The sequence below is a fragment of the Adiantum capillus-veneris genome, chromosome 6 (assembly GCF_014529385.1).
Source record: "Adiantum capillus-veneris isolate H3 chromosome 6, ASM1452938v2, whole genome shotgun sequence".
NCBI lineage: Eukaryota > Viridiplantae > Streptophyta > Polypodiopsida > Polypodiales > Pteridaceae > Adiantum > Adiantum capillus-veneris.
Genome location: NC_140936.1, coordinates 55,108,367 through 55,224,262, shown reverse-complemented (window position 1 = coordinate 55,224,262; position 115,896 = coordinate 55,108,367). Strand labels below are relative to the sequence as shown.

Sequence of the window (115,896 nt, the reverse complement as noted above, 5' to 3'; positions counted from 1 at the left end):
GGAACAAGAAAGCTACACATTGGTATTCAAGCCTTTGCAATGCTTTGGATGGTGTATAGAAGAAAAGAAGAGCCATGTAATTAGATATCCTTTTTGGAAGGCTTTGTTTGCAAGAAAATCAAAAACTTGAAGCTTCCTTGTCCCATTAACTCTCAATCACAACAATGTGCAAGCGTCCTTGTCCCAATAACTCTCAATCACAACAATGTGTAAGCGTCTTAAGATAATAGTAAAAGCAATAGAAGAAAAGCAAAAACTAATCCATGAATCTCTTATTTTATGAAGAACTTCAAAACTATAGTCATGCATTGTTGAGAATTTAAACCCATAGTTCATTGAAAGGATTATACAATCAATTGCAAAACTTTCTAGACATTTCAATTGCTTCTATCAGGCTGTTCCATATTGCTTAAAGGTTATGGATATGCCATCTTGGAGTTTTATTGGTTTTATCAATAAATAAGCATATTAATTGTTTTTTTCATCCTGTAGGTACAATGGACTTAGTCACTTTTCTAAACTATCATCTTTTCAATTTTGGGATTGTGTTTTTATCTTATTTATCCTTTTTTTTTAAAACAATTGACTATAGATTCCCATTTTATTTATCAAAAGAGTCTGAGGATAAACACAAGCTTGTAGTTTCCTTCAACAATAACTTCAAACATTTCAAGAGCGAATTTCTTAGAAATACAATCATGTAAGAAGACAAAAGAATAATCAAGGCGATTAAAAGAAAGAAAGCAAGATCTGTTGTTGGACATTCATCTTTATGATGTATAATAAAAGAAAGGATACTGTCTTGCTGCTCTTGTAGTAGTCCTCTTTGAATGACTACTTACAAGGAGAAAATTTAGTGAATGAGGTAAGATGAAATGCGTGGAAAATTGAATCATTGAACACGTTTCTCTTAGATAAGCCATGAATTATAATATACGTAATCAAACAAAGACAAAGAAATGTCAAAGAATGGTTATTTTTTTTAATCGTTTGGCAATATAAAGAAGAAGCTAAAGAGTTGTTATGCAATATTTAGTTTAGGACATAAGAAGCTATCATTCAATACATTGATAGATTTTGGCAAATTTTACTTGCTTCACACTAGATGAAATTATTCCGTGCTTTACCTTTAAACAAAACTCTATAGCAGATTCAAAGTACATATATTTTGAAGTAACCAAGTTCGTTCACAGAATTTAGAGAAAGCTATTCATTTAAGTGATGCCATTGAAGTTGTTAGCAGAAGAGATTCAAATTAAAAACCATTCACAATACAAAAGAACAACTCATTTCTATCACCACGTTGTATGAATTCAACCACTTGCCAACAATGACCGATGATGTCATGAGACAACAATGAAAAACATGTTCAAATCAATCTATAAAATCAAGCACAGTCGCTTCACATAATTTTGAGCAAAAGAAAAATAAATTTGCTTCTGTATCTTCATATGTTCCACTTTTGACTCACAAATCAAGGTTTCACAACTTCACAAAAACAATGGGTTAAAACAAGAATAATGATAGACTCAATTTGAAAATAATAATTTGTTATAGCTACCACAAGATGGCCAATCCTGCTAATAAGTGTTCTCAATATAGGGCTACCTTCAAACTTCAACCAGAGAATTAAGGGTAATAAACAAACTTCAAGTACACACATGAAGATAGAGACCAACAATGCCAATACTTTAGGATGACAATGTACTCAGATGATCAAGATAACATAGGTACTTCTACTCCTTAATTACAAAGTCCTGTGTGTGAACAAGTCAAAATTGATGATGAACTTCACAAATTATAGCATGTGATAAGAGTACACATGATTTTATTTTAACATGTCGTGCATACGAAAGCCAAACTTCAATACAAAGCCCATAGATTATAAAGTAAAAGGACCTTTCCAAGAAATCAACTCTAACTGTTTGTACATGGGGAAGGTTTGCAACCCTCATTAGAAAACTTCATTGAATCCCATGATTTTCTAATTATACCGTTGTAAAAATAGGGATCTAATTTCTTTGAATCCTATGATTTTCTAATTATACCATTGTAAAAATAGGGATCTAATTTCTTTAATGTCTTGGAGACACCATTCTAATGAAAAAATGAACTAAGACACGTATACATCAATTGTATATGTTACAAACAAGCCTCAATGCTCACAAGATTGCGTTTTGTACACAATTTAATCCCTATGGAATGTTTGTCATGCATCTTGGTTTGGAAAAACACATCATGGAGCTTTTCATGCACAAAGAAAATTTTGTGTGTCACATCTTTTAATTTGAAAAATGCATCATGTAGCTTTCTTGCATAATGAAATTTTTGAAGCCTCAACATTTTGTGGTGGTTTATTTTGAAAATAATTTAATTTCAGGAAGAGTGAAAATAATACTATGTGCATTTGATAGAATAATGCAAAATGATATTATGTGCATTTGAATTTTTCAGAATAATTCTAAAAGAATGTGCATTTTAAATTTGTTTAGAATAATGCAAAATGAATTTAATTTGAATTTGAAAAAAGATCCTTTCTCAAAATAACATCGAATATCTAAGTGTTGTTGGTTTCAATGATGGTCTTTGTGTGAATTCTAAAAAGGGTTACTGTTCTAATAAATAGCATAAAGCCCAACCTTTGCAAGAAGTATGTTCCTTTTTTGGTTGTATACATGTAATGAAACGTTCCTTATAAAAATTCACATATAGCTTCACCACGTAAAAACTTACTAAAAAAATTTATTTGTTTGACCTAGATTGACCTATGCCAAAATCTCATGAAAGTTATGCACTCATATATACCCGTATTTTAAAACTTCTTAGTTTTTAAAAGATTTTTCTTTTTTATTATCAACAATGTTTGTGAGTGTGCCAGATAATTCACATAACCATCATGTTATATATATTAAAAAAATCTAAACTCAATAAACTTAATTGTTATCTTTGAGAAAAAAATATTGGCTTCATGTGTGCACTTTAAAATCCTATATATTTATTCCAACGAGATCTAAAATTGTAGTTGAAGGAAATGAGCAAAAATACTTGTTATTTTCTTTCACAAGCGGCATTGATCTCTAATTTGGTAAATCGGGTGAACACATCTTTTATCCATTATTTCAAACACTCGTTTAATAACAAAAAGTCATGAGAATTAGGTTGCAAATGTATGAAAGCTATCAATCAAATATGTTTAATTCATCAACCAAAAAGTTTTCAAACATGGTTGACACTTATGTGTGTGATTGGTTTTGCTAATATTTATGCTTACTTTTGATGCATATTTTATCCAAGGATGTTTTATAAAAAAAATTGATGGATATTTGTTTCATATAAAAAGATAATATGTTACATTTTAATTCTTAAATTTATATTCCAAAAATATTACAAGCCTCCTTATATGGGACATCATGGGAGTGCCACAACTATTAGATAGTAGAGTCTTATTCTCTTTGGTTCTACATTTATAAATATGTTATTACATAAGTTGTATAGTGAATTTTTATTTAACATAATGTTAAACATAATCAAAATACGAACGTGGTTTGGCAATGCCTTTCCTTATTCTTGATTCCATATGGCCACATATTTTATGGAGTTTATCATTGAATTTCTACACACCCAAGGATAAAATGATAAAATTTGAACCATCGTAAGCAAGTAGCATACATTCATTTGTCTCATTTTTCCCAGAATAACACTCCTCTTATAAGTCATCATTTGAAATTGTTTGTGAGTATTTATCGCTTATTATCTAAAAAGTCTATCAGGTATCTATACCCTAATAAAATTGCACAATATCGCATCCAAATTTTTAGTGCAATCCAAACAAGAAACAAAGAAAAAGTCTTGTTAAGCATGTTGATACAGAAAATAATCAATAGAATTAAAAAAGAAAGATTCTATTTTGCTACATATTAAAAAGAGACATCTTAGAACTGTAGAGATGAATCTAGAATTCAAGGTAGCACCAAGCCCATTAGTCAATGAATCATTGCAATTTCTTTTTGGGTTACTATTCCCAACTCTTGAAAAATTTACAATGTCTTTTACATTGGTCTTTTCCACTCTTCTCAAGGCCTTTTACCTACACTCCCTACCATTGATAATCCACCCCTTATCGATGACCCATCCCTTGTCATGCAAAGCAATTACAACATAACCTCATCATAAGCATTAAGTTAAGTAAAATAATTGTGGACTTGAGAGTGCTAAGCAAATTGTAGAGAATTTTTTTGCTCTTGTTTTATTTTGGAAGCATTCAAAACTCTAGGAACTAAAAGAATTTATCTCACATTTGTTCTCCTCTGATTGCTCTGGGATCTCATGATAAGTTTTGCCTTTGTGACTGGTAGTAACTTACATTACTTAAGATTTGTCCTTTGACAACTAATCATTGTATCATTTAGAGAAAAACTTGATCAATCTTTCTCTTTGAATAGTGTGGAAAATGATTCCTTTCACAATGTTATCATATTGCACATGTGTCCTCATTAGCAGCATCACTAGCAAAAGACCTCTTTTAGTTATATTGGTAGTTTTTTATATCTTATTTACTTCCACTATGAAGGACATTTTACATCTCTAGTGGAAAGAAAATTCAAATTTCAGTATTTTGGACGATGCTAGGCTTATTTGGGAATCCAAATACAATAAATATTTTAAACTTTAAAAAGCCTAAAACAACATGATTTTTTACAGTGTTTCCATGTATAATAAGGTGTTTTGTTACAAGAAGTAAGCAAAAAGAACCCAATTTTCTATTTTTGGAGGATGCACATAAATTTAGAAAAGAGAGAGACTTTCAAAATTATATTCTTAGATAGACACATTTTTGGCAGCAATAATCATAGTTTGGACACTTCAAGAGGAAGTAGAACAATCTAAAGGACTCTTAGCATGTGGCTTGCTATTCTTTCTTGAAAACATTGGAGAAGTCAAAACTTTCATAAAAGCTACATCTCAAAGTAATACTTTTGGATATTTTCTATCAATTCTTTTGCAGTCTCTTATCTACGTTGTCATTATGTATGTATGCATATTTATATGTATATATCCTTGTCCCTCTCTCTTTTCCTCCAAAAATGTTGGCAACACAACACACAATCTTTTCCTCTCAAGAGGGAGAGTGCATCGTCTTTGGACTACATAAGGACTCCTTAGCGAAGCATTGGTTTTTTGGCGCAATTGTGGACCATTAGATAAAGCTTGCTGATTAGTCACATAGAAGAAACTTTTAAAAAATATATATTTTTTTGTAGGTTTTTGTGAAAGGTGTTGACATTTGTGTATGTCTCTCTTTAAAGAGGCCATTGAAAATTGAGTCACACACAATCTTTTTCGTCCTCTTTCACCTTTTTTCCCCCCTCAATTTGCTACAATGCTTCCAAGTGTTTTTTCAAGCATTATTTTTATATTTTTGGAATACATTATAGTGATATAAGTAGTTTACTGATTCACTTTTTTCAAAAAAAGATAATATTTTATTGTGATAACAAATGTTTTAAAAAATTAACTCTCACAAAAAAAACTTTTATTAATAAATTCTTCTTATAGTCTTATAGCCACTGCCAAGGGATTAAGTACTATATCTAAGACAGACTTATGTAGGCCATAGTGAACTTTCACCTTGTTGCTTTGGTGTTAAGCAAGAACTTTCCTCGTGCATCGAGGTGATTCAGGGTGAGTATTTCCTACTAATTTTGACCTTTTGTTTCTATTTGAGTAACATTTTATAAGAAATTTTGTCTTATTAGTATTTTTCTTGGTCAAGAAAGTTCTTGCAACAAGACACCTCATTGTCTACTTTTAGGGCTCTATTAGAAAACAAGTTTATTTTTTCTGTTTTAAGGCCTACGAGTATAGTAGCTACAACCAATTGCCATGGTTGACAACACTGGTAGCTCTAAGGATAAGCTAGATGGAATCAATGACCCAATGTGAGTTTGTATGTTGCATTACCTATTGTTTGCAAAATGCTGTGAAATAGCGCGTGGGGTATAAACATTCAACCCTAACCTCCTGTGAATCTGGCAAATGCTACATAAGGTGCATAATGGACATTGCAATGTGCACACAAAGGAGAACATGATTATATGAGCTCAAAGATTACTCCAACAAACAAAAAAGAAAAGAAAAAAACACTATAGTTGAGAATTTGTGCAAGGCCAAAAGCAATAGTTTACCAAGTTAAGAGAAACATACTTATGCAAAGTGAAAATGTCTACTATGTATACAATGTTGTACATATGCATGAATCTTAAGAGTAGAAATCAATAAAATATATACAACGTTGTACATTCAAGATTATTTAAGCATTAGTTTACGAGCTTTTCAAAGGTTTTGGGAGTGTGCTTATAGGTTTGCATGCCTAGAATTGCACATGAATTTAATACAAGAAGATCCTATGGTATGATAAGACCATAATCCACACTTGGTGTTTATGAAAGCATTTAGCCTTCCTCCTCAAATGCCTTGCCAGTCATGTCTACAACGAATCGATACCTAACATCGTTTTTCTCGAGTCTTTCAAGGGCCTTATTTATATAGTCTATCGGAACAACCTCAATCATACACCTGATATCCTTTTCAGCTACCAAGTTCAACATCTCTTGCATTTCTTGGATTCCACCTATAAAGCTTCCTCCAATGCTCCTCCTTCCTGCCAAAAAGACACAAGAAGATTCAAAATTTTTCTCATGTAGGAAACCAGAGTCTTCATACAATGCATAACATCATGAGCTTCTGTGAGAGAGGCACCGCATACCTAGCTACGTACGATTGGGGGGCAGGGGACCACCGGCCCGGTGGTGCATACCTAGCTAGCTACGATTGGGGGTAGGGGACCACCGGCCCCCCCACCGGACCGGTGGTCCCCTGTCCCCCAATCGTACCTAGCTAGGTATGCGGTGCCTCCCTCAGAGAAGCTCCTGATGTTGAGGTAAGTCAATATGTGGGAATTGTTGTGAGAATTTGGTCCAAAACTTCTTGTGAGAGGAAGGCAGCTACATTGAATTTAAGTTGCTTAGCCAAAGGATGAAGATACTGACCTAGGATGAGCATGGGTGTGACAAATTGCATCGGCCCTGGGACAACTCCAACCATCACGAGCTTTCCATTCACCTTTAGCAGATCAAGATAGGGCTCAAGAGGGTGCACACTAGGTATCGTATCTATAATGAAATCCAATGTTTGCTCTGCTGCCTGCAATAAACAAAGTGAGCACAACTTGTAAAACCATCATAGTACACTACATAAAACAAGGTGAAGCCTCAATTCTTAGGCATTGTAAAACAAAATGTGGCCCTTTAATGAAGAGACCCATTTGCTAATTAAACAGGTCACAAAAATAATTTTTACACCTTTCTCCCTTCTCCACTAGGGCATGTTTGCCAAAAAGTCATATATTAGCTGGTTATAACCATTCACATACACAACAAGAAGGAAGGTTCTCTAGCTGCAAAAGCATCATGAATTGCTACAAGAAAACTTGATTTCACAAGATGAAGGAGCTCCTTGAATCTACAAGATCTAGGCGCTACATCGAGGCCCATATCGACAAAATAACAATATCATCATTGGGTGCCTTGGTTCAACATGTGTTTTAGGCCTAGTTATATCATGTTTGATTATGATATATATGACCCAAATGGTTTTATGTGTTCTTTTTAAAACAAATGCTTAGTTGAGCTTGCATTAAGCACAAACGGATACACAGTGCCATATCCTTTGCACAAGATTATCTTGAAAAAGACTACATCGAAGGAGGGCCAACACCCTCGACTAACCTTACTTACGCAGCTTGCATGTTTGGTTCCTATGGGCATACTGGGGCTCACAGTGACTAAGATGCAAATAAATATAAATTGGGAAAAATTATGTTTAAAGGAGAAAAAAACATCTAATGTGATCCACAATATTCATTTGAATTATATTAGAGTGCATATAACTATAACCCTATTTGTTTACTTTAATTAGAATCTTTAACATTAACAAAAGGTGCATCAAGCATTATGAAAGGAAACACCTTCATTTTGAGGTCATCTGAACTAAGAAGAAAGGCATCGGCCCCCAACACCTCACACGCTTCTCTTTCTTTTGAGGGTGAAGAGCTTATAACAGTAACATGAAGACCAAAAGCCTTTGCAAACTTCACAACCATATGACCAACTCCACCTAATCCCATCACACCACATGTCTTCCCTTTGGATGCACTATCCATGCCATAAAATTTCATGGGGCTATACACTGTTATTCCCGCACATAATAGAGGTGCTGCCGCATCCAATGGGAGATTTTTTGGAATATGCACCACAAACCTACACAATTCCAATGAAAATCACATCAAATTTGCATCTTGAAGAAACTACGAACTCTTGATCGACTCTATTTGAACCACATCTTAAGGGCAAACATCCTCTAGACATTCACTTCCTAAATTTACCTGTAATTTACTACCATGTAATCAGAAAAGCCTCCTTGGGTTGGATTTCCATCATAGTACACGTCATTGTAGGTCCATTTCTTTTGTTTACAATATTGCTCAATGCCTTCCCCGCAAGCACTGCAATCACCACACGAGCCCACAATGCACCCAACGCCAACTCGATCTCCCTTGGAGAACACATGCTTTGCTTCATCTCCCATATCATATACCAACCCTGTGACTTCATGCCTATATCATATGATAGAGTAACATGCTTTAGATACATTTTTGAATCAAAAAAAGAAAATGCGAAGAAAATATAGATTGATGTAATTATTTTCTTGACGCATATATATATATATATATATATATATATATATAAAATCTCTTCTCATACGTACGCGCGCGCGTGTGTGTGTGTGTGTTTAGCAAGGAGAGGAGAATGGAAATCCTTCTATCACATTGAACACACACATGTACCTACACGATAAGGTGGCTATTTTGGCCTACATAAGGCCTTAGAAGACTCTTGGAACTCTTGAGAGCCCCATCTGTTAATCGAATATCTTGTCAATATAATGAAAACCCCTTCCTCTTTTATAATAGTATAGATTCCTCTAGAAGAGAAAATTCTTCTAATGACACACTCATGGAAATTTTAACCTTCACACTAAGAGAAACAAATCCTAAAGAAAAGCACAAATATTGGTCAAATCCTACCGTAACCCCCCTCTCGCTCAACGGTTCTCTCTTTCTAATCCTTTGTGTTTAGTAATATTTAAGCCACGGATCCAACTGATGCACAATGGGGAGGTGCATTGATAATGCTTGATTACAATAGAAAGGCTTGTCCTAAAAACTTGAAAAATCTTAATGTCAAAATTTTTAGAGATGAATAATAAATAAAAAGCTCTTCAATTTCACTTGCACTGCTTTTTGGTAGAAAAGAAGGGTGTATGCCAAGGGAGTTTCAACCCGTGTACAAGGAACACCCTTCAAATTTTCTTGAAGAAGATTCAAGAAAATTTTCTTCTGTGTAGACTATAGTCTCTCTCTCTCTCTCTCCTCAAATTGGAGAGAAAGACAGTGCCAACGTCTGTCTCCAGACGCCTTGTTTTTACATGTGTTATATGATACAATGCAAAAGTGAATTGCCAGCAGGGTCTGAACAGAGAAGAAGAAGAAGAGAGAAAAGAACGTCTCAAGAATTTATCCGACCAGTGTTGAACTCAAGACCTGTTATGAATGACTGAGAGAGAGAGTACCCAGCGACCATGGGGTAGCGAGAGGAGCCATAGTCGTCACGGAGCTGGTGCAAGTCGGTGTGGCAAATGCCGCAGAAGAGCACCTCCACCACCACATCCTCCGCCCCTATCGCCCTGCACCCGTGCACACACACACACACACACACACTCGTGTTACACATTTTCATCTCTCTCTCTCTCTCTCACTCACACACACACACACACACACACACACACTACCACTGCACATTTCCATCTCTACCACAGCTTTTCTGTCACTACAAGTGGTCATGAGCTGACCTGAGCTGGAGATCGAAGGGCTCCAAGGAGCCTGTTTTGTCCTTGGCTGCCCATGCACGCGCCTTCATCCCGCCAGCCACCGCCTCTCCCTTGCACTCCTCTTCCATGCTCCCCATCCTGCCTGTGTGTGTGTGTGTGTGTGTGTGTGTGTGTGTGAGAGAGAGTGAGAGAGAGAGAGAGAGAGAGAGAGAGAGGGGGGGGGGGGGGGGGGGGGGGGCGACGCCAACTCAAGAAATAGACGCAAAAGCCTGTGTGTGACTTTGTCTTGTGAAAAAGCTGCGCTACCGACGCCCACCCACTGCCACCCCTCCCTCTCTCTCTCTCTCTCTCTCTCTCTCTCCATCATTGAAACCCGCTTGCCGAACAAGCTCCCACCCAACCTTTTCGATTAAAAAGATTTTGTATCCCACCTTCACCAAAAGCACTAAAACTGTCCCTTTAGTGGAATGTTTGATGTTTGATTCTTCTCTAGAGAGAGTACTAAAGCGAAATATCCTTGGACAAGGACCATGGCAATTCTTGAGGGGAAGTGAAGCACAAGCATAACCCACTCCCATCTCTCCGCCTACAATCATGTTATAGATAACCTCATCATTGCTTTTTTGGCGAACATGTTCACCCTTGAAAGCGCAATTTTTGCCAACAAAGCTACATGTAATTGAGCATAAACTCGTACATCATTAATCTGCCAATCAACAAGCTAGAGAGTGCATGTAAGCATAGTAAAATAATTCTTTGCTTGATATGTGGTGAATTGACACAGTTTTTGAGTAGTTTTCGCACGTAAACAGTTAGATGCTAAGATCAGACACTTAGATTGGCACACAAAGACTAGACACATTTGAGTCCACCACCACTGGTTTTCTTTTTTGCACGCATCCTCGCATGGATCCTGCAAAGATCAAAGAGACATAGTTTTGTATGCAAAAAAAGTATTTCCATAAATGTCATGAGAAAGAGCACCTCTACACAAGTAACCTTAACAGATCTTTGGTCTATTGTGGGAATCACCCTTATGTGGATCAAGCTACTCGTCTCTGTGCTATTGCTCAACAGAGAACACCAAATCATCTCTATGAAAAGAGAATTCCCCAAAGCTTGCCATAAAATATGTCGTGTGATTAATCGCTTGTAGAAGTATGGACATAAATTGTTGCTTTGAAAAAGAGGAGATAAAAGCAAGAAAAAGATATGGATCAATCTCCTTAAAAAGAGCCTTCCAAAATTGCTTTCTGAGAATTTTTTCAAATTGACACTCTTAGTGTACCTGCAAAGTTGGACAAGTGTACACTATCGCTTGCAAATTCCCATTGCAGGCGTGGAAGAGATACGATGTAGTGCCGCTCCGCTTCCATGATAAGAAAAAGAACTAAAGGATGCAAATTAGGTTTATTTGAGGACTATAAGTTTATTGAGTAGTGGTCAAGGCTTGATAACAAGTAAGCTCAATGTTGACATGTATGCCAAATATGGTGCTTTGGCAATGCTTTGGCCGATAAGTATTCCTAATACGATGTTCTGGCATTGACATGGTTGATATGTAATCAATTGTGGTGCCCTTACGGAAGCACATAGAGTTATTGATGAACTCTACTCAAAGTGTCGTTTACTGGAAATCGTTGATTACAGGATATGTACATTATGGTTGTGGCAGGGTTTTTGTGGGCAATGTTAATCGAATGCAAAGGGAAGGCCTTTTGTCAAATGCAACCACCTATACTTGCATCTTGAGGGCATGTGGCACCATCCAAGACACTAAAATGGGCAACACATTTCACAAGGATATTGTCAGTTAGGGGCTGTTGAAAATGAGCAATGCCTTGGCTGATATATATATGCAAAAAGTTGGTGCCTTTATGAAGCCAAACAATGGCTGCCCATGACCCGAAGTGCAAATGGATGTCCAAGGGGGGGCCCAAGGCTTAAATGTGTGAAGAGAAAAAGGAAAGAAAAATGGTGGCATTGGCAGCGAACCAGGTACGTAGGGAGGGAGAGAGCTATAGCAGCTTGTGTGAAGCTCGAACGTTGGCGACCATGAAATGAAAGCTCATCAGCAAGCTGGGGCACCTAATTTCGGCACCATTATCAATGGATTTTAGGCAACTCAATGTTGGAGCTTCCACGTCAGCGGTGGTTGTTCCCACAATGACGGCGCCGTCGTTGTTAAGTTAGGAGGGCTAATTTAAGAAGTTTCTTTTGCAAGGCATGAAGAAAAACGTGAAGGGCAAGGAGAGAGGGGGAACGAGGAGATCTCTCTCTATCTCCCTCGACTAAGCAAGGAAGGCATGAAGAGAAAAGGAGAAGCGTGGCTTTAGAGATGAGAGACATGAAGCCCGTGGTTTGATAGAGCAAGAAGAAGGAGAAGGGAAGGGTTTGTCTCCAAAAGCTGCATAGTTATTATGCTATGGTTATCAACTAAAACCGGGATTGGTACGGCTATCGACATTGTTGGAGTTGCTTTGTACTCTCTAATAAAATCAGAGCAAAGAGAGAAAGCCCGTGGTTTTGCAAGGCATGAAGAGGAGAGCTCGTGGTGTGAGAGTAGGGAAGAAGAAGGCATGGGGGGGGGGAGCTCTCTCAATCTCTCTCGCGACTAAGGTGAGAGACCTATCTCTATCTCTTGACTAAGCTCGCGTTCTTTCTCTCCGTCGACTCAGTGAAGCAAGGCAATTAAAGAGAGCTTTTGAGAGCTTTTGACGACCATCAGAGAGAAGGTTTTGAAGACTTCTTGACGGCAATTGAAAGGAGAAGAACGCCACAGAGAGCGGATTTTGATCTTTGATCCATTATAAACAAAATCTTTCAATCTAACTATACCATTCAAAAATACCCAGTTGAACTCATATGGTCCAGATTATGTAATCTTCAGATTGGGTTTGTTAACTTACTATCATGCCAGTATTTCCCATATTGTTGCACTACCTCTTCGTCCAACATTGCTCTCTCTCTCTCTCTCTCTCTCTCTCTCTCTCTCTCTCTCTCATCTCGTCCAATTTCAGCAAATCACCCAGTCTCTTTTTCAGGTTAGTGTTATAATCTAGATTATTTTTTGTTGCAACTTTGAGACTAGGAATTGCAAACTCCAATGGACAATAGCCTCTGTACCATACACCATTATGAATTGTTTCATTCTAGTAGCTATCTTGTAGGCTGTTGGATATGCTCATAGTGCACTCTGAAGCTTTTCATCCCAATTGTGGGGCTCCTTCTAGAAAATTGTAGCTAGTAGGCCCGTCTTTATGGTCCTGTTAATGTTTTTAGTCTTTCCATTGCATTTGGGATAATATAATGCTGATTTTTTATGCTTGATAGAGAATATCTTAAGAATACTATCATTGATGAAATGAGTTCCTTGATCTGAGACTATTTCCAAAGGATAGCCATACTGACATATGATATGTTCATATATAAACAAGGCTATGGACTTGGCAGTATTGTTGGGGAGTGCCTTAGCTTCCATCCATTTACTAACATAGCATGGTTCCATAACTATGACTTGTTCTTTTTGGGTGCGACTTTCTTGAAAGGCCCCATAAAATCTAGTCCCCACTTCATAAAATATTTCTAAGGGCTGAATAGTGGTTTGTGGTGCTATATCTATTGTAGTAGTTCTACCCATTCTCTCACAAATGTCACATGTCTCGCAAGAATCTCAAGCATCTAGCATCATACTCTGCCACCATAAACCATCCTATAGAATTTTCTTATAAATGATATCAATGGAAAAGTGTCCTCTTAAACTCTCAGTGTGGGCTTTAGTAATGACCTGTATTCTTTCTCGTATAGGTACACACCTCCTTAAGACTCCATCGATACCTAATCAATACCAAGATCTAATAATAATATTAAACTTCAAACTTTTGAGAATGAGCACCTTCTTATTTGGACTACAATTAGTTCTCTCGTATACCTCCATATTGCAAGAAGTCATTCTAGATTAGGTTCTTCAATAGTCGTCATCTGAAATAATTTAGCATCTATTGGCTCATCTCTCAATGAAGTTGATGAGACACCTTCAATGCCTTTGGACACGAAGTATGTGCCATGATGAGTCTTACCAAGATCATGAAAAATTTTAAATTTAAACTCCAGTAAAAACATCATCCATCTGACCAATCTTCCCTAGATGATGACCTTGTTTATTAGATACAACAGAGCTTGATTATCTACATAGAAGTGAAATAACTTTCCCAACAAGTAGTGTTTGAATTTTGTAGCACTGAAAATGATTCCCCAATGCCTTCCTTGTTGTAGTTATATACCCTTGCTCTGCCTTACTGAATCTCCGAATGGAAAGGTACACTGAGTAAGGTAATCAGTTTGTCATTCTAGTTGAGCTAAAATAACACCCATCACCATGGTAGACGCATCAAGATGCACACGGACAATGACATCCAATTTGGCTGGTGGAGCACTGGTTTCATGCTAATATTGATTTTCATATTTTCATTATTAGATGTGTTTAAGCTAGCCAATTCAACATCTCTTTTAGATGGTGCCTGACTGCTTTGTTTTCGTGAACGGATATTCCAATGTTTATGTTCGGCTTCAACACGATTTAATATGGTGCTTCCATGTATATTCTCACATGATGCTACCTTAGGTGTTTGGTTCATTGTGTCCTCTGAAGTTGTATTGTCTAGATTAATTAGTTTCTTCCCTTAGTTTCATTCAGTAAAACTCTCTGGTATTGTTCTCGCTATTCTTGCACACTTTTCTGATCCAACAATACGACATCTAGATCTATCTTGACAATGGGAAATATACATTGAGGCTAGCATCCTCTCTATCCTTTTAGTGCTATTATTTTTGCAAAGTTCTTCAACCTCATTGCCCTCTTCTAGCTTCCGGTGTTGTGTGCCTGTACCTGTCCGGTGTTGTGTGCCTGTACCTGGATTCTTCGGTGATGTCCTGGTATAGTGAGTGTTTGGCCTGCATAATTGTGCACGACCCTTGCACTTTGCCACCAAGGTTTTCCCATAAACATGTTGTAGGCACCTTGCACATCCATTACCAAAAAGCTGGTTTTAAACTTCTCAGATCTGACCTTTATTTGTAAATTCTGTAGTAGACCACTAGCTTGCACTATGGTCTAACCTGCCATTCTAATTCTGAATGGTGTAGGCTTCATTTTAGTCATCCCAATTTCTATTTGATATGCTTGCCTAGTATATATATATATATATATATATACCAGTTCCTCTATCCAAAATGACTCCAAATAGCGGTTCCCATAGCTTCTGGAATTGTAGTCTAATTGGATCACTAGCACTTTGTGATCCCTAATATCAAATCATGCCACTAAAATCACTTCAGATTCCTTGTGTTGTTGTTTCTTGATGAACTTGGAAACCTCAAGCAAGGTCACTCTGACTTCATTCGGTTGGATAGTTAGCTTATGGATCCGTTCGCATACCTTTACATAGATCTCATCTTGTTCATTTCTAGAGCTCAACTCTGAACTGGATGATCTAACTTTTGGATGACTATCCTCAAAGTGCCACATCTGTGTTGTTCTCTTCCCTACCCATGGATCCTTTGTTGGAAAGTTAGATTTTCCTTTCTGAACATTTCTAGTATTATCAACACTTTGCAAGTCAATCTCGACTTGCAAAACCTCCTCTGAATTCTTCTTGCCAAAACTATTCTCTGATTTCAGTTGTCTTTTCATGAGTCTTCACCTCAAAACTAGTAAGACTTCTTGTTGTTTGGGCTATTGAAGTTGCTGGTAAAAGATTCTAGATAGACTTGGCCTTTGAGCACTCTGGTGCTTTTGGCTTCCTGCTGTCTAGATCCTAACTCATCTGATCAGCCAACACTCTCTACACTTGCCACTTGTCCACCTCCTTGGCTTACCTTTAGCCATCTAGACTGCCCTTTGCTTTTCCCATTGCTCGCTCTCCTCACTTTGCTTCAATCAAGTGACTCGCTCCTCTCTCTTTGATGGCAACTCTAGAGCTCCTAGTGATTACTCTCATCGGTATTGGCTATGCCATCTTCCCCTCAGGTACTTCAACTTTTTGATTGTCGAGACATTGAGCTAAAATATCCCCATACTTTCCACGTGTGACAACTAAAATTTCTTCTTGTAAATCAATTATGCCTCTTCCACGATCGGAAAGTTCTAGTATTTGCCTCTGCCAACCATACCACTAGTACCAGCTTCATTATCTGGGTTTTCAACCGCCTTCTCTTACTTGATTGGGTCAGGGTTGGTCAATGCAATCAGGGACATGCCTTTCTCTTCCTTAAAGTGGTGTACCTTGACCTTGCAATTGTTCCATAAATGGCTAAAATCCTTACAATATGTGCAATGGGCACACTCCTCAATTCAATGCTCTTTGGATTTTCACCTTATGACCAGGATTTCCCAAAAGATCTCAAATATCTGTCTAGACATCTCCTCAATTGTCCATATCCAGGCTCCTTTCGTCTTTGCTGGAGCTGGATGATGAATCTTCTATTTTATGCCTTTTTCGGTCCTTCTCCTTCTTGGCCTATTGCTCCAATTTCGCAGCTCTCTGAACTAAAATATTAAATTTAAGAGATCTTTGAACTAAATTATTAAGTTTCATCGAATCTAGTACCATTTGCATGCGTAATATCTTTCTTATTTCCTAGTGAGCTCTTTGATCTTCTCTACCTAGCTCCTTACTGAGACCTTACCCTGCTAAATCTTGTCGAGTTCACAGAGGATATCTTCATCTCCTCTGTTATGTCTAAGTGACTCACTGGCCTCACCATTAAATTTAGCTTTGTCCTTGTCAGTTGAATGGAGAGAACCATGTGACTAGTAGCGTCATTTATCTCTCTTTGAATGTCTTCTTCGTGAATGTTCCGACTGTTCAGAAGCTCGATGCGCATCAGAGTCTCTATGCATGGGTTTGCTTGTGTCCCCTCTCCTTGTAATCATGTTCGAATGTAATCACACTCCTACTCTGATCCTTCAAAAATCATATTGATATAATCCTACTCTTCAACAGACATTCTAGGGGCTCTCCTTCCTCGGGTAGGCATGGTGAATAGCTGACTAACTCTGATTCCTAACTTGAGAGAGTGGTTCTTGCCAAGATCTTTAACTCACCACAGTGATTGCCAAAATGGAATGAGTTGAGGGTTTGATAGCTATTGTAGAGTTAGGTTCAGAGTAATTGAATAGACATACCGAGTTATATATGTATATGTAAAGACTTTAGATGACCATATGAACAGGCTTCAGATGATCGGATGATTGAATGATAGATTGACAACAACTACACTAAATTGAATAAAGTTCAGATCATAAGACACTGAATAAGAGATAAATTGGTACAAGACTCTGGACATTATGGACTAAAGACCTAAAATTTAGTTCTCGTTTGCAAAGTACAATGGATTACAAATGCTCAACCTTGATTGCTAGCAAGAGATCTAAGAGCGACTAAAGGGATTCAAGAGTTTCAAGGGAGGATCTCTCTATAGTAGATAAAAGACCGTTCCCACCAACTACAACAAGCTTCCAATTTTACATATCACTTTTGATGTCAATTATTTTGCTATGTCTTGAGTCACTCACGGCCAAGGACCAAATATAAAGATCACTTTTGTGACCTATTTTTTGAAGTTGATTAATGAGAAAAACTCCACTAATCATTTGACATTGTCTATGTCTATCTACAAGCTTTATCTGCTCTTTTCTTTTACTTGTGAAGGTTCTTCACGGCTCGTGCTATTTCTCATGTTAGTTAATGAGTTCCTATGAGGTGTTCAATGTTGTATCTCAAGGTTTACAAATCCGATTGATGAACCACCAGATGCATAGGATAGCTCTCATCATTCCTAAGCCCCAGCATACAATAAATGCACATTTTGACTTGATAAAATGTTACAATATCATTTTTGCATGTGAACATTGTTTAGAGGTTTTGAGACCATATGATTGAATGCCCTAGTTTTCTTACTCATTCATATAAGTTTGGTTGCATTTTGATTCCGCTAAGTCAAATATAGAGGTTGACTTCTAGTTAGAGACTAGTCTTTGATGATTTTGGATCATTTGAGAGTTGAGTATTAGACTATAGCTTACATAGATATTATTTTCCAAGGATTTGACAAATCCTTGTTGCCTCCATGCTCTAGTTGGGTCTACTAAATCCCTCCTATTGACAATAATGTGAGGTTCTCGATAATCCTACAATAAGATTAGAGCCGATTGTTTAACATTTGGTGGGCCGTAGTCACCTAAGCTAGAGAAAACAGTCATAAATAGTCAATTTTTGTTGAAAATCTTCCTTTACTTTTTTCTACATTAATCCTTCTTATCATATATAAGTGACCATTGGTTTGGTTGTTTATGTTTAGGTTATATGTGAAAGACCGAAGGAAACTAGGATATGCCATTCTCCACCCAACCATTCACTTTTATAGGCTTCTAGCTTGCTTTTAGGAAACCCCTAAAACTTACATGCGTAGTGGGTCTTTCCTAGGGCCACCCCCCTGGTCCTACCCTTGTCCTGACATTACTCTCCCCTTGGAGAAGCATTTTTACCCTCAAAAGCAAAAGTGGGATATGGCTTCGGAAGAACACTATAGTTTCCCCACTTGAGCTATACCATGAAAGTCAAGAATAAGTTTAGGTTCATGTACTTGAGTGGGAGGTTCAATGAAATCAACACGAACATTTTGATTGCCAACATTGTTGTCCCTCTATAAGCATTTACCTAAATGGCTTACACAAAAAATCGGATGAATATGAGACTGTGGAGACTATATTTCCAATTCGCTTAAGTCTTTTAAATGCACCATAGTTGCAAGAAGATGTCGAAAAACGGGCTTTAACGGTTCTCTCGGGCACTATTCAAGCCTAAGAGGTTGAAACCTATTCTTTCCCTTTGTCTTTTACATTTGGAGAACTAGGAAGTGCAAGCAATTGTAATTGTTTCCCTTTCGCTTTATTCGCCCCAACTATTGGGGAAGAAGTTGAAGCACCTTTGATTTGTACCTCAAGAGAAGGTGAGGCAGGTTGAGGGGTAGGGACAACTGAAGGAGGTGGTTGCAGATTTCGTTCCAGACTTTGAGACTACATATGACCAAATTTGCCACAATGGAAGCAAGAGTTTGAAAATTTACCCTATTTGAGTTTGAATCGACGATTTCCAACCACTGCATCCCCAGAATCGACCAAAATGTCTGCCGGTGTGGGAATGTCCATACCCCTCAGAATAGAAAAACGATTTGTGTTTGCATCCAGCTTAGGAGGGCAAATGACTTTGCCCAACTGGCAGCCAAAAAGGTAAGAAAGTGACGCCAAGTGCAAGGAAAGTCGACCACCTCAACCCAGACAAGGCACTTGTGACGAATAAGGCTCTGATAATCCTTGGTCAGAGCCCACGGCAACACATGAGTCATTTGCGTATTGAAGAAGAGAAGAGACATTTCAAGCAAAGCATCCCTAGCAACCATGTCTGCTAACAAGACTTCATAAAATCCTATCGCGCCAAAGTAAACCCCCCGGATTGCTTGCCGCTTCAGCAAGAAATCAACCCATTGGCCTACATCTTGAGCAATAGGCATTTTTCCTAGGAAAAAGAGAATCACCGCATTTAGGGCATATTAAGCAACAACTGTTGCTCCTGCACCGGAATGCGCACTCCATTACTGGAGCTAGCCCTTCCAAGGCTCGACGCGCATCTTCAAAATCCTCATGTAAACATTCTTTGATGAGGGCCAAGGGATCCATAGCCAAATTCTCCAAGGCTTTCCGACGTTTGTAGATGCACTGTTTGAGTGGATCCATCAGACGACGAAATCACTCTCCTAGTCCTGAGGCTAAATCGGGTGCAGCACACACACACAGACCCCACGCTGTACTTGGGCTTCAAAAACTTTTCGACTCATTGAACACAATCACACACTCTGCTGAATTCAGAAAGCCTAGGGTACACTGTACATCACACTCTGCTGAAATCAGAAGAACCTAGGGTACACTGCACATACACACACGCACACACACCCCCACACACAGAGCTAAGTGATCACCCAGCAGCGGAAAGCAAGATGAAGGGTCTGGCTGCAAACTGCACGCCGAACAGTGCAACGCAGGGGCTGCAGGGCGCAGGGATGGGCAATGCGCTAGGGCTGCAGGGCTCAGGATAGGGCGGCGCACAGAGCCAGACAGCGTGAGATCGCGCTATACACAGACACACGTGCTCTCTCTTCACTCACATCGCAATACATACATCACACGATTGTAGCAAAGACATTCAATTTGCTACCTAGTGCAACCCCCTTGAATATTCCTGTGTGCAGCAGCCAATAGAATATCTGAGGCTTACATTATGGAACCACCAAAAATGAGGGGCTGTGTTGCTTTTGTGCTGGTGGCTTTATTTTGTTTTGCAGACCGGGGAAGGAGGAAAAAGAAGGCTGGGGGTGTGGGGGAAGGGAGGGGGGGATCGTACTATATTATCTAAACTTGTGGCAATTTGCCTGTTGATTCTTGACAATAATCATGTACACCTTGAAGTGGTGTCTGCTATCACCTACGATCACTGCAGAAAATGGTTTGTGCTCTGCTTTATAATACAGAAACTCCGAAGGATCGCAAATGCTACACTACAGACTTCACAAAGAATTGATCTCTAAAATTTGCAGCGGGATCCAGATACGAAACCACGTGAATCAAGGACTTTCCTTTGGGCTTGAATTACCTGTTGAAGCAAACAAAGCTTACATTTTGACATCGAATGACGCGAATTCTGGCGCAAGCAACTTCCAAAGCTTGAAAAATGTATTATGTCACCTTGCTCAAAATTCCCTGTAAGAAGGGATTGCACAGCTACTCAGTGGGCCTCCACTTCTCTCCTGCATATAATGCATTCTCACCAAGAGCCTCCTCGATCCGTAGAAGCTGCAAAAACCGCATGTCCAGTTTTGTAATTAGAACATGCTGCAGGCATATGAACATACCATGAATGCCTGAGATACACCTGCAGCACAGATGTGTCTGAAGATCTTTCTGTCAGAAACTCTCAAAAAAAATCACTCAATAAATACGCTGCAATGTCAATGCAGGCTTTGTTTTATATGTGAAACCCCAAACCAACTCCATGTTATGTCCAACTTTCATGTCCCAAAACTTGTTACCATGTACCTCACGATGACCAATAGTACTGAAGTGTAGAGTTAGCGAGGCATCTAAATCTGTAGATAGATAACTTACCTGAATGCACCTTGAAGTGCATCTATGAGTTAGCCTAAGAAAAGACATTTGGAGGGTCGTTTTCTTCCTGAGATTTGCACTTACAACCCAGGCATCCATAAGGATGTCTCCCCTCCCAGAGTGTGCCCCGTACCACTGGGTAAGAGCCACAGATATGCCCTGGCTGGGTGGATTACAAAAACATACTCCTGCAATGTTGACACATCAAGTGCACATAGTTGCCCATACCATGGGAGCCCAAGAGAGCTTGAACTCACAACCATGTGTTTACGAGGCACTAACTCATTGGGCTCGAGGAGACGCTAATTCGGGACAATTTTAGAAAGCCATGTGAACAGCTGTTGCAAAATCACAAGAAAACAGAGAGGGATACTCGCTCAAAAAACGAGAGAGGATTTGCACCTGATTATATTTAGCAAGGCGTTCACTTCTGCATGGAGCTCCAGTCTTGATTTGCCCAGTAGCTAGTCCAACAGCTAAATCTGCTATGAAAGAATCCTCTGTCTCGCCACTTCTGTGTGATGCCATGACTCCCCAGTTTGCATCTTTAGCCATTTTAACAGCCTCAATGGCTTCTGTAACAGTCCCAATTTGATTCACCTGAGCCCACACAAGGTCCAGAAACCCATGATGTTAAGAGTTCTTCGAAACAGGTAAGCATTTTACTCGTCACAAAACAGGGATCGTCTCAAGTATGCTATTTTTACCTTCAAAAGGAGTGCATTGCATGTTTTCTGTTCAATGGCTTTCATGACTCTTTTTGGATTCGTCACAAGCAAGTCATCGCCAACCACCTTCCAGTTTATAAAGGGATAAAAGCCCAAAGCATTAACAGATAGTACAATACCGCTCTTAAGATAGGATTGAAGATAGCAAGAAACAAACCTGGCAAGCACCCAATGACGTAAAAGCTTTTGTATTATCCCAATCGTCCTGATCAAATGGATCTTCAATTGTGACAATAGGGTAATCTATGGGCATGCAAAAGTTCCATTGAGAGTCTTTAGTATCCCCACAGCTGATATCATTAGAACTGACATGATACGTGACATGCATCAACAATGCATCTCTTCACATTAAAGTCAATAGTTCAGATGGAGCCAGGGTATGGAGCAAAAGTACAACTGTTACAATGCGAAAATCTAACTAGACATAGGTAAGAACAGACAAGTTCATTTACCATCAACCACTCAGGCTCACCTGTGCAAAGCTCCTTGTAGAGGTTAATCATCTCCACTCCAGTCTTTTTGGACCCACCAGTGTTGTTTGGTGTCTTGAAATCCAGATCGTATTTCTTATCGTCTGGTCAAGTTCACAAGCAGTAACTAGCTTACAGAAAAACTATGCGTTTCTTGCAAGAAAATTGAAAACGTTTGATACAAGCATCTAACCCATAAAAAATTCACTGGCTGCAACATCAATTCCAATCTTGACTTTTCCAGTGTATCCTGCCTTGTCAATAGCTTCCATGATCAGGTCCAACCCCTCTCTAGAACTGTAGAAGTGATTCAAACTCCAATGAGCTAAGAATTTTCGCATTTCAGTTTGTCTCATAGTTGTCATATTTCAGGGCTACAATAGCACAAATCATCAATAGGTCTAAGTTTGTATCACTCGAGTTAGCAGCATCCTGTCTAAAGTAAAATCCCTACAAAAGACTTAGTGTACTACAGTCCTATGCAAAGATTCTGGGGAATGCCGTTCCAAGCTCTTGGAATGGGGGAAGACGTTCCATAGAGATGTTCCTGGTCCCATTCCAAAATGATTTGAGAGATTGTGTAAACAATATTTGTGAACAAAAACACAGGCATTGTTATGATCACTATTGAGATCTTTTGAGGTTTTTGCTTTAGTATACCTCTTTGTCAATCATTTGGAAACATTAAAAGAAAAATTTTAGACACATTTATGCAATAATCTGGTGTTCCCAATGCCGCTCCCTTTACTCAAGCTTTCCGTTCCCATTCCAAAGGGTCATCTGTTCCACACAACGTTCCCATTCCCGTTTCCTTGTGACTATGCTTGTACGAGACTTCAACGCCAGAGCACGTTGTCATACCATCAGAGAGCCCCATTCAGGTGCATCAGCTGACACACAAGCACAGTTGCACAGAATATTGGAAATATCTTCTGGTCATAACACCATCTGTGAAATGGCCAAAGTCTGGAGGCCACCCCATACTTACATGAGGAAATAATACGGGCCTATGGAAAGTCAGCCCAAGTTCTTAATAGCTATTTGCTTGATTGGTGTAAAAACACCTACAACTATCCGATTCATCCATTATACCACCACCAGCAATTTGGTCATAATTTTTCAGCACAGAAACCACTCCCCCACGAGATCAAGCCAATTTTCCAGAATGGTAAGTGCAATGAACGAGACCACATTACATGAGCAATTCATCAAATGGCATGTTGAGTCAGGAGGGAACTTGTGAGGTGTGAATTCTAAACCATACCCCACACCAGCAACAAAAACAGCATACATGATAAACATGACCAAGAGCATATACACACAAAGCCAATGTTGTGAGTAGCTGAAGTATCCAAAACAAAGGAACATTACCAGCTTGTGCACATGTGGCACAAGCTTGGGGGGGTCACTACAAGAAAAAAATGCTTATCACGTGAGTTCAATAGTATGGATTCTCTATTTTCTCAAATTTTCACATGCAGAAGGATGCTGGAAAAATTATCTTGAATTTTTTTTTAACACAATGGATAGGAAAAGGGTCCCTTTTATTGGTAAAAATTTCATAGTTAAGGGTTTATAAATAGTCCTTGAACGCACGCATACATAAGTTTTACATATAGTGAACCCCCCAAGAGCACAAGCACTGCACACACATGCACCCTAATAAAGTCATTCTTGTAATCCGCAACCTCGTCATATATGCACAAACGTATATTGCACACATACATACCACTTTCCAAAGTCAACAGGAGCTCCAGCATTTCTGATTACTTAAAAATCGAAGAATTTATGATGTTACAGTGCATTTCACTTGTTTACATCCACAAGCTTTGCTCCGAAGAAACAAGTATTATAAGATGCCAAGTAGGACATGCCTGGATATGTTCGGAGCAAATCCCCCTTCATCACCAACATTACAAGCATCTATACCATACTTCTCCTTTATTACCGCCTGCTCAGAAAAATTGCAAACTTTTTCATGTGCGACACAGCTTACCACATAGAATCAGAAAACTTCACACACAATCGGACAGCAAAAGAGAGATCAGAACAATTACAGAATAAACTAATAATAATACGCAAGGATTATGACTTGTTCGCACTAATTAAGAAAACACTGGTCGATCAAAGACAACAAAATAGAATCCATTACTCGCAACACATGTTAAACATTAAAAAGAGGACCATAAATTAAGAGGGAGAAAAGGGAGCAGGGAGTCAACACGAGAGAGACCATGAAACCATAGAGAGTGAAGCCACTGGGGAAACTTGTTGATTTACAAGTATTAATTTTACATGCCAGGTTAAACAAGGTGGGAGCTACTGGAGGTAAGTGTGCAGAAGCCCAACACAATAAATAGTTTGTCACCAGAGAGCTCATGTTCCCTGTCGCCACACAACAAAAACAACCTCCGTGCATGTGTGCGTGCGCGGTGGCCTTGTGAGGCTTTTCTAGGTTCGAGGCATCCATTGGGATTTTCCAGATTTAGTCCGGTTTGGCCACCTGTTGTGACTCTCCATGTTCTGATTTATGGGTGGTGGGGTATTGTAAGGGAGGTCGGGCAGATTATGTAGTCCCCCTATATAGGGAAGGGGATTACCCCTATTCTGGCATAGTTTTGTGGAGCCTTGTATCCTCTCGTATGTGCAGGGCTTGTCCCACTCTCTCTCTCTCCATCTTCTGTCTCTAGCATTTTTATCCCTCCTCTTCTCCTCTCTCTCCCCCCCCCCCCCCATGCTCCCATGTTACCACACCTTTCACTTGCACTTTGACATGGTATCAGAGCCTGGGCTTGTCAACACCTACTGGTTTGGGAGCGTGTGAAGGGCTGATTGGACTGCAACTTTTTAGCCTGCAGAAGGGCAACTTGTCGCTGCGTTTTCGTCACAAAGAAGTCTCTCCAATCTACATTTTTGCATTGGGAGGGGGCTGGCGGTGCTCTGCTTCAATTTTATTGTGAAGAACGCTTGAGAGCGTGTGTATCTCAGCCAGTAGGCGATGGAAGAGTGCTACTATTTTTTCAGCGACGAGTTGGATGAGATTGGGGCTGCATTCTGAAGACAAGAACCCCTCCTGTGCCACGTTTTGTGCCAGGTACCTTCGCTGATTTCCGCCAGCCAGCTAGAGTGTTTTTTGTGGAAGAGGGGGCTGCTTTTGGATCGATTTTAGCAGGTATATCCGCGCTTGCAGAGGAGTTTGGAGTCCCCTTTCCACGGGAGGTTGCTTGCAGCCTTGGAGCCAGGTTTGCATTATCTACAGTGATATTCTCTCGTGACTTCAGATCGACTTGACATGTCGGAGATGGACAGTAGAGAGTTTATGCTACACAACGAGGGAGACATGGTGGTTACAACTTGTATTGAGTTTGCATGGTCTTCTCACATGGATGTGTTGTTGGAGATGGTAGGATGAGGTCTATATACTTATACTTGTTCTCTTGGGAAGGTAATGAGTCTTGCCACTTGGTGTCAGGTGGTGATGTGATGTGGATTTAGCAGGAACTTGTCATCTAGCCCCCGGTTTTCTACATATCCCTTGGATGGTGGCCCTGGACTCTTGTTCAAAAGAGGATCATCTTGTTACCTATCTTGAAGTGGAACAAATGAACTGATGCTATTTACTGGAAGGTACTGCAATGACCCTGTGACTCGTTACTTTATGTAAGGATTCTAGGTACTAATCCTTAATTAAGTACTTAAACTCATGATTAAGACTTAAGAAACTTGAACTGTACTCAGAAACAAGACTCAGAAGACTCTGTGTTTGATTGATTGAGTGACTGCTTGAAACTGAGTACAATAGGCTCCTTATATAGGAGACAAAGAGACACAAATGAAAAGACGCGTCTCCTGGTAAAGAGACACGACTTTGGATGTAAAGACACATCGTTTCGACAAAGAGCTGCAACCATTGGGCCAAGAGTCACACCCGTAGAGTGAAGGGATGTGACCAATCCTCGAAGGAGTGTGGCTTTTGGCGAAGAGGCACGTCTCTTGAGCGAAGGGTCGTGACCATCCAAGCGTAGGGGTTCTCCTTGGCATGGCACTTGGCGTATCTGCAACGAGGAGTGTATGTAATATTGCAACATAGTCACAATCGTGACATTCCCTCCCTCTTTAAATAAAACCTAGGGTAGTTGAAGAAAACTCTGGGAGAAGGAAATATATTTTTGTAGTGCTTCTGCATTCAAAGCTCTTTCTGTTAAGGCCCATGTCATGGCACTGTTATTGACTATGACTATTTTGCCAAACTGAAAACTAATCATATCTGCAACTTGATAAGTGCCTTTGTCAAAGTCATTTGTAACTTCAAGCTTTGTCCAAGAAAAGATTGAATCTTTATTTGCTTCGAGTGAAATTATTGGTAAACTCACTTGAGTTTTCTGTTGAGTGATGACCATTGGTTGAAAATCTACAAGGTATTCCATTGGTATGTCTGGAGTAGTAAAATCCTCTTGAAGGGATGTCGTAGATTCAGAAGAGTAGTGTTTGGAGGTATATCCATCTGTAAAGGTTTATCTGTGGAACAAGTTGGGTCCGAAGATTCAATTGCAGTGACTAAAGTCATGCTGCAGGAGTCTACATCTGATTTATCTTTTGTATCGTTGAAGGCAAGGAATGGAGTCTTGAACTTTGAAGGATTATCATTCACCCCTGCATTTGGTATCTATAGAGAGACAAAGACTTTATTTTGCAAGGACGGTGATGAGGCGACTTTCTCTGCCTGGATCACGGCCATAGAAGGGGTCCTATGCTTGTCCGTTGTCACACAAGAACCGGAATCTTTTGAATCTTCAGCTGTTTCAGTGGGTATTAAGGCTTCCAATTGAGAAGGGGGAGGTTGAGGGAATTGTTGCCTCTTAGACCTCTGAAGAATCCTCTTGAACAAGGAAAGGATCAATAAATCTTCAATTGTACCACCATCAGATAAGAAAGACTTAAATGTAGGGCATGGCTCGCGAGGGGGAACTTGTCCGGCGTCGCCGCATTCATGACCGAGTACTCGACTAGGGTTGGTTATATGTGCCACTAAGTAAGCCCATCTTGATATTGCTGATGATCCTTTGGAAGCTTCATATTGTTGCTTCTACTGCTGACGATTCCAATAAGAAGTTGGTTGCTTAGAACTGTAACAAATCCAAGAATATTCATGCTGAGACTTTTGCTGCTCGCACGAAGGTACTGTGCCTAGAAACCATGCTTTGGGTGAGAAAATTTGGACTGAGGAACCTTTGATTTGAGCGGTTCTTCCTGGTCGACCATTGAATCTGCCGATGAGGAAATTGATTGTGTAGGCCTTGTGGAGCACGAAGAAGAATGACCTTGAAGCACGTCCAAGTGTGTGGCCATTGATGTAAGGCCAATAGAGGTAGCCTGTTGGAGGGCCGTCATCTGCTCTTTTAAAACTGCTATCGGATCCTCCGGCATAATATGGTCGTTGCCATCTTGTGATCTGGCCATGTGATTGCTCAGCAAGAGTAACTGAAACTGTGTGGCGTGACGATATGTCACATACCCACCACTCCTGGTAGATGGGGTTTGCATCTGGTGCTGGTAATGGATCTGAGGAGCAGGACCAGAGTCTATTTCTAGCAGGGTCTCCTCAAGAAGATCGTGCATTGCACATACACTGCACTGTACTGAGAGAATCTCGCGAGCGTTTGAGTGCGAACAAGAGGGCTTGCTGGCTGAATGTGGTTATTGGAGCCATTGTGAGAGGCTGCACTACAGATGCATCAGCACGAGCATGTTCGTACGATGCCAACAAGGGGTGAGCACAAGGTAAGTTTGTGCGCTGCAATAGATGAAGGGCACTCTAGCGCATGGGCAGCAGCCAATAGTAGCCATCAGGTATAGGTCAATGTAGTGGTTACGCAAGAGTTTGCTACTCGGGTACAGGTACAGGACAGTGGCTACGCAAGAGTTTCATGATGCAACGTGGGTTTTGGTTTTTTTTTTTTAATTCAACCTTTGGTGTCCACACAGTAGCCAGTTGGCTGGCCAATTTTTTTAAGCTTTAATAAGGTAATCTGCAAAGCGAAACTGAGGCTGGCTGCCACCGTAAAAATTTCCGAGCATAAGAATTAAAATGTTGAAACGCTGCCGCTCCGAAAGGAAACGCTGCACGCTATGGAGACGCCAGGAGGGTATGTTCCTTGGGGAAAAATTGTACCAGCGAAGAGGTGCAAGTTGCAGCCAGCCACAAGAGGTGGTGTCCGCTCACATCAAGGGGCATGGACCCGGGACGAAGAGACACATCCCGCCGAAGAGGTGCGTGAATCGTTCTCCAGCACTTAATTCCCGCACACTTTGTGGGTACGCCATGCCACCCGATGTCGGTATAATTTATGTGTTACAGATAGGGGGAAAATAGAATTACCTCATCGGACAACTCGTCCTCATTGGGTACCACCGAACGTCGGCTTCCATACAACTCCGGTAAGGGGGAGAAGGGAGGATAGGGTAGCAGCGAGGATGAGAGGCTCACAACCTTTGGGTCCCGGGAAAAATTTTGCTCTGATACCACTGTAAGGATTCTAGGTACTAATCCTTAATTAAGTACTTAAACTCATGAGTAAGACTTAAGAAACTTGAACTGTACTCAGAAACAAGACTCAAAAGACTCCGTGTTTGATTGATTGAATGACTGCTTGAAACTGAGTACAATAAGCTCCTTATATAGGAGACGAAGAGACACAAATAAAAAGACATGTCTCCTGGTAAAGAGACATGACTATAGACGTAAAGACACATCGTTTCGGCGAAGAGCTGCAACCATTGGGCGAAGAGTCGCACCCGTAGAGTGAAGGGGTGTGACCAGTCGTCGAAGGAGTGTGGCTTTTGGCGAAGAGGCACGTCTCTTGAGCGAAGGGTCATGACCATCCAAGCGTAAGGGTTCTCCTTGGCATGGCACTTTGCATATCTGCAACTAGGAGTGTATGTAATACTGCAACATAGTCACAATCGTGACACTTTATAGCTAGAGGGGGTCGATACCTCTTGCACATCCAAGCGTAAGGGTTCTCCTTGGCATGGCACTTTGCGTATCTGCAACTAGGAGTGTATGTAATACTGCAACATAGTCACAATCGTGACACTTTATAGCTAGAGAGGGTCGATACCTCTTGCACAGCTTGCATGTCTGGATACCGATACAGGTTTTCTACTCGCAGAGGATTGTTGATTCTTGTGAAATGGAAAGACTACACGTTCTTTATTCTCTATATATATATATATATGGTATAAAAGGTTATGTCCGAAAGCATTACCTGAACGGGCTTGATACAAATTGTCTTAGTCCATTAGCCACATTATCATATACTTATATCGACCGGTACTTTTCCCATATGGTTTTGCAAGTCCAAAGGGGGATTCCAAGAATATCCTCAGCGAATTGGAAGAGGATAGGCCACAAAGATAAGGACATAGTTGCAGATTCTCAGTCTGAAGACGACTATGCTTTCTTTGATTCTTTGTTGGATGATGATATGCCAATTGCAAGTCATGAAGTCGCAGTTTCTGAAGAATTTTGGGATTCACTATTGGAAGATAATTACAGTCTCAAGCCAAAATCCTCTCCATGATTCATAAAGTTGAAGATACCCCATCTAAAGAGTACCTTGAGAAGATTTCCTCTTCCCCAAATATTTTCCAGTTACTGAAAAATTTTGAACCAAAAGTCTTACATCGCATGAAGGATTTTGAAGATCAATCTCTTGTTGTAGTCAACGTAATTATGCCTGATTCCTCTAAAAAGTCTTGAATATTGCAATGATATGGGATTTAGCAGTCAAAGCAAAAAGGTTTCGCAACAAGCAAAAGTTCAAGACAAAGGATTCAGATAACTCAAAGACTGATTCAATGCTTTTCTAGAGTTCTATCAACATCAGAAGTCATTTCTTTGACACGGGCTCTCATTTTAAATGCGAGGGAATGTCACCATTGTGACTATGTTAACAGTATTACATCTACTCTTAGTTGCAGATACGTGAAGTGCCATGCCAAGGAGGACCCTTGCGCTTGGATGGTCACACCCCTTCGCCCAAAGGGACGTGCCTCTTCGCCAAAAGCCACACTCCTTCGACGACTGGTCACACCCCTTCGCTCTGCGGGTGCGACTCTTCGCCCAATGGTTGCAGCTCTTCGCCAAAAGGATGTGTCTTTACGTCTAAAGTCATGTCTCTTCACCAAGAGACGTGTCTTTTCGTTTGTGTCTCTTCGTCTCCAATATAAGGAGCCCTTGTACCACACATTCAATCAATCAACATAGAGTCTTCTAAGTCTTTTTTGAGTACAATTCAAGTTTCTTAAGTCTTAATCATGAGTTTAAGTAATTAATAAAGGATTAGCAACTAGAATCCTTACAAGATTCCAGTGCCGATCAGCCCAACCATGCTGCCTGACCTTGACTCCTACGGGTGAAACTCTCGGCCAATGGCCGTTTCACACTAGCCATGCAATGTCCGGGCTTTTGTGATTTCAACAAGAGGGTCCCAAAAATTAAATAAAAATCAAGGGAAAGAAACCTATATAGTGGTTGACACAGCCTCGTGACAGCCACATGAGATTATTCAAGCCGAGTTAGCTGCCCCCCTCTCGTGGTCGAAAAACTTACTAGATCAGTTTCATTCATGCATAGTTTATGGGACCTCCCAAAAGACAGATATGCTCCGCTAGCCCTTGAGCCATCCCGAAAGCTAGCGCTACAAGGGGATACAACATGCTAGTATGGGTAGATGACATCATGGTTTCAATCACATGGATTGATTGCCTCTATTCCAGTACTCCTTGGATGCACCCTCCCTATCTCTCACACGGACAGAGATCACTAGACTCATACGTCAGGATAACATGGATACAACCGACACAGGAGTTGGGCACGAAGATGGATTTCTATAGAGAGCATCTTCTCCAACTAATAGAGGATGGATATGTGATCAAACCGGCCTATATAGACACTCAATTATCCCATGGGATACGATGTGTTATTGGTCAGATGCGCACATCATCGCATCTGTTAAGAATTGAGACTACCAGATTTAGGACAGTACCAGCAGAGGCCAGAATTCGTCAGTTGCATCATATAGAGCCAGAGACAAGAGTTACATCACATTTGTCATTGTCCGGTATACTATGAGATACGAGGCCGCTTTCATTGTCTATTCAGAGAGGGCTTTGGATTGTTGTCTAGAGTCATGAGATATCAGGACCAAAGACGCCTCTAGTTGTTTTTGCTAGAGCTGCACAGACACAGGGAGAGTCTCTTGAGAAGATCAGACAGTGGGAGACCTTCACAGAGGGAGATCACTGACTTCTTTAGAGAAGGGACTCGACAGTCAGATGAGCAAGCTTCACAGTAGACTTCAAAGCCCACCTATACTAGAGGTATATTAGTTGACAGAGCCATTGAGCTCAGGGGAGCTAGACGCCCACATCTACGAGGGCGACCACGACATCGACAGAGGCTCCATGAGAGGATCAGGACTATTCTAGCATGACATGGGAGACACCGAGTACGACTATTTACAGAGGCGGATATTGACGAAGCTCTTCAGTGACCGATGCAATACTTTCTCGGACAACGTCCGATGCCGGGCATCCTCGGGCATTGATGATGATTTTAATCTTTCACAGTACTTCATTTTATTTTTATTTTTGTGCCCAGACATTGGATTAGATCCATCAAGATTGTATCAGTTTGGATCTTTCTGAGCTCTGATACCACTGTAACAGGCTTGGACACTCCAAGCGAGATATCAATAGCAACACACGAACAGAAACTTCATAATCACTGAACTTTAATAGAGAGAGAGAGAGAGTCGACACGGCCCGGCGTAGTTCCGTGCCCAAAAGTATTGGCCCCAAAGTCTGGTGCCCCTTTCAGTATTTCTTTTTCATTGATCATTGCAAAGTACAACTCCCAAGGGACCTCTGCTCTCAGACTCTTTATCCAGATGCTTTGCAAAGTGAGGCCCTAGGGGCTCTTATTAATTTACAAGGGATGCCCAAATCAAAGCCTCAAAAGCAGTTAGTCCAAAAGCTTCAAACTCAAAAACTACTAGCCCAAAAAGCTGTCAATGCAAATTACAGAATTCTGTACAACCTGCCACATCAGCATCGGTCAACGCAAAACGCGGAAAACCGTATTGTCTGCCACGTCAACACAGGCGCAAATCCCGGCCGTCCGTACAACCTTTCAACGCAAATCACGGTGATCCGTGTAGCCAGTCAGCGCTTTTCTTTTTTATTGAGTCTAGTGTCCCTACGGCCCTATCGGTAGGTGTCCTATAAGTTGGGACAACTTATGGACATGCCACATCATCAGTTTGTGACATTGGACACACATTGGCACAGTTGTGTGCATCCATTCTTGAGTAGCAGCTGAGTAGATGGGTAGAGAGGGAGGGTATATGCGCAGCCGGGCAGGCGGGGTTTAGGAGAGGTTTTTCTATTCTTGACCACATCCTGACACTCAGAGCCATTATTGAGGAGGGCAAATCACATGGGAGACGGATCTATTGTAGCTTTGTGGACTTCTGCAAAGCATTTGACACAGTACCCACAGAGCTGATCTGGGGGATCATGGCATTATACAGGTCAATAGTGGGGCATGTACGCACTTTAGAGGACTATCTACATTAGTTCACTCCACTATCGGAGTGAAGCAGGGCTGCCCGCTCTTTCTTGCTCTATTTGGTATGTATGTGGATGAGGTTTCTGACTATATTGAGAGATGGTGATAGAGGTGCACAGTGTTGGGTTAAAGGCCTAAATAACCCTTTTTTGTACATTTTTATACTTTGTTCAAGTTCACAATGAACCTGGACACATTTTTTTTAAGTCACTTACAATAAAAGTGGGAAAGCCCAAAACTCACTTATTGAGTTTTCCCCAAAAACGTGCTCTCTCTCTCTCTCTCTCTCTCTCTCTCTCTCTCTCTCTCTCTCTCTATATATATATATATATATATATATATATATATATATATATATATATATATATATATATATATATATATATATATATGCAGGAAGTAATGCCGGAGATTAGAGCGGCAAGGGGAAAAGGCAAGATCGCTTTTTACCGAGACGGGAAAGTGGTGATACTAGAGCGACGCTCCACATGACGGTGCGAGACTTATGGGACCACACTCAAAGTAGCTGCCTGGAACTGCAATGGATCTATGCGTCTTGATGTGGGGGCTTTTGAGGATAGCTTTAATGGAAGAGACATCATCTTTTACTCTGAGACACACCAGGCCCCTGGGCAATCCATGCTTCACATCAGCGGATACAGTTGGGAGACAGCCTATAGACAGGAGACACGCTCAGAGCACAGAGGGCGGGGCTCGGGAGGAGTGGCAATGTTATTTAGAGAGGATCTGCAGCCACTGATACATATAGTCCGCAGGGACGAGCAGGCTAGGTACATGTGGGTGAGACTGAAAGCAGAGACAGGCAGATACCTCTATGTAGCTATTTGCTACTTTCGCACGAGTACATCAGTTTATGCATCACCCAGAGGACAGTCCCCTTTCTCTATTTTGGATGATGACATATGGGAGTTCTCTAGGGACGGTGACATTATCATCCTAGGGGACTTCAATGTTAGGACTGCCCATCACCAGGCAGTGTTTTATGATACTTCAGAGCAGATGCTAAGAGAACTAGATGTTGAAGAGACGGGCCTTTCCAGAATATCACACGATATGGAGTATACTGAGTATGGGCGACACCTGATAGACATGGGCACTGCACATGGATTGGCCATCTTGAACGGCCTACAGAGATTTCCTGCAGCAGCAGGATTTACATGCTTCCCACACAGACATGGAGCACAGTGGACAATGTCATGGCACAGCCGAATCTCATCTCCAGTATCCAGGATCTCACAGTTGGGCCCAGACCGGTCGGGGTGGCAGTGGATCATGCTCTGGTGTCAATGACCATCTCCTTCCAGTTCAGTGTAGCACACAGGCCACGAGTAGTAGCCCCTACTCGCTACACATTCACACGGGAGACGGATTCTGTATACATGGACGGAATCTACAGACGCCTATGCACTGAGGACCCGGGGCGACCTCTGGAGGAGCTAACTACTATACTAACACAGACACTACATGAGGCAGCAGCAGAAGCCTACCCACACACCCAACCTGAGCAGAGCCGCAGATCGGGGAGCATGCCTCAGATTAGCTGGTATGACGAGGAGTGCCGCCAGACTAGAGCCAGACTCCAGAGGGAGGTGCTGTTGGGGGACGTCACTCACAGACAGTCACAAATTGACTTCCGACGCTTGGTGCGGCGAAAGAAGAGGGCTTTTTTGGCTCGACTCGAGCAGGATCTATATCAGCTATTCTTGAGTCAGGACTCGCGTGAGGCGTGGCGGCTCTTTCATAAGCAGTTCCCCCCCCCCCCCCGGCTATTTCCTCCACAGAGACATGGGGTCAGTACGCATCATCTTTGTACACAGTACCTGGACAGCCGCCCCTCCCCAACCCCCCCGATCCATGCCCACATGCATGTGGCTTTTTCACCGCTGAGATGGTGAAGAAAGCTATTGACAGGATGAAGACTGGGAGAGCATATGATCATGATGGCCTAGTCGCAGAGCATTTCATGCATGCCAAAGACCTACTAGCAGAGCTCCTAGCAGTTATGTTTAACCGGGCCATGTGTGAGGGCCTACCGGACACTTGGAGCCTATCTACGATCGTACCTATCTTCAAATCAGGAGACCCCATGGAGCCTGGGAATTATCGCACTATTATGATTGGGCACACACTGGCACGGTTGTATGCATCCATTCTTGAGCAACAGCTGAGTAGATGGGCAGAGAGGGAAGGAATACGTGCAACTGGGCAGGTAGGATTTAGGAGAGGCTTCTCCACTCTTGACCATATCCTAACACTCAGGGCCGTCATCGAGGAAGGCAGATCTCATAGGAGACGGATTTATTGTAGCTTTGTGGACTTCCGCAAAGCTTTCGACACAGTACCCAGAGCTAGACTGATGCGCAGATTACAGGAAATGGGAGTACCCACAGAACTCATTTGGGGAATCATGGCAATATACAGATCAGTAGTAGGGCATGTACGCACCCCAGAGGGACTTTCTACACCGGTTCACTCCACTATTGGGGTGAAGCAGGGCTGCCCGCTCTCTCCTACCCTTTTCGGTATGTATGTGGATGATGTTTCTGACTACATTGACAGCGATGGGGATAAAGGTGCTCAGTTGGCAGGGACATGGATTCCACTTTTGTTATATGCTGATGACATAGTGTTGATCTCCGAATCCCCAGAGGGAATGCAACGTCAATTGGATGCTTTGCACACGTTTACACACGAAAGTGGTTTGTCTGTCAACCTGGGTAAAACCAAGGTTATGGTGTTTAACACCACCCCACAGTGGATCAGGAGGTCAGCACCTACATTCACATACGGCCAGGAGACTGTGGAGTACACTGACGCTTACACTTACTTTGGAGTGGTTTTTAGCGGACCTACATTCTCACTCAGAAGAGCAGCAGAGACTAGACTTACTAGAGCCCACGCAGCATTGGGTAGATTGGAGAAAATGTGTTTGCAGGTTCAGTTTCAGGAGCCCCGGACGAAGCTCTGGCTCTTTGACACCTTGGTGGCTTCAGCACTGCTCTATGGAACAGAGATATGGGGACCTTCACTGGATCACCACGGGAGGCCGGGTCGCTCAGACGGATGGGGGAACATGGAGAAACCTCTCGTCTCTATGATCTCGCGGCTCATTAGAGCCAAGGAATCAGTACCACGTGCCATTATCCGAGCAGAGCTAGCGGCCCCCCCACTTGTGGTGGAGGCGCTCACCAGATCGGTCTCCTTCATAAACCGCACATGGGAACTTCCTAGAGACAGATATGCTCGCATAGCACTTGAATCCTCTCGACAGTTAGCCACACAAGGAGATACAACATGCTAGTATGGGGGGATGGCATCATGGTTTCGGGCACATGGGTTCAGCATAGACAGGCTGCCACCATTCCATTACTCACTGGATGCACCATCTCTCACTCTTACACAGTCAGAGATCACCAAGCTCATCCGCCAAGACCTAACCCAGCTAGACACCAGGAGGACATGGATACAACCAGCACAGGAGTTGGGCACGAAGATGGCTTTCTACAGAGACCACCTTCTCCAGCTTACGGAAGATGGTTTTGTGGCGAGACCCAGATACATGGATACCCACTTGTCTCATGGGATACGATGTGCTATTGGCCAATTACGCACATCTTCTCACCAGTTGCGGATTGAGACTGGGAGGTACAGCGGAGTACCAGCAGAGGACAAGACATGCCCCTTGTGTAACACGGAACCTGAGACAGAGCTACACTATACATGCCGCTGCCCCGTCTACTACGAGATACGAGGTCGCTTCCACTACCTGTTCAGAGAGGGTTTTGGACCACTCTCAAGAGTCATGGGATACGAAGATCAGAGATGTCCGGGTTTGTTCTTACTCGAGCTGCGCAGACACAGAGATAGCCTGATGAATGGCGAGGCTAGCCAGTCTCAAAGACGGATCACAGACTTCTTCAAAGCAGGCACGGGATGGCCGCAAGAGCCACTCCCACAACAGAGCTCCCCCTCGTCTCACACGAGAGGCACACTGATTGACCGAGCGATTGAACTAGGGAAATCCAGGCGCCCACGACTGCGAAGAACTACACAGCATCGACGGGTTCTACGACAGAAAATTCGGAGCACGCTGGCCAGGCATGCACGACGCCCGGTTAGACTACTAACCATGGAGGAAATTGATGAGATTCGCCAACGACCGATGCTAGATCTCTTGTGATTCAACCATCCCAACAAGCCACCCAAATTTTCCCGCTTAATCTTATGCTTGGCTCACATCGACCAACTTAGGCCCCCATAGTAGATATCTTTGTTTTGTACTGTTATTAGGCTATTTTGTTACTCTGACTTTGTATCAGATCCACCACTTTGTAACTTTCGGGTCTCATAGGTCATTATGGCCTTTTGAAGACGTTAATATAACATTTCATTTCATTTCATTTCTCTCTCTCTCTCTCTCTCTCTCTCTCTCTCTCTCTCTCTCTCTCTCTCTCTCTCTCTCTCTCTCTCTCTCTCTCTCTCTCTCTCTCTCTCTCTCTCTGTGTGGAAAAATTAGGGCTGTATATTACTGAGTACAATATAATCCCCAGCGGACGCCAAAATAGTCTATCACGTGGGGTGTACAAGCTGAATGTAAGGGTGAGAGCCACTATAGTGACAACTCGACTAGAACAATCTCATGGTGGTCTGTGTGATGAGTGGAGGAGAAACCACCGAGGGGGTGCATAATGCCATGTAATCTGTCCACCTGTAAGTGTGAAGAAGAGTGGAGATCGGGCCCAACGCCGAAGGAAGTCAAATCGACGAGCCTCGGCTGCTCTAGATGTCCCTGAGGAAGAATCCCATTGCCAAATGAGGGTGTGAATGATGTCCAGCCAAATGGCAGTGAGGATATCCGGAAGGAGCTGTGGAGCCGCACTGAGAATGTGAAGACAACGAGCTCTCCAAACATTCCATAGTGCAATGCTAGTGATGACTGAAAAAATTTCATCACGTGTCTGAGGATCCCCCTACCAAGCAATCTGTGGTAACATAGCCAAAGTCCCTCGCCGATAACCAGTCGAGGTAAGCATAAGAGCTGGATCTGTGTCTGAGCCCTCGTAGAAAAGATGCGGTCTGGGCATCGGCATCAACCAGGAGACAAATCCCCAAGTGAGAAATCCATGCTGAACACCGGCTCTGCTAAGTAAAAAGCAAACTGCTAGCCACACTACGTGAGAAGACGAGCATGACCAAAGACAGTGTGCAGGTGACTCAGGTAGTCGCAAAGGACAACGAGTACATAACGGATCATGACCCATAGTAGCTAGCCAAGTCCCAACTGGAAGTCCTGCATGTGCAATCATCCACATGAAAAAAGAAATACGACGAGCCGCATGTAAATCCCAGATGGCTGACCAAAACTACTGTAGATAGGCATAGGAGAGACCTGAATGTAACCAGAAACGATTACGAGTGGGCTGCTCTGGGTGCTGTCTCATCAATGCTAATCTTCCAATTCTGACAGTGTACTCTCTCTCTCTCTCTCTCTCTCTCTCTCTCTCTCTCTCTCTCTCTCTCTCTCTCTCTCTCTCTCTCTCTCTCTCTCTCTCTCTCTCTGTGATTTCGATCCTTAGCGCTAGTACTCTTCTGCATCTGCATCTGGCTCTACCTGGCCCAATCCTGCACTCCACTGCGTACATCTCCCGGTAGCCTCTGCTTTGCACTTTTAACTGATATCAGAGCTCTAGGGTTTAAAATAGGACCTACACAGTCTACTGGACAACAAGTTAAATTTGCTCTCCCGCGACAATTTTCACTTCCATCGCGAAGCCCCTCGCTTCCGGGGTCAAGAAGGTCACAAAACTGCCAAAACAGCCCAGCACAAGCTGTTTTTAGGTCAAAACAGCAATACGCAGGTGTACCAAGTTTGTGGGATTACATGTATTGATATTTTGTGCAAGGATTTGAGGAAAAAGCTGAGTATAGATGATTTAAATGGCATATTCAGCTGAAAATTCAGATTTGGACAGTTTCCTATAAAGAAATTGTGGTCTATCATATGCAAAGTCTTGTGGTTGCTCCTATTTGCTGAAATTTTCAGCCTATTGCATCTCTCTTGTATACACACTTGTAGTTGAGTTAAGATGGCTTCTACCTCTTCCACATCTGAAAAGTTTGATGGTCAAAGCTTTGATCTCTGGCAAGAACGCATGCAAGGTATCCTTTTCTTAAAGGATTGTGAAGATGCATTGGAAGAGAATAAGCCGCAAGGTTTGTCTGATGAAGAGTGGGCTAGGTTGAATAAGAAGAAAGATGAGAAGAAAGGGGAAAAATCAACAGGTGATTCTTCCAAGGATGCTGAAAATGCAAATTTATCCTCTAGTGTGGTCAGTGAGGAGTTGTCAGACGTTGAGGAAATTCTGGTTGCGGATTCATGGCCCTCAGATTTGGTGCTGGCTAATGCCGAAGACATGCTTATCTCGAAGAAAGATGTCATTGATGCATTGCTTAGTGCTAATGATGGCCTATCCCAGTCTTGGATAGTAGATTCTGGTGCGTCTTTCCATGTGACTCCATCTTTTGAGTGTTTTGCTACATATGTTGCAGGCAATTATGGCAAGGTGTACCTTGGTGATAATTTTCCTTGCAATATTGAGGGAATGGGTACCATGCGTTCGGCTCTTAACAATGATCAAGAGCTTGTATTGCATGATGTCAGGTTTGTACCACGCATTAAGAAAAGTTTGCTATCTGTTGGCCAGTTAGATGCACATGGTTTTACTACCATTTTTGCTGGGGATTCATGGAAGTTCCTTAAGGGCTCTATGCTTGTTGCAAAAGGATCTTAAAGAAGTACTTTGTACTATCTTCGATGCAAAGCTTTGCCTGGCAAGTTTCTTGTTGTTGCTGAAGTTGCTTCACATACATAATTGTGGCATAAGAGACTTGGCCATATGAGCCAAAAGGGTATTGATGTGCTTTCCTCTCTGAAGAGGGTTGATGTGAAAGGCAAAAACTTGGATTTTTGTAACGATTATCTTTATGGAAAGCAAAATAAATCTTCTTATTACTCTGGTGTCTCTCGCAAAGCTAATCCTCTTGATCTTATTCACTCTGATGTATGCACTATGCCTGTTAAGTCTTCTGGTAGTGCATTGTATTTTGTTACATTTATTGATGAATGTACTAGGAAAGGATGGGTGCATTTGTTGAAAAGTAACTTTTATTACTCTGGTGTCTCTCGCAAAGCTAATCCTCTTGATCTTATTCACTCTGATGTATGCACTATGCCTGTTAAGTCTTTTGGTAGTGCATTGTATTTTGTTACATTTATTGATGAATGTACTAGGAAAGGATGGGTGCATTTGTTGAAAAGTAACTTTTATTGCTTTTAAGAAGTTTCATGCTTTTGTCACTACTCAAAAGAGTGCTAAGCTTAAATGTCTCAGGTCAGACAATGGAGGAGTATATGTATCTGCTGAATTTCAGCGTTTTTGTGATGATAATGCGATCAAAAGGGAGTTGACAGCCCCTTATAATCCGTCTTCAAATGGTGTGGCTGAGAGGTACAACCGTACTTTATGTGAAAGAGTGCGTTACATGTTGTCCACCGCTAATCTTTCCAAGAGTTTTGGGGAGAGACATTAAAAACTGCAGTTCATATTTGCAATCTCTTTCCAAATAGTATGTTGAAAAATGACATTCCAGAGGAGATTTGGTCTGGCAAACCTGCCTCTTATGATCATTTGAGAGTATTTGGCTGCTAAGCTTTTGTTCATGTACGCAATGACTTCAGAACAAAGCTTAATATGAAGTCCATTAATGGAGTCTTCCTAGGTAATGGGGAAGAAGGTGAAATGGGCTATAGAGCGTGGTTACCACAATTTAGAAAGGTAATTCACAACCGAAATGTAGTGTTCAATGAGGCATAATTGCTTAAGAAAGATACAAAATTTGATGCTGACAAGAAAACAATCAGATTTCAGCCTTTCGTGTCACCCATTGATGTTGAAAAAGAGCCTCATGATGCATTACCGCAAGCTGAAATTGATAATTAGCCGGTTAACCTTGAGCCAGAAGAGGTAGGACATGATATTGATGCGCCTAATGAGGATGGACAGCCACCTGAATAGACTGAAAATGATTTTCAGCAGCATGATATAGCTGCAAATGAGTTGCCTCATGATGTAGAACCGTTGCCTGAGAATGTAGATCATTGGGTACACAGGTCAACTCGTTTGAGAAGGCAATCGCAGAGATTTAATCCCTCTTTGTATCATGTAATGTTGACAGATGAGGGTGAACCTCTTACTTATAAAGAGGCTAAGTCATGTGAGTAAGTGGGAGCTTGCCATGCAAGAGGAAATGAAATCCTTGTATGCAAATGATACTTGGGATCTTGTGCCATTGCCTAAAGGGAGAAAGGCTATTCCTAACAAATGGGTGTACAAGATTAAGATTGTGGATGAAAAACCAAAGTACAAGGCAAGATTGTTTGCAAAAGGATATGCATAGAAAGAAGGAATTGATTTTCAAGAAATCTTTTCCCTTGTTGTAAAGCTTACAACGTTACGTGTCCTTTTTGCTCTCGTTGCGGTGCTTGATTTGGAATTGAATCAAATAGATGTAAAGACAACGTTTTTGCATGGTGACATTGAGGAGGATATATACATGAAACAACCTGAGGGTTTTGTAGTTCCTACACGCGAGGAACTAGTATGCAAACTAAAAGGGCTCTGTATGGTTTGAGACAATCATCATGGCAGTGGTATAAGAAGTTTGACACTTTTATGCTATCTCAAGGCTTTAAACGCAGCCATGCAGATCATTGTTTGTATACGAAAAGGGACGAAGATGGTAGTCCCATCATACTTGGTCTCTATCTTGATGACATGCTGCTTGCCGGGGAACATAAGACTAGTCTCGATGCTCTAAAGCGTAAGCTAAATTCAGCATTTGCTATGAAGGATTTGGGTTATGTAGAGCATATTTTGGGCATGCGTATTAAAAGAGATAGAAAGCTGAAATTGTTGTTTTCATCTCAAGGCAAAAGTACTTGACAGGTTTAATATGGCTGATGCTAAGCCTCTTGGAGTACCTTTACCTCCATACACCAAGCTTAGCAAAGCAGATTGCCCCAAGCATGAGGTGGCATTGAAAGCAATGAAGAGAATGCCTTATACATCCGCTTGTGGTTCTCTTATGTATGCTATGGTTGCCACTCGTCCCGACATTGCTTATGCAGTGGTAGTTGTAAGTCGATAAATATCGAATCCTTGCAAAGCACATTGGGAAGCTGTCAAATGCATTCTGAGATATTTGAAAGGTACACAATCAAAGTGTATTTGTTATGGCAAAAGTGACTTAAAATTGCAGGGATATTGTGATGCAGACATGGTGGGTGACATGGATACCAGGAAATCTACCAGTGGATATGTATTTGCTATTGCTGGTGGTACAGTCTCTTGGTGTTCTAGGTTGCAGAAAATCATGGCATTGAGTACTACTGAGGCTGAATACATCTCAGCCACAAAGGCTTCAAAGGAGGCCCTTTGGTTACGCAGACTTGCAAAAGAACTGGGCACGCCTGCTCATACTCCAATGTTGGGTTGTGATAGCCAGAGTGCTGTCTATTTAGCCAAAAATGCCATGTTTCATGTCCATACCAAACACATAGATGTACGGTACCACTTCATACGATAGGTATTGGAGGATGGTCTAGTCACCTTGACTAAGATCAATACACAGGATAACCCTACAGATGTTCTCACCAAGAGTCTTGCTAAGGCTCAACATGAGCATGCATACAGCTGGTGGGAGTTGGTTAACTTAAAGGCATCATTTATGCCTTTAAGTGGGAGGTTGTTGGGTTAAAGGCCTAAATAACCCCTTTTTGTACATTTTTATACTTTGTCTAGGTTCAATGTGAAGGTTCAATGTGAACCTGAACATGTTTTTTTGAAGTCGCTTATAATAAAAGTGGGAAAGCCCAAAACTCACTTATTGAGTTTCCCCCAAAAACGTGCTCTCTCTCTCTCTCTCTCTCTCTCTCTCTCTCTCTCTCTCTCTCTCTCTCTCTCTCTATGATTTCGATCCCTAGCGCCGTGCTCTCCTGCATATGTGCCTGGCTCTACCCGGCCCAATCTTGCACTCCTTCACCGCGCGCATCTCCCGGTAGCCTCTGCTTCGCGCTTTCACACAAACATGGATTCCGCTATTGTTATATGCTGATGATATTCTGTTGATCTCCCACTCTCCGGAGGGGATACACGTCATTTGGATGCTTTGCATAGGTTTGCCCATGAAAGTGGTTTGTCTGTCAACCTTAGTAAAACCAAGGTTATGCTGTTTAATACCACCCCACAATGGATCAGAAGGTCAGCACCCGCATTCACATACAGCCAGGAGACAGTGGAGTATACAGACGCTTACACTTACCTTGGGGTGGTCCTTAGTGGACCAGCATTTTCATTGAGGAGAGCAGCAGAGACTAGACTGACCAGAGCCTATGTAGCATTGGGTAGATTGGAGAGGATGTGCTCACAGGTTCAGTTTCAGGAGCCTCGGACGAAGCTCTGGCTCTTTGACACTTTGGTGGCTTCTGCATTGCTCTATGGAGCTGAGATATGGGGACCTTCATTGGACCATCATGGGAGGTCGGGTCGCACTGATGGACATGGAGAAGCCTCTGTCCCTATGATCTCGCGGCTTATTAGAGCCAAGGCTTCAGTACCACGTGACATTATGCGAACAAAGCTAGCTGCCTCCCCACTAGTGGTTGAGGCGCTCACCAAATCAGTCTCCTTTATACACCGCATGTGGGACCTTCCCAGAGACAAATATACCCGCCTAGCACTTGAGTCCTCCCGACAGTTAGCCATGCAGGGAGATACAGCATGCTGGTATGGGGAGATGACATCATGGTTTCAGGCACATAGGTTCAGCATGGACAGATTGCCCCCCTTCCAGAGTTCTCATTGGATACACCCTCTCTGACTATTACACAGTCCGAGATCATCAGGCTCATCCGCCAGGACCTGACTCAGCTAGCCACCAGGAGGGCATGGATACAGTCGGGACACGAGCTGGGCACAAAGATGGCTTTCTATAGAGAGCATCTTCTCCAGCTTACAGGGGACGCCTTTGTGACGAGATCTAGATCCATGGACACCCACTTACCTCATGGGATACGATGTGCTATTGGCCAGATACGCACATCTTCACACCAGCTTTGGGTCGAGACTAGGAGATACAATGGAGTGCCAACAGAGGCCAGGACCAAGGAGGACCCCTACGCTTGGATGGCATGCCAAGGAGGACCCCTACGCTTGGATGGTCACACCCCTTCGCCCAAGAGACGTACCTCTTCGCCAAAAGCCACACTCCTTCGACGACTGGTCACACCCCTTCGACTCTTCACCCAATGGTTGCAGCTCTTCGTCGAAAGGATGTGTCTTTACGTCTAAAGTCATGTCTCTTCACAAGGAGACGTGTCTTTTCATTTATGTCTCTTCGTCTCCTATATAAGTAGCCCTTGTATCACACATTCAATCAATCAACACAGTCTTCAAAGTCTTGTTTCTGAGTACAGTTCAAGTTTCTTAAGTCTTAATCGTGAGTTTAAGTACTTAATTAAGGATTAGTACCTAGAAACCTTACAGTGGTATCAGAGCAATTTTTTTTCCTTGGACCCGAAGGTTGTGAGCCTCCCACCCTCACTGCTACACTCTACCCCCTTCTCGGAGTTGCATGGAAGCAGAAGAAAGGTGGTACACACACCCGAACGAGCATGAGGTAACTTAAAGTTATTCTGTTCCAATTATATACATAAAGGACAGAGATGTAGATGTGGGTGTGAGGGAGTGCTACGTACCCGGCCTCTTCATCGGGTGGTGTCCCTTCAGGATTGCGCTCGCACCTCTTCATGTGAAAGGACGGTACCTCTTCATCTTGCTGACACCCTTTCGCATATGGGTGTGTCGCTTCGCTCGTGTGCCAATTCACTCGGCAAGGGGCTGAATTCCATTGGTTGGCTGTTGCATATCCAAAGGGCACCTCTTCACGAGAGGGCACCAACGAAGGCACCCCTTCCCAAAGGATCGCACCGGCTGAAATTCTGAAACGCTGGCTGTGTGTACCCTTTTGCTGGAGACTTATAGCATTGCATGCTCTCCCAAGCGGCAAAATCTCCCTGCGCTGCCTTCTTTCGCTGGCTTTCAATTTTTTTTACGCTAGGAAGTGTATACGATGGCAGCCAGTAAGTAATATCGTATTAAAATTGACCTCAATATTAAATGATTGAGTGGCCGGCCAATCCCCAGAATTTACCCAATTTTTTAAAAGCCCATGTGAACTCACTCACTTGATCATATAAACCCCCAAATAAACTGACTTTAAAAAAACACAAAGAAAACCCACAAGATCAACATGAATTCACGCATTTTTTAACAGCCGGCGTCACCTTCTCTTCCACTCTCCCACGCTGGCATTGTGTGCACTTTGCACGCGCGAAACTTTTTGCTGTCGTGTCCATAGACGAGCTTCCCGAAGAAAATTTGTCGGAACCCGTTCTAAACATAATTTCCGCTCCCTGAGTACCCCTCTCAGAACTTGTTCCCAAAAATTGCACCTGTTCGTTATTCCCTTTGAGGCGTAACCATGCCGAATTCTCAAGACGGAGGTGGTCAATCTAACGATGCCCTTACTCTTATGAAGGAGCATATGGCCACACTTTCCATAAGTCTTGCATCACTTCACACTCATTTGGATCAGATACAAACACAAAACACTTCTCGGAGGCGTCCTACGACTTCTCGGACAACTAATGCTGCTTTTCCACCACCTTCTTCTGAAGCTTCAGTGGACGAACCAAACAAATCAAATCCAACTGAAGAGGTAGACAATCGTGAACTTCAATTACTTTTAAAAAAATTTAATGTTGCACAAGGACACAGCATTTCTTTGGTGGCAACGACGGGTTGCTGATGGTAAACACACACCTTCTTGGGATAAATTCCGGCGTGCTATTCGCAACACGTTCGAGCCTGCCAATGCGGATTTTCATGCCCGGTCCTCTCTTCGCCGCCTGAGCCAGACAGGTTCCTTGGCCGCGTACATCACAGAGTTCCAAAGGCTAACTCTGGAGATAGAGACCCTTAGTCCCTCTGATAAACTCCACAGTTTTATCAACGGACTCGAACCCAACCTGAAGGATGTTGCGATTGCGTATGTGGAGCGTCTTGGCAATAATTGGCGCCCTACACTGAATTTTCTCCCTGGTGACAAATCTTCAAATAGCGCTCGCTTTTCACAATGCGATCGCAAAGACAGCTATAGCCAAAGTCAACAACATCAGTCTCAGTTCAGACAGCAAGCCACAACACCTTATTCAACCTCAAGGTTTTATTATCAAGATCGATAATCTCAAAGCAGATCTTCTTCAAATGCTCCACTTGATAGTGGTAAAGGACGTGATTTTTCTCAAGATCAGTATTCAAATACTCAGCAAGGCTCTTCGTCAAATGCATCTTCGACTTCAAAGAAGGATGGTTTATGTACAATTTGCAGTGGTGACCATAGATGGTATCAATGTCCAAAGAAACCAAATCCGTCTAATCTGAAAAGAAATTCCAACACGGAATCATCATCGAATGCTGAACAACCAGATTGTGCTAAGGATAAAGGAATATCTGTGGTCAATACGATCCGTGTCTCAGAGGATACGACTATTCTTATGAAGCATGCTCAATGCAATTCTTCAGTTTTGGAGCCTCTCAAAGCAAGTTTTGAGTCTTCTTGGAACTCTCAATGGTCGCTCCATCCACAATTTGGTGGACAGCGGATGCTTGAATAATTTCGTCAGCACTCAGATAGTTCACCAGCTTGGCTTACCAACTCAGAAGACATCTCACTTATATGACATGGAATTAGCAGATGGATCAATTTTGACTTGTGATCAGACAATTCAACTGGATTTTGAAGTCATGCCTTTATCTTATTACGACATGATTCATGGTCAGCATTGGTTATTCCAGTATGATCCCGCAATTAGCTTTCGAGGACATACTACCAACTTGTTCAAAGATGGACAAGAACCGATTTTACACGGGCTTTATCATGCGCAACGAGTGATTCAAGCCTATTGTGTACTAGTCAAACAGCATGATACAGTGGATTATGAAGCAAATATGATCTCCGATACAGATGCAGAAATTCTAATTGATGAATTTTTGAATTCATTAACTTCTTCTGAATCAATTGCTGAAGACAAAGATGATTCTGAAAAATTTTGGGATTCATTATTGGAAGATGATTACACTCTCAAGCCAAAATCCTTTCCAGTGGGATTACTAAAGTTGAAGTTATCCCATCTGAAGATTGTCTTGAGAAGATTTCCTCTTCGCCATATATTTCACAGTTATTGGAAGATTTTGAACCAAAAATCTTACATCGCATGAAGAATTTTGAAGATCAATCTCTTGTAGCAGTCAACCTGATTAAGCAAGGTTCTTCTAAAAAGTCTTTAAATAATGCAACGACATGGGATTTAGCAGTCAAAGCAAAAAGGTTTCGCAAGAAGCAAAGGTTCAAGACAAAGGTTTCCGATAACTCAAAGATTGAAGATTTTTTTAAAATCAATGCTTTTCCAGAGTTCTATCAACGTCAGAAGTCATTTCTTTGACACGGGCTCTCATTTTAAATGGGAGGGAATGTCACGATTGTGACTATGTTAACAGCATTACATCTACTCCTAGTTGCAGATACGCAAAGTGCCATGCCAAAGAGACCCCTACACTTGGATGGTCACACCCCTTCGCCCAAGAGACGTGCCTCTTCGCCAAAAGCCACACTACTTCGACACTGGTCACACCCCTTCGCTCCCGTACACTGGTCACACCCCTTCGCTCTACGGGTGCGACTCTTCGCCCAATGGTTGAGCTCTTCGCCGAAAGGCTGTGTCTTTACGTCTAAAGTCATGTCTCTTCACCAGGAGACGTGTCTTTTCATTTATGTCTCTTCGTCTCCTATATAAGGAGCCCTTGTATCACACATTCAATCAATCAACACAGAGTCTGCTAAGTCTTGTTTCTGAGTACAGTTCAAGTTTCTTAAGTCTTAATCATGAGTTTAAGTACTTAATTAAGGATTAGTACCTAGAATCCTTACACACACTGTGTTGTCTTAGCCCCCCACTCACTTCACCCCCTACCAATATCCTACACAAGCCCAGCTAGTTGCTTAGCTCACATCTAGCAGCTAAGGATTCTATAGTATTTTTAATTTGTTACTCAGACTTTGTATTAGATTCACCACATTGTAACTTTCTCGTCTCATAGGTCACTTTGGCCTCGTCTCATAGGTCTCTTTGGCCTTTTGAAGACATTAATATAACGTTTCATTTCATTTCATCTCCATCTCTCTCTCTCTCTCTCTCTCTCTCTCTCTCTCTCTCTCTCTCTCTCTCTCTCTCTCTCTCTCTCTCTCTCAGGTTATTTTGTTACTCTGACTTTGTATCAGATCCACCACCTTGTAACTTTCTGGTCTCATAGGTCACTATGGCCTTTTGAAGACGTTAATATAACATTTCATTTCTCTCTCTCTCTCTCTCTCTCTCTCTCTCTCTCTCTCTCTCTCTCTCTCTCTCTCTCTCTCTCTCAGACCTGGAGGAGTTACTACCACAACAGAGCTCACATATGTCTCACACCAGAGGCACATTGATCGACCGAGCATTTGAGCTGGGGAGATCCAGACGCCCATGACTGCAGAGGACCACCCAACATCGACGGAGGCTGCATCAGAAGATTCGGATCACTTTGGCTAGGCATGCACCGCCAGCGACCGATGCTGGATCTCCTGTGATTTAGCTATTTAGCTATCCCAGCCAGCTGCTTAGTTCACATTGAGCGGCCTAGGTTTCCATAGTATTTTTAGCTTGTTTTGTTATATTGTTATTGTTGTTATTTTTGTTACTCTGACTTTGTATCAGATCCACCACATTGTAACTCTCTGGTCTCATAGGTCACTTTGGCCTTTTGAAGACGTTAATATAACATTTCATCTCTCTCTCTCTCTCTCTCTCTCTCTCTCTCTCTCTCTCTCTCTCTCTCTCTCTCTCTCTCTCTCTCCTGCCCCTGGATTTAAGTAAGCAGAGGGCCTACTTGTGTTAGCAAGCTCAGAGCCTCCTGTGTTGACAAGCAAGGGGATGCTTGTACTGACCTGTATTACGGGCAGCTAAGGCTGAACCCCTCCCGAGGGCAAGGGGGGGGCCTTGTGGGAGGGAGGGCCCCTAGGATACAAAAACACCCCCTAATTCAAACATGGCCCCAAGCAAGCAAAAATCATATGCAATGACTGTGGCATCCGGTCTTCCCGCCATCCCTCCCCCCTACCAAAGCAAACTCCCTGAGAATCCCATATCCTCAATGAAAAGAAGAAATTGCAGCAGGAAGTGGTAACCCTTGAAGTATATTTGATCACCAAAGAAGCCAAGATTCTCAACCTTGAAGCACAGTTTCAATCTGTAATGGTAAAGCAAGAGACATTAAAGATCCAGACGCAACGTCAAGATGAACCGGCAACTGACAAGGTACCAACATTCCTATAAAACACAAAAGGTAAGCTCCAATATACTTGATGATGATGTCCTAAAAGAGAGGGTTAAAAGCTTGGAAAGATATGTCAGAATCAGTGGTCTACCTGAAGGCGGGGGAAGGGGACCTTGCCAGAAGAAGTTCAAGGTTATATCTTAGACACAGACATACTCAAGGAAAGACTTAGCAAGGTTGTACCTTTTGTTGACCTTGGGGACCCCCAATTTTTATTGAAGTGAAAGGGAAGCAGGCCAAGGTGAGCTATTATGACCTCAATGAGAAGATCAAAGCCATGAAGCAGACAAGGTCACTACAGGGTACTCACGTGTGGACCTATGATGAATTGACACCACTTCAGCTCAAGAATCATGCTAGCGAATTGTGTAACATTAGAGTAGTGAGGAAGAATGGAAAGTGGGCAGTTTATAGAGGAGAAAAAACTATCATTAGAGATTTCATGTCACAAAGTGATGACGTGGCGGACAGCAGAAACCCTAATTTCTGCCAGAAACCCTAAAATTCCTGCAAACCGCAAATTTCGCTTTTTCTCTACTTAAATGAGAAAGAGAGAGAGAATGCTTTTGCTTTCATGTTTTGACTCTCTGTGAGAGAGAGAGAGCAATTGCTTTTGATTTGAAGCTTTTGGGGCTCTGCTTTTGGGCATCCCTTGTAACCTTTAAATTAGTGGTGAGGGCCTCACTTCTCAGAGCATCTGGACGCAGAGTCTGAGAGTGAAACCCTAACCGCTCTCTTGTACTTTGATGATTGATTAATATAAAAAGAAATACCGAAAGGGGCGCCAGTCTTTGGGGCCAATATCTCTAGGCACGGAACTCCGCCGGGCCAGTGCAAATCTATTGTGATCTGTGAATTGTTTTGAAGTGGTTATTTGGTGTTGTCGCGGTTGATTCTTGACTTGGAGTGTCCTAGTCTGTTACAGTGGTATCAGAGCACGGCCGATTTCTCTTCTACGGAAATCCGATCCCCGAATTTTTTTTCCACGGCACCTACGGCTTCAGGCAATGATCAATCGACTCCTTCTCCATCTGGAGATGCGGGCTGGGATCACAACGAAGATTCAGACAGAGAGTATGGCCCGCCTCGGCCTACTCAAGCGGAGCAAAGAGAGATGGAGCGTCGTCAATTGATTGGCGATGCAACAAAGATGGTGCTCAATTTTGCCAAGGATCCGATGATGGCAAAATATATGAACCAGACCTCTTTGGAAGAGGTACAGACGGAGTGGCAGAGAACCACAACACCACTCCCGAAACCCGCTCTCAAGAAACCTTCTGCCTCCAAGAAATATACGGAGAAGGAACTGGAGAACGTGGTTGATGCACGGATTGCTCAGCTTTTTGACACGCAAAAGAAAGCCAAAAAGCACGGCAAAAAGCAGAAGAAAGGCACTGACTTCCCGGGATATTTGGGTCGTCGGTCGACATTTGACAAGGCAAAGAAATTGAAGAAGCGCGTCAAGTTTGAAGACCTACCCAGTTCTTCTTCTTCTTCTTCTGACAGTTCTTCTAGCTCCTCGGATTCGAGCGAAGAAGACAGAAAAGGTAAAAAGCGAAGCAAGAAGCAACGCTTTGGAAAGGGCAAGAGAAAGGCAAAGAAGGCTAAATCTCGCCCAGAGACTGACAGTTCTACTGAGGACTCGTCTACAGACAGCTCAGATTCCGATGACGGAAAGTTTTATGCGAACAAGAAGAATTTTTACAAAGCCAACCAGTATGACTTTCTCGAAGATAAAAGCAAGAAAGTCCGAGAGTTTAAGGAAGGTGGCCACTCGATCAAGTTTGATACTTTTTCAGGATACTCGGATGCTTCGAAGGCTGTCTTTTTTTCAGCAGTTTGACATCACTTTCGCGGGAGGACGCTATTCATAGAACTCCAAGATTCAGAGAGCTGCCTCTTACTTTAAGAGGAATGCTCGTACTTGGTGGTCCACGCTTCTTTTAAACAAGACTGCGCCAGTTAAATGGCTGAAATTTAAGAAGCATTTTATTTCTTCTTGGTTGACGCAAGAATATGAACGAGATGTACGAGCTGCTTGGAACCATCTTCGGATGACCAAGAAAGATACAATCAATGCTTATTGTGAAAGAATCTGGAACTCTTTTCTACCCGCCTCTTCATTCAAGAAGATCTCGTTCAGAGAACAGATTGAGCGGTTTACCTTGGGTCTACCTACAGAAATCCGAAATCACTGCTTGGAACAGAAGTCAGCTTCTGTTCAGGAGTTGATGAGTCATGCGAAGCGGGGCTTTGCCATTCACTCTGGCAGTCTGACCTACCCCACAGATGAGGCCATGACACAACGAGCCGAACAGACTTCTGGGAATGAAAGAAGAATGAAAAAGAGCAACCCAGAGAAAAAAAAAAAAGGATGCACGACCCAAGCTTACTCCTGAGGAGAGAGCTCGCTTCATCAGAGAGGGGAAGTGCTTTGGATGCGGGGAACATGGACATATTTCCGCGAAGTGCCCTGATAGGCACAGAAAGAACAGAATGACAAAGACGACGACAGGTCTGAGAGTTCGAGAGCAGCTGAGGAATGTGGCAGAAAAGGCAGATAGAAAAGCAGAACTGGTACCACATGGCGTCGGACCTGCACCGAATCTAATGAATGAAAGTACAAACTTTGCCGCTTTCGGGGCAAAGTGAAGGATCAGGAAGCTCTTTTGAAGGAGCCAAGGCCAACTTCTTTTCACTTGGAATTGGCGGCTCGATTTGGAACTACGCCCGACAGACTGACGCTACAGGCGGAGGTAGTTCGACTGGCACCCGGATGGGATGTTGCCATTACACCGAGCATTGGCAAACTTCGTTTGCAATGACAGGGGTGTTCAGGGCACGCGAGTGACGTTCTACTCGGGATCCCTTGGTACCACAAGAACTACGCTGTGGTTGACTACCGGGCCGAGAAAGCGACTTTGATAAATGAAGGGCTTAGAGATTGTACTTGATGAACTTCAGTTTTCTTACTCATTCTTTTGGGAGAACTGAACGATGGATAAAGGTTGAATATGTTTTCTCCACGCTCATGCCGATTGCTTTTGAGAGGGCCTGAAGATCATACCATTGATCTGATATCTGGAAGCACGCCACCGAATCGGCCACCTTATCGTGTGAGCCGAGTACAGAATGAAAAGATTATGAACCCAGTGAAATACCTCTTGGAAAAGGGTCTTGTCCAGCCTAGTACTTCACCGTATTGCTCTCCAATGTTGTTGGTTTTTGAAGAAAGACGGATCTTGGAGAATGTGCATCGATTATAGCACTCTCAACGAAATCACCATCAAGAACAGATTTCTGATCCCTAGGATCGATGATATACTCGACAAGTTACAGGGATCCTCGTGCTTCAGCAGGATTGACTTGAAGAGTGGGTATCATCAAATCACGATAGCGCCAGGAGATGTCTACAAGACAGCTTTTCGGACGACTTTTGGGTTATTTGAGTTTTTGGTGATGCCTTTTGGCTTAACCAATGCTCCTGCGACATTTAACCGGATGATGGATAGGATTTTTCGAGAGTACAGGCTATTTGTTCGCACTTTCTTTGACAACATCATTGTTTTCTCGAAGAATGAGGCAGAACACAGAGATCATCTGCTTCAAGTCTTTCAGGCATTACGAGATCACACACTAGTGATTAATGTAAAAAAGAAAAGTGAATTTTTCCTACCAGAGATACATTTTTTTGGGACACATTGTGTCAGCAGCACAGCAGAAGTGCAAATGGACCCGGCCAAGATAGAGACTATCCGTGATTGGCTCGATTTGAGGAATGTCCATGAAGTTAGAAGCTTCTTGGGACTGTGTTCGTACTACAGGCGGTTCATACGAAAGTTTGCAGAGGTTGCTTCCCCTTTGCATACCTTGACACAGAAAGGAGTACCTTTTTCGTGGGGACCCACAGAGGTGACTGCCTTTCAGACATTGAAAGAGAAATTCACTACAGGACCAGATTTGACTTTGCCACACTTGCAGAAGTCATTTGAAGTATTTTGTGATGCTTGTGGTCGTAGTCTGGGTGCGGTCTTGATGCAAGAAGGCCATGTCATAGCTTACGAGAGCCGTTTGTTCTCTAGGCCGGAGATGACAGCACAGATCTATGGGAAAGAGCTTTTGGCGGTTATCCACGCTCTTACTCAGTGGCGGCATTACCTACTCGGAGCGGATTTTACTGTCTGAACAGACCATCAGAGTTTGCGCTACTTCTTGTCACAGAAGCAGCTTTCGGAAAAGCAGATGCGGTGGGTGAACATCTTGTCACAGTTCCACTTCCAGATTGTCCATGTGCAGGGACAGAAGAATGTGGTGGCACATGCTTTGTCTCGAAAACCGTTGGTTCTGGCTATTTCCGCGATACATCATAGGAGCTTCGAGGATATGGTCGATCAATATGCCACAGATACAGATTTTGCAGATATTTTCACACGGATACAAGATGGGGAGACAGTAGCGGGATACTCCCTTCGGGAAGGCTACTTGATGAAAAAGACTATGTTGTGCGTTACACAGCCGTTGAGGGAAAAGGTTATGACTGATTGCCACTGTCCACCTTTTACGGGTCACCGCGGCATTGCTACCACCATGAAAGGGGTAGAGAGAGATTTCTTTTGGCGGAGACTGAAGAAGGATGTGGAAGAGTTTGTGCGCAGTTGCTTGGTATGCCAGAGGTCAAGTTTGACAGGCATAAGGCAAAGGGATTGTTACGACCTTTACCCATACCCACCCACCCCTGGGAAAGTATTGCAATGGATTTCATTTTTGATCTCCCAAGAACACAGAATGATCACGATGATTTTCCGATTACATGGCACGTCTGAGACGATTGTCTCCGACAGAGACCCCAGATTTACGAGTTTGTTTTGGAAGGCAATTTGGGAGAACATTGGCACGCAGTTGCAATTCTCGTCATCGTTCCACCCGCAGACTGATGGGCAATCCGAGATTGCCAATTCAGTGGTTCTAGATTTATTGAAGTCTTATATCTCAGATCAGAAGACTCAATGGGAAAGATATTTACCCTTGGTGGAATTTGCCTACAATAACACGATACACTCGTCGACGGGGAAGGCGCCATTTGAGATTGTTGAAAGTGCTGCAAAGGTTCCACCCTTCCTAAGCATGAAAGATAAGATCTTTGAAGCGGATGAATATACGCGAGATCTGGATACGGCTTTTGCCAAGGTTCGCGAGACTTTGCAGAAGTCTGAAGAACGACAGAAAAAGGCAGCGGATCGCCATCGTCGTGACATGAAATTGAAGGAGGATGATTGGGTGCTCTTACGTTTTGAGAAGGCACGCCTACGAAAGAACAAGGGAAAGGAGAGGCTTTTTCCAAAGCTTAGTATGTGATACTACGGACCTTTCCAGATTACTGAAAAGATAAATGATGTCTCCTTCCGATTGAAACTGCCAGATACTTGGAGGATTCACAATGCATTGCATGTGAGTCTCTTGAACCCTGTTAAGGGTGATGTGCCTGATGATGGGGAGCCTGATGAGCGACCCGCAGTGGAAGAAAACGAGGAGATCCTTGTTCCTGAACAGATTTTGGCACATAAGGATACGAAGAATAAGGGTAAAGTCCGAAGGCGGTTCTTGGTTAAGTTCAAGAATTATCCTGCACTTGATGCGAAGTGGATGGAGGAGGAGGACCTAGCAGATACTCCTCGGATTGTGAAACTTTACCTCGACGTTTTGGTTTAGCATAGTCTACTCCAAACGGAACCCAGAAACTCAGCTTGGCCGAAGATCTGGTGCAATGGGATGCACAAGAGAGGAGTTACTCCGCTCCTTTGTCAACAGATGCCTCGATTTTGATACTAAAGTCACTGATGTCTCTTTGAGCTTCAGGGATACTGAGAGCTGACAGTATTCTGCTGGATGACTTTATGAAATGGAATTCCTGATTATGATACCGATTTGTTCTTGACTTCTTGTGAGTGCAGGAACTGATAGACGAAATGACTGCAGCATTTTGGTCTACTTGATCTCGAATAGACATGGTTGCATTAGGGGTTAGTCAATCGAACATCGTTGAGGTCCCCATTGGACCTAGATGTGATTGCTAGCTACATTGCCGATAAATCATGGTCTAAGATCCGAATGAATGTTGAATGTCATGTGATGTCCTGTGATGTCTGGTGATGTCCTGTGATGTCGTGTGATGTGACTGTCGATTTTGTACATGTGCTAGATGTGTGTTCCTAGTACGTAGGTACTAACAGTCAGTGTCTGCTAAGACGGTTTATGGCTTTTGTCGGTTTTGCAGGCGTAATCGCGGTCGATTACAATGCTTTCAAGAGGGGGGTATGTCACAAAGTGATGACGTGGCGGACAACAGAAACCCTAATTTCTGCCAAAAACCCTAATTTCCGGAAATCGCGGAGGCTGAAATTCTTTTTTTTTTTTTTTTTGGAAAATGATGAGCGACGCAAATTTCGCTTTTTCTCTACTTAAATGAGAAAGAGAGAGAGAGTGCTTTTGCTTTCATGTTTTGACTCTCTGTGAGAGAGAGAGAGCAATTGCTTTTGATTTGAAGCTTTTGGGGCTCTGCTTTTGGGCATCCCTTGTAACCTTTAAATTAGTGGTGAGGGCCTCACTTCTCAGAGCATCTGGACGCAGAGTCTGAGAGTGAAACCCTAACCGCTCTCTTGTACTTTGATGATTGATTAATATAAAAAGAAATACCGAAAGGGGCGCCAGTCTTTGGGGCCAATATCTCTAGGCACGGAACTCCGCCGGGCCAGTGCAAATCTATTGTGATCTGTGAATTGTTTTGAAGTGGTTATTTGGTGTTGTCGCGGTTGATTCTTGACTTGGAGTGTCCAAGTGTGTTACATTTCAAGACACCACCACCCACTCCCAAGACATATTGTAGTCACATCATGCACATGGTGAATATACATTATTGTAACTCCACCCCTATAAATCAATGACCTTACTAGAGACCATTTGCCTCAGAGAGAAGATTAGTAGAAGATAAGCACATCCTTTACTCAAATAGTATCAATGCTTTGTACTCTCATCATGGGCGTGCCTGCAATGGGCAGATGCCTGCAGAAACTAAGGAAAATGGCATGTGAGACATATGCATTGCAACATTCCATCAATTATTAACCTAGAAAGGTTGAAGCATTTTCATAGATTCATTGTTGTTTCCTTCTTGTGGAAGAATGGATAAAAATTGTATGTTATCTCCTTGCTTTTGGAAGGTACGAACTCCTCTTTGCCCAAAGAAATCGCAACGTTCAGAGAAATTGACTATTGTTTCCTTTGGGCGGGGGGAGAGAGAGGGGGAGGTTGTTAAGATAACCTTTCAAATTAGTTTTCAGTTAATGGGTTCTAAAGTGGAGCTGCAACCATCTCTCTAAACCCCTCAGGCAGAGGCATAAAAAAGGTATAGCGACAAGAAATCAGTGCAATGACAAAAAAGCTTTTTGTTTATTATCCATGTCAAGCCTTCTAAGACTTCCCTACTTTCCAAATGTCCAGCCAAAACAAGCACCAAACTAACTACATAAAGAACTCCAGGTCGAGAGCCATACAGGTGAAGTATAACTCAGCCTAAAGCTAGACTTCAAACCAACTAGACACGACTAAGAATGCAGCTTGAGGAACACCTGAAGGAGAACAAAAGACTTAACTTCAAACGACAAAAGCTTCTCAAACTCATTAAAAGGTGATATCACCCAATCCAAACAAGCACATACTCACTTACACATGTATATGAAAGAGAGAGAAGAAACATACTTTTAAATGATGATAGGTTTCTGCTCCTAAACGTAAAGCCTCTGAGAAACTTTCCGCTCCGATGGGAAGAATCATAAATTCCTGAAACAAAGTACAGAAAAAAGAGCAAAAACTGACAAAGAGATTTTTATGTGATAGTTTGGAAGTAAGGGTGACATACTTCATCACACAGTCCGATAAATAAAAAGATGCAAAGTCTGCATAATTTAGCTAGCCATAAAAAAATCTTATAAGGGAATTACGAGCCATATCAGAAGAAACTTCATGCTTGGTCTCAACATAAAATCTCTACCGTTCACAACTTTTCTTTTTTCACCCAAACAGATAAAGGTGAAAGGACAAATCTGAACATATTCAGACGCTATAAGAAAAGGCAATTTCACATAGGAAAGAAGAAGCCAGTGAATTGGTTGGATCAGCACAATCTGCAGAATAGAGACTTTCACCCAATTTGCTTCGCTAGCTAGCAAAAATCAATTTGGCTAACTATGTCATAGGTAATCAGCTCTCCATATAAGACGAAAGGAGCATATATCGTTTTCGTAACAGAAATCAGCGAACAAACTAGCAAGGAGGTAGAAGCAGTCAACCAGTTCATTTCACATGCAGTACTTGTAAAATAAGTCCGACGCATGGGAACATTAATACAAATAGTACTGTCCAGTACAATTAGTATAATGCCGTATTATTGCGCCCAGTGGAAGTTTGTTTCCTTCAGTGCATATGCTACTAGCCAATTTTGTGATCATGTTAGGGCCATTTGGGCCCTTGTTAAGCCTCATATGTCTGACGATTTGAGCTCGCCTTATGCTCATGTTGATGCCCATGCTATTACTTCAAAATGGTTTGGTTTTCATTTTCATTGTACATAGTGTACTAACATTGGACTATTCCAAGTGGTACTAACATCAAACAGAGCTAGCGGTTTGTGATCGTGCGTGTCAACCACGACTCTGTGCCAGGATTTGACCATCTTGTGCATGCCAGATTGTTGGGAACTCCAAGCAAAACTTGAGATGGGTGTCTTCAACTTCCCAAACATAATGCACCCAATATGAGACACAAAATTTACCCATTTCCTAATTACCATCTATGGTAAACGGTATTACTTGAACATGGCTTTGGTATAACGAACAATAATTTGAGTGCCTTTCCCGTATGTCAATGTCAAAATTCTATTTCTGCAAAATGCTCTTCAATGACATTAAAGGCTTGATGCATGACTGGCATCTTCCTAAGGTGTCTGTAGAACTTGAGACTTGACTATATGTACACGGAGCCTGCTGAATTACAAACCCTGCCATAATCTGCCCACATCTCTAAATGGCATGGGGTGGTTGAGGAGGGGTCTATGGTTGAGATTAGGCGTCGGGCAGTCACAGATTTCAGATCAAGTTGGTGAACTAGGGATGAAGTAGGACACCCCTTGTTCACCAACTTGATCCAACAGCCATGCCTGAGACTGCTAAAGTTCACCCCTAGTTTAGCCTCAATTCACCATATTGATCCAACAGTTGAGATTGCCCAAGGTCTGCAAAGACTAATATAGATCCCCACTTAAGACCCGCAGTGCCAGATAGTGACAAGGATGCCCTCCTGCTGTCATACAGGACCACCCTCCACACCAATCTGAATGGGCTACTTCCTACCCCCTCAACCATAGCGCGCCCAAGCACCCTCCTAGGTTGCTGATCGGTTGACATGCACTCTGCATTTCCAGGATTTGCAAATAATGTGAAAGGGCACACATCCACCCAGTATGATGAGCAGGCTGATGACTTTTCTTTCTTCAAACAGGCAGGTTGAGCAGAAGAACATGCGATTTTTATACTTCTTACACGTAAAACTAAATTCAGAGCCTAAACGAAAGCGTTTTTCTTTGCCAACATTGCTCCAGAAAATCAAAATTTTCTTGCTATGTGGCTAGCATCAGGGGTCATGTTATGCAAAAGCAAGACAAAAAATCGCTTACCTGCATGGCCAGCTTGTTTCCTGCATGACTTCCACCATTTATGATATTGAAAGCAGGCACAGGCAGAACTAATCTTGTGTTTCCAGCAATGTCAGCAATATGTTGATATAATGGGACCTGCTCCACGCATATGCTCGTAATCAGCGCCAATAGAAACAAAAATGAAGTCCAAAAAGTTGAAATTGTCCATGCATTTCAAAATAGCCCCAGCGAACAACAGATTGGAAGGTGCAAACCTCCTTCTCCGCAGCTCCTGCTTTACAAACAGCCATAGAAACAGCCAAAATTGCATTTGCACCAAGATTACCCTATCAACCGACAACAACGACATAAGGGATGCAGAGATACATCCAAAAGGATCAGATATTCATAGCCAAGCATACCTTGTTCTCGGTCTTGTCAAGGTCAATCATTAGCTTGTCAATTTGTGTCTGTTGTGTGGGGTCCATGCCAACCAAGGCTAATGCAATCTTTTCATTCACATTTGTGACAGCCTTTTGCACACCTTTACCCAAATACTTGCTTTTGTCACCATCACGCAGTTCAACAGCTTCATGTCTGCACAGATTTATTAACAAATGTGACAAAAGACTCCTTGCAAACAAATAAAACTGAATCCCCGAACCAAGGAAATGAGAGAAATTACATTCCAGTCGAAGCCCCACTAGGAACTGCAGCTCGAAACCATCCCTTGTTGGTGTGGAGATCAACTTCCACTGTTGGATTACCTCGACTGTCCAGAATTTGACGCGCAAAAACCTTTGTTATCTTTGATGGGGTGGCCCTCTTCATGTGATTAGACTATTCGTAGACCAACCCACAAAGTGAACATCTTTAGTGTTTAAAGAAAGCATACAATCAAACTTGAAAACCTAGAAGCCATGTTCACCTCAGAGAGGAATGCAAAAATTTCACAACTTTCATTTTACATGACAGAAGCAGCATTTCACTCCAGACATCAAGAGAAGAAGGTCCCGCATAGCACTCGTATCACAAAATTCTAAACAGTGCAACAACACAAGTACAGCTATGCAAAAATTCACACGGAAAAAAATTGAGAGAGGTTCTTTGGGTTCTTGGTTCTGCTTGGGTTCTTGGTGGTCCTTGGTTTTCCTTTGAGTTCGCGAAGCCGAAGGACGCACAAAGCTCTGATACTGTCACAAACGGGAGCGCATAACAATATAAAATATACTCGGATAAATAGAATTTATCACTTAATACTGAAGCCAAAGTATATAGAGAGAAATAAATAGAGAGAGAGAGAGAGAGAGAGAGAAGATCGACACAGTACTGGGGACCAGAAGATGGGCTGGTCCCGTCCCTTAAAGAGAATCCTTTATTAGGGAGAATCTTTTTACAAGCACGAGAACCAGAGAAAACCCCTCCGTTCTAATTCTCTGACTCGATGTGTCACAAAGTGATGACGTGGCGAACAGCAAAAACCCTAATTTCTGCCAGGAACCCTAAAATTCTTGAAAACCCTAATTTCTGCCAAAAACCCTAATTTCTGAAAATCGCGGAGCTGATTTTTTTTATTTTTTTTAAAAAGGGATATTTTTGAGCAACGCAAATCTCAGCTTTTGGCCAGAAAAGCATAATTGCTTTTTATTGCTCTTATTGAGAGAGAGAGAGAGAGAGAGAGAGAGAGAGAGAGAGAGAGAGAGAGAGAGATGAAATGAAATGAAATGTTATATTAATGTCTTCAAAAGGCCAAAGTGACCTATGAGACCAGAAAGTTACAATGTGGTGGATCTGATACAAAGTCTGAGTAACAAGATGACAAAATGACAAAATGAAATACTATGGAATCCTGAACTGCTAGGTGTGAACTAAGCAGCTAAACAGCTAGCCGAGATAGCTAGATCACAGGAGATCCAGCATCGGTCGCTGGCGGATCTCATCAATCTCCTCCATAGTCAGTAGTCTAACCGGGCATCGTGCATGTCGAGCCAAAGTGATCCGAATCCTCTGATGCAGCCTCCGTCGATGCTGTGTAGTCCTCCTCAGTCGTGGACGTCTGGATCTCCCCAGCTCAATCGCTCGGTCAATCAGTGTGCCTATGGTGTGAGGCGACGAGCTCTGCTGCGGTGGTAACTCCTCCGGGTGTCCAGTGGCAGCTCTAAAGAAGTCTGTGATCTGTCTCTGAGCCTGGCTGGCCTCTCCTCTCATGAGGCTCTCTCTGTGTCTGCGCAGCTCGAGCAAAGACAAACCCAGGCATCTCTGATCCTCGTATCGCATGACTCTAGAGAATGGTCCAAAGCCCTCTCTGAACAAGCAATGGAAGCGGCCTCGTATCTCGTAGTAGACGGAGCAGTGGCATGTGTAGTGCAACTCTGTCTCAGGCTCGATGTCACACAGGGGGCATGTCCTGGCCTCTGCTGGTACTCCGCTGTCTCTCCCAGTCTCAATCCGCAGTTGGTGTGACGATGTGCGTATCTGGCCAATAGCACATCGTATCCCATGGGACAAGTGGGTGTCCATGTATCTGGGCCTCGTCACAAAACCATCCTCCGTAAGCTGGAGGAGATGCTCTCTGTAGAAAGCCATCTTCGTGCCCAGCTCCTGTGCTGGCTGTATCCATGTCCTCTTCGTGTCTAGCTGAGTCAAGTCCTGGCGAATGAGCCTGGTGATCTCGGACTGTGCAAGAGTCAGAGACGGCGCATCTAGTGAGTACTGGAAGGGAGGCAATCTGTCTATGCTGAACCCATGTGCCTGAAACCATGATGCCATCTCCCCATACCAGCATGATGTATCTCCCTGCATGGCTAACTGTCGAGAGGACTCAAGTGCAAGGCGTGCATATCTGTCTCTAGGAAGTTCCCACATGCGGTGTATGAAGGAGACAGATCTGGTGAGCGCCTCAACCACTAGTGGCGGGGCAGCTAGCTCTGCTCGTACAATAGTACATGGTATTGAGGCTTTGGCTCTAATGAGCCGCGAGATCATAGAGACCAGAGGCTTCTCCATGTTCCCCATCCATCAGTGCGGCCTGTCCTCCTGTGATGATCCAGTGAAGGTCCCCAAATCTCAGCTCCATAAAGCAATGCAGAAGCCACCAAAGTGTCAAAGAGCCAGAGCTTCGTCCGAGGCTCCTGAAATTGAACCTGTGAACACATCCTTTCCAATCTACCCAATGCTGCATGGGCTCTGGTCAATCTAGTCTCTACTGCCCTCCTCAATGAAAATGCTGGCCCACTAAAAACCACTCCAAGGTAAGTGTAAGCATCTATATACTCCACCTTCTCCTGGCCGTATGTGAATGTTGGCGCTGACCTCCTGATCCACTGTGGGGTGGTATTAAATACCATGACCTTGGTTTTACCAAGGTTGACGGACAAACCACTTTCCTGGGCAAACCGATGCAGAGCATCCAAGTGACGTTGCATCCCCTCCGGAGAGTCGGAGATCAACACAATATCATCAGCATATAACAATAGAGTAATCCATGTCCCTGCCAGCTGTGCACCTCTATCACCATCTCTCTCAATGTAGTCAGAAACCTCATCCACATACATACCAAATAGAGTAGGAGAGAGCGGGCAGCCCTGCTTCACCCCAATAGTGGAGTAAACCGGTGTGGATAGACCCTCTAGGGTGCGTACATGCCCTACTACTGACCTGTATAATGCCATGATCCCCCAAATGAGCTCTGTGGGTACTCCCATCTGTTGTAATATGCGCATCAATCTAGCTCTGGGCACTGTGTCAAATGCTTTGCGGAAATCCACAAAGCTACAATAGATCCGTCTCCCACGCGATCTGCCCTCCTCAATGATGGCTCTGAGTGTCAAGATATGGTCAAGCGTAGAAAAACCCCTCCTGAAACCTGCCTGCCCTGCTGCGCGTATCCCCTCCCTCTCTGCCCATCTACTCAGCTGCTGCTCAATAATAGATGCGTACAACCGTGCCAATGTGTGTCCAATCATGATAGTGCGATAATTCCCAGGCTCCATAGGGTCTCCCGACTTGAAGATAGGTACAATAGTAGATAGGATCCAAGTATCAGGCAAGCCCTCACACATGGCACGGTTAAACATAACTGCTAGAAGCTCTGCTAGTAAATCTCTGGCATGCGTGAAATGCTCAGCCACTAAGCCATCATGATCATATGCTCTCCCAGTCCTCATCCTGTCAATGGCCTTCCTCACCATCTCAGCGGTGAAAAAAGCATATGTGTGTGGGCATGGATCGAGGGGGTCGGGAAGGGGGGGCTGCTCAGGAACTGTGTACAGAGATGATGCATGCTGGCCCCAGGCCTCTGTAGAAGTGATGGCAGGGGGGGGGGAGTGCTCATGAAAGAGCCGCAATGCCTCACGTGAGTCCTGACTCAAGAATAGCTGGTATAGATCCTGCTCTAGGCGAGCCAAAAATGTCCTCTTCTTCCGTCGCACTAGGCGTCGGAAGTCAATCTGTGACTGTCTGTGAGTGATGTCCCCTAAAAGCACCTCCCTCTGAAGTCTAGCTCTAGTGTCCCGGCATTCCTCATCATACCAACTGTTCTGGGGCATGCTCCCCGAACGGCGTCTCTGCTCAAGCTGGGTGTGTGGGTATGCCTCTGTTGCTGCATCATGTAGTGTCTGTGTCAGTATAGTAGTAAGCTCCTCCAGAGGTCGCCCTGGCTCCTCTGTGCACAGGCGTCTATAGATCCCATCTATGTATACAGAGTCCGTCTGCCGTGTGAAGGTGTAGCGAGGAGGGACTGCTGCCCGTAGCCTGTGTGCTACACTAAACTGAAAAGAGATGGTCAACAACACAAGAGCATGGTCCATTGCCACACCAACAGGTCTGGGTCCAACCGTGAGATCTTGGATACTAGAGATGAGGCTCGGCTGTGCCATGACATATCCACGGTGCTGGCTCCATGTCTGTGTGGAAAGCATGTAAAACCCCCCGCAGCGGGAAATCTCTGTAGGCCATTCAAGATGGCCAATCCATGTGCAGTCCCCATGTCTATCAAGTATCCTCCATACTCAGTGTGTTCTCCATCTTGTGATAATGTGGATAGGCCCGTCTCTGCAACATCCAACTCTCTAAGCATCTCCTCTGAAGTATCATAAAATACTGTCTGATGATGGGCAGTCCTAGCATTGAAATCCCCTAGAATGATGATGTCACCATCTCTAGAGAACTCCCATATGTCATCATCCAAAATAGAGAAGGGGGAATGTCCTCTGGGTGGTGCATAAACTGACGTACTCGGGGGAAAGTAGCAAATAGCAATGTAGAGATATCTGACTGTCTCTGCTCTCAATCTCACCCACATGTACCTAGCTTGCTCATCCCTGCGGGCTATATGTATCAATGGCTGCAACTCCTCCCTGAATAACACTGCCACTCCTCCTGAGCCCCGCCCTCTGTGCTCTGATCGTGTCTCCTGTCTACAAGCTGTCTCCCATCTATATCCACTAATGTGAGGCATAGATTGCCCCGGGGCCTGATGTGTCTCAGAGTAGAAGACGATGTCTCTTCCCGTAAAACTATCCTCAAAAGCACCCACATCAAGAAGCATAGATCCATTACAATTCCAGGTGGCAACTTTGAGTGTGGTCCCATAGGTCTCGCACCGTCATGTGGAGCACCGCTCTACAATCACCACCCGGCCATCTCTATAGAAGGCCGTCTTTCCCTTCTCCCTTGCTGCTTGAATCTCATGCATTACCTCTCTCATATGCGCAAGCTGTGTGAGAGTGAGGTAATCTCCAAGGAATATGCCCGTTTTCTTTAGTGTAGGGTGCTTCTTCAAGAAGTCCTTCTTTGCCTCCATGGATGGGAACCGGATGACTAAAGCTCCCCCTTTTGAAGTCTCTCCATTGCCTTGTGTCTTCTTCCCTACCCTCCATGCCTTTGTATGAGTGGCCTCACTACCCATCATGCGGAGAAGTTCTTCGACTTCTCCTGCCACATCATCTCGGTCTTTTAGACCGGTTACTCTTACATGCAAGGCTCTAGTTTTCCTTCGCTGCTCTTCTTCTAGAGTCATGTTGATGATTGTAGGAGTGGGAACGGATGTGGTTTCTTTCCCTTTCCCTTTCTTAGCGACTTCTATCCATTTCTCGGCCTCATCCGCCTTCTTCTGCGTTGCTTGTGCTTTCAGAAACTCTCTGTGAGAGAGGGAAAAGAGCTTTTGCTTTCAGGGCTTTTGATTTTGAAGCTTTTGGGGCTCTGCTTTTGGGCATCTGGACGCAAAGTCTGAGAGTGAAACCCTAGCCACTCTCTTGTACTTTGATCTGATTAATATAAAAAGAAATACCGAAAGGGGCGCCAGTCTTTGGGGCCAATATCTCTAGGCACGGAACTCCGCCGGGCCAGTGTAAATCTGTTGTGATCTGTGACTTGTTTTGAAGTGGTTATTTGGTGATGTCGCGGTTGATTCTTGACTTGGAGTGTCCAAGTCTGTTACAATGGTATCAGAGCACGACCAATTTCTCTTCTACGGGAAATCCGATCCCCAATTTTTTTTTTTCCGCGGCACCTATGGCTTCATGCAAGGATCAGTCGACTCCCTCTACATTTGGAGATGTAGGCAGGGATCACAACGAAGATTCTGGCAGAGAGTATGGCCCACCTCGGTCTACTCAGGCGGAGCGGCGAGAGATGGAGCGTCGTCAATTGATTGGCGATGCAACAAAGATGATGCTCAATTTTGCCAAGGACCCGAAGATTGCAAAATATATGAGCCAGACCTCTTTGAAGGAGGTACAGACGGAGTGGCAGAGAACCACAACACCACTCTCGAAACCCACTCTCAAGAAACCTTCAGCTCACAAGAAATATACAAAGAAGGAATTGGAGAACGTGGTTGACGCACGGATTGCTCAGCTTTTTGACGTGCAAAAGAAAGACAAAAAGCACGGCAAAAAGCAAAAGAAAGGCACGACTTCCTAGGATATTTGGGTCGTCGGTCGACATTTGACAAAGCAAAGAAACAAAAGAAGCGTGTCAAATTTGAAGGAGTACCCAGTCCTTCTTCTTCTTCTTCTTCTGACAGTTCTTCTAGCTCTTCAAACTCGAGCGAAGAAGACTGAAAAAGCAGAAAGCGAAGCAAGAAGCAACGCTTCGGAAAGGGCAAGAAAAAGAAGTCTAAATCTCGCCCAGTGAGAGACAATTCTACAGAGGACTCGTCTACAGAAGGTTTCACACTCCGATAACGGCAACTTTTATTCGAACAAGAAGAATTTTTACAAAGCCAACCAGTATGACTTTCTCGAAAATAAAAGCAAGAAAGTCCGAGAGTTTAAGGAAGGTGGCCACGCACTCAAGTTTGAAACTTTTTCGGGATACTCAGATGCTTCGAAGGCTTTGTCTTTTATACAGCAGTTTGGCATCACTTTCGCGGGAGGACGCTATTCAGAGCACTCCAAGATTCGGAGAGCTACCTCTTACTCTAAGGGGAATGCTCGCACTTGGTGGTCCACGCTTCTATTAAGCAAGACTGTGCCAGTTACATGGCTGAAATTTAGTGAGGCTTTTTATTTCTTCTTGGTTGACACAAGAGTTTGAACGAGATATACGAGCTGCTTGGAACCATCTTCGGATGACCAAGAGTCATACAGTAAATTCTTATTGTGAAAGATTCTAGAGCTCTTTTCTACCCGCCTCTTCATTCAAGAAGATCTCATTCAGAGAACAGATTGAGCAGTTTACCTTGGGTCTACCTACAGAGACTCCGAGATCACTGCTTGGAACAGAAGTCAGCTTCTATTCAGGAGTTGATGAGTCATGCGAAGCGGGGCTTTGCCATTCACTCTGGCAATCTGACCTACCCCACAAATGAGGTCATGACACAACGACCCAAACAGACTTCTGGGAATGAAAGTCGAAAGAGAAAGAGCAACCCAGAGAGAGAGGATGCACGACCCAAGCTTACTCCTCAGGAGAGAGCTCGCTTCATCCAGGAGTGGAAGTGCTTTGAATGTGGGGAACTTGGACATATCTCCGCGAAGTGCCCTAAAAAGGCACAGAAAGAACGAAACGACAAGGACGACGAAAGGCCTGAGAGTTCGAGAGCAACTGAGGAACGTGGCAGAAAAGGCAGATAGAAAAGCAAAACTGATACCACATGGCGTGGGATCTGCACCGAATCTAATGAATGAAAGTACAAACTTTGCCGCTTTTGAGGCAAAGTGAAGGAACAGGAAGCTCGTTTGAAGGAGCCAAGGCCAACTTCTTTTCACTTGGAATTGGCGGCTCGATTTGGAATTACGCCCGACAGACTGACACCACAGGCGGAGGTAGTTTGACTGGCAACCGGACGGGATGTTTCCATTACACCGAGCATTGGCAAACTTCGTTTGCAATGACAGGGGTATTCAGGGCACGCGAGTGACGTTCTACTCGGAATCCCTTGGTACCACAAGAACTACGCCATGGTTGACTACCGGGCCGAGAAAGTGACTTTGATAAATGAAGGGCTCAGAGAATTGTACTTGATGAACTTCAGTTTCTAATTGTACTTGATGAACTTCAATTTCTTTACTCATTCTTTTGGGAGAGAATTGAACGATGGATAAAGGTTGAATATGTTTTGACCTGAACAAAAGAACACCAAGATTTTTCTCCACACTCATGCCGATTGCTTTTTAGAGGGCCTGAAGATCAAACCATTGATCCGATACCTGGAAGCACGCCACCGAACCAGCCACCTTACAGTGTGAGCCAAGCACAGAATGAAGAGATTATGAACCCAGTGAAAGACCTCTTGGAAAAGGGTCTTGTCCAGCGTAGTACTTCACCGTATTGCTCTCCACTGTTGTTGGATTTGAAGAAAGACGGATCTTGGAGAATGTGCATCGATTATAGAGCTCTAAACAAAATCACCATCAAGAACAGATTTCCGATTCCTAGGATCGATGATATACTCGATAAGTTACAGGGGATCCTCGTGCTTTAGCAGGATTGACTTGAAGAGCGGATATCATCAAATCACGATAGCACCGGAATACGTCCACAAGACAGCTTTTCGGACGACTTTTGGGTTATTTGATTTTTTGGTGATGCCTTTTGGCTTAACCAATGCTCCTGCGACATTTAACAGGATGATGGACAAGATTTTTCAAGAGTACAGGCTATTTGTTGGCACTTTCTTTGACTACATCATTGTTTTCTCCACGAATGAGGCGGAACACAGAGATCATCTGCTTCAGGTCTTTCAAGCATTACGAGATCACAAGTTAGTGATTAATGCAAAGAAAAGTGAATTTTTCCTACCAGAGATACACTTTTTGGGACACATTGTCTCAGCAGCAGGAGTGCAAATGGATCCGGCCAAGATAGAGACTATCCGAGATTGGCCCGATTTGAAGAATGTCCATGAAGTTGGAAGCTTCTTGGGACTATGTTCGTACTACGGGCGGTTCATACGAAAGTTTGCAGAGGTTGCTTCCCCTTTGCATATCTTCACACAAAAAAGGAGTCCTTTCTCATGGGGATCCACAGAGGTGACTGCCTTTCAGACCTTGAAAGAGAAATTGACTACAGGACCAGATTTGACTTTGCCAGACTTGCAAAAGTCATTTGAAGTATTTTGTGATGCTTATGGTCGTAGTCTAGGTGCGGTCTTGATGCAAGAAGGCCATGTCATAGCTTACGAGAGTCGATTGTTCTCTAGGCCGGAGATGACAGCACAGATATATGAGAAAGAGCTTTTTGGTGGTTATCCATGCTCGTACTATGGGCAGTTCATACGAAAGTTTCCAGAGGTTGCTTCCCCTTTGCATATCTTCACACAAAAAGGAGTCCTTTTCTCATGGGGATCCACAAAGGTGACTGCCTTTCAGACCTTGAAAGAGAAATTGACTACAGGACCAGATTTGACTTTGCCACACTTGCAGAAGTCATTTGAAGTATTTTGTGATGCTTATGGTCGTAGTCTGGGTGCGGTCTTGATGCAAGAAGGCCATGTCATAGCTTACAAGAGTTGATTGTTCTCTAGGCCGGAGATGACAGCACAGATATATGAGAAAGAGCTTTTTGGTTGTTATCCATGCTCTTACTCAGTGGCGGCATTACCTACTCGGAGCGGATTTTACTGTCTTTACAGACCATCAGAGTTTACGCTACTCCTTGTCACAGAAGCAGCTTTCGGAAAAGCAGATGCGGTGGGCAAACATCTTGTCATAGTTTCACTTCCAGATTGTCCACGTGCAGGGACAGAAGAATGTGGTGGCAGATGCTTTGTCTCGGAAGCTGTTGGTTCTGGCTATTTCCGTGATACATCATAGGAGCTTCGAGGATATGGTCGATCAGTATGCCACAGGCACAGATTTTGCAGATATTTTCACACAGATATGGGATGGGGAGAGAGTAGCTGGATACTCCCTTCGGGAAGGCTACTTGATGAAAAAGACTATGTTGTGCGTTACACAACCGTTGAGGGCAAAGGTTATGACTGAATGCCACTGTCCACCTTTTACGGGTCACCGCGGCATTGCTATCACCATGAAGGGGGTAGAGACATACTTCTTTTGGCCGGCTCAAAAAGGATGTGGAAGAGTTTGTGCGCAGTTGCTTGGTATGCCAGAAGGTCAAGTTTGACAGGCATAAGGCACAAGGATTGTTACAGCCTTTACCCATACCCACCCACCCCTGGGAAAGTATTGCAATGGATTTCACTTTTGATCTCCCGAGAACACAGAATGATCACAATGATTTTCCGATAACATGGCACGTCTGAGACCATTGTCTCCGATAGAGACCCCAGATTTATGAGTTTGTTTTGGAAGGCAATTTGGGAGAACATTGGCACCCGGTTGCAGTTCTTGTCATCGTTCCACTTGCAGACTGACGGGCAATCTAAGATTGCCAATTCAATGGTTTTAGATTTATCGAAGTCTTGTATCTCGGATCAGAAGACTCAATGGGAAAAGAACTTACCTTTGGTGGAATTTGCCTACAATAACACGATACACTCTTCGATGTGGAAGACGCCATTTGGGATTGTGGAAAGTGCTGCGAAGGTTCCATCCTTCCTGAGCACGAAAGATAAGATCTTTGAAGCGCATGAATATACGCGAGATTTGGAAATGGCTTTTGCCAAGGTTCGCGAGACTTGGCAGAAGTATCAAGAACGACAGAAAAAGGCAGCGGATCGCCATCGTCGCGACATGAAATTGAAGGAGGATGATTGGGTGCTCTTACGTTTTGAGAGGCACGCCTACGAAAGAAAAAGGGAAAGGAGAGGCTTTTTCCAAAGCTTAGTATGCGATACTACGGACCTTTCCAGATCACTGACAAGATAAATGATGTCTTCTTATGATGGAAACTGCCAAATACTTGGAGGATTCACAATGCATTGCATGTGAGTCTCTTGAAACCTGTTAAGGGTGATGTGCCTAATGATGGGGAGCCTGATGAGCAACCCGAAGTGGAAGAAAACGAGAAGATCCTAGTTCCTGAACAGATTTTGGCACATAATGATACGAAGAAAGGTAAAGTCAGAAGGCGGTTCTTGGTTAAGTTCAAGAACTTTCCTACATTTGATGCGAAGTGGATGGAGGCAGAAATTAGGGTTTTTGGCAAAAATTAGGGTTTGGCAGCTATAATCGCGGTCGATTACAATGCTTTCAAGAAGGAGGTATGTCACAAAGTGATGACGTGGCGGACAGCAGAAACCCTAATTTCTGCCAGGAACCCTAAAATTCCTGCAAACCCTAATTTCCAGAAATCGCGGAGTTGTTTTTTTTTTTCTTTTTAAGGGATATTTTTGAGCGACGCAAATCTCAGCTTTTGGCCAGAAAAGCATAATTGCTTTTTATTGCTCTCATTGAGAGAGAGAGAGAGAGAGAGAGAGAGAGAGAGAGAGAGAGAGAATTTGCTTTTTCTTTCAGAAACTCTCTGTGAGAGAGGGAAAAGAGCTTTTGCTTTCAGGGCTTTTGATTTTGAAGCTTTTGGGGCTCTGCTTTTGGGCATCCCTTGTAACCTTTAAATAACTGGTGAGGGCTTCACTTCTCAGGGCATCTGGACGCAGAGTCTGAGAGTGAAACCCTAGCCACTCTCTTGTACTTTGATTTGATTAATATAAAAAAGAAATACCGAAAGGGACGCCAGTCTTTGGGGCCAATATCTCTAGGCACGGAACTCCGCCGGGCCAGTGTAAATCTGTTGTGATCTGTGACTTGTTTTGAAGTGGTTATTTGGTGCTGTCGCGGTTGATTCTTGACTTGGAGTGTCCAAGTCTGTTACACGATGGTCGTTCCTTCCCATAAGGGAAATCCGAGAGACGAGCTCTCGATCCTTTTTCCGTCTGTACTCGGAGTTGAGACTCCGCAGACAATTTCCGAATTTCGTTCTCGGAATTCCCAAGCGTAGGCCGAAGCCTTCTCGCTTCTCCTTCGCGATGAAGTACCTGCAAACACACGCACAAACACGCGACAATAACTCGTATGGCGAATCCACAATAGATACCTGTCGCTCTTGCGCGGATAAAGCGACTTTCGTGCTTCGTAGTCTCGCGATCTCTTGCGTTATCTAGCCGCAGAGTCTTCTCTTGCTGACGTTGGTAACTCCTTTTCAGTGAGGGCATGTGGTGCTTTTATAGCTCCTTGGCCACGGCACGAATAGCTGCTCGCGTAGAGATTGCAGCCGGTTTTTTTTTTTTTTTTTTTGGTTGTTCTTCCCGAAATAGCGAGAGAGAACTCGCTGGCTGGTTTTGTTGCTTTATTTTCTAAGTGGCTGCCCACTTATTAAGTGGGCGGCCGGCATATTTTAAAATTGGTCTGAACCTGTCCAAAAACTCAATAAAACCTTATAAGTTTAAAACAATGCTTTTCACAACACTTCCCAGGCGTCCCTGGATGCAACCACATGCACAAATGCAATGCAGACATGGATTCCTCGCGGGAAAGCGTTTGCTCTTCCCGGAAAACTCGTTAAAATTTTCCGCTTTTTAAGAAAAGCTTCTCAGAACCCATCTTTATTCTTGTGCTTGCGTCTTTACGCATATTCCTCTTTTCCAGTTCGGATTTCCTCTCGACTATGGATATCCCCTCTCCGATGCACCCGTCACCCACCTTGTGACGCATCAGGAATACCCATCAGCTAGTCCTTTCCTACCGAACTTACGGTACAATCCCCTTCACGATGCTCTATGTCACCCATCCTATGACGCATCAGAGATGTCCGTTTCCGGATGGTCGATACTTCTTTCCGATGCTCCCTGTCACCCATCTGATGTGACGCATCAGAAGTACCCGTTCCTGGTGGCCTTACAGATATTCCCTTTCACAGTGCTCCTGTCATTACTTTGAATGACGCACTAGGGATACTCTGTACTCGGATGTCTCTAGTGAGAAAAACCCTCTCACTTAAAATTCCAATAAATTATTTAGAAATATTTTTCCTGGTGTTCCAAGCGAGAAAACCCTCTCACTTATAAATCCAATAATTCATTTAGAATTATTTTTACGTCAGATAAAGCCAATTAAGCAACATCCCTCTCACTTATAAACAGTTGTCCTCAACTGTAGAGGTCCAATTGAACTGTCGAGGAGAAATCGGAAAGATTCCAAATCTTGCTCAATGGTGAGTTGAGCTAGTCCTTTCTCAAAAGAGAACTTAAAAATTAAATTAAACAAAATGTCAATAATTCAATACTTACCTTACCGGTTCATGTCTTTCCTCTAGTACCTCGAGGATATCCTTCACCTTTCATTAAAGTTACGAGCCATTAAGAACTCGTCATTCGCGTCTTTCCAACAGATAGGAAGTTTCCTCATCTGAGAATCTGTCAACTCGATTCCACCTTCTCAATTCCGAGAAGAATAATCCTCCTAGAAATCAATCTAGGTCTATGTCCTTGCGCATAACCTTGCGCTACTAGACTTGAGGATATTAAACCTCTTGTGTCCTCCCACATAGGGAATGCCCCAGTCATAGAGCATTAAGCTCGATGTCTTTCTTTCACAAACAAAGTTTGCGATCACATTAAAAAAGGTTCTTGTTCCGGGCCATCGCTCAACGTAGGCGGACGGTTCAATCCGAAGATTCCTTGTGCACGGCGGCACTTCTTTCTAATCTTTTCCTCTTGCGAGTTATTACCACCAACAGGGTTTTCCACTACTTGCTTTGACTTGCTCGTGTTCCTATTGGGCAAACCAATCCCAATCTTCTTGGATGCCTTCCTCAAAGCGTAGAGGAAAAAAAATTTGTCGGAAAATTCAGCCTTGAATTGAATCCAAGTCTTGTTGTAAGTTCCTTGCAGAGCTTTGGTATACCACCAAGTACTTGCAATCCCCGTTGAAGTGTTTGGTCACATGCCTCACCTTCAACATTTCTAATAAATTTCCATTTGCAAAGGCAACTTCAAACTGTCGAATGAAAGCAGTAGCTTTCAGGACATCTTCCCTTCCGTCAAAAGTATCAAACTTGAACGGAGGGTTTTGAGGTCTAAAGACCTTCTTCATACTCTTCCCGAAATGACGGGATTTCTTGGCTATGGTTCTGAACTGATGTTCATGGATATCTTCTGGGTTCTGAAGTATCTTGAGCATTCCGCTCCTCAGATTCTCTAGGTTCTTGAGCATCATGCTCTTGTCACCTTCGTAGAGAATCCCAAGTCTTGTGTCGACTTCTTGCAAAGAGAAAAAATTTCCCAACTCTACGAGCTTTTTCCTGCAGGGCTTAGGGTTCCGCTTGCTTACTTCTCTCTTGGCTTGTCATGGCTTCTTCACGTATCTTCCCAGAGTCGTCCTCCTTTACAAAGAAAGAGAGGAGACCATGCTCTGATACCACTGTCACAAACGGGAGCGCATAACAATATAAAATATACTCGGATAAATCGAATTTATCACTTAATACTGAAGCCAAAGGATATAGAGCGAAATAAATAGAGAGAGAGAGAGAGAGAGTGAGAAGATCGACACAATACTGGGGACCAGAAGATGGGCTGTCCCCCCCCTTAAAGAGAATCCTTTATTAGGGAGAATCTTTTTACAAGCACAAGAACCGAAGAAAACCCCTCCGTTCTAATTCTCTGACTCGATGGTCGTTCCTTCTCGTAAGGGAAATCCGAGAGACGAGCTCTCAATCCTTTTTCTGTATGTACTCGGAGTTGAGACTCCGCAGACAATTTCCGAATTCCGTTCCCGGAATCCCCAAGCGTAGGCCGAAGCCTTCTCGCTTCTCCTTCGCGATGAAGTACCTGCAAACACACACACAAACACGCGACAACAATTCCTATGCGAATCCACAATAATACCTGTCGCTCTTGAGCAGGAAAAGCGACTTCCGTGCTTCGTAGTCTCCCGATCTCTTGCATTGTCCAGCGGTAGAGTCTTCTCTTGCCGACGTTATTTTCTAAGTGGCTGCCCACTTATTAAGTGGGAGGCCGGCATATTTTAAAATTGGTCTGAACCTGCCCAAAAACTCAATAAAACCTTATAAGTTTAAAACAATGCTTTTCGCAGCACTTCCCAGGCATCCCTGGATGCAACCACATGCACAAATGCAATGCAAACATAGATTCCTCGCGGGAAAGCGTTTGCTCTTCCCGAAAAACTCATTAAAATTTTCCGCTTTTTAAGAAAAAGCTTCTCAGAACCCATCTTTATTCTTGTGCTCGCGTCTTTACGCGTATTCCTCTTTTCCAGTTCGGATTTCCTCTCGACTATGGATATCCCCTCTCCGATGCACCCGTCTCCCACCTTGTGACACATCAGGAATACCCATCACCTAGTCCTTTCCTACCAAACTTACGGTACAATCCCCTTCACGATGCTCTATGTCACCCATCCTATAACGCATCAGAGATGTCCGTTCCCGGATGGTTGGATACTTCTTTCCGATGCTCCCTGTCACCCATCCTATGTGACGCATCAGAAGTACCTGTTCCTGGTGGCCTTACAGATATTCCCCTCATGTCATTACTTTGAATGACGCACTAGGGATACTCTGTACTCGGATGTCTCCCCATCATCGGGCACATCGCCTTGAAAGCCTTCAAGAGACTCGCATGAAAAGCATTGTGAATTCTCCAAGTATCGAGCAGCTTCAGTCTAAAGGAGACAACATTTATCTTTTCTTTTATCTAGAAAGGTCCATAGTATCTCATGCTAAGCTTTGGAAAAAGCCACTCCTTTCCCTTTTTCTTTCTCAGGCGTGCCTTCTCAAAACGTAAGAGCACCCAATCGTCTTCCTTTAATTTCAAATTGCGACGATGTCGATCTGCTCGCTTCTTGTGTCTTTCCTGAAATTTCTGTAATGCCTCCCGGACCTTGGCAAAAGCAGTGTCCAAGTCCCTCGTGTACTAATCGGCTTCAAAAATCTTATCTTTTGTGCTTAGGAAGGGTGGAACCTTCGTAGCACCTTCAATAATCTCAAATGGCGCCTTCCCCGTCAAAGAGTGCATTCCACCAAGGTAAAAACCTTTCCCATTGAGTCTTTTGACTTAAAATGTAAGACTTCAATAAATCCAGTACGACTGAATTTGCAATCTCAGATTGCCCATCTGTCTGCGGGTGGAAAGATGATGAGAATTGCAACCGAGTGCCAATGTTCTCCCAAATATAAACCTCATAAGTTTAGAATAGTCTGAACTCACGAATTATAAGAGGGAATAAAGCAAGGGACAGAAATAGCCTTCCAAAACAAACTCGTGAATCAGGGATCTCTGTCAGAGACTATTGTCTCAGGCATGCCATGTAATCTGATTATCTGGGCAATGAACAGTCTCGCTAAATGATCCGGCTTGACTGTTTTCTTCACAGGAATGAAACGAGCTTACTTGCTAAATCAATCAGATACCATCGTGCCCATTCTGTGTCTTCGGGAGATCAAAAATGAAATCCAGAGCAATACTTTCCCAGGGGCGGGTGGGAATGGGTAAAGGCTGTAACAATCCCTGTGCTTTATGCCTGTCAAACTTGACCTTCTGGCATACCAAGCATCTGCGTACAAAATCGTCCACGTCCTTCTTGAGTCTCGGCCAAAAGAAGTATCGCTCCACACCTTTCAAGGTGGGATCAATGCCGTGGTGACCCGTAAATGGTGGACAGTGGCATTCGGTTAGAACCTTTTCCCTCAACGGCTGTGTAACGCACAACATCGTTTTCTTCATCAAGTAGCCATCCCAAATGGAATATCCCGCTACTACCTTCCCATTCTGTATTCGACCGAATACATCTAAAAAATCTGGATCTGTGGCGTACTAATCGACCATGTCCTCGAAGCTTCTATGATGTATCGCAGAAATAGCCAAGACCAACGGCTTCCGGGACAGCATCTACACCAAGTTCTTTTGTCCCTGCACATGGACAATTTAGAAGTGAAACTGTGACAAGATGTTAGCCCACCGCATCTGCTTTTTCGATAGCTTCTTCTGTGACAAGAAGTAGCGTAAACTCTGATGATTTGTGAAGACCGTAAAATCGGCTCCGAGTAGGTAATGTCGCCACTGAGTAAGAGCATGGATAACCGCCAAAAGCTCTTTCTCATATATCTGGGCGAAACTTAGGCTTCTTTGCCTTTTTCTTGCCCTTCCCAAAGCTTTGCTTTTTGCTTCGCTTTTTTCCTTTTCTTTCTTCTTCGCTCGAGTCAGAAGAGCTAGAAGAACTATCAGAAGAAGAAGAACTGGATAGTCCTTCAAATCGTGCACGCTTCTTCTGCTTTCTTGCCGATGCAAAAGTAGATGGACAACCCAAATAACCTGAAAAGTCGGTTCCTTTCTTCTGCTTTTTGTCGTGCTTTTGGCTTTGGTGTTAGCGTCCAAAAGTTGAGTGATCCGTGCATCAACCACCTCTTCTAATTCTTGTTCTGTAAACGTCCTCGGAGCAGAAGGTTTCTTGAGTGCCTGTCACGTTTGTGACTTAACTACATTACAATACTTACTCGTTGATGCAGATACGCGAAGTGCCATGCCAAGGAGGACCCCTACGCTTGGATGGTTGCGACTCTTCGCTCAAAGGACATGCCTCTTCACCAAAAGCCACACTCCTTCGACGACTGGTCACACCCCTTCGCTCTACGGGTGCGACTCTTCGCCCAATGGTTGCAGCTCTTCGCCGAAAGGATGTGTCTTTACGTCTAAAGTCATGTCTCTTCACCAAGAGACGTGTCTTTTCATTTGTGTCTATTCGTCTCCTATATAAGGAGCCCTTGTATCACACATTCAGCCAATAAAACACAGAGTCTTATAAGTCTTGTTCCGAGTACAGTTCAAGTTTCTTAATCTTAATCATGAGTTTAAGTACTTAATCAAGGATTAGTACCTAGAATCCTCACAGTGGTATCAGAGCGCAAGAAACCAACCCCCCTTCCCTTCCTTGGGTGCGCCTCATCACCAGCCAGCCAGCCCCCCCCCCCTTGCGCGTGATGTGGGCTCGCGGTGTGCTCTCGAAGGTGGATTTGCATGGCTGTCCAGAAATTACAGCAGCAAAATACTTCAATTTTCAGCACCGAATGATCTTCTTCTTCGCCACTTTTACCTCCCAGGAGTGATGGTTATCAATCTCCCTTTCTAATGCTCGAGTACTACATGCTTTTTCAGCCCCCTCTGTGGTGAACAGTTTTCATTCCCCTCAACAAGAAGGAACCCCTTTCATTGGCGTCCGAGCAAAGCCTTCCTTTTCATTAACGGTTCATGCTCGAGTATGGACTCTCACCTCTCATTGTGGAAGCATCGGGTAGCCGCCTTGGAACAAGACATCTCCTCACTTACAGTGAAATTGGAGGCTCTCCGGCAACAATTGCAACAACCTTTTGGTATCAAACAGTTTTCGACGGTTTCTCAGCAATCTATTTCTCACCCTCAGTATGTTTCTTCAGAGACAACCCAACACAAACTCACTTTGCTTGAGCAACAACGTGCTCAGAAACAACATTCTTTGCAACATGACTGCTATAACAAGCCTCAACCTCAAAATGATCATCGGCAAAAGCAACAACATGAAGCTTTCAGAAGATCTCCCCTTGAAGAGCATTCAACCTCTTCGAAGTGGGCTCACATAGTGGCACATATTTCCGACCCTAGTCAAGTACTCGGTCGTGAACGCCGCAACGTTGGACAAGTTCCCCCTTGCGAGCCATGCCATGCTCCTCTTACTCTGGAAGCCTTAATACCCGCTGATAAAGCTGAAGATTCAAGAGATTTTAGTTCATGTGTGGCATCCCAAACACACACAACTTCTTTGGTTGTGGTCAAGGCAAAAACAAAAGCCTCGTCACCGCCCTTGCAGAATGAAGTCTTTGTTTCTGATGAGATAATTGATGTTGTGGTGAATGATAATTCTTCAAACTTGAAGATACCAATGCTTACCTTCAATGATACAATGGATAAAACGGATACAAAATCTTGCAGCACGACTTCAGTATCTGCAATTGAATATTTGGACACAACTTGTTTCACAGATAAACCTTTATAGATGGACGTACCTCCAAACACTACTATGTCTCAGTCTACAACATCCCTTCAGGAGGATTTTACTGTTCCAAACAAACCAATGGAATACCTTACAAATTTCCAACCAGTGGTCACCACTCAACAGAAAACGCAAGTCAGTTTACCAATTTCACTCGAAGCAGATACAGATTCAATCTTTTATTGGACAAAGCTCGAAGTTACAAATGACTTTGACAAAAGCACTAAACAAGTTGCAGATGTGATACTGATACTTTTGAAAAAGATGAGACAAGTTGCAGATATGATCAATTTTCAGTTTGGCAAAATAGTCATGATCAATAACAGTGCCATGACGTGGGAATTAACAAAAAGAGCTTTGGATGCAGAAGCACAACAACAATACATTTCCTCCTCCTAGAGTTTCTACAACTACCATGAGTTTTATTTTAAGAGGAAGGGAATGTCACGTTGACTTAACTACATTACAATACTTACTCGTTGATGCAGATACGCAAAGTGCCATGCCAAGGAGGACCCCTACACTTGGATGGTTGCGACTCTTCGCTCAAAGGACATGCCTCTTCACCAAAAGCCACACTCCTTCGACGACTGGTCACACCCCTTCGCTCTACGGGTGCGACTCTTCGCCCAATGGTTGCAGCTCTTCGCCGAAAGGATGTGTCTTTACGTCTAAAGTCGTGTCTCTTCACCAAAAGACGTATCTTTTCATTTATATCTATTCGTCTCCTATATAAGGAGCCCTTCTATCACACATTCAACCAATAAAACACAGAGTCTTATAAGTCTTGTTCCGAGTACAGTTCAAGTTTCTTAATCTTAATCATGAGTTTAAGTACTTATTAAGGATTAGTACCTAGAATCCTCACAGTGCCGGTTTGATGGATAGCTCTGTGGCCTTCTGCCACTGGGTGTGCACTTCTTCGAAGGATTGCTCAGTCAAAAATTTTGCAAATTTTGGATCCTTCGCAATGTTGATCATCATCTTTGTTGCGTCGTCAACTAATTGTCGACGTTCCATCTCTTCGATCTCTGCCTGAGTAGGCCGAGGTGGGTCGTACTCTTCGTGAGAATGTTCTTGGAGATCTCTTCCCACATCCCCAGATGCAGAAGAAGTCGATTGTTCTCTGTTGGAATCCATAAGTGTCATGAGAAAAGGATCAGATTTCTCGATAGAAGAGAAATCGGCCGTGCTCTGATACCACTATAACAAACTTAGACAAGCCAAGTCAAGATTCTACCGCGACACAGCAGAGATTCACTTCAAAACAATTCACAATTCACACTTGAGTCAACACGGCCCGGCGTAGTTCCGTGCCTAGAGATATTGGCCCCAAAGACTGGCGCCTGTAACAAACTTGGACACCCCAAGTCAAGATTCTACCGCAACACAGCAGAGATTCAATTCAAAACAGTTCACAATTCACAGTTGAGTCGACACGGCCCGACATAGTTCCATGCCTAGAGATATTGGCCCCAGAGACTGGCGCCCCTTTCGGTATTTCTTTTTGTATTAATCTGTGTTCAAAGTACAAGAGAGTGGGTAGGTGCTCACTCTCAGACTCTGAATCCAGATCCCCTGAGAAGTGAGAAAGAGCTTTTGGCGGTTATCCATGCTCTTACTCAGTGGCGACATTACCTACTCGAAGCCGATTTTACAGTCTTCACAACATCAGAGTTTACGCTACTTGTCACAGATCGATCCGTACGCCACAGACCCAGATTTTTCAGATGTATTCGGTCGAATATAAATGGGGAGGTAGTACCGGGATATTCCATTCGGGATGGCTACTTGATGAAGAAAACGATGTTGTGCGTTACACAGCCACTGAGGGAAAACGAAAAGGTTCTAACCTAATGCCACTGTCCACCATTTACGGGTCACCACGGCATTGATACCACCTTGAAAGGTGTGGAGCGATACTTCTTTTGGCCGAGACTCAAGGACAATTTTGTATGCAGATGCTTCGTAAGCTAGAAGGTCAAGTTTGACAGGCATAAAGCACAGGGATTGTTACAGCCTTTACCCATTCCCACCCGCCCCTGGGAAAGTACTGCTATGGATTTCATTTTTTATCTCCCGAAGACAGAGTGGGCACGATGGTATCTGGACTGTTATTGATGGATTTAGCAAGCAAGCTCATTTCATTCCAGTGAAGAAAACAATCAAGCCAAATCATTTAGCGAGACTGTTCATTGCCCAGATATTCAGATTACATGGCATGTCAGAGACAATAGTCTCTAACAGAGATCCCCGATTCACGAGTTCGTTTTGGAAGGCTATTTGGGAGAACATTCGCACTCGGTTGCAGTTCTCGTCATCTTTCCACCCGCAGACAGATAGGCAATCTCACATTACAAATTCAGTCATACTAGATTTATTGAAGTCTTACATTTCAAATCAAAAGACTCCATGGGAAAGGTTTTTACCTTTGGTGGAATTTGCCTACAATAACACGATTCACTCTTCGACGGGGAAGGCGCAATTTGAGATTATTGAAGGTGCTATGAAGGTTCCCCTTCCTAAGCACGAAAGATAAGATTTTTGAAGCCGATCAGTACACGAGGGACTTGGACACTCCTTTTGCCAAGGTCCGGGAGGCTTTACAGAAATCTCAAGAAAGACACAAGAAGGCAGCGGATCGACACCGTCGCAATTTGAAATTAAAGGAAGACGATTGGGTGCTCTTACGTTTTGAGAAGGCACGCCTGAGAAAGAAAAAGGGAAAGGAGCGGCTTTTTCCAAAGCTTAGCATGAGATACTATGGACCTTTCTAGATAAAAGAAAAGATAAATGATGTCTCCTTTAGACTGAAGCTGCACGATACTTGGAGAATTCGCAATGCTTTTCATGTGAGTCTCTTGAAGGCTTTTAAAGGCGATGTGCCCGATGATGGGGAGCCAGATGAGCAACTCGAAGTGGAGGAAAGAGAGAAGATACTCGTTCCAGAACAGATACAAGCACATAAAGATAGAAATAAAAGGTAAAGTGATGAAGCGGTTCTTGGTTAAATTCAAGAACTCTCCCGCATTGGATGCGAAGTGGATGGAGGAGGAGGACCTAGCAGATACTCCTCAGATTGTGGAACTTTACCTTGAAGCATTCGGTTTAGCATAGTCTACTCTGATAGAACCCCGATTTTAACATGGGCGAATCTAGTGCAGCAGGTATGCACAAGAGGAGAGTCGCCCTGCTCCTTTGTCGACAGATTGCCCCAATATTTTGATATAGAGTCACTGATGTCTCTTTGCGTTTCAGGGATACTGCTGAGCTAACAGTAATCTGTTGTATGACTTTATGAACTAGAATTCCCGATAATGAAAATGATACTGATTTATTTGTACTTGACTTGTTTAAGTGCAGGAACTAATAGACGAAATAACTGCAGCATTTCGGTCTCATAAATCACTATAGACATGATTGCAATATGGATTAGTTAATCGGGCATCTGTGATGTCCCGACTGGATCTAATCAAGGGCGATTACAATGCTTTCAAGAGGGGGGTATGTCACAAACTAGTGACGTGGCATGCACTCACACACTCACACCAGCTGGCAGCAGGGTACATGCCCGCAAAACGCGGCGTCAGGCTGACGTGGCAGTATCATACGAAGGCTCCACTTTTCACGCCGACTGTCATACGGAAATCCCGCTTTTTGCGCTGACTTGCTGACGTGGTAGAGCGTACGGATTTCCGGAGAATACGCTAGCTGAATTGGCAGCTTTTGCGCTCAGTTGCTTTATTTTTGAGAAGCTTTTGATTACTACTTTTGGGTCTCTGCGTTTGGGCATCCCTTGTAACCAATAAATAAGTGGTTCGGCCCTCACTTCTCAAGGGATCCGGACGCAGACTCTTAGAGTGAGCACCTACCCACTCTCTTGTACTTTGAACACAGATTATGTTGCTAATTGGAATATTTTCTTATTTTTTAAGATTAATTTTTTTAAGGATATTTTATTATGTGCACTAAGAACTGTTAAAAGATTGTAGCTACAGGAACTGCCATCAAGAACGGACAACTCTGATGTGTCATTTGATGGGTGACGGTAAACATCGCGAAGGAGTTTCCATAAGTTCAGTGGAAAGGGCCGGGTTACGAGTGCCCCTGATGCGTCACATGATGGGTGACGGGTGCATCAGTAAGGGGGCATCTCGTAGGCTAAGGAGGAAATCCGAAATGAGTAAGAAAATACGCGTAAGAACGCAAGCACAAGAATAAAGATGGGTTCAATGAAGCTTTTTACGAAAAGCAGGAGCAATCGCGGGAAGGCAGACGCTTTCCCGCGAGGAATCTATGTTTGCATTGCATTCGTGCATGTGGTTGCATCCAGGGACGCCTGGGAAGTGTTGTTAAATGCATTGGTTTTAACTTATAAGGTTTTATTGAGTTTTTGGGCAGGTTCAGACCAATTTTAAAATATGTCGGCCGCCCACTTAATAAGTGGGCAGCCACTTAGAAGATAAAGCAACAAAACCAGCCAGCGAATTCTCTCTCCCTATTTCGGGTAGAACAGCGCACAAAATTTTTATTTTTTTTTAAAAAAAACGGCCGCGATCTCTACGCGAGCAGTTATTCGTGCCGTGGCCAGGGAGCTATAAAAGCACCACATGCCCTCACTCACGGGAGGTACCAACATCAGCAAGAGAAGACTCTGCCGCAAGAGATCGCGAGACTACGAAGCACGGAAGTCGCTTTTCCCGTGCAAGAGCGACAGGTATCTATTGTGGATTCGCCATACGAATTGTTGTCGCGTGTTTGTGTGGTTTGTTTTGCAGGAATCTCCCGTCTTAAGGAAGGCCCTTCACGGGAAGTACGGCTTCACGCCTAAGTCCCTTACGGGAAAGTACGGCTTCACGCCTAAGTCCCTTACGGGAAAGTACAGCTTTGCGCCTAAGTCCCTTACGAGAAGGATGGCCTTGTGCCCAAGCCCTTTACAGGAAAGGACGACCCTCGGGTCTAAGATTACAGAACGGAGGGGTTTCCTCGGGTTCTCGTGCTTGTATAAGAATTCTCCCTGAATAAAAGAATACTCTTAACGGGGGGGGGGGACCAGCCCATCTTCTGGTCCCCAATACTGTGTCGATCTTCTCCCTTCTCTCCCTTTTGCAAAGTATATTATTTTTCAGATTTCTAAGTGCTCGTGTACGCTCCCATTTTGTGACAGTGGTATCAGAGCTCGGACTCCTCTCTTTCTCTGCAAAGAAGGACGATTCCGGGAAGAACGGGAAGAACCATGTCGAGCCAAGGGAGAAGCGTTGCAGAGGAGCTTCAACAAGTGCAAGCTCAGCTTGCGGAGTTGCAACAAATTTTACCGCTGCCAGACGCCCAAAAGCTTTTGGGCGGAATGAAGAAAGCGAATGAAACTGATGCAGCCAAGCATTCAGACAACACTGTTGGCGTGAGACCACAGGAAGCAAGAGAAGAAGCACGTGTTGAGGTGCACAAAGGATCTTCGGATCGGAATGAACGGCCTACTTCAAGGAAAGGCCAGGAAAAAGCGCTCTCTCTGCTAGACGAGAGCAAGGACATCTCTATCTCATCTCCATCTTACTCTCCTGATTATACTTCTACTTCTCGATCATCTCATCAGAAGAAGGAAGCAGCTACTACCGCCACTACCATACATCAACCTAAAGATAAGCCTCGATTCAAGAAGCAAGGTCGCAAGTCTCAACATCACATGAGAGTCTTCAAATCAGGCGACAAGGACATCAAGTTCGAAACCTACAACGGACGGAGAGACATCTCCAAAGCATTGTCCTTCATCAGACAGTTTGAAGTTGCCTTTACCAATGGGCACTTCACAGAAAAATCCAAATTACGCCATGTGGGGATGCACCTCAAGGAAACGGGAAGTAATTGGTGGTTAGCCAAGATTCTGGAAGGTTCTCAGGCCAGAACTGCGGAGAGCTTTAAATCTGAATTTTATGAACAATTTCTTCCGCCTGATTCGAGCAAGACATACGGAAGGAATGGGACTGGCTTGCCCAGAAGGAACATGAAAGAGTAACGACTTACGTGGACAAGTATTGGTCGGTTCTTCTGAAGGTCACTCCCTTCATGAAGATTGCCGACGAGAAAAAGAAACGAAAGTTCGAAGCGGGTCTCCAACCGCAGCTTCGAAAGAGTATGAAGGTGTATCCGCATGATACTCTTCAGAGCATGATGGAGTCAGCAATCATTGCTGAGGATTTGCACTCAACTGGGACGCCCAGAAAGATGGAGCATAGCACTTACCGTGCAAGACAAAGAGGGGTCTACGATGACCAAGGGGGCCAAGGAAGAAAACGTCCTCCATCTAGAGACGATGATCATTCTAAGAAGCCAGAGGGAACTGGCAAGCGAACTAAGTACCTTTCTCCTACTCAACTTCAAACTTTCAGAGAGAAAGGAAGATGCTTCTACTGTGGCAAGAAAGGACATATGAAACCGGACTGCCCGCTAAACCAGCAACGGCAAGAGCAAGCCTCTACGAGGCAAGAGAAACCAAGGAAGGAACCCGCACCACCAAGCTCGAACTCCATTCCAGATGTTCAAGGAAACACAGAAATGGAGAAAGGGAAGCGTCTTCAATTTATTGAAAAGTACAAGGATTGTTTCACGGAAACACTTCCTGATGAACTCCCTCCGGTACGCCCGGAAGATCACCGCATAGATCTCATACCGGGTAGCTCACCTCCCAATCAACCCCCTTACCGGGTGAGTCTTGCTCAACAAGAGGAAATTTTGAAGCAAGTCAACGAGCTTCTAGAGAAACGGTTAGTACGACCAAGTGCTTCACCCTACTGCTCTCCAGTTCTACTGGTGCAGAAGAAAGATGGCACGTTTCGAATGTGCATAGACTATCGGTCTTTAAACTTGTCATAGAATCGCTTTCCGATCCCTCAGATTGATGATATACTTGATAAGTTGCAGGATGCAAGTGTCTTTAGTCGCACAGACTTAAAGAGTGGGTATCATCAAATACGGATCGCCCCTGAGGATGTCCATAAGACTGCTTTCTGCACAACCTTTGGACTATATGAATTCTTGGTAATGCCTTTCGGCTTGACCAATGCTCCTGCGACGTTCAATCACATGATGGACCGCATTTTCAGCCCGTATCGAGCTTTTACGGGAGTATTCTTTGACGACATACTCATCTTCTCTAAGTCAGAAGAGGAACATCGGAAGCACTTGGACTTAGTGTTTCAAGAATTGCGAAAGCATGAGTTGCATGTAAATGCAAAGAAGAGCGAGTTCTTTCTCTCTAAGATACACCATCTCGGCCATATAGTCTCCCACAATAAAGTGAGTATGGATCCTGCCAAGATCCGAGTGGTAGAAGATTGGCCTATTCCCACTACAGTACATGATGTACGTAGTTTCCTGCAAAGAAAAAGATTCCTTTCAGATGGGGATCGAGACAACAAGGAGCTTTTGATCGGATCAAGTACTTGCTAAGCCATGGACCTATTTTGATAGTGCCTCACTTAAGAAAACCATTTGAGGTTCACTGCGAACCTTCAGGCGATTGCATCGGAGCAGTGTTAAACCAAGAAGGCCATGCAGTGGCTTATGAAAGCAGACGGCTTAAGGATGCAGAGTTGCATGCATCAATCTACGAAAAGGAACTCTCGCCTGTGATTCACGCCTTATCCAACTGGAAGCACTATCTTCTAGGAGCGGATTTTGTGATCAAGACTGATCACCAGAGTTTCCGGTATTTTCTTACGCAACGGAAACTATCTGAGAAGCAGATGAGATGGGCAAACTTTTTCTCTATGTTTCACTTCCAGATCCTTCACACGGCTGGGAGTAAGAATGTGGTCGCAGACGCATTGTCTAGGTGGCCAAGGGTGAACGCTATCACTTCGGTGTATCACCAAGAATTAGAAGCACTACCGGATTTGTATCCGAATGATCCAGACTTCTCCACCGTTTGGGGAAAGCTACATCGTGGAGAGAATGAGTTTCCCTATTCCATTCGGGACGGTTATCTCTACCACCATCAGGCTATATGTGTGGCGGAACCATTAAGAAAGAAGATCATGGATGAAGCACACACTTCGCCTTATGCGGGTCATCGGGGTATTCTCCCTACGACCTTAGCAATGGAAAGATATTTCTATTGGCCTAGCCTTAAAGCAGACATTGATAAGTATGTCAGGGAATGTTTGGTTTGCCAAAAAGTGAAGTATGATCGGCATAAGACGCCTGGGTTGCTACAACCTTTGCCTGTGCCTAATGAACCTTGGGAAAGTATTGCCATGGACTTCATCATGGACCTCCCTAGAACTCAGACTGGAAATGACGCGATCTGGACCATTGTGGACAGGTCTAGCAAGCAAGCACACTTTATACCAGTCAAGAAAACGATAAAAGCAAATCATATGGCTAGGGTCTTTCTGGAACAAATCTTTAAGCATCATGGAATGCCTAAGTCTATTGTGAGTGATCGAGATCCTCGCATGACAGGAAAATTTTGGCGTGCCTTGATGGATAATCTTGGTACGAAGCTGAATTTTTCATCTGCTTACCATCCTCAAACGGACGGGCAAAGTGAGATAGCCAATTCCACAGTATTGGATATGTTAAAAGCTTATGTGTCAGACCGGCAATCTGACTGGGAGAAATATTTGCCTCTTGTCGAGTATGCGTTTAACAATACCATACACTCAACGACAGGGAAAGCACCTTTTGAGATTCTATATGGTAAGCCTTTGCTTCCACCCATCCTTTTAACTAAGGATAAGATCTTTGCAGCAGATGAATTTGTCCGAGACTTGGACACAGCCTACGGGCAAGTTAGGAGAGCTATTCTACGCTCTAAGGAAAAGCATAAGAAAGCTGCAGACAAGCACAGAAGGAATCTAGACTTAACAGTCGGACAGTTAGTCTTACTCAAGTTTGAGAAGGCAAGACTTAAGAAACAAGCGTCTCATAAGGGGAAGGTGGTAAAACTTTCTACCCGTTATTATGGGCCGTTTAAGATCACTGAGCGAGTGAATGATGTCACCTTCCGATTAGAGCTACCGCTTAATTGGAAGATCCATAATGCTTTCCATGTTAGTTTACTCCGGCCGTATGTGGGACCGCCTCCAAGCCAGCCTAGTGCTGAGGAACCTCCTGAGGTTGTATTTGGTTAAGTTTAAGAACTACTCGAATCTAGATGCTCAGTGGATGACGCAAGAGGAATTAGCAGCTTATCCCGAGATACTGGGGGTATATGTCCAAGCACTACAGTCGAGGTCAACTGTTTAGAAGCTAGAGGGATATTGCTAATTGGACTATTTTCTTATTTTTAATGATTAATTTTTTTTAGGATAGTTTATTATGTGCACTAAGAACTGTTAAAAGATTGTAGCTACAGGAACTGCCATCAGGAACGGACAACTCTGATGTGTCATTTGATGGGTGGCGGTAAACATCGCGAAGGAGTTTCCGTAAGTTCGGTGGAAAGGGCCGGGTTACGAGTGCCCATGATGCGTCACATGATGGGTGACGGGTGCATCAGTAAGGGGGCATCCCGTAGGCTAAGGAGGAAATCCGAACTGAGTAAGAAAATACGCGTAAGAACGCAAGCACAAGAATAAAGATGGGTTCAATGAAGCTTTTTACGAAAAGTAGGAACAATCGCGGGAAGGCAGATGCTTTCCCGCGAGGAATCTATGTTTGCATTGCATTCGTGCATGTGGTTGCATCCAGGGACGCCTGGGAAGTGTTGTTAAATGCATTGGTTTTAACTTATAAGGTTTTATTGAGTTTTTGGGCAGGTTCAGACCAATTTTAAAATATGCCGGCCGCCCACTTATTTTTTGGGCAGGTTCAGACCAATTTTAAAATATGCCGGCCGCCCACTTAATAAGTGGGCAGCCACTTAGAAGTTAAAGCAACAAAACCAGCCAACGAATTCTCTCTCCCTATTTCGGGTAGAACAGCGCACAAAAAAAACAAAAAAAAAACGGCCGCGATCTCTACATGAGCAGTTATTCGTGCCGTGGCCAAGGAGCTATAAAAGCACCACATGCCCTCACTCACGAGAGGTACCAACATCAGCAAGAGAAGACTCTACCGCAAGAGATCGCGAGACTACGAAGCACGGAAGTCGCTTTTCCCGTGCAAGAGCGACAAGTATCTATTGTGGATTCGCCATACGAATTGTTGTCGCGTGTGGTTTGTTTTGCAGGAATCTCCCATCTTACGAGAAGGCCCTTCACGGGAAGTACGGCTTCACGCCTAAGTCCCTTACGGGAAAGTACGGCTTCGCGCCTAAGTCCCTTACGGGAAGGACGGCCTTGTGCCCAAGCCCTTTACGGGAAAGGACGACCCTCGGGTCTAAGATTACAGAACGGAGGGGTTTCCTCGGGTTCTCGTGCTTGTATAAGAATTCTCCCGGAATAAAAGAATACTCTTAACGGGGGGGGGGGGACCAGCCCATCTTCTGGTCCCCAATACTGTGTCGATCTTCTCCCTTCTCTCCCTTTTGCAAAGTATATTATTTTTCAGATTTCTAAGTGCTCGTGTACGCTCCCGTTTTGTGACAAATTAATACAAAAAGAAATACCGAAAGGGGCGCCAGTCTTTGGGGCCATTATCTCTAGGCACGGAACTACGCCGGATCATGTCGACTCAAGTGTGAATTGTGAACTTTTTTGAAGTAAATCTCTGCTGTGCCGCGGTAGAATCTTAACTTGGGGTGTCCAAGTTTGTTACATAAAACCACCCTAAAAATGGCTCTTTTCACAATTGTACCTACCATGGTGTTGATTGTATTTTTGGCAATACTTGACTCGATCTCATTATATAGCTACATAATGGCTTCCATGTTGCACCCACTTAGATGAGTTTTCGGCCATCGGCTCTTGGCACGTGCTTATGGGTGAATGACTCACGAGGAGCATACCTGGAAGTGTTTTTGTAGAATAAATATCCACCACTTTTTGTATTCTTTGTAGTCTTGAAGTCGAGTTCTTTACAAAGACGAGATGTATTCTAGTACTTCTCATTCTTATGTTAATGAGAACCACAAACATTTTGTGCGAGAAAAGAGAATAGAAGAAAACTTGCAACATCGATGGAACAATCTTAATAGAGAGAGAGAGAGAGAGAGAGAGAGAGAGTATTGATGTCATCAAGGTCAAACATGACCTATGAGACCAAAGAAACATTCCTTATGCTCTATTGAGCTTATCAATGGGCACTTGATGCTTCAGGACCGTGGATATATTGAGAATCCATGGGGTGGCTCTGATGTAGGGAGAGATCGAGGTTAAAAATGTGAGCAGAAAAAGCTTGAATTGACTAAATATGGACACCTGATACTTAAGGACCGCGGATGTATCGAGAGTCCATGCGGTGGCTATGAGAGAAAGGAATATAGGGGGAGATATAAGCTCACAATGTGAAGGGAAAAAGCTTGAATATGTTCAAATGTGATCCTCACTCTGAAACTTGTAAGAGGCATAGTGAGCATATGCGCGCGCGTGCACAGAGACACACACACACACAACACACAACTAGGATTGAGGTGGATGTGCTACTAGTGGAGATCGCAATGGCAACATGTGTAGGCTACCCTCGACATGTTCTAAACAGGCTTTGCTTCTATGAGCTAATTATACACTCATTCCCTTTTATCTACATCTTGACACGAGAAAGATCAGCCACATTATTGCTAAAGAGTTGTTCCGAAAGGTTCATTTGTGGAATCCTTTGTCTCCTTTGCAATGTGCTATCACCACCCATTTTCACCTTAGTGTCCTCTAATAGCCACCACCTCTATCTTGGCTTGAATAGAGTGTAAGAATTAAATAAAAACACATATGTGAAAGATTACTGAATTAAGTAGAAGTATCTTGACTAGTTTGAGCTTTTTTAAATCGCATATTGCTAAATTTTGCTCGGTTTAGTAATTGCTCGGGAAAACTCGCTCGAGATTTGGGATTCCTCATGTACGGAAGCATTATCCAAACCTGCTTGATACAGATGGTGTTGAATTTGTGAGCCCTACTACCTCTTACTTCTACCCACGGGTACTTTTCCAAATGATATAGGAATTCCATACAACGATTCAAAGCGTGCACTTAGACTTGGATGTGGATAGGCTTTTCTTGTCAAAGTCTGGAAGCGTAGAGCAATGGGGAGAATACACAAGAGAGAGAAGGGAAGGGAAGAGAGAGAGAGAGAGAGAGAGAGAGAGAGAGATTGCCGAACCATCCAATGTTGGCAATGAAGTGAGGATTGTACAATATGGGCTAGGTGTACTTATATAGTCACCTTAGCAAATTGCCCTACCCAGAGTTTGACAAATAAGTAAAATAAATACCTAAAGCCAGAATAAATATTGGGATCACATTGGGCAATTCATTTGAGATGCCATAACACCCTCCCTGTAGCTCATAGTGGACATAAATAGTGAGACCAAGTTGATGAAGAAGCTACCATGGACACTCTAGTAGTGGCCCCTATACACCTCGAATTTGCTACCTCCAACTGTTAAAATTATGGCATCTCAAGTGAACTACAAAATGTGATCTCATTATTTATTTTGGCTTTTAGGTATTTATTTTACTTATTTGTCACGTCTAGGTAGGGCAATTTATTGAGGTGGGTATATATGTGACCCATTGCCCCCATTGTACATTGTATTAGTTTATTCATTGCCAAGGTTGGTTGGTTCAAGAGACTCTCTCTCTCTCTCTCTCTCTCTCTCTCTCTCTCTCTCTCTCTCTCTCTCTCTCTCTCTCTCTCTCTCTCGGTCGACTTACGCTTCCGCATCGTCGACTTTGACATGGTATCAGAGCCTTGAAGTGGAGAAGAGCGAGCCCGTGAAGAGAAACGCTATCCTCTCCCTTGCTTGGCAGCGTTCTTCATCCCTCTCCCTCCTCCAACAGCATTTTAAAACGCTAGGGAATACCTCCCTGCCGGTGTCGCCTACTCCCCCTTTGCTTGTTGCCACTGTCGTAGGGAATCCTAGCGTTAACATTTTAAAATGCTAATAGGCACACCCGTTGACGGTGGACGGCTACTTCTCCCAACGCCCCTATCAGCCGTGCGTTTCAAAACGCTAGCTGTAGATCCTTTTGCCGGTGCGCTTTCCCTCACCACCTTCTGGCCTTGCGTTTCAGCACGCCCCCCAACAGCAAACCCTCGTCGGTGCCGTTCCCCACCCTCTTTTAGGGCCTAGCGTTTTGAAACGCTGGGCATAGAGAGCCTAGAGGAGCCACTTGGCGACATCGACCAAAACCAACCATCGGCTATGGAAAACAGATCAACCATCCAGTTAGCGGCCTATGCACAGGCGAAGTTCTCAAGGAAACCGACAATTGTTTGGCTCGAGATTGTGAAGCCAAAAGCAAATGTACGAGTTCGCTAGAGGACAAAGGCAAAGGCAAGCTTGACAAGGACGGCAGTACCAGTACTCAGTTAGTTGCCTCGGTGCCCACGAGGTCCGACAACCACTATTATAAATGTGACACGATGCTTTGTTTGGCTCGGGAATTTGAAGCCAAAGACAAAAGCAAGAACTCACAAGAGACGAAGGAAAGGCAAGCTGGACAGAGATAATGGTTATAAAGATTTACAGAGGAGATCGGCATGGCACCCGTGGTGGCGACCACAATGGCCACGGCACCAGATTTCTAGTCAATTGGCCATTGCCGCCACTAGCTTTAGCGAGAGAAAGTCTTGTGAGTGGCAGAGAGGGGCAAACAATGCTCCCTATAAATAATTTGGACCCTTGTGTTGGAGTTCAAATTATCCGTGTGTGAACCTATTGGTCGGAGTTCAAGGCACGTGCATCTGGCAAGGAACCAAATAGACGTATCTAAAACACTATGGATGTGCACGCCAATCCATTGTTGTTGGCCAAACTATGGACAAAAAGTGTTTCACAGTTCAATATCTGGAAGTATTATGGACGTGATGTGTTAACGGTTCACGAATGGGGATTCTTGGGCATAGTGTGGTCTACTATTTAATTTTCTATGAGGCAAACGGTGCTCAAGCTGGCATTCTTCTAAGGTAAAAAGTTGGAGGTTGCATAACTGAGGTGTATCCAATGGAAAGGATCCTCTGTTGGGGTGTCTGTCTATGGCAGCTTCTTCATCGACTTGGTCTCACTATTTATGTCCACTATGAGCTGCACAGAGGGTGTTAAAATTATATCATCTCAAATGAACTGCCCAATGTGAGCCCATTATTTATTTGACTCTTAGGTATTTATTTTACTTATTTGTCAAAGTCTGGGTTGGGCAATTTATTGAGGTGGGTATATATGTGACCTATTGTACATTGTATCAGTTTATTCATTGCCAAGGTTGGTTGGTTCAGGAGTCTCTCTCTCTCTCTCTCTCTCTCTCTCTCTCTCTCTCTCTCTCTCTGGAAATGGGCACCACGTGCCAACGGAAAAGAACGGGCCAAACAACTTTAAGCACTTCAAATAACAAGTGAACTAAAAGAGATGCAAGACACGAGACGGGGAGTGGCGAAGTTCCACCCCAAGAGAGCATCGGCCCCGAACCTTGGCACCCCTTTCAATATTTCTTTATATTACTTGACCTTTGTACAATGTCAGTACTCCATCCTCTGCACCTCACGCGGAGCATACCAGAGAATGAGCCCTTGGCTCATAATTAAAGGCCCTTGGCCATGAAAAGCATCAAACTCAAAAGCATCTAGCCTCAAAAGCTGCTGCCCAAAGTTGCTAAGCGTAAATCCGGAAATCTGTACACCTTGCCACATCATCATGTCAGCGCGAATTGCGGTCCATACAACTGCCACATCCTCATGTCAACGCGAATTTTGGGAATCCGTACAGCTACCACGTCATCAGTTCTGTGTGTGTGTGTGTGTGTGTGTGTGTGTGTTTTGGGGGGGGGGGGAGGGGCTTGCTTTATTATAATGCCTTAATGTCACTTGGGCCCCATCGAACGAGGTCCCATAAGTTGGTGGGAACTCTTCTTAAAAATACTCGCCAAGACTTTGTAAGTCGGTAAAACTTCTTCTGCTTCTCGACTTAGGGTTAAGGCCTATCGGCCGGAATCTGCAGGTTGGCTCCGTTCTTCAGTGGCTTGACACGTCATCAATTTGTGACATCCCCCCTTCTTGAAAGAAATTAATCGTCCGCGATTATAGCATATCTGCAAAACAACTCGAGTTAGCTCAAAATTTTCTAAGGGTCATTCCGAGGACCAATCAGTTTTCTCATTCCAAATCGGAGCTCTTGATTTCCTGGGCCGTTGGCTTCCCAGAAGAATCTCATCCAATAAGAAGTCTCATTCCAGATTGGAGCTCTTGATATCCTGGGTCGTTGGTTTCCCAAAAGTATCTCGTCCAAAAAGGAACATTCAGAGGTTGGCACATCACAATGCAACACAATTGCTCACATATACATGTTACAAGACAACGAACAGCGCCAATAAGCACTTCCCCGAGACAGACGGTCAGCGGTATGAAGCTACTCAACAACTACCTCGTCAACCCCCCCGCAAATAACCTAAAAAGGTTCGCACCATGAGTTCAGTGGACTGGTACAACCAAACGCTCCCTAGACCGCAGCTTGAGTCGTTTGGAGGTTCAAGCATACAACGAAACGCTCCCCCCGTTTGCATCGTTCCGAGGTTCAAACAATACCAAAACAGCATTTCTCACTAATCCACCCTGGGAGTAAATCGCCAAGCACTGAAACGAGTATTCAAGCCAGAGTCAAACAGTTCAAATCGGCACCAAGACAGGTTCAAAACACATACCATCCATTCCAAACAAATTCCAAACATGATCACCAAAAACAAGTTCTCAAACAGATTCTAACTTAAAAAGCAATCTCGACATCAGTCAAGCTTAAAAAGTCGACTGACTTTCCGTCTTGAAACCTGCACCAAAAATTAGGGTTAGGTTCCTTCCATAAGGTCATAGCCGATTGTAGCATGGTCCATCAGCTCTTGGATAGGCAGTGTCCCTGTGGCGGTGATGGTAGTCCCAGGACATAGCAATCTCACTAGACCTCCAAGGGTATCAACTTGAGAAGAGACACCTGTTGCGAGGTGTCCAAAAATTTCAAGTCATATTTCGCTAGGGTTTCTATGGCAAGCATTTCACGATACCCCACTCTACCAGAAGCTGCACTGTGAAGAAAGATATCTGAAGGCATATAACTTCACGCAAAAATTTTCTTGAAAGCTTGCGAAGTCCTTCGAGTGTGCGGCTTGGTAGCTATAGACATCCACCACTGCATGGCACTGCCTTTGAGAAAAAAGACAGCTCGAAAAAAAAATGATCCTTCTCTACAAGTGATCTTTATGGCTTATGCCCTGTAAGACAGAGCGATGAAGACGGAAGCGCGCCCGATGCGCGATGAAGTAAGGGTGGGAGTGACTAATAAGTCCGCGGTCAAGGCACGAAGATTCTTTGATAAATTTCTCTGTGAAACTTGGAAGTGCCGTCTTGCTCTGTCTGCTCTTTGATAGGACCGGTATGCTTTTAGAAAAGCACACGCTTGAAGCTCTCATACCACTGTCACAGGAGATGGGCACCACGTGCCAACGGAAAAGAACACATTGAACAACTTTAAGCAATTCAAACAACAATTCAACTGAAAGAGATGTACGACACGAGACGGGGAGTGGCCGAGTTCCACCCCAAGAGAGCACTGGCCCAAACCTTGGCGTCCCTTTCGGTATTTCTTTATATTACTTGAACTATGTACAATGTCGGTACTCCATCCTATGCACCTCACGTGGAGCATGCTAGAGAATGAGCCCTTGGCTCATATGTAATGGCCCTTGGGCATGAAAAGCAGTTACATAAAAAGCATCAAACTCAAAAGCATCTGGCCTCAAAAGCTACCGCCCAAAGCTGCTCGGCGTAAATCATGGAAATCCGTACGCCTTGCCAGGTCATCATGTCAACGCGAATTGCGAAAATCTGTACAACTGCCACGTCCTCATGTCAACGCAAATTTCGGGAATCCGTACAACTGCCACGTCATCAGTTCTCCGTGTGTGTGTGTGTGTGTGTGTGTGTGTGTGTGTGTGTGTGTGTGTGTGTGTGTGTGTGGGCTTCCTTTATTTTAATGCCTTTAGGTCACTTGGGCCCCATCGGATGGGGTCCCATAAGTTGGTGGTAACTCTTCTTTCAAAATAGGCCACTCGGCAAGACTTTGCAAGTCGATGGCCGGGATCTACAGGTTGGCTCCGTTCTTCAATGGCTTGACACGTCAGCAATTTGACCATTACTTTGGCTTTAGGTATTTATTTTACTTATTTGTCAAACTATGCGCAGAGGAGGATGGCTTGTTGAGGTAGCATTTCAGATCGCTGCAAAGCGGAGAGGTTTTGTGGCCTGCTTGAGCAAGGTGGGCTGCATGTAGAGAGCGTTTTAAAACACTGCTTGTAGCGGTAGAGTTCTTGGTGGGCCAATGGTTTTTGACAGCGTGTTGAGAAGCTGCAGTTGAAGTATTCTCTTGGGCATCGTCCCCCTAAAGTCTTGACGCTACCAAATGACCAGAGGATGACCTTAATGGTGGCACATTGTGTGTGGGTTCCTACAAGGACAACGTTTTTTAAATGTAGTAGCCTTTGGAACACATCAATCTTGGACCAAGTTTTGAGGTTGTTCCCGTGCCGGCTCGCCATCAAAGGAGAACCATGACCAACAACAACTATCGGCTATGGAAAGCGGATCGACGAATTGCGAGTTAGCAGCCAATGCACCGACAAAGTTCCCAAGGAAGCTGTCGCTTTGTTTGGCTCGGGATTGTGAGGCCAAAAGCAAATGCGCAAAGTTCGCTAGAGGACAAAGGCAAAGGCAAGCTTGGCAAGGATGGCAGAACCAGTGCTCAGTTAGCTGCCTCAGTTCCCGCGAGGTTTGAGAGTGTTGCTAATTGGACTATTTTCTTATTTTTAATGATTGATCTCTTTTTTAGGATATTTTATTGTGTGCACTAAGAACTGTTAAAAGATTGTAGCTACAGGAATTGCCATCAAGAACGGACAACTCTGATGTGTCATTTGATGGGTGACGGTAAACATCGCGAAGGAGTTTCCATAAGTTCGGAGGAAAGGGCCGGGTTACGAGTGCCCCTGATGCGTCACATGATGGGTGACGGGTGCATCAGTAAGGGGGCATCCCGTAGGCTAAGGAGGAAATCCGAACTGAGTAAGAAAATACACGTAAGAACGCAAGCCCAAGAATAAAGATGGGTTCAATGAAGCTTTTTACGAAAAGCAGAAACAATCGCGGGAAGGCAGACTCTTTCCCGCGAGGAATCTATGTTTGCATTGCATTCGAGCATGTGGTTGCATCCAGGGACGCCTGGGAAGTGTTGTTAAATGCATTGGTTTTAACTTATAAGGTTTTATTGAGTTTTGGGGCAGGTTCAGACCAATTTTAAAATATGCCGGTCGCCCACTTAATAAGAGGGCAACCACTTAGAAGATAAAGCAACAAAACCAGCCAGCAAATTCTCTCTCCCTATTTCGGGTAGAACAGCGCAAGAAATTTATTAAATAAAAAAAAAAAAAAAAAAAACGGCCGCGATCTCTACACGAGCAGTTATTCGTGCCGTGGCCAGGGAGCTATAAAAGCACCACATGCCCTCACTCACGGGAGGTACCAACATCAGCAAGAGAAGACTCTGCCGCAAGAGATCGCGAGATTACGAAGCACGGAAGTCGCTTTTCCCTCGCAAGAGCGACAGGTATCTATTGTGGATTCGCCATACGAATTGTTGTCGCGTGTTTGTGTGGTTTGTTTTGCAGGAATCTCCCGTCTTACGGGAAGGCCCTTCACAAGAAGTACGGCTTCACGCCTAAGTCCCTTACGGGAAAGTACGGCTTTGCGCCTAAGTCCCTTACGGGAAGGATGGCCTTGTGCCCAAGCCCTCTACGGAAAAGCACGACCTTCGGGTCTAAGATTATAAAACGGAGGGGTTTCCTCGGGTTCTCGTGCTTGTATACGAATTCTCCCTGAATAAAAGAATACTCTTAACGGGGGGGGGACCAGCCCATCTTTTGGTCCCCAATACTGTGTCGATCTTCTCCCTTCTCTCACATTTGCAAAGTATTTTAATTTTCAGATTTTCAAGTGCTCGTGTACGCTCCCGTTTTGTGACAGTGGTATCAGAGCTCGGACTCCTCTCTTTCTCTGCAAAGAAGGACGATTCCGGGAAGAACGGGAAGAACCATGTCGAGCCAAGGGAGAAGCGTTGCAGAGGAGCTTCAACAAGTGCAAGCTCAGCTTGCGGAGTTGCAACAAATTTTACTGCTGCCAGACGCCCAAAAGCTTTTGGGCGGAATGAAGAAAACGAATGAAACTGATGCAGCCAAGCATCCAGACAACACTGTTGGAGTGAGACCACAGGAGGCAAGAGAAGAAGCACGTGCCGAGGTGCACAAAGGATCTTCGGATCGGAATGAACGGCCTACTTCAAGGAAGGCCAGGAAAAAGCGCTCTCTTTGCTAGACGAGAGCAAGGACATCTCTATCTCATCTCCATCTTACTCTCCTGATTATACTTCTAATTCTCGATCATCTCGTCAGAAGAAGGAAGCAGCTACTACAGCCACTACCATACATCAACCTAAAGATAAGCCTCGATTCAAGAAGCAAGGTCGCAAGTCTCAACATCGCATGAGAGTCTTCAAATCAGGCGACAAGGACATCAAGTTCGAAACCTACAGCGGACGGAGAGACATCTCCAAAGCACTGTCCTTCATCAGACAGTTTGAAGTCGCCTTTACCAATGGGCACTTCACAGAAAAATCCAAATTACGCCATGTGGGGATGCACCTCAAGGAAACGGCAAGTAATTGGTGGTTAGCCAAGATTCTGGAAGGTTCTCAGGCCAGAACTGGGGAGAGCTTTACATCTGAATTTTATGAACAATTTCTTCCGCCTGACTTCGAGCAGGACATACGGAAGGAATGGGACTGGCTTGCCCAGAAGGAACATGAAAGAGTAACGACTTATGTGGACAAGTATTGGTCGGTTCTTCTGAAGGTCACTCCCTTCATGAAGATTGCCGACGAGGAAAAGAAACGAAAGTTCGAAGCGGGTCTCCAACCGCAGCTTCGAAAGAGTATGAAGGTGTATCTGCATGATACTCTTCAGAGGATGATGGAGTCAGCAATCATTGCTGAGGATTTGCACTCAACTGGGACGCCCAGAAAGATGGAGCATAGCACTTACCGTGCAAGACAAAGAGGGGTCTACGATGACTAAGGGGGCCAAGGAAGAAAACGTCCATCTTGAGACGATGATCATTCTAAGAAGCCAGAGGGAACTGGCAAGCGAACTAAGTACCTTTCTCCTACTCAACTTCAAACTTTCAGAGAGAAAGGAAGATGCTTCTACTGTGGAGAGAAAGGACATATGAAACCGGACTGCCCGCTAAAGCAGCAACGGCAAGAGCAAGCCTCTACGAGGCAAGAGAAACCAAGGAAGGAACCCGCACCACCAAGCTCGAACTCCATTCCAGATGTTCAAGGAAACACAAAAATGGAGAAAGGGAAGCGTCAACTTCTGAAGGGCTGGGGGTCTTTGAACAACCAGCGAGTACTGATTCTTTATGATCCAGGATCCACGGATAACTTCATCTCCCTGGATACTGCGGAACGTTTGTGCCTCACACCGGCTCAGCTTGGCACACCGGTTACATCCGGATCGGCATTCGAGGGGTTGACAACCAATGCAACTCCCGTGCAAGGACAGCTCAATCTTCGAATTGGCGAGTACAAGGACCGCGAATCATTTTTGATGGCACCCATCGAGGGATGTGATATCATCTTGGGTATGCCATGGCACTTTCACATGACACCTATTCCCGATTATGTGGAAAAGACCCTCACTTTTGATCATGGGGGTAAGAAAATAAAGATTCAAGCTGATGCAGGAGATTGGCAGTTCCCAATTGTAAGCCATATCTCCATTAAGAAAGAAATGAAGAAGTGTGTTTCTGCTTACTTGAATTTTGCAAAGGATAAAACTAGTAGGGACTCTCTCTCTAGTTTGGAAATTAAGCGTCTTCAATTTATTGAAAAGTACAAGGATTGTTTCACGGAAACACTTCCTGATGAACTCCCTCCGGTACGCCCGGAAGATCACCGCATAGATCTCATACCGGGTAGCTCGCCTCCCAATCAACCCCCTTATCGGGTGAGTCTTGCTCAGCAAGAGGAAATTTTGAAGCAAGTCAACGAGCTTCTAGAGAAAGGGTTAGTACGACCAAGTGCTTCACCCTACTGCTCTCCAGTTCTACTGGTGCAGAAGAAAGATGGCACGTTTCGAATGTGCATAGACTATCGGTCTTTAAACAAGATCACAATCAAGAATCGCTTTACGATCCCTCGGATTGATCATATACTTGATAAGTTGCAGGGTGCAAGTGTCTTTAGTCGCATAGACTTAAAGAGTGGGTATCACCCGATACGGATCGCCCCTGAGGTATCCACAAGACTGCTTTCCGCACAACCTTTGGACCATATGAATTTTTGGTAATGCCTTTCGGCTTGACAAATGCTCCTGCGACGTTCAATCGCATGATGGACCGCATTTTCAGCCCGTATCGAGCTTTTACGGGAGTATTCTTTGACGACATACTCATCTTCTCTAAGTCAGAAGAGGAACATCGGAAGCACTTGGACTTAGTGTTTCAAGAATTACGAAAGCATGAGTTGCATGTGAATGCAAAGAAGAGCGAGTTCTTTCTCTCAGAGATACACTATCTCGGCCATATAGTCTCTCACAATCAAGTGAGTATGGATCCTGCCAAGATCCGAGTGGTAGAAGATTGGCCTATTCCCACTACGGTACATGATGTACGTAGTTTCCTGGGATTATGTTCGTATTATCGAAGGTTTGTTCGAGGATTTGCTCATGTAGCAGGACCACTTTATGACTTGACAAAGAGGAAGATTCCTTTCAGATGGGGATCGAGACAACAAGGAGCTTTTGATCGGCTCAAGTACTTGCTAAGCCATGGACCTATTTTGATAGTGCCTGACTTAAGAAAACCATTTGAGGTTCACTACGAAGCTTTAGGCGATTGCATCGGAGCAGTGTTAAACCAAGAAGGCCATGCAGTGGCCTACAAAAGCAGACGGCTTAAGGATGCAGAGTTGCATGCATCAATCTACGAAAAGGAACTCACGGCTGTGATTCACGCCTTATCCAACTGGAAGCACTATCTTCTAGGAGCGGATTTTGTGATCAAGACTGATCACCAGAGTTTGTGGTATTTTCTTACGCAACGGAAACTATCTGAGAAGCAGATGAGATGGGCAAACTTTTTCTCTATGTTTCACTTCCAGATCCTTCACACGGCTGGGAGTAAGAATGTGGTCGCGGACGCATTGTCTAGGTGGCCAAGGGTGAACGCTATCACTTCGGTGTATCATCAAGAATTAGAAGCACTACCGGATTTGTATCCGAATGATCCAGACTTCTCCACCGTTTGGGGAAAGCTACATCGTGGAGAGAATGAGTTTCCCTATTCCATTCGGGACGGTTATCTCTACCACCATCAGGCCATATGTGTGGCGGAACCATTAAGAAAGAAGATCATGGATGAAGCACACACTTCGCCTTATGCGGGTCATCGGGGTATTCTCCCTACGACCTTAGCAATGGAAAGATATTTCTTTTGGCCTAGCCTTAAAGCAGACATTGATAAGTATGCCAGGGAATGTTTGGTTTGCCAAAAAGTTACTATGATCGGCATAAGACGCCTGGGTTGCTACAACCTTTGCCTGTGCCTAATGAACCTTGGGAAAGTATTGCCATGGACTTCATCATGGACCTCCCTAGAACTCAGACTGGAAATGACGCGATCTGGACCATTGTGGACAGGTTTAGCAAGCAAGCACACTTTATACCAGTCAAGAAAACGATAAAAGCAGATCATATGGCTAGGGTCTTTCTCGCACAGATCTTTAAGCATCATGGAATGCCTAAGTCTATTGTGAGTGATCGAGATCCTCGCATGACAGGAAATTTTTGGCGTGCCTTGATGGATAATCTTGGTACGAAGCTGAATTTTTCATCTGCTTACCATCCTCAAACGGACGGGCAAAGTGAGATAGCCAATTCCACAGTATTGGATATGTTAAAAGCTTATGTGTCAGACCGGCAATCTGACTGGGAGAAATATTTGCCTCTTGTCGAGTATACGTATAACAATACCATACACTCATCGACAGGGAAAGCACCTTTTGAGATTCTATATGGTAAGCCTTTGCTTCCACCCATCCTTTTAACTAAGGATAAGATCTTTGCAGCAGATGAATTTGTCCGGGACTTGGACACAGCCTACGGGCAAGTTAGGAGAGCTATTCTACGCTCTCAGGAAAAGCATAAGAAAGCTGCAGACAAGCACAGAAGGAATCTAGACTTAACAGTCGGACAGTTAGTCTTACTCAAGTTTGAGAAGGCAAGACTTAAGAAACAAGCGTCTCATAAGGGGAAGGTGGTAAAACTTTCTACCCGTTATTATGGGCCGTTTAAGATCACTGAGCGAGTAAATGATGTCACGTTCCGATTAGCACTACCGCCTAATTGGAAGATCCATAATGCTTTCAATGTCAGTTTACTCCGGCCGTATGTGGGATAGCCTCCAAGCCAGCCTAGTGCTGAGGAACCTCCTGAGGTTGAGGAAACGGAAGAAATACTCCAACCGGAGCAGATAGTAAGTCATCATGAGCGGTCTCTCAAATCCGGAAAGATAACACGGAAGTATTTGGTTAAGTTTAAAAACTATTCGAATCTAGATGCTCAGTGGATGACGCAGGAGGAATTAGCAGCTTATCCCGAGATACTGGAGGTATATGTCCAAGCACTAGAGTTGAGGTCAACTGTTTAGAAGCAAGAGGGATGTTGTAATTGGACTATTTTCTTATGTTTAATGATTAATCTCTTTTTTAGGATATTTTATTGTGTGCACTAAGAACTGTTAAAAGATTATAGCTACAGGAACTGCCATCAAGAACGGACAACTCTGATGTGTCATTTGATGGGTGACGGTAAACATCACGAAGGAGTTTCCGTAAGTTCGGTGGAAAGGGTCGGGTTACGAGTGCCCCTGATGCGTCACATGATGGGTGACGGGTGCATCAGTAAGGGGGCATCCCGTAGGCTAAGGAGGAAATCCGAACTGAGTAAGAAAATACGCGTAAGAACGCAAGCACAAGAATAAAGATGGGTTCAATGAAGCTTTTTACGAAAAGCAGAAACAATCGCGGGAAGGCAGACTCTTTCCCGCGAGGAATCTATGTTTGCATTGCATTCGTGCATGTGGTTGCATCCAGGGACGCCTGGGAAGTGTTGTTAAATGCATTGGTTTTAACTTATAAGGTTTTATTGAGTTTTTGGGCAGGTTCAGACCAATTTTAAAATATGTCGGCCGCCCACTTAATAAGTGGGCAGCCACTTAGAAGATAAAGCAACAAAACCAGCCAGCGAATTCTCTCTCCCTATTTCGGGTAGAACAGCGCAAAAACCAAAAAAAAAACGGCAGCGATCTCTACGCTAGCAGTTATTCGTGCCGTGGCCAAGGAGCTATAAAAGCACCACATGCCCTCACTCACGAGAGGTACCAACATCAGCAAGAGAAGACTCTGCCGCAAGAGATCGCGAGACTACGAAGCACGGAAGTCGCTTTTCTCTCGCAAGAGAGACAGGTATCTATTGTGGATTCGCCATATGAAGTGTTGTCGCGTGTTTGTGTGGTTTGTTTTGCAGGAATCTCCCGTCTTACGGGAAGGCCCTTCACGGGAAGTACGGCTTCACGCCTAAGTCCCTTACGGGAAAGTACGGCTTCGTGCCTAAGTCCCTTACGGGAAGGACGGCCTTGTGCCCAAGCCCTTTACGGGAAAGCACGACCTTCGGGTCTAAGATTACAGAACGGAGGGGTTTCCTCGGGTTCTCGTGCTTGTATACGAATTCTCCCTGAATAAAAGAATACTCTTAACGGGGGGGGGGGGGGGGGGCCAGCCCATCTTCTGGTCCCCAATACTGTGTCAATCTTCTCCCTTCTCTCACATTTGCAAAGTATTTTAATTTTCAGATTTTCAAGTGCTCGTGTACGCTCCCGTTTTGTGACAAAGAGTCATTGTTATAAATGCGAGAAGACGCATTGTTTGGCTAGAGGATGCAAAGCCAAAGGCAAAAGCAAGAACTCACAAAAGGACAAAGGCAAATGCAAGCTGGACAGAGATAACGGTGATAAAGATCTGACAAAAGAAAATTGGCATGGCACACATGGCAACGGCCACAATGGCCACAACGCTAGATTTCTAGTTAGTTGGCGGTTGCCGCAACTAGCTTCAGCCAGGTGAGGCTTGTGAGCGGCAGAGGGGGCGAAAGGAAGCTCCCTATAAATGATTTGGACCCATGTGTTGGAGTTCAAGTTATCGGTGTTTGAACCCGTGGGTCGAAGTTCAAGGCACGTGCATTTGGCAAGGAACCAATGGAAGCTCCCTATAAATGATTTGGACCCATGTGTTGGAGTTCAAGTTATCGGTGTTTGAACCCGTGGGTCGAAGTTCAAGGCACGTGCATTTGGCAAGGAACCAATGACACGTATCTGTTGGCAGGATTATGGACAGGATGTGTTTTAAAGTCTTGGACGTAGTGTGGTCTACAGCTCAATTTTCTATGAGGCAAATGGTGCTCAAGATGGTATTCTTCTAAGGTAAAAGGTGTCAAAGTCGACAATGCGAAAGCGTAGAGGCCAAAGGGGAGAAAAGCACGAGAGAGAGAGAGAGAGAGAGAGTGTCACAAATTGCTGACCTATCAAGCCAATGAAAAACAGAACCAGCCTTTAGATCCCGGGCCAACAAGCGTAAACCCTAAGTGAAAAAGTAGAAGAAGTTTGAGGGGCCTAAACCCTAAGAAGAACAAGCAGAAGAAGAAGAAGAAGAAGAAGTCCTACCAACTTATGCGACCCGGTCCAATGGGGCCCAAGTGAACTAAAGATATTAAAATAAAGCAGGACCAGCACACACGTGCTACTTTGCGAGTAGCTTGATGACGTGGCAGTTGCTATACGGATTTCCGAATTTTACGTTGATTGCTGCCATGGCAGCCTATTCGGATTTCCGGATTTTAAGTTGGCTGCTGACGTGGCATAGCTGTACGAATTTTCTTGCTTTTGCGCTAGCAGCTTTTGGACCAGATGCTTTTGAGTTTTCATTGCTTTTCAAGGCCAAGGGCCTTTAAATATGTGCAGAGGGCTCATTCTCTGGCATGCTTCATGACGAAGGTGCAGAGGGTGGAGTACCAGCATTGTACTGAGTTCAAGTAATATAAAGAAATATTGAAAGGGGCGCCAAGGTTTGGGGCCAATACTCTCTAGGGTGGAACTTTGCCACTCCTCATGTCGTCTCTCTCTTTAAATTCAATTGTTATTGAAGTGATTAAAGTTGTTCAGTCTGTTCTTTTCCGTTGGCACGTTGTGCCCGTCTTGTGACAATAAATATTGGGATCACATTGGGCGGTTTACTTGAGATGCCATAACTTTAACATTCCTTTGCAACAGGCTCAAAAAGTCACTCCACCTATCTTGAAAGAGCCCACAGATCCTATTCAACTCTTTGTGGGACCTCTTCAACTCTTTGTGGACGCTGTGGCGGATAAGGCGAGGATTGTTCATCTTTGTGATCCTCGATGACGGAGCATTTATATTATGTCAGCACTTGGCATTGTGTGAACACAGTGCCTATTTATTGTCCAGTCCGGTCAATTCATATACCACTAGTTGAAGGCACCATTTTTTAGATGTATCCCTTCATATTTTCCCATTTTTAACGTCGTGGGGTATTTGTATGGAGTCGGGCAGCTTGGCCACACCCCCTATATAGAGATGGGGGCGCCCCTTTCTTAACAAATTCTATGGAGTCCCTGTATTCCTTGCTTGAAGAGATTGCCCCATAGGGGCTTATCCACTCTCTCTTGCACTTTTCCCTCTCCTCTCCTCCTCTTTCTCGCCCATGCTCCCGCTGCTACACTTTGATGAGGCCTTGTTTCAAGATGAACTAATCTATCGCCTTTTTAGAGCTACCAAATCTTACATTTGCAAGCAAATTCTAACGGCTCTCTCTAAATATCGGACTCTCAGGGATATGGCACCCTTGAGAGTCGTCCAAGTGGTGGCGATGGTGTTGACCTGCTGGGCCGGCGGAGCAGGTCACATTTCTGCACTTAGCTTTTCCGTAAGCGCCTTCCTTTGCACAAAGGGCTAAGGGTTTAATCAAAAAAACGATTGAACTTTGTATCGTGCTTGCTCATTCACCGGCCCAAGTTCAAACGGCTATGATGTTTAACTTGGGGGGGGGGGGGGGGGGGGGGGGGGGGGGGGGGTTATAAAGGACCCCGGTTGATGGGACTCCCTGCCACATTGGCAGAGAGTCCGATATCTAGATGAACCCAACTCTAACTAGAGTCTTCTCATAAGATGCCAAGCTCATCTCCAAAAAGTGAGCCTTAAAGTCATCTTTGAAGACTATGGGATGTAAAGCATACATCCAAAAAAGTTGTGATCCCCCAAAAGTTGAGATTCCAATGCTAAGAAAAGATCTCACAAAGAGATGAGGTCCTAGAAAGCAAAATTGCACACAGAAAAAAAAACTTCGAAATCTCAACTACTAGGCAATCATGGATCAGCCCAAAAACTCACATTTGTGGATAACAAAAGTAGGAGAGAAAAACCAGCGCCCTAGAGAGACGAGTGTTACCCTCTAGACAAAGAAAGCAACTTAAAGGAGTCTTGCTCTAACTCAGAGTCCAGATGAAACTACAATTCTAAATGTTGGAGTCTGAGGTTCCTAGTGTCCCAAAAAAGTGCTGCCAATTGTGCAGCTACATGTACAGTCAGAAAAGTGCCCGGAACTAATACACTCAAGACTTCCCTAGGCAACCCTAAAACTAAACCTATTACGCAATGAATGGGCACTGGAATAATATTAATATCCACCCTCTCATGAGCTAGAATAAACTGAACAATGGCCAAACTTGGCCACACCACCAAAACATGATATGTAACATGGCCACCAAAGGAGAACAAAACCTCACCAAGTCAAAAGAAGGAAGCTATTAATGCCACCAACAAATGCATGGCAGAACAACACATCGGCACGTTTTCCCTAGCTGTCTCCAATATACAAAAATTGATTGTAGATTGTTCCATGTTCATTATAATTTTCAATGTAGGACAAATTTGCAAGTGATAAATGCAATGCAGACTAAACGAATCGCTCCCCCTAAAATGAGGCTGAGCATATTTTGTTTACACCACAGTTAAATTATGAATGAGATTGCATGCATCCATCCTTGAAAACAATAACACTTGGACCATGGTTATAATACATAATGTCAAACCAACCCTAAAGCTAGCTAATTTTTGAAAGTTGCGCTTGGCTTATCTCAATTGTCATGCAACTATGACATGAACCCAATGCCCATTGATGAAACTACTTCTATAGACAACTCATAGCTATTGAGAACAAATTCCAAACGACATTCCTGTCTACCCAGGTATGCATGGCCTTCAGCAGGATTATTGCAAAAGATTCTTTTCTGAAAAAAAATTCATCAATGATGACAATGTGGGAGCATGCAGCTTTTTCGAAAATCCAGTGCCCATTGATGAAACTGCTTCTATAGACAACTCATAGCTATTGAGAACAAATTCCAAACGACATTCCTGTCTACCCAGGTATGCATGGCCTTCAGCAGGATTATTGCAAAAGATTCTTTTCTGAAAAATAATTCATCAATGATGACAATGTGGGAGCATGCAGCTTTTTCGAAAATTCTGTTAGCATACTTGATCATTTGATAATCATAAAAAGCATTAAAACATGGGTGGTCATTTGATAACAATAATCTGATAGATACTCAAAGCTGGCGCTTCTGCATGATTCTTGAGGCAAAATTAACTGCGATTGCAAAGAAAAATTGAGGGGCTTACAATGAAAATGAGAGGATCGGGTGCCTTGGCGCGCACCGCAGCATTGACGGCATCCTCAATTCGCTGAGAGAGCTTATGCTTCTCCAAGTATTCCTGCACAGACATCGCGCCTTCTTCCTCGCAGAAAACTAATCTTGTTGGTGTATACAAATCACGAGCAAATCACGAAGGTTAAATTTCCTTCGTAGACGTTGATGACATGTAAAAATGTAGACCCAAGTTCGAACCCAGCATGAAACGTTGGTTCGCTCGCCTTGCAATCCCCCGTCCCCCCGACCCCGCCCATCGCAAACGTTGATATTTTAAACCTTGATTGGCTTTAGCTTGCTTTAAGCATAAACTCACCTTAGGGTGGGTTCACACTAGGCCGCGGAAGAAAAATGCAAAGGGGCGTCGATCCTCCATGGCGAAATTTAAGTGGTTGGAGTTTGAGGCACTCTTCCGCCGGGCCCTCCATTTTTCCCCCCCCCCCCCCCCCCCCCCCCCCCCCCCCCCCCCCCCCCCTCTCGGAAGAGTTGATGGCCTCTCTCAACCCCCTTCACTTTTTCACTTTTCCTCCTCCACACTGTTCACACTAGGCGGCAGAAGATTTTGGAAAGCTTGTTTCTTCCGCCGGTTCAGTCTGAACCCAGCCTTAGTATAGTTTGTGCATGACCAAGCATCATTTACATATTCTAATTAGCATGCTTATAACCAAATTTAAAGAGAAGATTATTAAGATGAAACGACACAAGATTTCATAAAGTTGACCCCCCTTCAAAAGGCTTTTCATTTCTCAGGCTCTTGGAGCTCTTTCATCAAAGATTAAAATAGCTTTGACTTGCCTACTTTGTTGAATTTGTGAGCAATATAACCAATTTCTCTATGGTGTGTGCATGCACCTTTTAACAAGGGAATGAATATTACCTTCATAGTTGTCTATTTATCAAGCTATCAAATGATAGGAAGAAGAGGAAAAGAAGGGCACGTTTAAAGGCACCTCCGCAATGAATGGAGAAAATTATTATTTCAACTTGAGAATTTTTTGTGCCAAATGAGCTTGAACATAGTAAGTGTTGAAAGGGTACGAAAAAAGGCACCCTTAGTGCACTTTAAGCGAATCGATAATTCAACCTTAAGATTTTTCATTTCGAATGGGTTAAGTTTTGTTGTACATCTTTTTGAACTAAAGGAAAATGGTCAAAGTCAAAATTACTTCCATTTCTTTTTTTAATGTTGGTTCCTCCATTAAAATGTATTGAAAATTTTTAATCTCTTGCAAGAAAAGCTATCAACAAACTTTAATTTTGATGTGGCGCCCGACCTACATGGTCAGCAAATCAATGTGGGAGGGCATAAAACTATACAACTTGTACAGATAGTGAAGAATACTACATCTTCACTCGATGCCCATCAACTGACAACAGTGGTTGAAATTGATTGCTAGAGAGATTCTTGTTGAGTGCATCCGCTACAACTTTCATGTATGTATCTTCACTAAGTCAGGCTTCTTGTTCACCAAGCAATCACAATTGAAGTGATAATGCACATCAATGTGTTTTGTCGTTGCATGAAACACCGAATTCTTAGCCAAGGTAATAGCACTCCAACTGTCACAGTGAAGAACTGACATCTTCTGCTCTAGTCCAAGATCTCCCACTAGATGAGTAAGCCATAGCTTCTTTTCATGCTTCACTCAAAGCATGAAAAAATGGCATCTTCTGCTCTAGTCCAAGATCTCCCACTAAATGAGTAAGCCATATAGCTTCTTTTCATGCTTCACTCAAAGTGACATATTCTGCCTGTATAGTTGAATTGACTTATAGTCTTGAAGAGCAGATCTCCAAGAAATAACAAAACTAGCAAAAGTGTAGATCCAACTAGTCGTTGATTTATGATTGTCAACACATCCTAATCACTGTCAACATATCCCCCCCTAATGGATAACTCTCCACGACCATATTATAATTGGCTATCCGTTGAGCCACTCGGGTATTTTGAGAATCGATTTGATGGCATCACAATGCTTCTTTCCAAGATTGGACATATACCTGCTGACAACTCCCACTGCATGCACAATGTTAGGTCTCGTAGCCACCATGGCATACATGAGACTGGCACTAGCTCAAGCATAAGGAACCTTAGCCATCGTGGCCTTTTTCTCAACAGATTTGGAACAATCATTCTTGTTGTCGAATAGGCAGGCAATGGAGTACTCAATGACTTTCCCTTCTCATATTGAAATGCTCAAGCACTTTTTGCATATAATCTTTTTGAAACACATATAACAATCTCTTCTTATGATCTTGAGTAATGCACATACCCAAAATATGATTGACATTGCCCAAATCTTTCATGTCAAACTCACTATGTATATTCTACTTTAGGTCAACGATGTTCTTTTCAGAATGGCCTCCAATGAGCATATACATAAAGAATCTTCTTTAGTCTGCACACCAAATGTTCCTTGCCTTTCTGTACAAACCCTTCAAGCCGTTGCATATAAATATCCTCAGCGAGATCACTATGTAAGAAAGCTATTATTACATTCATGTGAACTCCCTCTAGGTCCTCTATAGCAACTAATCCAAGCAACAATCTCAATGTCACCATTTTGACCATTGGAGAAACGATTTCCTCAAAAGATATGCCATACTCTTGCTTAGATCCCTTAGCTACTAACCGAGCTTTGTATTTCCCAACATTGGATGCAAACTTCCGTTTGTAGACCCCTTTACAAGGTGATGCTTTCTTAACTTTTGGCAATGGAGCCAAATCCCAAGTTTTTTTCATTTCAATGCTAGACAAATCAATTTTTATTGCAACTTTCCATTGAGTCTTAACCCTAGCTAGCATATCCCCTTTGTAACAAGAAGGCTCACCATTATTTTTCAAAAACACAAAATCCACGCCAAGAACGAACTGCTATGGCAAATGTGAGGCTCTCTGATATCTCCTTGGCTAACTAGTACTAACCTACTTAGTAGCTCGATCATCTGGAGCATTCACTTATGGAACAATAGGCTCTTGAGCTATCTACATAGGAGGTGATACATCGTACAACACACTTAACAAGAGTCGATCGCTTCTATATTAGTTTCATAATCTGGATGCATAGAAAAATTGGCATCAAGTTGAAGTGCATTTCTCTACACATCATGATGCCTTCATAAAAAGCTTCATCTAAACCTTCCTCATCATTCAGATATGGTCAGTGTTTGGCAAAGGTTTCAAAATGTGGTATTCCCAACCTCAAACATGTGCTTTATTGATGCACCTATTCCAACAATTATGCATGCAAGCATCACAAAAACAAGATGTATGGTGGCTAGCGTTATAGAATCATGAGGATTATACCCACGGATGGCATGCAGATTCCTAGAATTTGGGTGATAAATTCTATTTTACCTCCTTTTCCACCTCTCCTACTTTGACCTCTAAAAAACACGCCCAATGCCTCTCTATTTTGAAGCATAGCAAGCATCCGTACCCTTAGATATGTTGGCCCTACAATAAGCAACCAGGTGAGAGGCACACTTTAATGTAGCACCATCTAGCTTTAACTTTTTGTGAGTTAGTGTTCTCTTTACCACAACCCCTACTCCATCATGTTCTCCCTTGCCATGTCTCGATGTTGAGAAGAAATGGCTCATTTGTATTCCTATCAAACTTGCATATCTGGCTACAAAGTAGAAAGACTTGCATGCCTTGAACTATGAAGCACCACTATTTGCTCAAACCTAATGTGATTTGATTGTTATGCCTTGCTCATTCAACCAAAGTGCAACATAAAGAAATGTTGTACAAACAAGGTATCATAAACTATGTCATCTGAAATGAGACAATTTTGATGATATTGCCAGCCTAATATAGGTTATGTGAATAAGTATTATAGCTTGTGTTAACTGCCAATGCATAGACTAGATTGCATTCTACTCTTTGAAGTAGTAGTTCTTTGCAAAGTTGATCACAGATACAATCATGTCATCAAGGAAGCTACAAATGCATTATTTGAATAATTCTATTTAAATAATTTTGATTACCAACAGGCAATGCAATTGCTAGTAATAAACATTTTTAGCTTGGATTTGAAAAGTGCAAGAAACTCCATGTCTGTAATTCCTCATTTAGAAGATCATGTCTTGACCATAACTCTTCAGGCAGACAAAATTGCAATGATGCATGTGGTGATCTATTGATCAAATGAATCAAACTATGTGAGGTCACATAAAGAGATGTGTTTGAATTGAGGATCCAAGTACGTGGCACTTCACTACTGACTAGCAATTTGGATGGCAGCAAACTTTGTAAACATAGAGTCTCTTGTGCATCATAGAACACATCCATAGACTTTGTCAGCACATTAATTTCCTCCGCATTATCATAATCAATGACCAGATTGATCACTTGTGTCTTCACTAAACTTTTATTATTTTCCTCTTTCACAACATTGTCAATGCTTTTGCTTTTTCCTTTCTCCCGTTTCCATGAATGACAATCTTTTTTCATATGTGTAATGCCAAGGGAAAACTCACGGGGGTCACGATCCTAGGCCAAGGATTGACTAGTAAGTGTGGACAAGGGATTCTAAATCTGATGGCCAAGGGCCTATAACAAGGGTGGTAGGGTAGAGAATACTCATGGTAGTTGCCTTGGGTCTTTCAGTGTTATCAAAGCTCGGGGAGCAGACAATCATGGAGGAAGAGGGAAATGCTTGGATCTTGCATGGATTCGTTCTCTCTCTCTCTCTCTCTCTCTCTCTCTCTCTCTCTCTCTCTCTCTCTCTCTCTCTCTCTCTCTCTCTCTCTCTCTCTCTCTCTCTCTCTCTCTCTCTCTCTCTCAAGGATGGAGGAAGGCAAGGGGAAATGCAAGTTGCATGATGCAAGGGTGCCATCCTTGTGCTTGTGTAAATCATGTATTGAGTATGCAAAGCAACGGTGGCCAGGCGTGGGAAGCATGACTTCTCAAGACAACGAAGAGGGTGCTCTATGCAATGGGTGCATAAAGCACCACTTGCACACAGGATGGAAGCGGGGTTAACCTGCACAAAAGCTAGCAAGTTCGGGCTAGTTGGGAGTGCCCTCTCATGGGCAAAAACAATTGTCATATGCAAGAGCTGCAGGACCTGGCCTTCAAGGCGTTATGCCATGTTCTTTCTCTGTGTTGTCTGCACGCAACCACCATGGAAGAGTTATCTCCTTTTTGAGGAGACCCGCAACAAGGTTGGAGAAGTTGTTTCTTGGAGGATTGCAACATGATTTAGAATATATAAAAGCAAAAGAGCAGAGGATCGGCTATGCTACGAATCCACAAGGAGTGGTCATGTATATGCCACGAACCCATGAAGAGTGGTCAAGGGATCGTGATGAGCTACGCTTGAGTGCACCTATCGACTAAACTTGTATGTTCAAGTTGGGAAAAGTGAAACTTATTGGAAGAGTTATACAAGCCAACAATTTGCAGCATTTGGGCTTTCTTGTGAGACGGGAGGCAAGGACTCACTGGTTGGTAATTCAAACAATTAAAGTACGGCAAGCTAAGGCAAGGCCTATTGTGAGGGCGGTGAATGATTCTAGAAATCCATGCAAGGCTTGTGATTTTATCTCAATTAGGGAGCACGGCTCCAACAAAGATAACACATACAAGGGTTTCTATGACGCTCCTCAATCGACAAAAAGGTGAAGAATAGGGAGCACGGCTCCAACAAAGATAACACATACAAGGGTTTCTATGACGCTCCTCAATCGACAAAAAGATAAATTCTTTCAAAAAATCTCTTGATTCATTAATCATAGCAGATGCATGTAGGCAAGGTTGACTAGTGGTAATGGCAAGTCAGGCATGGTCTGTGACTTGTAACACAAAAGTCTTGACTAGGTCCCATCTATTTCTCTCGTTTAGAGTTTCCAATTTTCTAGGACATGGCTCCTAGGCATGTTTTCCAAACCAATGGTGTCAAGCATGATTTGATCAACCCATTTTTTAAAAACCAAATTTGATGGGTTTGAAAGTTAACTGGCAATCGGTGCATGCATGCAGTATTGGGCAACTCAGGCACACTTTGTTTCTGTGATTATTGTAGGTGTTTTTATGCTTCCAGTATGGTATATTATGTTACAAGGTTGATAATTGATGGGGTTAATTTTCTTTTAACTTTGTTTAATGTGACAATGCCATAAGATGCACCACGATACCTTAATTTTCATTAGGGAGGAAGGCTCCGTACCAAGATGCTAAGAACCATCTTGAGTATTACGTCGGCCAATATCTCTTTGATGAATCCTCTTTGTACTATCAAGAGGAGGGGAGAAGCAAGGCTTCTAGGAACACGGCTCCATATACATTGGATGCATAATCACTCCAAAGCAATTATAGCTTCCCAAAGTGCGGGTAAAATAAGTACACAAAGTACATTGAAACACCATTATGTCACAAAAATTGGTAAGAACCTTAAATTTAAGTTTCACTTTTGAACTTATTCCATTTTGTAGGATTTTCTACAATGTCAACTTGACAAGCAAACGTTGCTTTGGTCAAGCAAAGCTTGGCAGTTTGATATATTTGATAGCTAAGCTTGACAACTATCTCTTGTAATATTGGGCAATCTCATGATTCTCAAAAAGTTACACGATTTGGTAGGCTGGTTCTTTTGGAAAGCTTGACAAGCTCGATCCTCTTTTGCTTTGACATTTGTGGGTCAACCCAAGCACCTGTTATCTAAAGAGCAATCACACTCCGTTCTTCTTATCTTCTAGATGAACTTATGCAAAGCAAGGCTTCACTTTAAGCCATTTTTCCTAGAAGCTTCTAAAGTTTGGAATATGCTAGTAGCATACGAACTTGGGGAAATTTGGTAACACATATATATATTTTTTATTGGAGGTCGGTATGAACCAAGCCCGAGGGCATACAAGGTACATCCGATAGCTCTAAATGTCTCACCATACATGGCTACAAGCCACATTCTAGCAAAGGCAAGTGCTCTCAGATGGGCGACAAGGTTAGACAATTTCAAGTTCTACTTGTATTTTTATCTTTAACCTTTTCATTTGAAAAGGATTTCTCTGTTATTCAAAGAAAAGTTTCTTGATAGACTTACTGTGAAGCAAGGCTTCTATTACTTGCCATAATAATATCCATTGACTTAGGATCAAGGATAATGGCACACAAGTTTTGAAATAGAAGGATATAAGCTCACAATTATGGTATTTTATGACCAACTATGATGTATCCATGCCAGTACACTGTTGGGATAGGGTTGCAGGAAAACACACATAGCTTGGAGAAGATGAAGGAAGCTCAAGGCACACAACAGAGAGTGTATTACTTAGTGTGAGATGGAAAGATAGATAGCCCTAGAGTGATGGGCTTATATACAATGCACGAGGGAAAAAACCTCTTAAAGATGGGAAAAATGCCCCGGCGGTCCTAGTGTGTTCACACACATCACTACCACATGTATATGGTAACAAATCCCCCTTGGAGTGATGTGGTGAACGAGAGCTGGCACATGAGTAAAGGGAAGTGCCATGCCCTGAGGACATGAACAGTCCACAAAGGGGAGTAAGCCCAAAGCTTTGCAGAAAGCTTCGAACTTCTCACGAGATAATGCCTTTGTGAAAAGATCTGCAAGGTTTTCCTATGTTAGCACATAAGCCAAGCTGACCTCTCCTGCTAAGAGTCTCTCCCTGACATAGTGGTAATGCACCTCAATGTGCTTTGTGCGAGCATGAAAAACTGGGTCCTCGCAACTGCCAATGCACTTTGATTGTCAGTGTAGATAGTGTTGGCACTGTCATGTTCAACACCCAAATCAACCTAAGGCATTTGAGCCATATACACTCAATCGTAGCTGTGAAGACTGCCCTGTACTCAGCCTCACAACTCAAAGTGGCCACAGTAGGTTTCTTCTTGCTCAACCATGATATACATGAACTACCAATCACGAAACAAAAACCACTTGTGGACACTCGCGTGTCAAAACAACCAGCCCAATCTGAGTCTGAAAAAGCATGTAAGTATGGCGGCAATGATCCCCCCTTGGGATTAAACAAGCCAAGATGTAAAGTGCCACTCAAGTAGCAAAATCCTCTTGACATCTTGCCAAAGCTTAGACCCTAGGCTATGCATAAATTTGTTGACCTGTGAGACTGCAAACTGAATATCTGGCCTTGTGATGCATACATAAATGAGGCATCTAACAACAGTTTGGTAAAGATTGACATCTGCAAGATCATCGGCATCATGAAGACTCAATTTCAAACCTGTTTCCATGGGAATGGCAATAGGTTTACAATCCTCAAGTCCAAACTTACATAGCAATGTCTCT

The 115,896-nt window shown here is 43.5% G+C and overlaps 2 protein-coding genes across 2 annotated transcripts; both read right to left on the bottom strand.

Annotated features, from left to right (window-relative positions):
* Positions 1-6,255: 6,255 nt before the first annotated feature.
* LOC147455534 (putative cinnamyl alcohol dehydrogenase) lies at positions 6,256-10,176 on the bottom strand. The gene is made up of 6 exons (XM_086514289.1): positions 9,970-10,176; positions 9,691-9,804; positions 8,444-8,674; positions 8,027-8,318; positions 7,050-7,203; positions 6,256-6,661 (listed from the first exon to the last, which is right to left on the bottom strand). The coding sequence occupies exons 1-6, from the start codon at positions 10,083-10,085 to the stop codon at positions 6,453-6,455; spliced, it is 1,116 nt and encodes a 371-aa protein (XP_086370415.1). The 5' UTR covers positions 10,086-10,176; the 3' UTR covers positions 6,256-6,452.
* Positions 10,177-20,517: 10,341 nt separating this feature from the next.
* Positions 20,518-107,824, bottom strand: ENOC (cytosolic enolase). Its single transcript, XM_086514288.1, has 14 exons — positions 107,589-107,824; positions 59,942-60,096; positions 59,679-59,853; positions 59,532-59,603; positions 59,296-59,412; positions 57,324-57,404; positions 24,242-24,318; positions 22,561-22,664; positions 22,370-22,471; positions 22,055-22,140; positions 21,877-21,963; positions 21,572-21,769; positions 20,750-20,857; positions 20,518-20,657 (listed from the first exon to the last, which is right to left on the bottom strand). The coding sequence occupies exons 1-13, from the start codon at positions 107,691-107,693 to the stop codon at positions 20,786-20,788; spliced, it is 1,431 nt and encodes a 476-aa protein (XP_086370414.1). The 5' UTR covers positions 107,694-107,824; the 3' UTR covers positions 20,518-20,657; positions 20,750-20,785.
* Between the last annotated feature and the right edge of the window lie 8,072 nt (positions 107,825-115,896).

Coding starts and splice junctions, on each gene's coding strand:
- ENOC (XM_086514288.1), bottom strand. CDS start 107,693: ATGTCTGTGCAGGAATACTTGGAGAAGCATAAGCTCTCTCAGCGAATT. Junction 60,097..107,588: donor CCGATCCTCTCATTTTCATT/GTAAGCCCCTCA, acceptor GTCTACGAATAG/TCTAATCACATGAAGAGGGC. Junction 20,858..21,571: donor GCCTTGCTAAATATAATCAG/GTGCAAATCCTC, acceptor CGGTTTTTGCAG/CTTCTACGGATCGAGGAGGC.
- LOC147455534 (XM_086514289.1), bottom strand. CDS start 10,085: ATGGGGAGCATGGAAGAGGAGTGCAAGGGAGAGGCGGTGGCTGGCGGG. Junction 8,319..8,443: donor TACATGGTAGTAAATTACAG/GTAAATTTAGGA, acceptor GGAATTGTGTAG/GTTTGTGGTGCATATTCCAA. Junction 7,204..8,026: donor CAGATGACCTCAAAATGAAG/GTGTTTCCTTTC, acceptor TGTTTATTGCAG/GCAGCAGAGCAAACATTGGA.